The following is a 133,794-nucleotide window of genomic DNA, read 5'->3' on the forward strand; positions in this document are numbered from 1 at the left end:
CTCCTGGTAGGAATGTATATCCCATACGTCACTAGCTCATGGACTCTTGCTAATTACATGAAAGAAAGAAAAACCATATCACACAATGGTTCCAAGGAGTTATACAGTTAATTCCTGCATTATCGTTAATTACAACTTTCAATAAACATTTATATGAAGAAAAACAAAATAAATACTATTACAAGAAACTTGCATTAACTTGTGTTAACTTGCATTCCGTATGGTATTTTCCTTGATAAATAGAACTAAAACCAAAAAACATAATTTATGCTTACCTGATAAATTCCTTTCTTCTGTAGTGTGATCAGTCCACGGGTCATCATTACTTCTGGGATATTACTCCTCCCCAACAGGAAGTGCAAGAGGATTCACCCAGCAGAGCTGCATATAGCTCCTCCCCTCTACGTCACTCCCAGTCATTCGACCAAGGACCAACGAGAAAGGAAAAGCCAAGGGTGAAGTGGTGACTGGAGTATAAATTAAAAAATATTTACCTGCCTTAAAAACAGGGCGGGCCGTGGACTGATCACACTACAGAAGAAAGGAATTTATCAGGTAAGCATAAATTATGTTTTCTTCTGTTAAGTGTGATCAGTCCACGGGTCATCATTACTTCTGGGATACCAATACCAAAGCAAAAGTACACGGATGACGGGAGGGATAGGCAGGCTCTTTATACAGAAGGAACCACTGCCTGAAGAACCTTTCTCCCAAAAATAGCCTCCGATGAAGCAAAAGTGTCAAATTTGTAAAATTTGGAAAAAGTATGAAGCGAAGACCAAGTTGCAGCCTTGCAAATCTGTTCAACAGAGGCCTCATTCTTGAAGGCCCAAGTGGAAGCCACAGCTCTAGTAGAATGAGCTGTAATTCTTTCAGGAGGCTGCTGTCCAGCAGTCTCATAAGCTAAACGAATTATGCTACGAAGCCAAAAAGAAAGAGAGGTAGCGGAAGCTTTTTGACCTCTCCTCTGCCCAGAGTAAATGACAAACAGAGAAGACGTTTGTCGAAATTCCTTAGTTGCCTGTAAGTAAAATTTTAGAGCACGGACTACATCCAGGTTGTGCAGTAGACGTTCCTTCTTTGAAGAAGGATTTGGGCATAAAGAAGGAACAACAATCTCTTGATTGATATTCCTGTTAGTAACTACCTTAGGTAAGAACCCAGGTTTAGTACGCAGGACTACCTTATCCGAATGAAAAATCAAATAAGGAGAATCACAATGTAAGGCTGATAATTCAGAGACTCTTCGAGCCGAGGAAATAGCCATTAAAAATAGAACTTTCCAAGATAACAATTTTATATCAATGGAATGAAGGGGTTCAAACGGAACGCCCTGTAAAACATTAAGAACAAGGTTTAAACTCCATGGTGGAGCAACAGTTTTAAACACAGGCTTAATTCTGGCCAAAGCCTGACAAAAAGCCTGGACGTCAGGAACTTCTGACAGACGTTTGTGTAACAGAATGGACAGAGCTGAGATCTGTCCCTTTAATGAACTAGCAGATAAACCCTTTTCTAAACCTTCTTGTAGAAAAGACAATATCCTAGGAATCCTAACCTTACTCCAAGAGTAACCTTTGGATTCACACCAATATAGGTATTTACGCCATATCTTATGGTAAATCTTTCTGGTAACAGGTTTCCTAGCCTGTATTAAGGTATCAATAACTGACTCAGAAAATCCACGTCTTGATAAAATCAAGCGTTCAATTTCCAAGCAGTCAGCTTCAGAGAAGTTAGATTTTGATGTTTGAAGGGACCCTGTATCAGAAGGTCCTGTTTCAGAGGTAGAGACCAAGGTGGACAGGATGACATGTCCACCAGGTCTGCATACCAAGTCCTGCGTGGCCACGCAGGTGCTATTAGAATCACTGATGCTCTCTCTTGTTTGATTCTGGCAATCAATCGAGGAAGCAACGGGAAGGGTGGAAACACGTAAGCCATCCTGAAGTCCCAAGGTGCTGTCAGAGCATCTAGCAAAGGTTTAATCCCATTAGCAAAGATAACAAATTCTGAAAGCAGGAAACAAATTACAGAATAAACGTTTTTTATCTCAGTCAAACTATAATTCTTACAGCTCTGCTGAGAGAAATTACCTCCCTCAAAATAAGTTTCGAAGACCCCTGAGCTCTGTAGAGATGAACCGGATCATGCAGGGAATACAATGAGTTGCTGACTGAAATATTTGATGCATAGAAAAAGCGCCAAAAAACGGCCCCTCCCCCTCACACACAGCAGTGAGGGAGAACAGAAACTGTCAGAAAAACAGATTAAGCAACTGCCAAGTGGAAAAATAGTGCCCAAACATTTATTCACACAGTACCTCAGCAAATGAAAACGATTTTACATTCCAGCAAAAACGTTAAACATAATCTCTAGTTATTAAACAGCTTTATGTATTTCTTACAGTGTAATTCTAGTGAAGTACCATTCCCCAGAATACTGAAGTGTAAAGTATACATACATGACATTATATCGGTATGGCAGGATTTTCTCATCAATTCCATTGTCAGAAAATAAAAACTGCTACATACCTCTATGCAGATTCATCTGCCCGCTGTCCCCTGATCTGAAGTTTACCTCACTCCTCAGATGGCCGAGAACAGCAATATGATCTTAACTACTCCGGCTAAAATCATAGCAAAACTCTGGTAGATTCTTCTTCAAACTCTGCCAGAGAGGTAATAACACACTCCGGTGCTATTTTAAAATAACAAACTTTTGATTGAAGATATAAAACTAAGTATAATCACCATAGTCCTCTCACACATCCTATCTAGTCGTTGGGTGCAAGAGAATGACTGGGAGTGACGTAGAGGGGAGGAGCTATATGCAGCTCTGCTGGGTGAATCCTCTTGCACTTCCTGTTGGGGAGGAGTAATATCCCAGAAGTAATGATGACCCGTGGACTGATCACACTTAACAGAAGAAAACTGAAAACGAAAAAAATAAAAAAAATAAAAAAAAAACCCCAAAAAACCCCCCAAAAAAACCAAACAAGCCTCCACACCCCTCCGAACCTCCCACCACCCCCAATTCTACTCTTATCATTAATCAGGGAATTCGCCGTTTGCTATGGCAGTTTCCATATAGATAGAGCCCTTAAATGGAGAAATGATTTGTTTTTGTATTTCTGTAGGGAAGCTGTAGATTATGCTTTTCCATTTATAGAAGAATTGTTTCATTCTATGCTCTGAGTCTATTGATGTATCCATTTGTTCTAGGATTAATTGGTTTTTGAGTTTTTGTATAAATTCTTTCAGACTTGGAACTTGGTGCGATTTCCAGTGTTTCAAAATCAGTAATCTACCCGTAATGATTAGCGTATTTAATTGGCGGATATTTTTATATTCTAACTCCTCCTGGTTAATTAAAAAGAAAATGTTATCATTAAATTGTATCTTGCTTTGATTTATTTTGCTTGCCCAGTTTGTTATTTTAAACCAGAATTTTTTAATTTTTGTACAGCTCCAAAAACAATTATCTAAGTCAGCGTTAATAGTTTTACATTTGTGACAACGTGCCAATGTTTTGTCCCATCTAGCCTTTACTTGAGGTGTAATATAAGTGCGATTTATAATTTTTATGTGTGATTCTCTCCACGAAGAAGCAATTGAAACTTGCCAAATGTCTGCTATTCTTTCAATATTACGCTGTCCATACGTGCTATTAATTATTTTGTAGATGGTTGAAATACTATACTTCCCTGCCCTAAAGAGAATTATGGCCGGGTCCATTTTATCCCATGTCTCTACCATTATATTTGTCTGTAGTGTTCCCTGGAGATAGTGTCTTATTTGTAGGTATGCGTAAAATTCTTTGCTTGATAACTCTAATTCCTGTTGTATTTGAGAGAAAGACTTACAGACCTTTAAGTCATCCTCTATTAGTTGATTTACCTTAATTAGTCCTTTCGCTGCCCAGTTTTTAAAAATTTTAGATTCTATTCCTGGTGTAAAATTAGGGTTTCCTTGAATAGGAAGGTATTTTGAGTAGGTTACTGATATATTTAATTGTATAAGAATCTTTTGCCATGCCTTAATTACCATTTGTATGGCCGGGAACTGCTTAATTTTATGTGGACATTTGTCGATAGTAGTATGCAACAGAGCGCAAAGAGAATATGGGGCTACCAAAATCTCTTCCAGGGGTGAAACTGTATAGTGGTCCATCTTTGCAAGCCAATCCAGTGCAATCTTCGCGATACAGGATAAGTTATAAGTCTCAATATCTGGTAAAGCACAGCCCCCATCTCTTCTAGAAAAAGAAAGTTTTTTAAGTGATATAGCCCGTCTTTTCTTGGCCCACAAAAATTGGATACACGCTTGTTTATACAATTTAAGATCCGGCTTTTTTTTATCAAAATAGGTAGATTTTGCATTAAGTATAGCAATTTGGGAAACAGCAACATTTTGATTAAGTTAATTTTACCGGTCAGGGTGAGTTTAAATTTTGCCCATTTTTCCATGTCATGTTTTATTTTAAGAAAGATTGGGGGGTAATTGAGATCATACCAATCTTTAAAATTAATCGAAAGTTTAATACCAAGATAGGTAAAAAAAACTTTTGCTTCCTTAAAAGGAGAAGATTGCACTGAATTCTTATTTTTACATAGCCAAAAGATTTCTGACTTTAAGGAGTTGATTTTGTAGCCAGAAAATGTGCCAAAATCTTGTAATATTTTATGTAAAATTGGTATAGATTTTTTTGTGTTGGCGGTTAGAACTAATAAATTGTCAGCATATAATAATGTCGTTACCCGCCTTTTACCTATCTTGATCCCTTCCAGATCTTTTCTCAATATTATAGCGAGGGGTTCTAATGCCAGATTAAACAAGTAGGGAGACAATGGGCATCCTTGTCTAACCCCTTTGTATATAGGGAAATATTTCGAGAGAGTATAATTTATTATGACGGCAGCGGTAGCTGACATATATTAAGGAAGTGAATTGGAGAAAAGGGCCCTCGACTCCATACTTTTTTAGTGCTGTAAAAAGATGATCCCATATAATGGAGTCGAAGGCCTTCTCTGCGTCAATTGTTATTAATGCTGCGTCTGGTCCTGATAAACCATCGCCCATATCTATTTTTTTTTTTAAAAGGTTAAGTATTAGCTCCAGTTTACGTAAATTGCGTGTACAGCTTCTACCCGGCATAAAACCTACTTGGTCTTTATTTATTAATGATCCGATTAATTTCTTAAATCTGTGAGCTATTATAGACATCAATAATTTATAATCAGTTTAAGAGTGATATCGGTCTATACGACCCTACATCTTCTGGATTTTTATTTTTTTTCAAGATCTAAATATTTTGCCACATCTCTAATAGTGTTGAACACACCATATTTTCAATGAAATATTGGTTAAAAAAGGAAGTTAGTAAGGGTGGTATGTCTTCAGAAAGAATTTTGTATAGTTCTGCTGGGATCTGGTCTGGACCCGCGGCTTTGTTAGTTGCTAATTTTTTAATTGCATTGGTGACTTCCAAGGCTGTGATAGGGGAATTTAATTCATCTAACCTTGTTCGCTCTAACCTTGGCAGTTGTAGTTTGCTCCAAAAATTATTTTTGGTTTGTGCATTAACTGGTGTCTCCGCATAGACCTCCTGAAAATATAGAGATATAAAGTTTTGGATTTCTTTAATATTAGTAATTCGCCCAGATGGGGTCTTAATAGAGCCAATAGTATCCCTCTTTTTTTTTAGATTTGGTTATATTAGCTAGGAATTTTCCAGCTTTTCCGCCATGCCTATAAAAAAAGAGCCTTTTTTTAAGATCATCTTGCGCAGTTTTTTGCATTAAAAATATTTCTCTTTCTTTTTTAGTTTTTTTGATAGGTTTCCCATTGTTTTCTAAAGGGGTTGCTAATATATAAATTGTATGTATTACGTAAGCGTGAAGCCAGTTCAATATCTCTAGCCATAAATTTCCGTTTTTGTCCTACCAAGTCACCTGACATCAATTCTAATGATATCGAAAATGGCATCACAAATAAAGTTATTAGCATGTTGAAGGAGTTTAACAATGCTATAAGCATTATGGTCTGACACTTGTTGCGCTAAAGCCTCCAACCAGAAAGTTGAAGCTGCAGCAAAATCAGCCAAAGAAATAGCAGGTCTAAGAAGATTACCTGAACATAAATAAGCCTTCCTTAGAAAGGATTCAAGCTTCCTATCTAAAGGATCCTTAAACGAAGTACTATCTGCCATAGGAATAGTAGTACGTTTAGCAAGAGTAGAGATAGCCCCATCAACTTTGGAGATTTTCTCCCAAAACTCTAATCTATCAGATGGCAAAGGGTACAATTTATTAAACCTTGGAGAAGGAGTAAATGAAGTACCCAGACTATTCCATTCCCTAGAAATTACTTCTGAAATAGCATCAGGAACTGGAAAAACTTCTGGAATAACTACATGAGGTTTAAAAAACTGAATTTAAACGCTTAGTAGTTTTAATATCAAGAGGACTAGACTCCTCCATATCTAATACAATCAACACTTCTTTAAGTAAAGAACGAATAAACTCCATCTTAAACAAATATGAAGATTTATCAGTGTCAATATCTGAGGTATAATCTTCTGAACCAGATAGATCCTCATCAGAAATAGATAAGTCAGAATGATGGCGGTCATTTAAAAATTCATCTGAAATATGTGAAGTTTTAAAAGACCTCTTACGTTTACTAGAAGGAGGAATAACAGACAGAGCCTTCCGAATAGAATTAGAAACAAATTCTTTAACATTAACAGGAACATCCTGAACATTAGATGTTGAAGGAACAACAACAGGTAATGGATTATTACTAATGGAAATGCTATCTGCGTTTGATAGCTTATCATGACAACTAACACAAACTACAGCCGGAGGAACAGTTACCAAAAGTTTACAACAAATGCACTTAGCTTTGGTAGAACCGACATCAGGCAGCGCTTTTCCAGAAGTAGATTCTGATCCAGGGTCAGGTAGTGACATCTTGCAATATGTAAAAGAAAAAACATTATATAAAGCAAAATTATCAAATTCCTTAAATGACAGTTTCAGGAATGGGAAAAAATGCAAAATGAAACAAGCCTCTAGAAAACCAGAAGCAACTAAAAAGTGAGACTGAAATAATGTGAAAAAAACTGGCGCCAAGTATGACGCCCACATTTTTGCCGCCAAGTATAACGCCCACATATTTTGACGCCAAGAATGACGCCCATATTTTTTGGCGCCAAAAAACGTCCGCAATACACATACGTAAAAAATAACGCAATTATGTGAAAACTTCCGGCGCCAACTATGACGCCGGAAGTGATGAAATTTTTGCGCCAAAAAGTCTCGCGCCAAGAATGACGCAATAAATAGAAGCATTTTCTGCACCCGCGAGCCTAACAGCCCACAATTTAAAAAAAAAAAAAAAGGCAATTGAAAATTTTAAGGTAAGAAAAATAAAATTTATATGCATTTTCCCAAAAAAATTAAACTGACAGTCTGAATGAAGGAACACAGATTATCCTGAATCATGGCAAATATAAGTTTAAAAACATATATTTAGAACTTTACATATAAAGTGCCCAACCATAGCTTTGAGTGTCATAAATAGAAATAAGACTTACTTACCTTAAGACACTAATCTACATATAGTAGATAGCCAAAGCAGTACTGAAACGAGAATCAGTAGAGGTAATGGTATATAAGAGTATATCGTCGATCTGAAAAGGGAGGTAGGAGAAGAAATCTCTACGACCGATAACAGAGAACCTATGAAATAGATCCCCTAGAGCAGTGCTTTCCAAACTGTGTGTCGGGACACACTAGTGTGTCGGCAGCAGTGTGCAGGTGTGTCCCTGCTTCAGCACAATTTTTTTTTAATTTTTGTTTTTGGTTTCTGACTTTCTGCCTGCCTGCTACGCATATCACATGGTTGACACGTGATTGATACCTAGGGGGACACAGATCATCTTAACTTATTGGCGCAGCTCAGTGGGAACTGAAACTATTCCCATTGGCGGCACATTGGCTCCTGACTGCACGTGTAGTCTCCTTAATTGGCTTGTGACTGCAAGTGTAGTCTCCTCAATCGGCTCGTGACTGCACGTGTAGTCTCCTTAATCGGCTTGTGACTGCATGTATAGTCAGTGAGTGGGACAGCAGTGTGTATGAGCGCGGGCAGTAGTCCGTCGGACTCACCGAGCTCTGAGGGCGGCAGCTTAAATGCTGAGCTGAAGTCAGTGAAGGTAGCGATTCGCAAAATGATGTAAGTCTAAAAAGTGTGTCACCAACATGAAAAGTTTGGAAAGCTCTGCCCTAGAGGAAGACCATGGTATTCAAATAGGCAATACTCTCTTCACATCCATGCACTCTGAGAGAAAAACCGGGCTTCAGCCTGCTGCGAAGCGCATATCAACGTAGAATCTAGCACAAACTTACTTCACCACCTCCATGGGAGGCAAAGTTTGTAAAACTGAATTGTGGGTGTGGTGAGGGGTGTATTTATAGGCATTTTGAGGTTTGGGAAACTTTGCCCCTCCTGGTAGGAATGTATATCCCATATGTCACTAGCTCATGGACTCTTGCTAATTACATGAAAGAAATAAAAAACAGAATTTATGCTTACCTGATAAATTACTTTCTCCAACGGTGTGTCCGGTCCACGGCGTCATCCTTACTTGTGGGATATTCTCTTCCCCAACAGGAAATGGCAAAGAGCCCAGCAAAGCTGGTCACATGATCCCTCCTAGGCTCCGCCTACCCCAGTCATTCGACCGACGTACAGGAGGAATATATGCATAGGAGAAACCATATGATACCGTGGTGACTGTAGTTAGAGAAAATAATTCATCAGACCTGATTAAAAAAACCAGGGCGGGCCGTGGACCGGACACACCGTTGGAGAAAGTAATTTATCAGGTAAGCATAAATTCTGTTTTCTCCAACATAGGTGTGTCCGGTCCACGGCGTCATCCTTACTTGTGGGAACCAATACCAAAGCTTTAGGACACGGATGAAGGGAGGGAGCAAATCAGGTCACCTAAATGGAAGGCACCACGGCTTGCAAAACCTTTCTCCCAAAAATAGCCTCTGAAGAAGCAAAAGTATCAAATTTGTAAAATTTGGCAAAAGTGTGCAGTGAAGACCAAGTCGCTGCCTTACATATCTGGTCAACAGAAGCCTCGTTCTTGAAGGCCCATGTGGAAGCCACAGCCCTAGTGGAATGAGCTGTGATTCTTTCAGGAGGCTGCCGTCCAGCAGTCTCATAAGCCAATCGGATAATGCTTTTAAGCCAAATAGAAAGAGAGGTAGAAGTTGCTTTTTGACCTCTCCTCTTACCAGAATAAACAACAAACAAAGAAGATGTTTGTCTGAAATCTTTAGTAGCCTCTAAATAGAATTTTAGAGCACGGACTACGTCCAAATTGTGTAACAAACGTTCCTTCTTTGAAACTGGATTCGGACACAAAGAAGGTACAACAATCTCCTGGTTAATATTTTTGTTGGAAACAACTTTCGGAAGAAAACCAGGCTTAGTACGCAAAACCACCTTATCTGCATGGAACACCAGATAGGGCGGAGAACACTGCAGAGCAGATAACTCAGAAACTCTTCTAGCAGAAGAAATTGCAACCAAAAACAAAACTTTCCAAGATAATAACAGAATTTATGTTTACCTGATAAATTTCTTTCTCCAACGGTGTGTCCGGTCCACGGCGTCATCCTTACTTGTGGGATATTCTCTTCCCCAACAGGAAATGGCAAAGAGCCCAGCAAAGCTGGTCACATGATCCCTCCTAGGCTCCGCCTACCCCAGTCATTCGACCGACGTTAAGGAGGAATAATAGCATAGGAGAAACCATATGGTACCGTGGTGACTGTAGTTAAAGAAAATAAATTATCAGACCTGATTAAAAAACCAGGGCGGGCCGTGGACCGGACACACCGTTGGAGAAAGAAATTTATCAGGTAAACATAAATTCTGTTTTCTCCAACATAGGTGTGTCCGGTCCACGGCGTCATCCTTACTTGTGGGAACCAATACCAAAGCTTTAGGACACGGATGAAGGGAGGGAGCAAATCAGGTCACCTAAATGGAAGGCACCACGGCTTGCAAAACCTTTCTCCCAAAAATAGCCTCAGAAGAAGCAAAAGTATCAAACTTGTAAAATTTGGTAAAAGTGTGCAGTGAAGACCAAGTCGCTGCCCTACATATCTGATCAACAGAAGCCTCGTTCTTGAAGGCCCATGTGGAAGCCACAGCCCTAGTGGAATGAGCCGTGATTCTTTCGGGAGGCTGCCGTCCGGCAGTCTCGTAAGCCAATCTGATGATGCTTTTAATCCAAAAAGAGAGAGAGGTAGAAGTTGCTTTTTGACCTCTCCTTTTACCTGAATAAACAACAAACAGGGAAGATGTTTGTCTAAAATCCTTTGTAGCATCTAAATAGAATTTTAGAGCGCGAACAACATCCAAATTGTGCAACAAGCGTTCCTTCTTTGAAACTGGTTTCGGACACAGAGAAGGTACGATAATCTCCTGGTTAATGTTTTTGTTAGAAACAACTTTTGGAAGAAAACCAGGTTTAGTACGTAAAACCACCTTATCTGCATGGAACACCAGATAAGGAGGAGAACACTGCAGAGCAGATAATTCTGAAACTCTTCTAGCAGAAGAAATTGCAACTAAAAACAAAACTTTCCAAGATAATAACTTAATATCAACGGAATGTAAGGGTTCAAACGGAACCCCCTGAAGAACTGAAAGAACTAAATTGAGACTCCAAGGAGGAGTCAAAGGTTTGTAAACAGGCTTGATTCTAACCAGAGCCTGAACAAAGGCTTGAACATCTGGCACAGCTGCCAGTTTTTTGTGAAGTAACACCGACAAGGCAGAAATCTGTCCCTTCAGGGAACTTGCCGATAATCCTTTTTCCAATCCTTCTTGAAGGAAGGATAGAATCCTAGGAATCTTAACCTTGTCCCAAGGGAATCCTTTAGATTCACACCAACAGATATATTTTTTCCAAATTTTGTGGTAAATCTTTCTAGTTACAGGCTTTCTGGCCTGAACAAGAGTATCGATAACAGAATCTGAGAAACCTCGCTTCGATAAAATCAAGCGTTCAATCTCCAAGCAGTCAGCTGGAGTGAAACCAGATTCGGATGTTCGAACGGACCCTGAACAAGAAGGTCTCGTCTCAAAGGTAGCTTCCAAGGTGGAGCCGATGACATATTCACCAGATCTGCATACCAAGTCCTGCGTGGCCACGCAGGAGCTATCAAGATCACCGACGCCCTCTCCTGATTGATCCTGGCTACCAGCCTGGGGATGAGAGGAAACGGCGGGAACACATAAGCTAGTTTGAAGGTCCAAGGTGCTACTAGTGCATCCACTAGAGCCGCCTTGGGATCCCTGGATCTGGACCCGTAGCAAGGAACTTTGAAGTTCTGACGAGAGGCCATCAGATCCATGTCTGGAATGCCCCAAAGTTGAGTGACTTGGGCAAAGATTTCCGGATGGAGTTCCCACTCCCCCGGATGCAATGTCTGACGACTCAGAAAATCCGCTTCCCAATTTTCCACTCCCGGGATGTGGATAGCAGACAGGTGGCAGGAGTGAGACTCCGCCCATAGAATAATCTTGGTCACTTCTTCCATCGCTAGGGAACTCCTTGTTCCCCCCTGATGGTTGATGTACGCAACAGTCGTCATGTTGTCTGATTGAAACCGTATGAACTTGGTCCTCGCTAGCTGAGGCCAAGCCTTGAGAGCATTGAATATCGCTCTCAGTTCCAGAATATTTATCGGTAGAAGAGATTCTTCCCGAGACCAAAGACCCTGAGCTTTCAGGGATCCCCAGACCGCGCCCCAGCCCATCAGACTGGCGTCGGTCGTGACAATGACCCACTCTGGTCTGTGGAATGTCATCCCTCGTGACAGGTTGTCCAGGGACAGCCACCAACGGAGTGAGTCTCTGGTCCTCTGATTTACTTGTATCTTTGGAGACAAGTCTGTATAGTCCCCATTCCACTGACTGAGCATGCACAGTTGTAATGGTCTTAGATGAATGCGCGCAAAAGGAACTATGTCCATTGCCGCTACCATCAACCCGATCACTTCCATGCACTGAGCTACGGAAGGAAGAGGAACGGAATGAAGTATTCGACAAGAGTCCAGAAGCTTTGTCTTTCTGGCCTCTGTTAGAAAAATCCTCATTTCTGAGGAGTCTATAATTGTTCCCAAGAAGGGAACCCTTGTTGACGGGGATAGAGAACTCTTTTCCACGTTCACTTTCCAGCCGTGCGATCTGAGAAAGGCCAGGACGATGTCCGTGTGAGCCTTTGCTCGAGGGAGGGACGACGCTTGAATCAGAATGTCGTCCAGGTAAGGTACTACTGCAATGCCCCTTGGTCTTAGCACAGCTAGAAGGGACCCTAGTACCTTTGTGAAAATCCTTGGAGCAGTGGCTAATCCGAAAGGAAGCGCCACGAACTGGTAATGTTTGTCCAGGAATGCAAACCTTAGGAACCGATGATGTTCCTTGTGGATAGGAATATGTAGATACGCATCCTTTAAATCCACCGTGGTCATGAATTGACCTTCCTGGATGGAAGGAAGGATAGTTCGAATGGTTTCCATCTTGAAAGATGGGACCTTGAGAAATTTGTTTAAGATCTTGAGATCTAGGATTGGTCTGAATGTTCCCTCTTTTTTGGGAACTATGAACAGATTGGAGTAGAACCCCATCCCTTGTTCTCTCAATGGAACAGGATGAATCACTCCCATTTTTAACAGGTCTTCTACACAATGTAAGAACGCCTGTCTTTTTATGTGGTCTGAAGACAACTGAGACCTGTGGAACCTTCCCCTTGGGGGAAGTCCCTTGAATTCCAGAAGATAACCCTGGGAGACTATTTCTAGCGCCCAAGGATCCAGAACATCTCTTGCCCAAGCCTGAGCGAAGAGAGAGAGTCTGCCCCCCACCAGATCCGGTCCCGGATCGGGGGCCGATATTTCATGCTGTCTTGGTAGCAGTGGCAGGTTTCTTTGCCTGCTTTCCCTTGTTCCAGCCTTGCATTGGTCTCCAAGCTGGCTTGGCCTGAGAAGTATTACCCTCTTGCTTAGAGGACGTAGCACCTTGGGCTGGTCCGTTTTTACGAAAGGGACGAAAATTAGGTCTATTTTTTGCCTTGAAAGGCCGATCCTGAGGAAGGGCATGGCCCTTACCCCCAGTGATATCAGAGATAATCTCTTTCAAGTCAGGACCAAACAGCGTTTTCCCCTTGAAAGGAATGTTTAGTAGCTTGTTCTTGGAAGACGCATCAGCCGACCAAGATTTCAACCAAAGCGCTCTGCGCGCCACAATAGCAAACCCAGAATTCTTAGCCGCTAACTTAGCCAATTGCAAAGAGGCGTCTAGAGTGAAAGAATTAGCCAATTTGAGAGCATTGACTCTGTCCATAATCTCCTCATAAGGAGGAGAGTCACTATCGAGCACCTTAATCAGTTCATCAAACCAGAAATATGCGGCTGTAGTGACAGGGACAATGCATGAAATGGGTTGTAGAAGGTAACCCTGCTGAACAAACATCTTTTTAAGCAAACCTTCTAATTTTTTATCCATAGGATCTTTGAAAGCACAACTATCCTCTATGGGAATAGTGGTGCGTTTGTTTAAAGTAGAAACCGCTCCCTCGACCTTGGGGACTGACTGCCATAAGTCCTTTCTGGGGTCGACCATAGGAAACAATTTTTTAAATATGGGGGGAGGGACGAAAGGAATACCGGGCCTTTCCCATTCTTTATTAACAATGTCCGCCACCCGCTTGGGTATAGGAAAAGCTTCTGGGAGCCCCGGCACCTCTAGGAACTTGTCCATTTTACATAGTTTCTCTGGGATGACCAAATTTTCACAATCATCCAGAGTGGATAATACCTCCTTAAGCAAAATGCGGAGATGTTCCAATTTAAATTTAAAAGTAATCACATCAGATTCAGCCTGCTGAGAAATGTTCCCTAAATCAGTAATTTCTCCCTCAGACAAAACCTCCCTGGCTCCCTCAGATTGGGTTAGGGGCCCTTCAGAGATATTAATATCAGCGTCGTCATGCTCTTCAGTAACTAAAACAGAGCATCCACGCTTACGCTGACAAGGGTTCATTTTGGCTAAAATGTTTTTGACAGAATTATCCATTACAGCCGTTAATTGTTGCATAGTAAGGAGTATTGGCGCGCTAGATGTACTAGGGGCCTCCTGAGTGGGCAAGACTCGTGTAGACGAAGGAGGGAATGATGCAGTACCATGCTTACTCCCCTCACTTGAGGAATCATCTTGGGCATCATTGTCATTATCACATAAATCACATTTATTTAAATGAATAGGAATTCTGGCTTCCCCACATTCAGAACACAGTCTATCTGGTAGTTCAGACATGTTAAACAGGCATAAACTTGATAAGAAAGTACAAAAAACGTTTTGAAATAAAACCGTTACTGTCACTTTAAATTTTAAACTGAACACACTTTATTACTGCAATTGCGAAAAAACATGAAGGAATTGTTCAAAATTCACCAAACTTTCACCACAGTGTCTTAAAGCCTTGAAAATATTGCACACCAATTTTGGAAGCTTTAACCCTTAAAATAACGGAACCGGAGCCGTTTTAAGCTTTAACCCCTTTACAGTCCCTGGAATCTGCTTTGCTGAGACCCAACCAAACCCAAGGGGAATACGATACCAAATGATGCCTTCAGAAGTCTTTTATAAGTATCAGAGCTCCTCTCACATGCGACTGCATGCCATGCCTCTCAAAAACAAGTGCGCAACACCGGCGCGAAAATGAGACTCTGCCTATGCTTTGGGAAAGCCCCTAAAGAATAAGGTGTCTAAAACAGTGCCTGCCGATATTATTATATCAAAATACCCAGAATAAATGATTCCTCAAGGCTAAATAAGTGTTAATATCAATCGATTTAGCCCAAAAAATGTCTACAGTCTAAATAAGCCCTTGTGAAGCCCTTATTTACAATCGTAATAAACATGGCTTACCGGATCCCATAGGGAAAATGACAGCTTCCAGCATTACATCGTCTTGTTAGAATGTGTCATACCTCAAGCAGCAAAGGACTGCAAACTGTTCCCCCAACTGAAGTTAATGCTCTCAACAGTCCTGTGTGGAACAGCCATGGATTTTAGTTACGGTTGCTAAAATCATTTTCCTCATACAAACAGAATTCTTCATCTCTTTTCTGTTTCTGAGTAAATAGTACGTACCAGCACTATTTGAAAATAACAAACTCTTGATTGAATAATGAAAAACTACAGTTAAACACTAAAAAACTCTAAGCCATCTCCGTGGAGATGTTGCCTGTACAACGGCAAAGAGAATGACTGGGGTAGGCGGAGCCTAGGAGGGATCATGTGACCAGCTTTGCTGGGCTCTTTGCCATTTCCTGTTGGGGAAGAGAATATCCCACAAGTAAGGATGACGCCGTGGACCGGACACACCTATGTTGGAGAAAACTTAATATCTACGGAATGTAAGGGTTCAAACGGAACCCCTTGAAGAACTGAAAGAACTAGATTAAGACTCCAGGGAGGAGTCAAAGGTCTGTAAACAGGCTTGATTCTAACCAGAGCCTGAACAAACGCTTGAACGTCTGGCACAGCTGCCAGCCTTTTGTGAAGTAAAACAGATAAAGCAGAGATCTGTCCCTTCAGAGAACTTGCAGATAATCCTTTCTCCAAACCTTCTTGTAGAAAGGATAGAATCTTAGGAATTTTTATCTTGTTCCACGGGAATCCTTTAGTTTCACACCAACAGATATATTTTTTCCATATTTTATGGTAAATCTTTCTAGTTACAGGCTTTCTAGCCTGAATAAGAGTATCTATTACGGAATCTGAAAACCCACGCTTTGATAAAATCAAGCGTTCAATCTCCAAGCAGTCAGTTGGAGGGAAACCAGATTCGGATGTTCGAATGGACCTTGAACAAGAAGGTCCTGTCTCAAGGGTAGCTTCAACCTGGGTTACCCGCATGTGTAGTAGTAGGGAGCGTTAGGGAACTCGCCTTCTGGAGGACAGGGCCCCCCGAGGTGGATGGCTCAGCAGTCCCTTGAATCCCTTAGCCCGAGGAACAAGGTGCTCTGGTACGGCCTACAAAACTGACTGACCTTAGTCAACTTTTGCCAATTCGCATTCTTCACAGGATGAAGAATCTGAATGAAAAAGTTGAACAATCTCAATATCAGAATCCTCCATAACTGGATAAAGGATACCAAAAGATGGACTATATAAAAAACAAATTTAAACGGCACCTGACACCCACAATGGCTGGGTCACTCACCACCTCCTATGAACCAAACACCAGCAGACCAGATTTCTCCTTTGCCACACAGTCAGGAATGCGGAAATGTGAAACTAGAACGTAAACCTGCCCGGTCAAAGGTGAACCATACAGTCCAAAAAAAGTGCGCACAACCGAAAGGTCACGTCACTTCAAAAGGATGTTATGTTCCAAAAAGCAATGAGCCCAGATAACACTACACATAAGCATGTTGAATCACATAAACATGATTAAACACCCCCCTGTTCAATAATCCTCCTCAGGAGATATTAACCCTCGATTCCAAGATACTAAAGGAGTCCCACTGTTATTTTCATGTAAGTTTGCAGGAACAAATGAGGTACAGTACATTCAGGAAGAAGTAACATTTAACGATCTTACCGGAATCTACACCGTGGAACAGGAACACGGCCCTTCAAGTGTGACGGATAGTAGTATCGCCTCCGCCATGGACTTGAGAGAAGAAATCAGGCAGCGAAGCTCGACAATTTTTTGGAACAAAATAGAACATGCCAGTCCATACCATTAACTGGGTTATGTTTAGAGGATATCAGGAAAAAACTGGATAATATTAAGGTAAATAAAACTCCAGGCCCAGATGGAATACACCTAAGGGTGTTAAAGGGAATTTAGCACTGTTATAGACAAAACTCTAATCTTAATTTTTCAAGACTCATTAACCTCAGGCATGGTATCCCAGGATTGGCGTAAAGCTGATGTGGTGCCACTCTTCAAAAAGGGAAGCAGGGATGATCCAGGAAGCTATAGACCAGTTAGTCTGACATCAATAGTGGGGAAGATATTTGAAGGTATTATATTGATTAACATATTCGTGTAAACAAGATTATGAGTTCTAATCAGCATGGCTTTAGGAGAAATAGATCATGTCAAACTAAGTCTAATTAGATCTACGAGGAAGTAAGTAAAATATAGATAAAGGGGAATCAGTTGATGTGATACACACTTAGATTTTGCAAAGGCATTTTGATACAGTGCCACATGAGAGATTAATGCACAAATTTAAGGGACTGTGAATAGCTGAAAATGTTAGCTCATGGATAAATAACTGGATAAAAGATAGGGAGCAACGAGTAGTAGTAAATGGAATCAATCAGTGGCGTCCCCCAGGGATCAGTACTGGGCCCTGGTTCTTTTAAATATTTTTATAAATGACTTGGAGCAAGGATTACAATAGCGACATCTCTATTTTGCAGATGATACTAAGTCAAGTAAGGTCATTAGGTCAGAGGAGGACGAACTCTCATTACAAAGGGATTTGCAAAAATTAGAACTATGGACAAGGTAAAATGGAAAATGAGATTTAATACTGAAGAATGCAAGGGTTCTACATTTTGGAAGTAAAAATAAGCAGGCAACTTATTTTTTAGATGGGACAAGACTTAACCAAACACAGGAGGAAAGGGATTTGGGAGTAGTAATAGATAACAAGCTAAAGATGGGTGCACAATGCAGGGCAGCGGCTTCAAAGGCTAATAAGATACTAGCATGTATTAAAAGAGGCATTGATTCAAGGATGAAAGCATAATTCTGTCACTATATAAAGCTCTGGAAATGACCTCACCTTGAGTTTGGAGTGCAGGGTATGGGGACCGATCGCTAAAAAAAAATATTGGCAAGAACTAGAAAAAGTTCAGAGAAGGGCCACAAAGCTAATAAGGGGATTGGAGATATTAACTATGAGGAGAGGCAAGCCAAACTGGGTCTGTTTTCTTTAGAAAAAAGGCACTTGAGAGGTGACATGATTAATTTATATAAATATATTCAAGGCCCATATACAGAGATGGCAGAAGCTCTGTTTATTCCAAGAAAATTGTTTATGACAAGAGGTCATAATTTAAGGTTGGCGGAAAGGAGATTTAATCTCCTACAACGGAAACGTTTTTTCACTGTAAGAGCAATAAAAAATAAGTATTTTAGATTTGTATAGGTTGAACTCGATGGACTTCAGTCTTTTTTTCAACCTTATCTACTATGTAATGCTGATTGCTTGTGGAGTTGCTAATATTAGTCGGGATGGTTTCGCAGAAAGACTCTATCTGCATCTCCGGACTCTAACTTTCATCCAAGCCCTCACTGAGAGACTGACAGGATTACTTAAAACTCCTGTCTCATGCGAAGAGAACTACCCTCCATAAGAGACGAAAACTAACTTCTGACACTTCTTTGCCAACCTCCTGGGACGAAAGGCAAAGAATGACTTGGGGACGAGGGAAGTGGGAGGAGTATTTAGGCCTTTGGCAGTGGTGTCTTTACCTCCTCCTGGTGGCCAGGTTCTTATTTCCCAAAAGTAATGAATGCAGCTGTGGACTCTTTCCATTTATGAAGAAAACATTTCCATTGCACCACAGTCCAGTGGGGGCCCACTTTACCACTCCAGCCAATGCTTGTCATTGCACATATTGATGTGAGGCTTGTGAACAGATGCTCAGTGATGGAAATCAATTTCATTGAGCTCTAGACACACATTTCTGTGCTGATGTTGCTTGCAGGGGCAGTTTGGAACTCTGCAGTGAGTTATGCGATAGGTGTTTTTTACACACCACTTTGTGGCTGGGCTGCTGTTGCTCCTAGATGCTTTAAACTTCATAATAGAAATTACAGTTGACCAGGGCAGATCTAGGAAACTGACGTAATGCAAACATGACATCTTATGACAGTTCCACTTTTAAAGTTACTGAGCTCTTTAGTACAACCCATTGTACTGCTGTTTGTCTATAAAGATTTCAGGTCTATAGGCTGCATTTGTAATGCTCCTGTTAGCAATAGATGTGGTAGAAACAACCTGACCTGAACTCAACAATTAGGGGGTAAAAGGTATCCACAAAAGTTTTGGACATATAGTGTGTTTATATATATATATATATATATATATATATATATAGACACACACATATATACATACACACTGTTAGCAGAAAGTTAGCTTTGAAAGGCAAACCATAATATTCACTTGGAGATGTCATAACCAGAGAACCGTTCTGACAGTATTGCCTACCATTATAACATTATCATTTAACTTTATATCGTTCAGAAAGGACCTCAAAACCTGGCTGCCATGATACAATCATGTGGAGTAGTTGATACCTGGATTGGCTACCTCGCAGAGGTGGTATTGCGTTCTCAGCCTGGAAAAACAGAATTTATGCTTACCTGATAAATTACTTTCTCTTACGGTGTATCCAGTCCACGGATTCATCCTTACTTGTGGGATATTCTCATTCCCTACAGGAAGTGGCAAAGAGAACACACAGCAGAGCTGTCCATATAGCTCCCCCTCTGGCTCCGCCCCCCAGTCATTCGACCGACGGTTAGGAGAAAAAGGAGAAACCATAGGGTGCAGTGGTGACTGTAGTTTAAACAAAAAATTTTTAACCTGGCTTAATTACCAGGGCGGGCCGTGGACTGGATACACCGTAAGAGAAAGTAATTTATCAGGTAAGCATAAATTCTGTTTTCTCTTACAAGGTGTATCCAGTCCACGGATTCATCCTTACTTGTGGGATACCAATACCAAAGCTTTAGGACACGGATGAAGGGAGGGAACAAGACAGGTAACCTAAACGGAAGGCACCACTGCTTGCAAAACCTTTCTCCCAAAAATAGCCTCCGAAGAAGCAAAAGTATTGAATTTGTAAAATTTGGCAAAAGTATGCAGCGAAGACCAAGTTGCTGCCTTACAAATCTGTTCAACAGAAGCCTCATTCTTGAAGGCCCAAGTGGAAGCCACAGCTCTGGTGGAATGAGCTGTAAGTCGTTCAGGAGGCTGCTGCCAAGCAGTCTCATAAGCCAATCGGATGATGCTTTTCAACCAGAAGGAAAGAGAGGTAGCCGTCGCTTTTTGACCTCTCCTCTTACCAGAATAGACAACAAACAAAGATGATGTTTGTCTGAAATCCTTAGTTGCTTGTAAATAGAATTTCAAAGCACGAACCACATCAAGATTGTGTAAAAGCCGTTCCTTCTTAGAAGCTGGATTAGGACACAGAGAAGGAACAATGATTTCCTGGTTAATGTTCTTATTAGAAACAACTTTAGGAAGAAAACCAGGTTTGGTACGCAAAACTACCTTATCTGCATGGAACACCAGATAGGGTGAATTACACTGCAAAGCAGACAATTCTGAAACTCTTCGAGCAGAAGAAATAGCTACCAAAAACAAAACTTTCCAAGATAATAACTTAATATCTATGGAATGTAAAGGTTCAAACGGAACCCCTTGAAGAACTGAACTAAATTGAGACTCCATGGAGGAGCCACAGGTTTATAGACAGGCTTGATTCTAACTAACGCCTGTGCAAACGCCTGAACATCTGGCACTTCTGCCAGACGCTTGTGCAAAAGGATAGACAGAGCGGATATCTGCCCCTTTAAAGAACTAGCGGATAGACCTTTCTCCAATCCCTCTTGGAGAAAAGACAATATCCTTGGAATCCTAACTTTACTCCACGAGTAACCTTTGGATTCACACCAACAAAGATACTTCCGCCATATCTTATGGTACATTTTCCTGGTGACAGGTTTTCTAGCTTGGATCAGAGTATCTATGACTGATTCAGAGAACCCACGCTTGGATAGAATCAAGCGTTCAATCTCCAAGCAGTCAGCTGCAGAGAAACTAGATTTGGATGCTTGAATGGACCCTGTATTAGAAGATCCTGCCTCATTGGCAGTGTCCAAGGTGGAACAGATGACATGTCCACTAGGTCTGCATACCAAGTCCTGCGTGGCCACGCAGGCTCTATCAGAATTACCGAGGCCTTCTCCTGTTTGATTCTGGCTACCAGCCGAGGGAGAAGGGGAAACGGTGGAAAGACATAGGCCAGATTGAAGGACCTTGGGGTCCCTGGACCTGGATCCATAAAGAGGAAGTTTGGTGTTCTGACGGGACGCCATCAGATCCAACTCTGGAAAGCCCCAAAGTTGAGTCAGCTGAGCAAATACCTCCGGGTGAAGTTCCCACTCCCCCGGATGAAAAGTCTGACGACTTAGGAAATCCGCTTCCCAGTTGTCTACTCCTGGGATGTGAATTGCAGATAGGTGGCAAGAGTGATCCTCCGCCCACCTGATTATCTTGGTTACTTCCTTCATCGCTAAGGAACTTTGTTCCTCCCTGATGATTGATGTATGCTACAGTCGTGATGTTGTCCGACTGAAACCTGATGAACTTGGCCGCCGCTAGCTGAGGCCAAGCATGGAGCGTATTGAATATTGCTCTCAGTTCTAAAATGTTTATCGGGAGAAGAGACTCTTCCCGAGACCATAGGCCCTGAGCTTTCAGGGAGCCCCAGACCGCGCCCCAGCCCAACAGACTGGCATCAGTCGTCACGATGGTCCACTCCGGTCTGCGGAAGCACATTCCCTGAGACAACCACCAGAGAAGAGAATCTCTGGTTTTCTGGTCCAGTTGGATTTGAGGAGACAAATCTGCATAATCCCCATTCCACTGTTTGAGCATGCACAATTGCAGTGGCCTGAGATGAATTCGAGCAAATGGGACTACGTCCATTGCTGCTACCATCAATCTGATTACCTCCATGCACTGAGCTACAGATGGCCGAGGAAAGGAATGAAGAGCTCGGCAAGTGTTTAGAAGATTTAACTTTCTGACCTCCGTCAGAAATATTTTCATTTCTACCGAGTCTATTAATGTTCCCAGGAAGGGAACCCTTGTGAGTGGGGACAGAGAACTTTTTTCTGTGTTCACCTTCCACCCGTGAGACCTTAGAAAGGCCAGAACAATATCCGTATGAGCCTTGGCTCTGGGAAAAGACGCCGCCTGTATTAAGATGTCGTCCAGATAGGGTGCTACTGCAATGCCCCGCAGTCTTAGTACCGCTAGAAGGGACCCTAGCACCTTTGTGAAAATTCTTGGAGCAGTGGCCAACCCGAAAGGAAGGGCCACAAACTGGTAATGCTTGTCCAGAAAGGCGAACCTTAGGAACTGATGGTGATCTTTGTGGATAGGAATATGAAGGTACGCATCCTTTAGATCCACGGTAGTCATATATTGACCTTCCTGGATCATTGGTAAGATTGTCCGAATGGTCTCCATCTTGAAGGATGGAACTCTGAGGAACTTGTTTAGAATTTTTAGATCCAGGATTGGTCTGAAAGTTCCTTCCTTTTTTGGGAACCACAAACAGGTTTGAGTAAAAACCCCCGTCCTTGTTCTGTAATTGGAACTGGACATATCACTCCCATCTTGATTAGATCTTCTACACACCTCTTTCTTTGTCTGGTCTGAAGACAGACGAGAAATGTGGAACCTTCCCCTTGGAGGAAAGTCCTTGAATTCTAGAAGATATCCCTGAGCAACTATCTCTAATGCCCAGGGATCGGGAACATCTCTTGCCCAGGCCTGAGCAAAGAGAGAGAGTCTGCCCCCTACCAGATCCGGTCCTGGATCGGGGGCTACCCCTTCATGCTGTCTTAGTAGCAGCTGCAGGCTTCTTGGCCTGTTTACCCTTGTTCCAGCCCTGAAAAGGCTTCCAGGTTGCCTTGGGCTGTGAAGCGTTACCCTCTTGCTTTGCGGTTGCAGAGGTTGAAGCAGGACCGCTCCTGAAGTTGCGAAAGGAACGAAAATTAGCCTTGTTTTTAGCCTTAAAAGGCCTATCCTGCGGGAGGGCATGGCCCTTTCCCCCAGTGATATCCGAAATAATCTCTTTCAACTCTGGCCCGAAGAGGGTCTTTCCCTTGAAAGGGATATTCAGTAACTTAGTTTTAGATGACACATCGGCCGACCATGACTTCAGCCAGAGCGCTCTGCGCGCCATGATGGCAAAACCAGAATTTTTCGCCGCCAATTTAGCTAATTGCAAAGCGGCATCTGTTATAAAAGAATTAGCCAGCTTTAGAGCCTTAATTCTATCCATAATTTCGTCATATGAGGTCTCCGTCTGGAGCGACTCCTCCAGCGCCTCAAACCAGAAAGCCGCTGCAGTAGTCACAGGAATAATCCAGGCAATAGGTTGGAGAAGGAAACCTTGTTGAACAAATATTTTCTTTAGTAAACCTTCCAAATTTTTATCCATAGGATCTTTGAAAGCACAACTGTCTTCAATCGGTATGGTTGTGCGCTTGGCAAGTGTTGAAATTGCCCCCTCTACCTTAGGGATCGTCTGCCATGCGTCCCGCCTGGTATCAGTTATAGGGAACATTTTCTTAAAGATAGGGGGGGGGGGACAAAGGGTACACCTGGTCTTTCCCACTCCCTATCCACAATATCCGCCACCCTCTTGGGGATCGGGAACGCATCAGTGTATACCGGGACTTCTAGGAATTTGTCAATTTTACACAATTTCTCTGGGACCACCATGGGGTCACAATCATCCAGCGTAGCCAATACCTCTTTAAGCAGTACGCTGAGGTGTTCCAGCTTAAATTTAAACGCTAAGGAGTTTGATTCTGCCTGCTGAGAAACCTTTCCTGTATCAGAAATTTCTCCCTCGGACAGCACATCCCTCACCGTCACTTCCGAGTTTTGTGAGGGTACAACAGATAAACCTTCCAAAGCTTCTGATTGCTCATACTCTGTTCTTAAAACCGAGCTATCACGCTTTTTAGGAAAAACTGGCAGTTTGGATAAAAATGCCGCAAGGGAATTATCCATGACTGCTGCTAGTTGCTGTAATGTAATGGGGGCCAATGCGCTAGAGGTACTAGGCATCGCTTGCGCGGGCGTGACTGGTGTCGACACATGGGGAGAGGAAGGTGGGCTATCCTCGTTACCTTCTGTTAAAGAATCATCTAGGGCTACATTTTTATCTTTAAAATGCATAGATACATTAGGACACTTAAAACACAAATGTAAAGGGGGCTCCACCATGGCTACTAAACACATAGAGCAACGTCTATCTGTAGGCTCAGACATGTTAAACAGACTTAGACAGCACTCAAAGACTGAAAAATACAATGTGAGAAAAGACGGTACTGTGCCTTTAAATAATAAAAGCGCACACTTTTTTACTAAATGTTCAAAAATGATCCAATCTGTCTGTAAATTTCACCACACTATCTTAATGCTTTGTAATGATTGCACAGCAAATATCAAGCCAATTAACCCCTTAATGCCGAACCAGAGCAACCTAAAGCTGACAACCGGTTAGCAAACTACAGCACCATGCCACAGCAATCTGCTGTGGCCCTACCTTGCCCTGGGGATTAGTTTGATGAGAAATAAGCCTCTACGAAGTCCTCAAGAAGTTTTAGGACCCTCCACGTGAAGCTGCATGAAGCTCTCTGCAATATGAAGTGCGCAACTGAGGCGCGAAATTTAGGCCCCCTCCCTCTCCACTCCGGAGTTGTGGGGCCTTCAAAACCCTAAATAGGTGTCTAAAATTCTGCCATGTGGAATAAAACCCCAAATAACACTCCAAAAGTGATAAAAACTTGTACAATGATTATAATTTTACTATAAAATAATCGAGTGCCCTTTAACAGTGTCCACCAGTCATTTAGCCCTGTGAAATAAGCCTTCTTTCTATACTGAGTCTCAGAATATGGCTTACCTTCCCCACATGGGGATTCTTGTCAGTCTTCTAGCATTACTAAGTCTTGACTAGAAAAAAATGACTGAACATACTTTGTAGCAGTTAAGCCTGCAAACTGTTCCCCCCAACTGAAGCTTTCTGGTACTCCCCAGTCCTGTGTGGGAACAGCAGTGGATTTTAGTTACAACATGCTAAAATCATTTTCCTCTCAGCAGAATTCTTCATCACTTTCTGCTACAGAGTAAATAGTACAAACCGGCACGATTTAAAAATAACAAACTTTTGATTGAAGATATAAAAAACTACAAATCTAACACCACATTCACTTTACCCTCCCGTGGAGATGCTACTTGTTAGAGCGGCAAAGAGAATGACTGGGGGGCGGAGCCAGAGGGGGAGCTATATGGACAGCTCTGCTGTGTGTTCTCTTTGCCACTTCCTGTAGGGAATGAGAATATCCCACAAGTAAGGATGAATCCGTGGACTGGATACACCTTGTAAGAGAAAGGTTAATGTGAATTGCCTTTTTCTGTGTGTGAAAACAACTGCTTTGAGAAAAGCTGTAAGCTGAGACTCCCCTCCTTCTTAGTAGTGTAACTGTGTGTAGGAATGCAGAACGCTCCTCCCCTTGGAGACTGATAGTGGAAGATAAGACTTCTTTGCATTGGTTTAACTCGTCGTAAATCATAACCAGGGCGTTGTCTTTGACAAGGCAAATACATTTTGGTTTAAGTATGTAACAGAAAGACTTGGTGGGCAGAACTGCCCTTGGGACCAAACCACTAAACATCTGCAATGGCAGCTCTCTACATATCTAAAGGAACTTGGTAATAAGTTAGAGATTGTGTGTAATTATTTTCCTGTCCCATTTTCTTTTTAAAGAGCTGTAGCTTTGCATTTGTATGTTATTTTGAATGTCTTTATAATGTTGCACTGTTTAACCTGTATTGATATTTTTGTTATTAAACACATAGAAAATCTCATTCTGTCTTTTGGGCTCTAATATCCAAATTCAAACTCGTGTTGAGACAAGGTTAAAGTCATGTTACCTAATTGTTAAAGTGTGAGTTTTGAGGGGTTCCCCAAAACTCCCCTTTATTTAAAAGTTTTGGTGGTGGCAGCAGGGAAATTGTGAATTAGAGCAGTGTGGACAAGATTTGGGGTTAATGTGGTGTCTCTTTTATGGTCCTTTTGCAGAGTTGCAAGGATAAGGGAACCAGAGCTGTGTGCCATTAACCCCTTCATGCCCACACCCCTCTATTGTGATGCTGAGAAGGTTTGATTCGTCACAAACTGGCTGGCAGCTGTGGGTATATGGAGTTTTTTAGTGCTATTGGTATAGTACTAAAAGAAATGACATGTTTTTGTGTAATTTCCCAAAGACAGAACTCAGTGCCTAATTACAGAGACAGTGCAAAGAAGCAGTTCTTTTTTCCCTCCCTCTTGTTGTTTGTTGCTACGCTCAGTATGGAATATAGGAGAATGCCTGAATAGTCTCTGGAGTCTCTTTGCAAGAAAAGAGGAATTACAATTCTTGGCAAAGGGAAAGAACAGCTGATACGGAAATTGCTGGAGGCAGAGGGCCTCACAGCAGAGTTTGAAACAGTCACAGAAAGGGTTACTGTGGAAGCTGTAACTCAACACCTGGTACCCAACACTGTTAACCCTCCTGTAGCCCAAGGACTGTTACCAGGTGCTGTTAACCCTGTAAGTGTCATGGAGTCTGAGCTACAGACAGCACTCAGATACTTGGGGGATGTTGAACCCAAACTAAGGATTGAAGTGATGCTCAAGTATCAAGAGGAGAAGAGAAAGAGAGCGAGAGAAGCTGCTGAGAGAAAAAGAGAGAGAGGCTGCTGAGAGAAAAAGAGAGAGAAAGGCTGATGAGAGAAAAAGAGAGAGAGAAGCTGCTAAGAGAAAAAGAGCACGAAATAGCTATAAAGGATACCCAGCGGAGACATGTGCTAGAGGTTTTTAAGTTTACCATAACCAAGGCACCTCTCCTGTACCCAGAATTTTTGCAATATATTTGCCAGACAGTGAGCCCGTTGGCCAGAAGAGTGCTCCTGGGAATGGAACCTGATTCAGCAGCAGGGGCTACAGACAGCACTAACAACGCCCCAGTAGCCAAGTGTTCCACTGTGCAAGCTGTATCACCTCCCTGGAGGGAGGGAATGTGCCAGCAACTGACAACCGATTCTACAGAAGTACCTTCCCCTGGAACATCTCCCGTCAAGGGGGCAGAAGTTGCATTGGGCAAGGGGGATACCCGCCCATGCATTTGGTTCCATGAGTTTGGGCACCTGAGTTTTGCCGGCTCCACCAAGGAGAAACCTTAACACACAGTCTGGGGTGGGAATACAACAGTGAAACCTGCAGCAGCTTTGTTTGTGGGTGGGTCAGCAGGTAATCTGCAGAGTGTCACAGAGGGAGACTGTGTGACCATGAGACTCCAGGACACTGGGGCTGGATATCGCTGGGTGCGCCCTGAAGTGGCAGAGGATATTATCCCAGGAGAGACTGTGGATAATGAGGAAGTTTGCGAGGAGTGCCCTGCGGCATGTGTGCCCCTGGATTGGGGTGTGGAAAAAGGTTTGCAGGAGGTGGGGATTTCTGCAGATATCCCTGTTTTGCTGGGGGATGATGTGGGCCGGATGCTTTGTCAGTACGCCCCAGAAGACAACGCCTGCAACCTGGAAGGGCCAGTAGAGGGCCCTGCACCAACTGAGGTACTGTGTGAAACTTTGGGGGACCCAGAGGGGAGGCTGGGGATGGACACATCGCTAGCTGCACCAGAGCTGGAGGTATCCCACTAAAGAATGATTCCCTTGAACATTAAACATCTGGAATGGCAGCTCTCCACATATCTAAAGGAACTTGTTAATAAGTTAGAGATTGTGTGTAATTCTTTTCATGTCCCATATTCTTTTTAAAGAGCTGTAGCTTTGCATTTGTATGTTATTTTGAATGTCTTTATAATTTTGCACTGTGTAACCTGTATTGATATTTTTGTTATTAAACACATAGAAAATCTCATTCTGTCTTTTGGGCTCTAATATCCGAATTCACACTCCTGTTAAGACAAGGTTAAAGGCACGTTACCTAATTGTTAAATAGTGTGAGTTTTGAGGGGTTCCCCAAAACTCCCCTTTAATTTAAAAGTTTTGGTGGTGGCAGCAGGGAAATTGTTAATTAGAGCAGTGTGGACAAGGTTTGGGGTTAATGTGGTGTCTCTTTTAAGGTCCTTTTGCAGAGTTGCAAGGATAAGGGAACCAGAGCTGTGTGCCATAAACCCCTTCATGCCCACACCCCTCTATTGTGACGCTGAGGTTTGATTCGTCACACTGGCCTTTCGACTGAACGTTCATCCCCTCCCCCTTCTCCGATCCCCCTTCCCTGCTTAGCGTCTTGAGACCCTCACGGGTGATTAGTTTGCGCTCTATTAGTACCCAATAGATAGGATCTCAAAATCAACTAGCATCACCTATATAAAAATTATTTTGTTTTGCTAAAAATGAAATGTCATCATCTTTAGAAGGATGATCTATATATTAACTGAAAGATAGAATTATTAGATATGACCAAGTCAACAGGTACATACAAAGACAGAATGTTTCCCTCAACTACCCAGCCTAAGAGTACAGCTATCTACTGTGTATACAGTATACACACGCATATATACACACACATTCTCACACAAAGTATAAGCCTTCAACATAACCTATGCATAAAGGCTATACCTTAGCAATAGGGATCAGCACCTTCTACATTAAGGTAAGAAAATGCAAACTTGGCTGGAGCAAAGCTAATGGCCATACTTCCTTATAGGTAGACACAGAACTGATGTGCATAGGAAAGGCTAATGAGTTTTGGGAGGTTTCTACCTATTCCAATAAAAAGAAAATACTTTATCCTTCAGTATAAATAATATGACACTATAAGCAATGAAAAGAAAAGGCATATGAAAAGAAAGGCAAGCTAATGAGTTTTGGGAGGTTTCTACCTATTCCAATAAAAGAAAATACTTTATCCTTCAGTATAAATAATATGACACTATAAGCAAGTGAGAAAAAAAAAAAAGACCTTAACCCCTTAATGACAAAATTATTCCATCGGGGAACAATTGAGAACTGAAGCTGTGTCCTTAACGGGTTAATTATCAAAGATAAAAAACGAACACTGTAGGATTGCTTTAAATAACACATTTTTATTAGTGAACAAAATAGAAATACATTTTGGTGCTGTGATCGATATCCTTACAAAATGTAGCTATTATACCAGATGTTACCTAATGTCACATTTGAGATAGCTTAGCTCCTGGGCATTTTTGTTTTTAATGAGACAACACTTCAATGCTTAAGGGTAGTGCAATACAAGAACAAGCAATGCACTAAATATAATTCAGACAAACTGTACAATCCTGCCTCTACTAAATACTAACATATTGTACAAAACTAAGTAAATTACATCTCATGAAAAAGTATCAAAAGAAAACATTTGCATTTGAAAATGCTTAAAGTGCTATTTAATTGGCAATGGAACAAATATGCAAGTGGTAGTAAATACATTTATGTTTAAACTTTTCAAATGCTTTTGCAGAACTGTGTATTGCTATTATGAGTAACATGGTCATTCAAAAGGTGAGCACAACGGATACAAATGCTTTAACGTATGGCAAACATTTTTGCAGGACTGCATTGTCCAATGTAGTCTTATTGTATAAATCATTTTCTAATATATATTTTTTAGCACAGCCTTGGGTGCTTGCTTAGTAGACACACTTCCAGCTAACCTTTCAATATTTTTTTTTTTTTTTTTTTAAAGTTTAGAAAAAAAAATTAGGATGGTCCAACTGCTGTCATGCAGCTGTCCTTCAAACTGTAACGGGGCATGCTCCCAGCTCCTAAAATATAAATGAACAGAGATGCACAACCACTATGCTTAGCAGCCATGCGTGCACTCCATTTATTCTCAATTGTGGAGGCAGCATGGCATCTGATTGGCTATATCATTCAAGCACAAGGAGGGAGGGGCTAAAAATACCCTAGAAAATTGATAAAGTAAGATGGATATATTAGGCAATACATACCTGAGGTGCCTACAAAAAATATTTACTGTCCATTTAAAAGGCTGAACTGGTGTATAAGTAACTGTAGTTACCACAAAAGCTGCAAATAGTCAGTAGTTATCACTAGTGAGATTCTTGAGCCCAATAAAAAAGAGTTATCTGTGAAAGTTTTTCTGCTAATATGCTTTTCATTGCTATAAAAGCAAACAATTGGTATAGAGAATAAATTTACACAGAAAACCTTATCTATGATTTGCAGTCAGGGTCTGCAGTGGTTCTGCTTGACTGTTGTTTTAAGAGTATCACTTTCAATGAAAAACAGGACAGAGATTGACGTGTACTGTATGTTGGATCTCTTCAGTGAAGTTGGTATAAAAGGCAACCTTGTAGAACCTTGTAGGTGAAGGCTGGTGTCACACACATGACAAGATACACCATAAAGGAATTAAAAGGCCACAGCTCCTGAGGTGAATGAAAGATGTGACAACTTCTCCAAGTCTATCACTCATCTGATTGCTTCATCTCCTGAAGATTTTCCCTAAATGGCCTGAGGGAAAAAAAAAAAGTTATACAGTTTAATCAGATTGTTGACAGTAATTCACAAAGGAACATTACATTGAGTTATTTTAAAATGCTTATGTTTTTGAACACAGATGTGTCTGAGCTTACCTGTACACTAATAGGGTTGTAGAAGTTGTAAGTAAAAAAATAACCCATAACAATGCACAAACATGTACTTCCTGTTTCAATATCAACTTAAACAGCTTTAACGTAACTTTTTATGCAAAAATATTTTAACATATTTAAAGGGATATAAACCCAATATAAATTGCTAACATAATTTTAAAACTTTAATGAAATACAATTTCTTTCATGTAATTGGCAAGAGTCCATGAGCTAGTGACATATGGGATATACAATCCTACCAGGAGGGGCAAAGTTTCCCAAACCTCAAAATGCCTATAAATACACCCCTCACCACACCCACAATTCAGTTTTACAAACTTTGCCTCATATGGAGGTGGTGAAGTATGTTTATCCTAAGATTTCTACGATGATATGCGCTTCTCAGCATTTTGAAGCCCGATTCCTCTCAGAGTACAGTGAATGTCAGAGGGATGTGAAGGGAGTATCACCTATTGAATGCAATGGTTTTCCTCACGGGGATCTTTTTCATAGGTTCTCTGTTATCGGTCGTAGAGATTCATCTCCTACCTCCCTTTTCAGATCGACGATATACTCTCATATTCCATTACTCTACTGATAACCGTTTCAGTACTGGTTTGGCTATCTGCTATATGTGGATGGGTGTCTTCAGGTAAGTATGTTTTCATTTACTTAAGACACCCTCAGCTATGGTCTGGCACTTTATGTATTTATATAAGGTTCTAAATATATGTATTGTACTTATATTTGCCATGATTCAGGTTTCAGCATATTTCCTTTTGCAGACTGTCAGTTTCATACCTGGGAAATGCATTTTTCAGGAAAATGTATTTCTTACCTGGGGTATATAGTCTTTTTGCAATTGACTGTCATTTTAAATTTGCGGGCAGAATTAGGCTCGCGAGGGCGCAAAATGCCGAACTATATTGCGTCATTTCTGGCACAAGATTTTTTGGCGCAAAGTTACGTTCGGTGACACAAATCCGTAATTTCCGGCGTCTTTTCACAAGGTTGTGCCTTCAATGACGTGGGTGTCATTTCCGGATGTTGTTAGCGCCAAAAAAATGTCTCTGTTTGTGCGTAATTCTTGGCGCCAAATATTTTCATAATTTAAACCCCATTCCTATATGCCTCTATTGCTGTTGCATTTTTCCCCATTCCTGAAACTGCCATATAAGGAAATTGATAATTTCGCTTTATATGTTGTTTTTCTCTTACATTTGCAAGATGTCTCAATCTGATCCTGTCTCAGAAAACACTGTTGGAATCCTGCTGACTGATATCAGTTCTACCAAAGCTAAGTACATTTGTTGTAATCTTATGGAGATTATGTCTCCAGCTGTGGTTTGTAATAAGTTATGATAAACTTTTAAATGCAGAGAATGTGGCCATCAGTAATAGTACATTGCCTGTTGCTGTTCTTTTAAACATCTAATGTACAAGATATACCTGTGAATTTATAAGAATTTATTGCTGATTCTATTCAGAAGGCTTTGTCTGCCATCCCGCCTTCTAATAAATGTAAAGGTCTTTTTAAACTTCTCATAAAGTTGATGAAATTTCAAATGACCGACAACATACTGAATTATCCTCCTCTGATGAGGATCTATCGGATTCAGAAGATCCTTCCTCAGATATTGACACTGACAAATCTACTCATTTATTTAAAACGGAGTACATTCATTCTTTGTTGAAGAAGTGTTGATTATATTGGATATTGAGGAGACTAGTCTTCTTGATATTAAAGCTAGTAAACGTTTACATTTTGTTTATAAAGCTCCTGTGGTTATTTCAGAGATTTTTTCAGTTCCTAATGCTATTTCTGATATGATTTCTAAGGAATGGAATAGGCCTGGTACTTCTTTTATTCCTTCTTTAAGGTTTAAAAAATTGTATCCTTTAACAGCAGTTTGGAGTTTTGGGAAAAGATCCCCAAAGTTGATGGGGCTATCTCTACTCTTGCTAAACGTACTTTCTTACGGAAGATGGTATTTCTTTTAAAGATCCTTTAGATAGGAAACTTGAATCTTATCTAAGGAAAGCTTATTTATTTTCAGGTCTTCTTCTTAGGCCTGCAATTTCTTTGGCTGATGTTGCAACTGCTTCAACTTTTTGGTTGGAAACTTTAGCGCAACAAGTATCGAATCATGATTTGTCTAGCATTGTAAACTTGATTCAACATGCTAATTTCATTTGTGATGTCATTTTTTGATATCATCAAAATTGATGTTAAATCTCTGTCTTTAGCTATTTTAGCTAGAAGAGCTTTGTGGCTTGAATCTTGGAATGCTGATATGACTTTTAAATCCAGATTGCAATTTCTTTCCTTCCAAGGTATTACATTATTTAGTTCACAGTTGGATTCAATAATTTCAACTGTCACTGGGGGGAAGGGAGTTTTTTTGCCTCAAGATAAGATCTAAGGGTAAATTTAAAGCTTCTAACCGTTTTCGTTCTTAAATAAGGAACAGAAACCTAATTCTTGCCCAAGGAATCAGTTTCCAATTGGAAGCTTTCTTCAAATTTGAAAAAATCCAAGCCATTTAAGAGATCAAAGCCAGCCCCTAAATCCGCATGTAGGTGCGACTCTTATTCCAGCTCAGCTGGTAGGGGGCAGATTAAGATTTTTTTCTAAGATGTTTGGACCAATTCGGTCCAAAATCATTGGATTCAGAATATTGTGTCTCATGGGTACAGAATAGGATTCAGAGTAAGACCGCCTGTGAGAAGATTTTTTCTCTCTCACACATTCCAGCAAACCCAGTAAAGGCTCAGGCTTTCCAGAAGTGTGTTTCAGACCTGGAGTTATCTGGGGTAATAATGCCAGTTCTGTTTCAGGAACAGGGTCTGGGGTTTTATTCAAATCTATTCATTGTCCCAAAGAAAGTAATTTCATTCAGACCAGTTTTGAATCTAAAATGTTTTGAATCGATATGTAAGAGTACCAACTTTCAAAATGGTGACTATAAGGTCTATTCTGCTTTTTGTTCAGCAAGGGCATTATATGCCCACAACAGACTTACAGGATACATATCTTCATATTATGATTCATCCAGATTGCTTTCAATTTCTGAGATTCTCTTTTTTAGACCAGCATTACCAATTTGTTGATCTTCCTTTTTGGCCTAGCGACAGCTCTAGGAATCTTTTCAAAGGTTCTTGGTGTCCTACTCTCTGTTATCAGAAAGCGGGGTGTTGCAGTGTTTCCTTATTTGGACGATAACTTGGTACTTGCTCAGTCTTTATGTTCTGCAGAATCTCACACAAATCAACTAGTTTTTGTTTCTTCAAAGACATGGTTGGAGGATCAATTTTCCAAAAAGTTTTAGGTTTCCAGATAGATTCAGTGTCCATGACTGTCTCTAACAGACAAGAGACAATTTAAATTGGTTTCAGCTTGTCGGAACCTTCAGTCTCTATTATTCCCTTCAGTAGCTATGTGCATGGAAGTTTTAGGTCTCATGACTGCAGCATCGGACGCGATTCCCTTTGCTCGTTTTCATATGAGACCTCTCCAGCTTTGTATGCTGAATCAATGGTGCAGGGATTATACAAGGATATCACAATTAATATCCTTAAATCCCAATGTTCAACTATCTCTGACTTGGTGGTTAGATCACCATCGTATAGTTCTAGGGGCCTCTTTGGTTTGTCCAACCTGGACTGTGATCACAACAGATGCGAGTATTTTCAGGTTGGGGAGCTGTTTGGGGATCTCTGACAGCACAAGGGGTTTGGGAATCTCAAGAGGCGAGATTACCAATCAATATTTTGGAACTCTGTGCAATTTTCAGGGCTCTTCAGGCTTGGCCTCTGTTGAAGAGAGAACCGTTCATTTGTTTTCAGACAGACAATATCACAGTTGTGGCATATGTCAATTATCAGGGTGGGACTCACAGTCCCCTAGCTTTGTTAGAAGTATCTTGAATACTTTCTTTGGCGGAATCCCGCTCTTGTCAAATTTCTGTGGTACTTATCCCAAATGTAGACAATTGGGAAGCGGATTATCTCAGCCGTCAGACTTTACATCTGGGGGAGTGGTCTTTCCATCCAGATGTGTTTTCTCAGATGTGGGGTCTTCCAGAAATAGATCTGATGGTTTCTCATCTAAACAAGAAACTTTCCAGATGCCTGTCCAGGTCCAGGGATCTTCAGGTGGAAGCAGTGGATGCGTTGACACTTCCTTGGTGCTACCAGCCTGCTTATTTTTTCCCGACTCTAGTTCTTCTTCCAAGAGTGATGTCCAAAATCATCATGGAACAGTCATTTGTATTGCTGGCAGCTCCAGCATGGCCTCACAGGTTTTGGTATGCGGATCTTCTGTCTCAAGGTCCTTTTCTTCCATCAGGATTTCAAATCATCAAATTTGAAGGTATGGGAATTGATCGCCTAGGGCTTAGTCATAGAAGTTTCTCTGACTCGGTGATTAATACTATGTTACAGGCTCGTAAATCTGTTTCTAGAAAGATTTATTATCGACTTTGGAAGACTTATTTTCATGGTGTTCTTCTCATAAATTCGCTTGGCATTCTTTCAGAATTCCTAGAATTTTACAGTTTCTTCAGGATGGTTTGAATAAGGTTTTGTCTGCAAATTACTTGAAAGGACAACTCTTTGCTCATTCTGTCTTATTTCACAGAACGATTGCTAAGCTTCCTGATATTCACTGTTTTTAAAAGGCTTTGGTTTGTATCAAGCCTGTCATTAAATCAATCTCTCCACCTTGGAGTCTTAATTTGGTTTTGAAGGCTTTACAGGCTCCTCCATTTGAGCCTATGCATTCTTTGGATATTAAACTACTTTCTTAGAAAGTGTTGTTCCTTTAGGCCATCTCTTCTGCTAGAAGAGTTTCTGAATGATCTCTTTATTGTGAATCTCTTTTCTGATTTTTCATCAGGATAAGATGGTTTTGCGGACTTTATTTAAATTCTTTCCTAAGGTTGTGATTTCTAACAACATTAATAGAGAAATTGTTGTCCCTTCCTTGTGTCCTAATCCTAAGGATTCTTTGGAGAAATCCTTCCATTCTTTGGATGTGGTAAGAGCTTTGAAATATGTTCAAGCTACTAAAGATTTCAGGAACACTTCTAGTCTATTTGTTATCTTTTCTGGCTTCGTGGTTAAGCTTTGGTTTCATTCAGCTTATTTGGGGTCGGGTCAAGCCCCGTCTCAGAGAATTACAGCTCATTCTACTAGATCAGTCCTTCGTGGGCTTTAAAGAATGAAGCTTCAGTTGATCAGATTTGCAGAGCAGCAACCTGGTCTTCTTTGTATACATTTACTAAATTCTACCGTTTTGATGTTTTCGCTTCTTCGGAAGCAGTTTTTGGTAGAAACGTTCTTCAGGCAGCTGTTTCAGTTTGATTCTTCTGCTTATGATTTAAGTTTTTTCTTTTCATTTAATGAGAATTAACTTATATTTTGGGTTGTGGATTATTTTTTCAGCGAGAAATGGCTGTTTTTATTTGTATCCCTCTCTCTCTAGTGACTCTTGCGTGCAGTTCCACATCTTGGGTATTGCTATCCCATACGTCACTAGCTCATGGACTCTTGCCAATTACATGAAAGAAAAAACATAATTTATGCTTACCTGATAAATGTATTTCTCTTGTAGTGTATCCAGTCCACGGATCATCCATTACTTGTGGGATATTCTCCTTCCCAACAGGAAGTTGCAAGAGGATCACCCACAGCAGAGCTGCTATATAGCTCCTCCCCTCACTGCCATATCCAGTCATTCGACCGAAACAAGACGAGAAAGGAGAAACCATAGGGTGCAGTGGTGACTGTAGTTTAATTAAAATTTAGACCTGCCTTAAAAGGACAGGGCGGGCCGTGGACTGGATACACTACAAGAGAAATAAATTTATCAGGTAAGCATAAATTATGTTTTCTCTTGTTAAGTGTATCCAGTCCACGGATCATCCATTACTTGTGGGATACCAATACCAAAGCTAAAGTACACGGATGATGGGAGGGACAAGGCAGGAACTTAAACGGAAGGAACCACTGCCTGTAGAACCTTTCTCCCAAAAACAGCCTCCGAAGAAGCAAAAGTGTCAAATTTGTAAAATTTTGAAAAGGTGTGAAGCGAAGACCAAGTCGCAGCCTTGCAAATCTGTTCAACAGAGGCCTCATTTTTAAAGGCCCAGGTGGAAGCCACAGCTCTAGTAGAATGAGCTGGAATCCTTTCAGGGGGCTGCTGTCCAGCAGTCTCATAGGCTAAGCGTATTATGCTCCGAAGCCAAAAGGAGAGAGAGGTTGCCGAAGCTTTTTGACCTCTCCTCTGTCCAGAGTAAACGACAAACAGGGCAGATGTTTGACGAAAATCTTTAGTAGCCTGTAAGTAAAACTTCAAGGCACGGACTACGTCCAGATTATGCAAAAGACGTTCCTTCTTTGAAGAAGGGTTAGGACACAAAGATGGAACAACAATCTCTTGATTGATATTCCTGTTAGTGACTACCTTAGGTAAGAACCCAGGTTTAGTACGCAGAACTACCTTGTCTGAATGAAAAATCAGATAAGGAGAATCACAATGTAAGGCAGATAACTCAGAGACTCTTCGAGCCGAGGAAATAGCCATCAAAAACAGAACTTTCCAAGATAACAGCTTGATATCGATGGAATGAAGGGGTTCAAACGGAACGCCTTGCAGAACTTTAAGAACTAAGTTTAAGCTCCACGGCGGAGCAACAGTCTTAAACACAGGCTTAATCCTAGCCAAAGCCTGACAAAAAGCTTGAACGTCTGGAACTTCTGCCAGACGTTTGTGTAGAAGGATAGACAGAGCTGAAATCTGCCCCTTTAACGAACTAGCAGATAAACCCTTTTCTAAACCTTCTTGTAGAAAAGACAATATTCTAGGAATCCTAACCTTACTCCATGAGTAACTCTTGGATTCGCACCAATATAAATATTTACGCCATATTTTATGGTAAATTTTCCTGGTAACAGGTTTCCTAGCCTGTATCAAGGTATCAATAACTGACTCCGAGAATCCACGCTTTGATAGAATCAAGCGTTCAATCTCCATGCAGTCAGTCTCAGAGAAATTAGATTTGGATGTTTGAAAGGACCCTGCATCAGAAGGTCCTGTCTCAGAGGCAGAGACCAAGGTGGACTAGACAACATGTCCACTAGATCTGCATACCAGGTCCTGCGTGGCCACGCAGGCGCTATCAAAATCACTGATGCTCTCTCCTGTTTGATTCTTGCAATCAATCGAGGAAGCATCGGGAAAGGTGGAAACACATAAACCATGTTGAAAACCCAAAGTGCTGTCAGAGCATCTATCAGCACCGCTCCCGGATGCCTGGACCTGGATCCGTAACAAGGAAGCATAGCGTTCTGGCGAGACGCCATGAGATCCAGATCTGGTTTGCCCCAACGATGAATCAGTTGGGCAAAGACCTCCGGATGAAGTTCCCACTCCCCCGGATGAAAGGTCTGGCGACTTAGAAAATCCGCCTCCCAGTTCTCCACTCCTGGGATGTGGATCGCTGACAGGTGGCAAGAGTGAGACTCTGCCCAGCAAATTATCTTTGAGACTTCCAACATCGCTAGGGAACTCCTGGTTCCTCCTTGATGGTTGATGTAAGCCACAGTCGTGATGTTGTCCGACTGAAACTTGATGAACCTCAGAGTTGCTAACTGAGGCCAAGCCAGAAGAGCATTGAAAATTGCTCTTAATTCCAGAATGTTTATTGGAAGGAGACTCTCCTTCTGAGTCCATGATCCCTGAGCCTTCAGGGAATTCCAGACTGCGCCCCAACCTAGAAGGCTGGCGTCTGTTGTTACAATCGTCCAATTTGGCCTGCGGAAGGGCATCCCCTTGGACAGATGTGGCCGAGAAAGCCACCATAGAAGAGAATCTCTGGTCTCTTGATCCAGATTTAGCAGAGGGGACAAATCTGAGTAATCCCCATTCCACTGACTTAGCATGCACAATTGCAGCGGTCTGAGATGCAGGCGCGCAAATGGTACTATGTCCATTGCCGCTACCATTAAGCCGATTACCTCCATGCACTGAGCCACTGACGGGTGTTGAATGGAATGAAGGACACGGCAAACATTTAGAAGTATTGATAACCTGGCCTCCGTCAGGTAAATCTTCATTTCTACAGAATCTATAAGAGTCCCTAGAAAGGGAACTCTTGTGAGTGGTAATAGAGAACTCTTTTCTACGTTCACCGTCCACCCATGCGACCTTAGAAATGCCAGAACTATCTCTGTATGAGACTTGGCAGTTTGGAAACTTGAAGCTTGTATCAGAATGTCGTCTAGGTACGGAGCTACCGCTATGCCTTGCGGTCTTAGTACCACCAGAAGAGAGCCCAGAACCTTTGTAAAGATTCTTGGAGCCGTAGCTAACCCGAAGGGAAGAGCTACAAACTGGTAATGCCTGTCTAGGAAGGCAAATCTTAGATACCGGTAATGATGCTTGTGAATCGGTATGTGAAGATATGCATCCTTTAAATCCACTGTGGTCATGTACTGACCCTCTTGGCTCATGGGTAGGATGGTTCAGTAGTTTCCATTTTGAACGATGGAACTCTTAGGAATTTGTTTAAGATCTTTAAGTCCAAGATTGGTCTGAAGGTTCCCTCTTTTTTGGGAACCACAAACAGATTTGAATAGAATCCTTGCCCTTGTTCCGACCGCGGAACTGGGTGGATCACCCCCATTAGCAAGAGGTCTTGTACACAGCGTAGAAACGCCTCTTTCTTTATTTGGTTTGATGACAACCTTGAAAGATGAAATCTCCCTTGTGGAGAAGCTTTGAAGTCCAGAAGATATCCCTGAGATATGATTTCCAACGCCCAGGGATCCTGGACATCTCTTGCCCAAGCCTGGGCAAAGAGAGTATGTCTGCCCCCCACTAGATCCGTTTCCGGATAGGGGGCCCTCACTTCATGCTGTCTTAGGGGCAGCAGCAGGTTTTCTGGCCTGCTTGCCCTTGTTCCAGGACTGGTTAGCTTTCCAGCCCTGTCTGAAGCGAGCAACAGTTCCTTCCTGTCTTGGAGCCGAGGAAGTTGATGCTGCTCCTGCCTTGAAGTTACGAAAGGCACGAAAATTAGACTGTTTAGCCTTTGGTTTGGCCCTGTCTTGAGGCAGAGCATGGCCCTTACCTCCAGTAATATCAGCGATAATTTCTTTCAAGCCGGGCCCGAATAAGGACTGCCCTTTGAAAGGAATATTAAGCAGTTTAGATTTAGAAGTCACATCAGCTGACCAGGATTTAAGCCACAGCGCTCTGCGCGCTTGAATGCCGAATCCGGAGTTCTTAGCCGTAAGTTTGGTTAAGTGTACTACGGCATCAGAAATAAATTAATTAGCTAGCTTAAGGGCTTTAAGCTTGTTCATAATGTCATCCAATGGAGCCGTGCTAAGGGTCTCTTCCAGAGACTCAAACCAGAATGCCGCCGCAGCAGTGACAGGCGCGATGCATGCAAGGGGTTGCAATATAAAACCTTGTTGAACAAACATTTTCTTAAGGTAACCCTCTAACTTTTTATCCATTGGATCTGAAAAAGCACAGCTATCCTCTACCGGGATAGTGGTGCGCTTAGCCAGAGTAGAAACTGCTCCCTCCACCTTAGGTACCGTCTGCCATAGGTCCCGTGTGGTGGCGTCTATTGGAAACATTTTTCTAAATACAGGAGGGGGTGAAAAGGGCACACCGGGTCTATCCCACTCCTTGTTAATAATTTCTGTAAGCCTTTTAGGTATAGGAAATACGTCAGTACACACCGGTACCGCAAAATATTTATCCAGCCTACATACTTTCTCTGGAATTGCAATCGTGTTACAATCATTCAGAGCTGCTAATACCTCCCCTAGTAATACGCGGAGGTTCTCAAGCTTAAATTTAAAATTTGAAATATCTGAATCCAGTTTATTTGGATCAGACCCGTCACCCACAGAATGAAGCTCTCCGTCCTCATGTTCTGCAAATTGTGACGCAGTATCAGACATGGCTCTACTATTATCAGTGCGCTCTGTTCTTACCCCAGAGTAATCGCGTTTACCTCTTAATTCTGGTAATTTAGATAGTACTTCAGTCATAACATTAGCCATGTCTTACAAAGTGATTTGTATGGGCCGCCCTGATGTACTTGGCGCCACAATATCACGCACCTCCTGAGCGGGAGGCGAAGGTACTGACACGTGAGGAGAGTTAGTCGGCATAACATCCCCCTCGTTGTCTGGTGATATTTTCTTAACATATAAAGTTTGACTTTTATTCAAAGTAACATCTATACATTGAGTGCACAAATTTCTATTGGGCTCCACATTGGCCTTTAAACATAGTGAACAAAGAGATTCATCTGAGTCAGACATGTTTAAACAGACTAGCAATAACACTAGCAAGCTTGGAAAAAAACTTTTAAATAAATTTACAAGCTATATAAAAAACGCTACTGCGCCTTTAAGAAACATAAAAATGTGACAGTTGAATTAACAATGAACCAAATTAGTTAAAGCAACCAAATTTTTACAGAAAATGTATAAAGTTAGCAGAGGATTGCACCCACCAGCAAAAGGATGATTAACCCCTTAATACCCAAAACGGTTAACAGTTGTAATAATAAACGTTTTTAACACAGTCAAACACACTGTCACAGGTCTGCTGTGACTGATTACCTCCCTCAAAACTAGTTTTGGAGACCCCTGGGCTCTGTAGAGACGTCCTGGATCATGGAGGAAGAAATAGGAAGACTGTGACTGAATTTTAACTGTGCAATAAAGCGCTAAAATAGGCCCCTCCCACTCATATTACAACAGTGGGGAAGCTCAGTAAACTGTTTTTATGCAGAAAAAACGACAGCCATGTGGTAAAAAATCATGCCCATAAAGTTTTATCACCAAGTACCTCAGGAAAAACGATTAACATGCCAGTAAACGTTTTATAATTGAAACTTATGAAGTGTTATTAATAAGCCTGCTGCCAGTCGTTTTCACTGCAGTGAAGGCTCAAATATTACTTTAAAATTGACAGTTTTTTCTAAGTGAAATTCCATTCCCCAGAAAATACCTCAGAGTATGCATACATACTTATCAGCCTGATACCAGTCGCTACTACTGCATTTAAGGCTGCACTTACATTATATCGGTATTAGCAGTATTTTCTCAGTCAATTCCATTCCTTAGAAAATAATTTACTGCACATACCTCCTTGCAGGTGGGCCCTGCATGCTATCCCCTGTTCTGAAGTTACCTCACTCCTCAGAATGGCCGAGAACAGCAAGTGGATCTTAGTTACGACCGCTAAGATCATAGAAAACTCAGGCAGATTCTTCTTCTAATGCTGCCTGAGAACAAACAACACACTCCGGTGTCGTTTAAAATAACAAACTTTTGATTGAAGAAATAAAAACTAAGTTTAAAACACCACAGTCCTCTCACACGTCCTATCTTTAGTTAGGTGCAAGAGAATGACTGGGAATGACGTAGAGGGGAGGAGCTATGTAGCAGCTCTGCTTGGGTGATCCTCTTGCACTTCCTGTTAGGGAGGAGTTATAATCCCATAAGTAATGGATGACCCGTGGACTGACTACACTTAACAAGAGAAACAGCCATTTTCCGCTGAAAAAATAATCCACAACCCAAATTATAAGTTTATTCTTTAATGACAAGAAAAACTTATCAGTAGAAGAATAAAACTGAAACCGCTGCCTGAAGAACTTTTCTACCAAAGACTGCTTCTGAAGAAGCAAATGCATCAAAACGGTAGAATTTAGTAAATGTATGCAAAGAGGACCAAGTTGCCGCTTTGCAAATCTGATCAACTGAAGCTTCATTCTTAAAAGTCCACGAAGTGGAGACTGATCTAGTAGAATGAGCTGTAATTCTCTGAGGCGGGGACTGACCCGACTCCAAATAAGCTTGAAGAATCAAAAGCATTAACCAAGAAGTCAAGGAAATAATAGCAGAAGCCTTCTGACCTTTCCTAGGACCAGAAAACATAACAAATAGACTGGAAGTCTTCCTGAAATCTTTAGTAGCTTCAACATAATATTTCAAAGCTCTCCCCACATCCAAAGAATGTAAAGATCTCTCCAAAGAATTCTTAGGATTAGGACACAAGGAAGGGACAACAATTTCTCTATTAATGTTGTTAGAATTCACAACCTTAGGTAAAAATTTAAATGAAGTCCGCAAAACCGCCTTATCCTGATGAAAAATCGGAAAAGGAGATTCACAAGAAAGAGCAGATAGCTCAGAAACTCTTCTAGCAGAAGAGATAGCCAAAAGGAACAACACTTTCCAAGAAAGAAGTTTAATGTCCAAAGAATGCATAGGCTCAAATGGAGGAGCCTGTAATGCCTTCAAAACCAAATTAAGACTCCAAGGAGGAGAAATTGATTTAATGACAGACTTAATATGAACTAAAGCCTGTACAAAACAGTGAATATCAGGAAGTTTAGCAATCTTTCTGTGAAATAAAACAGAAAGAGCAGAGATTTGTCCCTTCAAGGAACTTGCAGACAAACCCTTATCCAAACCATCCTGAAGAAACTGTAAAATACTAGGAATTCTAAAAGAATGCTAAGAGAATTTATGAGAAGAACACCATGAAATGTAGGTCTTCCAAACGCGATAATAAATCTTCCTAGAGACAGATTTACGAGCTTGTAACATAGTATTAATCACTGAGTCAGAGAAACCTCTATGACTTAGCACTAAGCGTTCAATTTCCATACCTTCAAATTTAATGATTTGAGATCCTGATGGAAAAACGGACCTTGAGACAGTAGGTCCGGCCTTAACGGAAGTGGTCAAGGTTGGCAACTGGACATCCAAACAAGATCCTCATATCAAAACCTGTGTGGCCATGCTAGAGCCACCAGCAACACAAACGATTGTTCCATGATGATTTTGGAGATCACTCTTGGAAGAAGAACTAGAGGCGGGAAAATGTAAGCAGGATGATACCACCAAGGAAGTGTCAGCGCATCCACTGCTTCCGTCTGAAAATCCCTGGACAGGTATCTGGGAAGTTTCCTGTTTAGATGAGAGGCCATCAGATCTATCTCTGGAAGACCCCACATCTGAACAATCTGAGAAAACACATCTGGATGGAGGGACCACTCCCCTGGATGTAAATTCTGACGGCTGAGATAATCCGCCTCCCAATTGTCTACACCTGGAATATGCACCGCAGAGATTAGACAGAAGCTGGATTCCACCCAAGCAAGTATCCGAGATACTTCTTTCATAGCGTGGGGACTGTGAGTCCCACCCTGATGATTGACATATGCCACAGTTATGATATTGTCTGTCTGAAAGCAAATGAACGGTTCTCTCTTCAACAGAGGCCAAAACTGAAGAGCTCTGAGAATTGCACGGTGTTCTAAAATATTGATGGGTAATCTCGCCTCTTGAGATTTCCAAACCCCTTGCGCTGTCAGAGATCCCCAAACAGCTCCCCAACCTGAAATACTTGCATCTGTAGTGATCACAGTCCAGGTTGGCCGAACAAAGGAAGCCCCTTGAACTAAACGCTGGCGATTTAACCACCATGTCAGAGAGTGTCGAACATTGGGATTTAAGGATATTAATTGTGATATCTTTGTATAATCCCTCCACCATTGATTCAGCATACAAAGCTGGAGAGGTCTCATGTGAAAACGAGCAAAAGGAATCGCGTCCGATGCTGCAGTCATGAGGCCTAAAACTTCCATGCACATAGCCACTGAAGGGAACGACTGAGACTGAAGGTGCCGACAGGCTGCAAGCAATTTCAAACGTCTCTTGTCTGTTAGAGACAGAGTCATGGACACTGAATCTATCTGGAAACCTAAAAAGGTGACCTTTGTCTGAGGAAACAAGAAACTTTTTGGTAAATTGATCCTCCAACCATGTCTTTGAAGAAACAACACTAGTTGATTTGTGTGAGATTCTGCAGAATGTAAAGACTGAGCTAGTACCAAGATATCGTCCAAATAAGGAAACAGTGCAATACCCTGCTCTCTGATTACAGAGAGTAGGGCACCTAGAACCTTTGAAAAGATTCTTGGAGCTGTTGCTAGGCCAAATGGAAGAGCAACAAATTGGTAATGCTTGTCTAGAAAAGAGAATCTCAGGAACTGATAATGTTCTGCATGAATCGGAATATGAAGGTATGCATCCTGCAAGTCTATTGTAGACATATAATGTCAATGCTGAACAAAAGGCAGAATAGTCCTTATAGCCACCATCTTGAAAGTTGGTACTCTTACATAATGATTCAAAATTTTCAGATCCAGAACTGGTCTGAATGAATTTTCCTTCTTTGGGACAATGAATAGATTTGAATAAAACCCCAGACCTTATTCCTGAAAAGGAACTGGCATGATTACCCCTGAAGACTCCAGGTCTGAAACACACTTCAGGAAAGCCTGAGCTTTTACTGGATTTGCTGGGATACGTGAGAGAAAAAAATCTCACAGGAAGTCTTACTCTGAATCCTATTCGATACCCTTGAGACACAATGCTCTGAATCCATTGATTTTGGACAGAATTTATCCAATTATCCTTGAAAAATCCTAATCTGCCCCCTACCAGCTGAGCTGGAATGAGGGCCGCACCATCATGTGGACTTAGGGGCTGACTTTGGTTTTTTAAAAGGCTTGGATTTATTCCAATTTGAGGAAGGCTTCCAATTGGAAACAGAATCTTTGGGGGAAGGATTAGATTTGTGTTCCTTATTTTGACGAAAGGAACGAAAACGGTTAGAAGCCTTAGATTTACCCTTAGTTTTTTTTATCCGGAGGCAGAAAAACTCCCTTTCCCCCAGTAACAGTTGAAATAATAGAATCCAACTGAGAACCAAATAAATTATTACCTTGGAAAGAAAGAGATAATAATCTAGACTTAGATGTCATATCAGCATTCCAAGATTTAAGCCACAAAGCTCTTCTAGCTAAAATAGCTAAAGTCATGGATCTAACATCAATTTTAATAATATCAATAACGGCATCACAAATAAAATGATTAGCATGTTGCAGTAAGGGAACAATGCTAGATATGTCAGAATCCTATTCTTGTTGCGCTAAATTCTCCAACCAAAAAGTTGATGCAGCCGCAACATCAGCCAAAGAAATTGCAGGCCTAAGAAGATGACCTGAATATAAATAGGCTTTCCTATCTAAAGGGATCTTTAAAATAAGTACTATCTTCCATAGGAATAGTGGTACGTTTAGCAAGAGTAGAAATAGCCCCATCAACTTTGGGGATCTTTTCCCAAAACTCTATAGAAATTGCTGTTAAAGGATACAATTTTTTAAACCTTGAAGAAGGAATAAAAGGAGTACCTGGCTTATTCCATTCCTTAGAAATCTATCAGAAATAGCATCAGTTATAGGAAAAACCTCTGGAGTAACCAAGGGAGGTTTAAAAACAGCATTTAAACGTTTACTAGTCTTAACGTCAAGAGGACTGGCTTCCTCAATATCCAAAGTAATTAACACTTCTTTTAACAAAGAACAAATATACTCTATTGTAAATAAATAAGTAGATTTGTCAGTGTCAATATCTGAGGAAGGATCTTCTGAGGAAGGATCTTCTGAATCAGATCCTCATCAGAGGAGGATAAATCATTATGTTGTGGGTCATTTGAAATTTCATCAACTTTATGAGAAGTTTTAAAAGACCTTTTACGTTTATTAGAAGGCGGAAATGCAGACAAAGCCTTCTGAATAGAATCAGTAACAAATTCTTTAAAATTCATAGGTATATAATGTACATTAGAAGTTGAAGGAACTACAACCGGCAATGTACTATTACTGATGGACACATTATCTGCATGTAAAAGTTTATCATGACAACTATTACAATTGACATTCAGAGATATAATTTCCACAATCTTACAACAAATGCACTTAGCTTTGGTAGAACCGATGTCAGGCAGCAAAGTTCCAACAGATACTTCTGAGACAGGATCAGATTGAGACATCTTGCAAAATGTAAAAGAAAAAACAACATATAAAGTAAAATTATCAATTTTACTATGACAGTTTCAGGAATGGGAAAAAAATGCAAATAGCATAGCCCTCTGACATAGAAGGCAAGAGGCAAATAGCAATGGGGTATTAAATAAATGACAAATTTTGGCGGCAAGTATGACGCACAACGTGACTAAAAATTTTTTGGCACCAACAACATCCGAAAATGACACACTCGCGTCACTAACCACACAACCCTGTGTAAGGACTCAGCGTCAACTACGACGCCGGAAATGACGAACTTGCGTCAACGGATGTACTTTTGCGCCAAGAATGACGCAATAAAGTCTAGCATTAGGCGCACCCGAGGGCCTAATACTGCCCGCAATTGCAAGAAAAAAATAGTCAATTTGAAAAAAAGACTAAACCCCAGGTAAGAAAATATTTCTTAAAATTTTTATTTTTCCCAAATATGAAACTGACAGTCTGCACAAGGAAATACATGAACCTGACTCATGGCAAATATAAGTACAATACATATATTTAGAACTTTATATAAATGCATAAAGTGCCAAACCATAGCTGGGGTGTCTTAAGCAATAAAAAACATACTTACCAAAGAGACACCCATCCACATACAGCAGATAGCCAAACCAGTACTGAAACAGTTATCAGTAGAGGTAATGGTATATGAGAGTATATCGTCGATCTGAAAAGGGATACTCCCTTCACATCCCTCTGACATTCGCTGTACTCAGAGGAATCTGGCTTCAAAATGCTGAGAAGCGCATGTCAACGTAGAAATCTTAGCACAAACTTACTTCACCACCTCCATAGGAGGCAAAGTTTGTAAAACTGAATTGTGGGTGTGGTGAGGGGTGTATTTATAGGCATTTTGAGGTTTGGGAAACTTTGCCCCTCCTGGTAGGATTGTATATCCCATACGTCACTAGCTCATGGACTCTTGCCAATTACATGAAAGAAACATAATTTATGAAAGAACTTACCTGATAAATTAATTTATTTCATATTGGCAAGAGTCCATGAGGCCCACCCTTTTTATGGTGGTTATGATTTTTTTGTATAAAGCACAACTATTTCCAAATTCCTTTGTTGATGCTTTTTACTCCTTTCTTTATCACCCCACTTCTTGGCTATTCGTTAAACTGAATTGTGGGTGGGGTGAGGGGTGTATTTATAGGCATTTTGAGGTTTGGGAAACTTTGCCCCTCCTGGTAGGATTGTATATCCCATACGTCACTAGCTCATGGGTTCTTGCCAATATGAAAGAAATGAATTTATCAGGTAAGTTCTTACATAAATTATGTTATTTCATCAAATACCTTCAATTTCCAACTAGGTCAGCTTTTTGTGCAATCTTCCTTTGAAATTCTAGTCTTTTAAAAACCTTCTGTGGGACTTACTTAATGTGTCCCGTCACAGAGGGCTACCTAGCTAGAAAATAAGTGAATGTGCACGACTCATGTGCAAGCTAAGATCCTGGTGACCTCATCTTCATCACCCTTGTTTAAAACCCATGTATCTTTCTTGCACATCTTTGTGGATTTGACGATTACTGTTTTCCTTTTGAGTTTGCTGCCCATACCCAATGTGCTTGCTTTCTGGCACATTGGCACAGTATCATACCTCCCAACATTTGTGACTGGGTATAATGGATTGAGGAGGTTGATGGGGTCCTGTCACAATTTTGTGGGTGGAGCTGTGTTGGGAGCAGTCAGCTCATAGATAGTTAGTGGGCAGAATTGTGGGTGTGTCTGGGTGCTCTGTGGGTGGGGTTAAAAGAAATTCTGCAAATAGGGACATATGACTGTCTGGGAGGGACAGATCTCAGAATCAGGGACTGTGCCTCTGAAATAGGGACAGTTGGGAAGTCTGCGGTATGCATGCTTTCTAGCACATTGACATTTTGGGAGCGTGCCCTACACTCATGAATATGCTTGTGTCATTCATATATTTTCATTGGCAGCAATTCATATAAGGAGTTATGGATTCTATGGAGGGTTGTCATTCAAGCAGATAATTGAGCAAACAATATATTTTATGGGACATATGAGCTTCATTTTGCAACTAAATTAAGTTATTTAAATAGAGTTTAAATATATGCTGAAAAATATCTTTATAGCCCTTTAAATAATGATTTTTCATAGGCATCAAAAATATTGAGTTTAATGTCCCTTAAAATGGGCATACTGTTGCCAAGTTGTTAATAGATCCGAATACTTTCAAAATTATCCTACATTTTATTAATTTATTAAGAAAAAAACAACAACTTTAATGAAACCTTAAAATACATTTTAAAATATTCACAATCAAGTTACAATTTTTACAAGTATATTCTGATTCAAAACCCTTTATCAAAACTTTGGGAACAGAAAACAGAATTTATGCTTACCTGATAAATTTCTCTCTCTTGTGGTGTATCCAGTCCACGGGTTCATCCTTTACTTGTGGGATATTCTCCTTCCCAACAGGAGTGGCAAAGAGAGCACACAGCAGAGCTGTCCATATAGCTCCCCCTCTAGCTCCACCCCCCAGTCATTCGACCAAAGGTTAGGAAGAAAAAGGAGAAACCATAGGGTGCAGTGGTGACTGTAGTTTAAACAAAAAATCTACCTGACTTAATAGCCAGGGTGGGCCGTGGACTGGATACACCACAAGAGAAAGAAATTTATCAGGTAAACATAAATTCTGTTTTCTCTTGTAAGGTGTATCCAGTCCACGGGTTCATCCTTTACTTGTGGGATACCAATACCAAAGCTTTAGGACACGGATGAAGGGAGGGAACAAGACAGGTACCTTAAACGGAAGGCACCACTGCTTGTAAAACCTTTCTCCCAAAAATAGCTTCCGAAGATGCAAAAGTATCGAATTTGTAAAATTTGGAAATGGTATGCAGCGAAGACCAAGTCGCTGCCTTACAAATCTGTTCAACAGAAGCCTCATTTTTAAAAGTCCATGTGGAAGCCACTGCTCTGGTAGAATGAGCAGTAATTGTTTCAGGAGGCTGCTGGCCAGCAGTCTCATAGGCCAAACGGATGATGCTTTTCAGCCAAAAGGAAAGAGAGGTAGCGGTCGCCTTCTGACCTCTCCTCTTACCAGAATAGATAACAAACAAAGTAGTTTGTCTGAAATCCTTAGTTGCTTGTAAATAGAACTTTAAAGCACGAACCACATCAAGATTGTGTAACAGACGTTCCTTCTTCGAAGAAGGATTAGGACACAGAGAAGGAACAACAATTTCCTGGTTAATATTCTTATTAGACACAACCTTAGGAAGAAAACCGGGTTTGGTACGCAAAACTACCTTATCTGCATGGAACACCAGGTAAGGTGAATCACACTGTAAAGCAGATAACTCCGAAACTCTTCGAGCAGAAGAGATAGCTACCAAAAACAAAACTTTCCAAGATAAAAGCTTAATATATATGGAATGTAAAGGTTCAAACGGAACCCCTTGCAGAACTGAAAGAACTAAATTCAGACTCCATGGCGGAGCCACAGGTCTATAAACAGGCTTGATTCTGACTAAAGCCTGACTAAACGCTTGAACGTCTGGTACCTCTGCCAGACGTTTGTGTAAAAGAATAGACAAAGCAGATATCTGTCCCTTTAAGGAACTAGCTGATAATCCTTTCTCCAATCCGTCTTGGAGAAAGGACAAAATCCTGGGAATCCTAACCTTACTCCATGAGTAACCCTTGGATTCGCACCAAAAAAGATATTTTCGCCAAATCTTATGGTAGATTTTCCTTGTGACAGGCTTTCTAGCCTGAATCAGGGTATCAATAACCGACTCAGAGAAACCACGCTTTGATAGAATTAGGCGTTCAATCTCCAAGCAGTCAGACGCAGAGAAATTAGATTTGGATGTTTGAAAGGACCTTGTATTAGAAGGTCCTGCCTCATTGGTAGTGTCCATGGTGGCACAGATGACATGTCCACTAGGTCTGCATACCAGGTCCTGCGTGGCCACGCAGGCGCTATTAGAATCGCCGAAGCCCTCTCCTGCTTGATTCTGGCAACCAGACGAGGGAGGAGAGGAAACGGTGGAAAAACATAGGCCAGATTGAAAGACCAAGGCGCTGCTAGAGCATCTATCAGCACCGCCTGGGGATCCCGGGACCTGGACCCGTAAAGAGGAAGCTTGGTGTTCTGATGGGATGCCATCAGATCCAATTCTGGAGTGCCCCATAGCTGAGTCAGCTGGGCAAATACCTCCGGGTGGAGTTCCCACTCCCCCGGGTGAAAAGTATGGCGACTTAGAAAATCCGCCTCCCAGTTGTCTACTCCTGGGATGTGAATTGCTGAGAGATGGCAAGAGTGATCCTCCGCTCACCTGATTATTTTGGTTACTTCCGTCATTGCTAAGGAACTCCTTGTTCCCCCTTGATGATTGATGTAAGCTACAGTCGTGATGTTGTCCGACTGAAATCTGATGAATTTGGCTGCAGCTAGCTGAGGCCATGCCTGAAGCGCGTTGAATATCGCCCTCAGTTCCAGAATGTTTATCGGGAGAAGAGCTTCTTCCCGAGACCATAAGCCCTGAGCTTTCAGGGAGTCCCAGACTGCACCCCAGCCCAACAGACTGGCGTCGGTCGTTACGATGATCCACTCTGGTCTGCGGAAACACATTCCCTGAGACAGGTGATCCTGAGACAACCACCAGAGAAGAGAATCTCTGGTCCCCTGGTCCAACTGTATTTGAGGAGACAAATCTTCATAATCCCCATTCCACTGTTTGAGCATGCATAGTTGCAGTGGTCTGAGGTGTATCCGTGCAAAAGGGACTATGTCCATTGCCGCTACCATTAGTCCGATTGTCTCCATGCACTGAGCTACAGATGGCCGAGGAATGGAATGAAGAGCTCGGCAAGTAGTTAAGAGTTTTAACTTTCTGACCTCCGTCAGAAATATTTTCATTTCTACCGAGTCTATTAGGGTTCCTAGGAAGGGAACTCTTGTGAGGGGGGAGAGAGAACTCTTTTTGATGTTCACCTTCCACCCGTGAGACCTCAGAAAGGCCACTACAATTTCCGTGTGAGACTTGGCTCTTTGGAAAGTCGACACCTGAATTAAGATGTTGTCTAGATAAGGCGCCACTGCTATGCCCCGCGGTCTTAGCACCGCCAGGAGGGACCCTAGCACCTTTGTGAAAATTCTGGGAGCAGTGGCCAACCCGAAAGGAAGAGACACAAACTGATAATGCTTGCCCAGAAAGGCGAACCTGAGAAACTGGTGATGATCTTTGTGGATAGGAATGTGCAGATACGCATCCTTTAGATCCACGGTAGTCATATATTGACCCTCCTGGATCATTGGTAAGATTGTCCGAATGGTCTCTATCTTGACTGATGGGACTCTGAGGAATTTGTTTAGAATTTTGAGATCCAGGATTGGTCTGAAAGTTCCTTCTTTCTTGGGAACCACAAACAGGTTTGAGTAAAAACCCAGCCCTTGTTCCGCAATTGGAACTGGGTGGATCACTCCCATTGTATGTAGGTCTTCTACACAGCGTAAGAACGCCTCTTTCTTTGTCTGGTCTGTAGACAAACGAGAAATGTGGAACCTTCCCCTTGGAGGGGAGTCCTTGAATTCTAGAAGATAACCCTGGGATACAATCTCTAAGGCCCAGGGATCGTGTACGTCTCTTGCCCAGGCCTGAGCGAATAGAGAGAGTCTGCCCCCTACTAGATCCGGTCCCGGATCTGGGGCTATCCCATATTGCTGTCTTGGAGGCAGCTGCAGGCTTCTTGGCCTGTTTACCCTTGTTCCAGCCCTGGTAAGGTTTCCAGGCTGGCCTGAGTTGTGAAGCGTTACCCTCTTGCTTTGTAGCAGGGGAGGATGAAGCGAGACCGCTCCTGAAATTCCGAAAGGAACGAAAATTATTTTGTTTGTTCTTTATCTTAAAGGACTTGTCCTGAGGGAGAGCATGGCCTTTTCCCCCAGTGGTTTCTGAAATAATCTCTTTCAATTCAGGCCCGAAGAGGGTCTTTCCTTTGAAAGGGATGTTCAAGAGTTTGGAAGACACATCAGCCGACCAGGACTTTAGCCATAGCGCCCTGCGCGCCAAAATGGCGAAACCGGAATTTTGCCGCTAACTTAGCTAGTTGGAAAGCGGCATCTGTGATAAAAGAATTAGCCAGCTTAAGAGCCTTAATTCTGTCCATAATGTCCTCATATGAGGTCTCCGTCTGGAGCGCATCTTCCAGCGCCTCGAACCAGAAAGCAGCTGCAGTAGTTACAGGAACAATGCACGCAATAGGTTGGAGAAGAAAACCTTGTTGAACAAAAATTTTCTTAAGTAAACCCTCTTAATTTTTTATCCATAGGGTCTTTAAAAGCACAACTGTCCTCAATTGGTATGGTTGTGCATTTAGCAAGTGAAGAAACATGGGGTCAGATATGGGGAACATTTTCTTAAAAACAGGAGGGGGAACAAACTGAATACCTGGTCTATCTAACTCCCTAGTCACTATATCCGCAATCCTCTTAGGGACCGGGAACACATCAGTGTAAACAGGAACTTCTAGGTACTTGTCCATTTTACACAATTTCTCTGGAACCACCAAAGGGTCGCAGTCATCCAGAGTAACTAATACCTCCCTGAGCAATAAGCGGAGGTGTTCTAGTTTAAATTTAAAAGCCAACGTATCTGAGTCTGTCTGAGGAGCAACCTTTCCCGAATCGGAAATTTCTCCCTCAGACAGCACATACCTCGCCCCCATTTCAGAGCGTTGTGAGTGTATATCAGATACGGCTACCAAAGCATCAGAATGCTCAGAATCTGTTCTTAAAACAGAGCTATCACGCTTTGCAGGTAACACGGGCAGTTTAGATAAAAACACTGAGAGGGTATTATTCATAACTGCCGCCAAGTCTTGCAAGGTAAAAGAGTTAGACGCACTAGAGGTGCTAGGCGTCACTTGAGCGGGCGTAACTGGTTGTGACACTTGGGGAGAGGTTAACGGGCTAACCTCATTACCTTCTGTCTGAGAATCATCTTGGGCCACATTTTTAAGTGCAACAATATGTTCTTTAAAGTGTATAGACATATCAGTACAAGTGGGACACATTCTGAGAGGGGGTTCCACCATGGCTTCTAAACACATTGAACAAGGATTTTCCTTGGTGTCAGACATGTTTAACAGACTAGTAGTAAGACAAACGGGCTTAGAAATCACTTTAATCAAGTAAAAACACACTTTGCAAAAAACATTACTGTGCCTTTAAGAGATAAAAAAGGCACACAATTTTCCAAAACAGTGAAAAATGCAGCAAACTTTTCGAAATTTTTACAGTATGTACCTAAAGCATTAGTAAGATTGCACCACTAGCAATAAAAACGATTAACCCTTTAATGCCCAAACCGGATCGATAGTAAGCCAACAAACTGGTTAAAACAACTTCAGCACCTTGCCACAGCTCTGCTGTGGCCCTACCTGCCCTTAGGAACCAGATTTGTGGGGAAAAAGCTTCTTATAGGCCCTCAAACTGCAGCAGGACCCTCCATGTGAAACAGCCTGAAGTTCTAGTCAATATAACTGCGCATCTGAGGCGCGAAATTAGGCCCCTCCCACCTTACTCCGGTGCTGTGAGGCCTGAAGAAACACTCCTAAGTGTTTTAATAATAGCCATGTGGGTAACAACCCCTGAAAGAAACCCAAAGGAACCTTCAAAGTGTCTAAAAAAAACGCTATTTTTCAATAAAAAACGTTTGCCATTAAGTAGTGTCAACCAGCATAAATTAGCCCTGTTATGTAAGCTTGCAATTCCATACTTAGTCTCTGAATACAGCTTACCCTTCCCTCATGGGGATCTTATCAGTCTTTTCTAGCATTATCACAGTCTTGTCTAGAAATAAATGACTGAACATACCTTATTGCAGCCTAACCTGCAAACCGTTCCCCCCAACTGAAGTTTTCTTGTACTCCTCAGTCCTTTGTGGGAACAGCAGTGGATTTTAGTTACAACATGCTAAAATCATCTTCCTCCCTGCAGAAATCTTCATCTCCTTTCTGCTAGAGAGTAAATAGTACACACCGGTACCATTTAAAATAACAAAATTTTGCTTGTAGAAAATAAAAACTACAATTCTAACACCACATTCACTTTACCCTTCCGATTGCTTAGAGCCGGCAAAGAGAATGACTGGGGGGTGGAGCTAGAGGGGGAGCTATATGGACAGCTCTGCTGTGTGCTCTCTTTGCCACTTCCTGTTGGGAAGGAGAATATCCCACAAGTAAAGTATGAACCCGTGGACTGGATACACCTTACAAGAGAAAAGGTTTTGGATTTCGAAATAGTTTGGATTTCTGAATATTTTAATCTATAAATGGGACAGCCTATTTCATTTTAACAATATTTACATGTCACAATACAGCTTACACATGCAACCTAAATGTATTTTTATATAGTTTTAATACTTTTGTATACATAGTACCATCAGAAAGGTGTAGTCAAAGGTAATAGTTTTTGCATTTTTAGAACACAAAAATCAAACCAAAGACGCAGGCAGAGAAGATTGTGACTAACTGGCAGATAAAATGGTCATTTTAATAATTGGCTTTAAAAAAAAATAAAAAAATATTAAATTTAAAAAAACGTCTGGATTTCCGAATAATTCTGGAATTCCAGATTTGGGGATTTGTACCTTTATTTAGCTTGGTTACCTACTACAAAGTGTTGTCCAATTAAATTAGCTCCCACTTTACCATTATCATACCAGTTTAATTTCTTAAAATAATCTACTGGTTTCAACACTTGCTAAATGAAAGGCTGAAACTGACTCTGTGGTCCTGCTAAATACGGTGCCTGGAAGTGCAACTAGAAAAATCACTGCACCATATTACCCTGAAGTCCTCTGTCTAATAAAGAGGTTCTATATTTTTGGGAGGATTTCAGTGTTTAAGTTCTGCATTTCCCTAAAAAGGGACAGTAAACACTGATATTTTATTATAAAAGGTTTAGGTATGCATAATAAAATAGATTTGCAATATATGTTCATTATTTGTTTTGCCCTCTTTTCATGTAGGTTAGCGCTGTATATTGTGGACTAATTCTTAGAAGTATAAATGCACACCACTGACTCCTAAAGGGTAACTCTGCTACAAATCTTTCCCTAATTGACTTTTAAAAACTGCAAAACTATTCACTTTATATTAAGAGTACGGCTGTGGCTAGCCTTGTCAGCTGCAGACTCTAAAAACAAAGCATTTTTTTAATAATCCTAACATTTGTCCTAAATGGATTTTTTTTTTACTTTGAATTTCCTTAATCCTATGCTACATAATGCATTGCAGCCAAAGTACTTATTCCAAAAACCTTCTGTACATAAGCCACAAATCTTCAACCTTCCCCACTCTTTCTACTGTATGTTTTGGAATCTAAGTATAACATCTGATAAATGATTATTTACAGGAAAAAAAACTGTATTAAAGGGGCATGAAACCCAAACTTTTTCTTTCATAATTCAGATAGAGCATACAGTTTTAAACAACTTTTCTTCTATTATCAAATTTGCTTCATTCTCTAGTTATGCTTTATTGAGAGAGCAACAAGGCACTACTGGGAGCTATGTGAACACATCGATAGACCAATGACAAAAAGTATATATATGTGCAGCCACCAATCAACAGCTAGCTCCCAGCTTCTGAGCCTATCTGGGTATGCTTTTCAACAAAAGATACCAAGAGAACAACGTACATTAGATAATAGAATTAATTAGAACATTGTTTAAAATTGTATGGTCTATCTGAATAATGATTGAAAATTTTTTGGGTTTCATGTCCCTTTAAGTGAAATTTTAAATAGTAACACTATGCCCTATTAAACTATTCTATACACTAAGATAATTTTGCTTTTGGTAAACTAAATAAAGGTACATGAAATTCAAACATTGTATTTGATGATTCAGATACAGTATAATTAAAAATAAATGTTTCCAATTTGCTTCTGTTATCAAATTAACTTTTTTATTCTTGGTATCCATTGAATATACCAAAGTAGGTTTGCGTGTCTAGATTCTGCACCAGTTTTGAATCAATGCTTTTAACAATGTTATACAATGTGCAAACACTGCTGCCACCTAGTACTCAAAAGTGTATAACATTTATATAAACACAAGTCTGATACACTAACAAACTACTTGCTTTCTTGTGTAGGGGACCTTATGGACAGCAAGAACGTACGAATATAATAACTAGAGAACTATAGAAATATCAGGTAGGGGGTCGGGTAGGGGAGGCTACTCTTTCAAATAAAGGGCATTTTCTCCATACATTAGTGGCACTTTAATGTATTTTCATATAACAGCTAAAAGGACTCGAGACCCATAATTTATTAGAAGAAATTCCCATCATTGTTGCTATTGCAGAAAACCTACATCCAAGATATATATTCCCTTAAATTTATAAAGTGGCCTCTGAGTATACAGTCGCATAAGAAAAATAAATCATACTTCTTAACCAGAGGAAAAGAGAAGTAGAAGTGGCCTTCTGACCCTTACACTTTCCAGAGAAAACAAACAGATTGCCGAAAATCTTTAGTAGCTAGAAAGAAAAATTTTAGAGTAACATCCAAGTTATGAAAAGACATTCCTTAGGAAAAGGAGAATTAGGACAAAAAGAAGAAACAACAATATCCTAATTAAAGTTTCGAACCAACACCACCTCAGGGAGAAACCCCAATTTAGTACAAAGGACCGCCTGATCTGCATAAAAAATAATACAGGTAGCCCTCAGTTTACGCTTGGGTTAGGTTCCAGGAGGAATGGTTGTAAATAGAAACCGTTGTAAATTGAAACCCAGTTTATATGTGTAAGTCAATGGGAAGTGAGGGAGTTAGGTTCCAGGCCCCTCTCAAAACTAACATAAGTAACATCTAATACATTATTTTTAAAGCTTTGAAATGAAGACTTTAAATGCTAAACAGCATTATAAACCTAATATAGATTGTATAATCATCAAGCTAAGTTTAATGAACAAAAACATATGCTAACAGAACCTAATAAAATAATCACACAACACATTGCATCATCATCAAACTAAGTTTAATGAACAAAAACATTTGCTAAACATCACCTAATAAAATAATTACACAACAGACTGCATCATCATCAAACTAAGTTTAATGAACAAAAACATTTGCTAACAGCACCTAATAAAATAATCACACAACAGACTGCATCATCATCAAACTAAGTTTAATGAACAAAAACGTTTTTTTTTTACTTGCATTTTTCTGCAATCAGTTCTCTGCATTGTTAGCATGTTAGATAATATTGGGTCTGCACCTAGTATATGCATTTCAATCTGCAGTGATTAATAGGCAGTTAGGCACCTTCACCTCAAGCAGCTGGACAGGAAGATAATAGGGAAGTGGCTGCTCGATAGCTAATGTCTGTTCTGTGTACACAGATCAATTTCAGACCTGTTAAGTTGCATAACTTTGCTGCAAAACAAGCGGACAGCTCCACCTACTGGCTATTTTAATTACTGCACATGACTGAAAAAAAGGTTTTTATTCTGAAACGGCTCAAATTGAACCGGCGTAAACCGAGGGCCACCTGTATACAGGAAATCACACTGCAGAGCTGAAAGCTCAGAAACTTCGCGAACGGAAGAAATAGCAAGGAGAAACAAAACTTTCCAAGATAATGTTATAACAACAACATACATTGGCTTGAACGGAGCCTTCTGCAAAACTTTAAGAACGAGGATAAGGCTCCAAGGAGGAGCAACAGGCTTAAACAAAGGGCTGATTCTGACCAGGGCCTGAACAAAATCTAGAACATCTGGTATTCTGACGTTTGGGCAAAAAGATAGAGCAGAAATCTGACCCTTCAGAGTACTGACTGAGAAACCTTTCTCCAGGCCATTCTAAAGAAAAGAAAATTTAAGGAATCCTCACCCGACTCCAAGAAAAAACTATAGTTTCACACTAAAAAAGGTAGTTGCACCATATCCTATAGAAAATCCTACGGGCAACAGGATTACGAGCTTGAAGCATAGAATCAATGACTGCCTCCAAACAACCGCGTCTAGACAGGACTAGGCGATCAATCTCCAGGCAGTCAGCTTCAGAGAATTTGGAAGGAGGAATGGACCGTGAATTAGAAGGTCCTTCCTCAGAGGTAACCTCCAAGGTAGAAGAGATGACATCTCCACCAGATCCTGCGAGCCAGGCAGGAGCTATTAGAATCACAGACATCCTCTCCTGCTTGATACGAGCAATGACTCGTGGAAGGAGAGCAAACTGAGGAAAAAGGCATGCTAGCCCGAAATCCCAAAGGACCACCAGAGCATCTATCAGGGCGGTATGAGGGTCTCTAGACCCAAAGCCGTACGTTGAAAGCTTGGCGTTTTGATGAGACGCCATCAGATCCATCTCCGGAACCCCCCACCTGAGGGTTATCCTGGAGAACACTTCCGACGGACAGTCCATTGCCCTGGAAGAAAAGTATGTCTGTATAGAAAATGCGCTTCCCAATTGTCCACTCCTGGAATGTGGATGGCAGACAGGAGACAATCGTGAGCTTCCGCCCACTGTAGAATGAGAGTCACCTTCATGAACAAGGAACTCAGAGTTCCTACTTGGTGTTGATGTAAACCACTGAGGTGATGATGTCCGACTGGAATCTGATAAACCGGATTAACAATAAGTGAGGCCATGCTGACAGGGCATTGAAGATTGCACTCAATTCCAAGATGTTTATGGGAAGAGAAGACTCTTTCCGAGACCACAGGCCCTGAGACTTCAGAGAACCCCAAACAGCTCCTCAGCCTGACAAACTGGCGTCCGTAGTCACCATCACCCAGGAAGGTGTTAAGAAGCAAGTGCCCCGTAACACATGTTCCTGTGAAATCCACCACGAGAGAGTGTCTCTTGTTAGGGGCTCCAGATTTATCCTCTGCGATAAATCGGAATGGTCTCCGTTCCATTGACGGAGCATTCAAAGCTGCAGCAGTCGCAGATGGAACCAAGTAAAGGAATGATGTGCATGGAAGTCACCATCAGACCAATCACCTCCATGCCTTGAGCCACTGATGGACGAAAAGAAGACTGGAGAGAAAGGCAGGAAGCAAGAAGTTTGGATTTTCTGATTTCTGTCAGAAAAATCTTCATGGACAAGGAATCTATGATTGTTCATAGGAAACACACTTTGAAGATTGAACTAGAGAACTCTTATCCAGATTCACATTCCACCCATGGGAACGTAGAAAAAACAACATCTCCGTATGAGATTTTGCTAGTTGAAAAGATAACGCCTGAATCTAGATGACGTCTGGATAAGGCGCCACAGCAATTCCCTGGGACCTGATCACTGCCAATAGGACTCTCAGAATCCTTGTGAATATTCTGGAAGCTGCAGCAAAACCAAACGGAAGGGCAATAAACTGGAAATGCATGTTTAGAAAAGGCAAACCTTAGAAACTGAAAATGATCCCTGTGAATGGGAACATGTAAATACGTCTCCTTCAGGTCCATGGATGTCATGAAATGACCTTCCTGGACCAATGGAACAAAGTTTCCATCTTGAAGGACGGAACCCTGAGGAACCCGTTTAGACACTTTAGGTCCAGGATGGGACAAAAAATTCCCTCCTTTTTGGGAACCACAAATAGATTTGAATAGAATCTTAGACCTTGATTCTTTAGGAGGGACTGGAACAATAACTCCCAGGGAGGATAGGTCCATCACACAATTTAAGAAGGCCTCCCTCTTTACCTGAATAGAGGATAAACTAGACAGGAGGAATCTGCCCCTTGGAGGGTAAGACTTTAATCCTATTCTGTAACCCTGGGATACTATGTCCACAGACCATGGACCTGGGACATCGCAGCCCATGGCTCTGCCGAAAAAGAGAAAGCCTGCCCCCCACCTGATCCAAACTCGGATCGGGGCGGACCCTTCATGCTGATTTAGAGTAAGCGGAAGGCTTTTAGATTTGTTTTCCCTTGTTCCAGGGCTGGCTGGATTTCTAAGTGGACCTTGATTGGTCTGGAAGAGGAGAAGAGGACTTTTGTCCCTTAAAGTAGCAAAAGGAACGACAATTAGAAGTCTGTCGACCCCTAGGTCTATTCTTCTTGTCCTGCGGTAGGAAAGCATAAATTATGCTTACCTGATAATTTAATTTCCATCAAGGGGAGGAGAGTCCACGGCTTCATTCATTACTGTTGAGAATTAAGAACCTGGCCACCAGGAGGAGACAAAGACACCCCAGCGAATGGCTTAAATACCCCCCCCCCCCCCACTTCCCTCATCCCCAGTCATTCTGCTGAGGGAACAAGGAACAGTAGGAGAAACAAGGTATAAATGGTGCCAGAAGATGAATTAAATTTAGGTCCGCCTATGGGAGATACGGGAGGGAGCCGTGGACTCTCCTCCCCTCGATGGATATGAGATTATCAGGTAAGCATAATGTATGTTTTCCATCTAAAGGGGAGGAGAGTCCATGGCTTCATTCATTACTGTTGGGAACAAATACCCAAGCTTTAGAGGACACAATGAAAAAAACGGGAGGACAAAGAGAGGCGGACCCTAAACTGAGGCCACCACAGCCTGCAGAACCTCTCTCCCAAAAGCTGCTTCCGCCAAAGCAAAAACATCAAATTTGTAAAATTTTGCAAAAGTATGTAAGGAAGACCAAGTAGCTGCCTTACAAATCTGCTCCATAGAAGCCTCGTTCTTAAAGGCCAAAGAAGAGGCCACAGCCCTAGTTAAGTGAGTCTTAATCCTCTGAGGAGGCTTATGTCCCACTGTCTCATAGGCCAGACGGATCATGCTCCTCAACCAAAAAGACAGTGAAGTGGAAGAGGCCCCCTGCGCTTCCTCGAATACACAAATTAAGTTTTATATTCAAGCCACAAAGGAGTTCAGACAGACTTCATCTTTAACACCTGAACCACATCCAAATTATGAAGCAATCTTTCCTTTGATGAAGAAGGGTTAGGACACAAAGAAGGAACTACTATTTTCTGATTGATGTTAAGATTCGACACAACCTTGGGAAGGAATCCTAATCCAGTGCAAAGAACAGCCTTATCAGCGTGAAAAATCAGGTAAGGAGGCTCAAATTGCAAGGCCGCCAACTCAGAAACTCTGCAAGCCGATGCAATCGCCAGTAGGAATAGGACTTTCCAGGAAAGAATTTTTATGTCAAGTGCATGCATAGGCTCAAACGGAGCCTTCTGTAAAACCTTAAGAACCAAGTTTAAGCTCCGAGGAGCAGAATTTCTAAAGACAGGTCTGATCCTAGACAGATCCTGAACAAAGGACTGAATGTCAGGAAGCTCCGCTAGCCTTTTGTGTAACAGAACAGATAAAGCCGAAATCTGTCCCTTTAAGGAACTGGCGGCAAGACCCTTATCCAGACCGTCCTGGAGAAAAGCCAAAATCCTGGATACCCTAACCTTGTGCCAGGGATATCCCCGTTCCTCACCAGGACAAGTAGGTCCTCCACACCTTATGATAGATGCGCCGAGTGACCGGCTTCCTGGCTTGAATGAGAGTATCAATTACTCTCTCCAAAAATCCTCTCTTGGCTAAGACTAGACGTTCAATCTCCACGCAGTTAGCCTCAGAGAATCGAGATTTAGGTGTAGAAAGGGACCAGCAGATCTCTGCGACAGGGTAACCTCCATGGAGGAGACAATGACATCCCCACCAGATCCGCAAACCACGTCCTCCGCAGCCACGACGGAGCAATCAGAATAGCCGAAGCTTGCCCCTGCTTGATGCGGGCCACTACTCGAGGAAGAAGAGGCAACGGTGGAAAAATGCAAAGTAGGTTGAACTCCCAGTGCACCGCTAAGGCATCTATCAGCTCTGCCTGGGGATCCCTGGACCGCGACCCGTATCTGGGTAGCTTGCAGTTGAGTCTGGACGCCATGAGGTCTATTTCCGGCATCCCCCATCTGTTGCAGAACTCTGCGAACACCTAAGGGTGGAGACCATTCCCCTGGATGAAACGATTGTCTGCTTAGAAAATCCGCTTCCCAGTTGTCCACACCCGGAATGTGTATCACTGAGAGCGAACAATTGTGGATGTCTGCACATTCCAGAATCCGAGATACTTCCCTCATGGCTAGGGAGCTTCTTGTTCCACCCCTAATGGTTTATGTAAGCCACCAAGATAATGTTTTCCGACTGGAATCTGATGAATCGGGACAACCCCAGAGGGGGCCAAGCCCTCAGAGCGTTGAATATCGCTCGAAGTGACAGAATATTTATCGGAAGACTCAATTCCTCTCGAGTCCACCTGCCCTGTGCCATTCTGGCACCCCAAACAGCTCCCCATCCTGATAGACTTGCGTCCGTGGTCACAATCTCCCAAGATAGTCTCAAGAAGGATGTCCCCTGGGACAGCTGTCCCGGACAGATCCACCAAGAGAGGGATTCCCTCGTTCGATTGTCCACAGATATCTGTTGGAATAGATCTGAGTGATCGCCGTTCCATTGTCTCAACATGCACAATTGAAGAGATCTGAGATGGAGCCTGGCATATGGAATGACATCTATGTTCGATACCATGAGCCCAATCACCTCCATACACCTGGCCACAGATGTCCTTGATGAGGTATGAAGGGCAAGACAGTTGGACGCAATCTTGCAACGTCTCTGATCTGTCAAGAATATCTTCATTAGTTTATCTTCCATCCATGGGATCGAAGGAGAAGAGCCCTTGAGTGCTCCTCCGCGAGACTGCAGGACAGAGCCTGGACAAGGATATCGTCCAAATAAGGAGCCACTGCAATACCTTTGGCTCTCGCAACCGCAAGTAGCGCTCCCAGAACCTCCGTAAAGACTCTAGGGGAAGTCGCCAGACCGAACAGCAGGGCCACAAACTGGAAGTGTTGGTCCAGGAATGCGAATCTTAGGAACCTGAAGTGATCCTTGTGGATTTAACGTGAAGGTAAGCATCATTCAAATCTATTGTCATCATGAATTGTCCCTCTTTAACTAGGGGCAGAATCGATCTAATCGTCTTCATTTTGAACAATGGGACTGACAGAAACTTGTTTAGGCATTTGATGTCCAAAATTGGGCGGAATGTGCCCACCTTCTTTGGGACCACGAAAAGATTTGCATAATACCCCAGATCTCTTTCTGCTAGAGGGACTGGGACGATTACTCAGAGAGGAGAGATCCCTCACACATCCTAGGAAGGCATCTCTTCTCTGGACTTGATGACAGTCTTGATAAAGGTCTCTATATGACCGAAACGCGTCGACTGGTAAGAATACTTTCACATACCTATTGATTTTAAAACAATCTACACTATTTTATCTTTCTTTCACAGAAGGATCACCCAGGGACTGTTACAAACATTTGTCATGAAGATAGAATATGGTTTGAACACGGCTAATGGGCATTGACACTGACATACAGCACTAACATTGGGATTATTATTACCACTACTATTGCCTAGTAGGATTCACATTTTTTTCAAACATTTGCGTTTTCTTAAAGGGACATACAGCCTGTATTGGTTCATTGACTAAATATATCTGTAGCTTTGGATAATCCACGATTTGAACACATCACATTGACTTCAGTTATCGCCTTGTTTTTGTGATTCTTTTGTGAATTTTTTTTAACTTTTTGATTGACACATTATAATTTTTTCTTTTGTTCTCATTAATCAACAATTTTTGAAGTTCACATTTTTTTTACTTATTTCTTTTTTCTACCACCTATCCACGGTTTTGTATACTTTTTTTATATTTTTGTAATTCTATCAACTAATCATCTCCCACTTGGCTTCACCTATGTGTTAAACACATAGTTAAAGTTTTCATTGAGAGCTATACCAACTTAATTTTAATTAATATTTTTTTGTAATTTTGAATAACATCATCAGGTTACTCATTGTGCTACTGTTTGTTCACCTGAGATTTTTAATCGCAATCGCCGCATTTGTTTTATCATAATCTGTTTAATAACAATTTGTTTAGTTATTATTGTTGTATGAATTTGAATGTTTATACATGGATCCATGTTTTAACTTGTTTGTTTAACTGATAAAATAATGATCATTGTAACTAACTGACATTACTGTTATTAGTCCAGACCCAGCCTTCGTTAAGTTGGCGCTTTGGTATACCTATCATTAATTGATGAAAGGTTTGACAGGAGGAATTTGTCTCTGGGCGGATGAGTCTTGAATCCTATCCTGTAACCCTGGGTTACGGCCTCCAGAACCCAAGGGTCCTGAATGTCTCTAAACCAGGCCTCCGCAAAAAGATAGTCTGCCCCCTACGCGATCCAGAGACGGATCGGGGTCCGCCCCTTCATGCAGATTTTGTCTCGGCGGGCTTCTTGCTCTGCTTGGTTTTGTTCCAAGAGTTAGCTGGCTTCCAAGATCCCTTGGACTGCTCTGTCTTCGCGGCAGGCTGCTGGTGATAAGACTTGTCCGAATGAAAGGGACGAAAAGTAGACCCCTTAGGCTTATTCTTCTTATCCTGCGGCAGGAAGGCACCCTTGCCACCTGTGACATGAGTCCAGGCCTGGACCAAAAAGAACCTTCCCTTTAAACGGGAGGGAAAGTAATCTAGACTTGGAAGTCATGTCAGCAGACCAAGACTTTAACCACAGAGCCCTATGGGCTAAAAAAGAAAAATCTGATGTCTTGGCATTCAGACGAATAATCTGCATATTTGCATCACAGATGAACGAATGAGCTACCCTTAAGGCCTTAATTTGTTCCTGTATCTCCCTGAGGGGAGTCTCCATCTTGACCATAGCTGACAGAGCGTCACACCAATAGGTAGCCACACGAGTCACCACAGCGACCACCACTGCAGGTTGAAACACGAACCCCGTGAGTTGTAACATCTTTCTCAACATGGATTCCAGTTTTTTTATCCATGGGCTCCTTGAACGAAGAGCTATCCTCGAGCGGGATAGTCATTCTCTTAGCGAGCGTAGGGATAGCACCATTCACCTTAGGAATGTCCCCCCCCCCCATAGCTCAAGCTGCGAGTCCGGAACAGGGAACAGCTTTTTATAACAAGTAAAAGGGGAAAAGGACGAACCAAGTTTCCCCCATTCATTCTTAATATTAGCCATTTTAATGGGGACCGGGAAAGTCTGAGGCACCACCCTGTCCTCGTAAACCTTTTCTAGCTTAGGGATCGAAGGTTCCTCCGGCAGTTTCGGTTCAGGAACCTTCAACGTAGCAAGACCCTTTTTCATCAGAAAGCGCAAATGCTCCATCTTAAATTTAAAATCTGGCTCCTCTGCAGACTGAGGTCTAGAAGTCGCCGATTCCGACCCAGAGTCGTCCTCATCAGCTGATAATCTGTCAGACATCCAGCGGAGTAGATGACCACTGGGATGGATAGCTATGTTCCACCTTTCGCTTGTGCTTAGCAGGGCATGGTAAGGCATTAAAGGCCGCAGAAAGCACCGTTTGTAACTGATCAGCAAAATCTGGCGGGAGGATTAGTAGTGCCCTGGGGAACTGCATGTGCAATCGGAGACAAGTGTAGGTAACGCACCTCGCGGAACGGAGAACCCTCAGAGGTGGATGTAATAAATATCTTATTCTTTTTAGATATTGCAATTTTGTCAAAGCATGTGGAACAGAGTTGAGCAAGCGGATCAACCGGAACCTCCTCACAATAGACCGTTATTAGGTTTAATTAAAGAGGGAGTACCCTCTAACATACCAGAGTTCTCCATAGCTTGCGCTTTATATCCCAATGGCCGGGGCACTCACCACCTACTATGACCCGGACCACAAAGAAACCGCTTTCTCTACTATAACTGCCGGCCAAAAAAGAGGAAGTTAAAGAGGCCACGCCCGGTCACATGGAGTGCCATGCAGGACCGACCCTGCACTATAGAGAAAACGAGCCAAAAAAATGGCCTGCGTCAATCTCTCGCTAAGAAACCGACTGTTCACACACCGACAGAGCCTCATCTCACACATGACGCAGCATTAAAACACAATAAATAACCCCCTTTCCGAGGGTATTATCCTTGATTCTACACAGATAAAGGAGCCACACTGTGACCCTGTCTTCTTACGTTATCATATATGTATGAATGAAACGATCTTACCAGAATCTACGCTGTGGAACAGGAACATGGACTTTCAAGTATGACAGGGTAGAAGCATCGCTCCTGACATGGACTTAAAAGCAGAAAAGCAGGCAGCGAAATTCGTCAACGCTCTCTCCCTGCATCTCCGGACTCTTGCACCCATGCTCTCACTGAGAGGCTGACAGGACTACTTAAAACTCCAGTCCCATTTCGAAGAGTACTACCCTCCATAAGACACTACTCCGAATCTTCATACACTTCTCTGCCAACTTCCTGTGACGAAAGGCAAAGAATGAATGGGGGATGAGGGGAATGGGGGAGGTGCTGCTGGCAGCCATTTTACTCACCTCTCTTCCCGACTATGGTGCATTGTGGGGGATGCTGCTCATTTCCTGCACTTCCTTTTATGGCCAGACTGTTGTGCATCATCCATGTGAGACAGGATGCAGTCTCAGAATTCTGATGTCATCACTTATTATTTAAAGGACCTCTGTTCAGTATGCTTTGCCTTTGCATTGTCTCAGACCTGTTTGTGAGAGTTCCTGTGTATTACCTGGCTGCCTGACGTCCTTCCTGGTTCCTGATCCCTGGCTTGTTCCTGACTCTGCCGTTTTCTTTGTTCCTGATTCCGGCTCGTCTGACTATTCGCTTTGGCTCCTGACTCGGCTCGTCTGACTACCAGCTCTGGTTTTGACTCCTGGCTTGTTATTTAACTTGTGGACTTTTTATTATTTTTTGCTATTAATAAAGGTATGATTATTTTTGCACTTCTCGTCTCAGTCTGATTCCTGGCACCAGGTTCTTAATTCCCACAGGTAATGAATGAAGCAGTGGACTCTCCTCTGATTAAGATGGAAAGACCGCAATCCAGAGACACGGTCACTGACCGTTAAAGACAAGCTCCAAGGTTTGTTTGCTGACTAACAGATCAGAGGGATTTCTATTTGCCACCCATTTACTAAAAGACTGCCTACCAGATATACGGTCACCAACCGTCCAAGATAATACTTTTAGGTTTAACTGCGGACTAACAGATCAGAGGGATTTTGATTTGCCACAAACCTACCCAGAGTAATAAAATCGCTCTCTATAGACACTGTCACTGACCGAAAGGAAACTACTTATTGGCCCCACTGCTCAGCTCTCTTTAAGGAGGGGATTTTACTAATCTTTGCCGATGCCCCAAAGGATCATACCAAGCGCATCACTTGTCACGGACCCATAAGAACCTATCTGTTCTCCTGGGGCTACAACAGAAGATGGCCCACAAATTCAGAACTTTGATCGGGAGAGTCGCTCCCTCTGGCCGCCAGCCTGCCAAACTTGCATTTGTTATCTGTCAGGATTATACCAGTGACGAAGCGCATCACTGGTCACGAACCCATACGAACCTATCTGTTCTTAAAGAGGACCTAAAGGACCAAACTCCTGCCAAATGGAGTTCTCGGCTTGGATTTAAAAGGATAAGGCCCATTATATCTCCACCTGACATCTGAAAGTGACGTAACGGACCCACGCCTGTTGTAAAGACAAGGAGAAGTAAATAAAAGACAGGAGAAATAACGCAAAAAAAAAAAGTGAGTAGAGGTCAGAAGCCCTTTCATCTGAAGCCATTTTCCTGACATACTCACACATATCACTCCGATTCTGATAATTCCTCATCTAAGAATATATACTACCCTATTGGGCAACAACTTCCAATTACTTTTAGTTTCCTTCATTACGACTTTGTGCCGTTTTCTTTTGTTCTATATAATAGTTCTATATAATTGCTTTGTACAATTGCTTTGTAACGCTGCCATATCATACAAACATTCATCTAGATTACGAGTTTTGTGTTATGAGTCAAATAGCAGCGTTGTGGCCCATAACGCATCTTTTCCCCTAACACAGCCATTACAAGTTTTGTCGGTATAGGTGTACCGCAAGCCTTTTAGCCTGTAACACAACGTCAGTACCACACTCCTAAAAATGACGTTTTTGAATGGGATTCCCATAGCGAATTAGCCAATAAAATGAGAGCAGCCCTAAATACTTTTGGCTGATTCAAATTTTTCAGCCAATAGGAATGCAAGGGACGCCATCTTGAATTGCGTCCCTTGCATTGAAGATTCTGTGTACGGCGGCGACTGTATGAAGAGGATGCTCCGCACCGTATGTCTTCAGGATGGACCCGCTCCGCGCCTCCGGGATCAAGATAGAAGAGGCCGCCTGGTTGAAGACTTTGCCGCAATGAAGATCGTTCAAGCGGGACTTCAAAAAACAGAATTTATGCTTACCTGATAAATTACTTTCTCTTGCGGTGTATCCAGTCCACGGATTCATCCTTTACTTGTGGGATATTCTCCTTCCCTACAGGAAGTGGCAAAGAGAGCACACAGCAGAGCTGTCCATATAGCTCCCCCTCTAGCTCCACCCCCCAGTCATTCGACCAAAGGTTAGGAAAAAAAAGGAGAAACCATAGGGTGCAGTGGTGACTGTAGTTTAAACAAAAATTCATACCTGACTTAAATGTCAGGGCGGGCCGTGGACTGGATACACCGCAAGAGAAAGTAATTTATCAGGTAAGCATAAATTCTGTTTTCTCTTGCAAGGTGTATCCAGTCCACGGATTCATCCTTTACTTGTGGGATACCAATACCAAAGCTTTAGGACACGGATGAAGGGAGGGAACAAGACAGGTACCTTAAACGGAAGGCACCACTGCTTGCAAAACCTTTCTCCCAAAAATAGCCTCCGAAGAAGCAAAAGTATCGAATTTGTAAAATTTGGAAAAAACATAATTTATGCTTACCTGATAAATTCCTTTCTTCTGTTGTGTGATCAGTCCACGGGTCATCATTACTTCTGGGATATAACTCCTCCCCAACAGGAAATGCAAGAGGATTCACCCAGCAGAGCTGCATATAGCTCCTCCCCTCTACGTCAGTCCCAGTCATTCGACCAAGAAACAACGAGAAAGGAGTAACCAAGGGTGAAGTGGTGACTGGAGTATAATTTAAAAGATATTTACCTGCCTTAAAACAGGGCGGGCCGTGGACTGATCACACAACAGAAGAAAGGAATTTATCAGGTAAGCATAAATTATGTTTTCTTCTGTTATGTGTGATCAGTCCACGGGTCATCATTACTTCTGGGATACCAATACCAAAGCAAAAGTACACGGATGACGGGAGGGATAGGCAGGCTCATTATACAGAAGGAACCACTGCCTGAAGAACCTTTCTCCCAAAAATAGCCTCCGAAGAAGCAAAAGTGTCAAATTTGTAAAATTTGGAAAAAGTATGAAGCGAAGACCAAGTTGCAGCCTTGCAAATCTGTTCAACAGAGGCCTCATTCTTAAAGGCCCAAGTGGAAGCCACAGCTCTAGTGGAGTGAGCTGTAATTCTTTCAGGAGGCTGCTGTCCAGCAGTCTCATAGGCTAAACGTATTATGCTACGAAGCCAAAAAGAGAGAGAGGTAGCAGAAGCTTTTTGACCTCTCCTCTGTCCAGAGTAAACGACAAACAAGGAAGAAGTTTGGCGAAAATCTTTAGTTGCCTGCAAGTAGAACTTGAGGGCACGAACTACATCCAGATTGTGTAAAAGACGTTCCTTCTTTGAAGAAGGATTTGGACACAAGGATGGGACAACAATCTCTTGATTGATGTTCCTGTTAGTGACTACCTTAGGTAAGAACCCAGGTTTAGTACGCAGAACTACCTTGTCTGAGTGAAAAATCAGATAAGGGGAATCACAATGTAAGGCTGATAACTCAGAGACTCTTCGAGCCGAGGAAATAGCCATTAAAAACAGAACTTTCCAAGATAACATTTTTATATCAATGGAATGAAGGGGTTCAAACGGAACACCCTGTAAAACGTTAAGAACTAAGTTTAAACTCCATGGTGGAGCAACAGCTTTAAACACAGGCTTGATCCTAGCTAAAGCCTGACAAAAGGACTGGACGTCTGGATTTTCTGACAGACGTCTGTGTAACAAGATGGACAGAGCTGAAATCTGTCCCTTTAATGAACTAGCTGATAAACCCTTTTCTAAACCTTCTTGTAGAAAAGACAATATCCTAGCGATCCTATCCTTACTCCAGGAGTAACCTTTGGATTCGCACCAGTATAGGTATTTCCGCCATATTTTATGGTAAATCCTTCTGGTAACAGGCTTCCTAGCCTGAATCAGGGTATCAATAACCGACTCAGAAAAACCACGTTTTGATAAAATCAAGCGTTCAATTTCCAAGCAGTCAGCTTCAGAGAAGTTAGATTTTGATGTTTGAATGGACCCTGTATCAGAAGGTCCTGTCTCAGAGGTAGAGACCAAGGCGGACAGGATGACATGTCCACTAGATCTGCATACCAAGTCCTGCGTGGCCAAGCAGGTGCTATTAGAATTACTGATGCTCTCTCCTGTTTGATTTTGGCAATCAATCGAGGAAGCAGCGGGAAGGGTGGAAACACATAAGCCATCCTGAAGTTCCAAGGTGCTGTCAAAGCATCTATCAGAACTGCTCCCGGATCCCTGGATCTGGACCCGTAGCGAGGAAGTTTGGCGTTCTGGCGAGACGCCATGAGATCTATCTCTGGTTTGCCCCAACGTCGAAGTATTTGGGCAAAGACCTCCGGATGAAGTTCCCACTCCCCCGGATGAAGAGTCTGGCGACTCAAGAAATCCGCCTCCCAGTTCTCCACTCCCGGGATGTGGATTGCTGACAGGTGGCAAGAGTGAGACTCTGCCCAGCGAATTATCTTTGATACTTCCATCATTGCTAGGGAGCTTCTTGTCCCTCCCTGATGGTTGATGTAAGCTACAGTCGTGATGTTGTCCGACTGAAACCTGATGAACCCCCGAGTTATTAACTGGGGCCAAGCCAGAAGGGCATTGAGAACTGCTCTCAATTCCAGAATGTTTATTGGAAGGAGACTCTCCTCCTGATTCCATAGTCCCTGAGCCTTCAGAGAATTCCAGACAGCGCCCCAACCTAGTAGGCTGGCGTCTGTTGTTACAATTGTCCAGTCTGGCCTGCTGAATGGCATTCCCCTGGACAGGTGTGGCCGATGAAGCCACCATAGAAGAGAATTTCTGGTCTCTTGATTCAGATTCAGAGTAGGGGACAAATCTGAGTAATCCCCATTCCACTGACTTAGCATGCATTATTGCAGCGGTCTGAGGTGTAGGCGTGCAAAAGGTACTATGTCCATTGCCGCTACCATTAAGCCGATCACCTCCATGCATTGAGCTACTGACGGGTGTTGAATGGAATGAAGGACGCGGCATGCATTTTGAAGTTTTGTTAACCTGTCTTCTGTCAGGTAAATCTTCATTTCTACAGAATCTATAAGAGTCCCCAAGAATGGAACTCTTGTGAGAGGAAAGAGAGAACTCTTCTTTTCGTTCACTTTCCATCCATGCGACCTTAGAAATGCCAGAACTAACTCTGTATGAGACTTGGCAGTTTGAAAGCTTGAAGCTTGTATTAGAATGTCGTCTAGGTACGGAGCTACCGAAATCCCTCGCGGTCTTAGTACCGCTAGAAGGGCACCCAGAACCTTTGTGAAGATTCTTGGAGCCGTAGCCAATCCGAATGGAAGAGCTACAAACTGGTAGTGCCTGTCTAAGAAGGCAAACCTTAGATACCGGTGATGATCTTTGTGGATCGGTATGTGAAGGTAAGCATCCTTTAAATCCACTGTGGTCATGTACTGACCCTCTTGGATCATGGGTAAAATTGTCCGAATAGTTTCCATTTTGAACGATGGAACTCTTAGGAATTTGTTTAGAGTCTTTAAATCTAAGATTGGCCTGAAAGTTCCCTCTTTTTTGGGAACCACAAACAGGTTTGAGTAGAACCCTTGTCCTTGTTCCGACCACGGAACCGGATGGATCACTCCCATTGTTAACAGATCTTGTACGCAGCGTAGAAACGCTTCTTTCTTTATCTGGTTTGTTGACAACCTTGACAGATGAAATCTCCCTCTTGGGGGAGATAATTTGAAGTCTAGAAGGTATCCCTGAGATATGATCTCTAGTGCCCAGGGATCCTGAACATCTCTTGCCCAGGCCTGGGCGAAGAGAGAGAGTCTGCCCCCTACTAGATCCGGTCCCGGATCGGGGGCTCTCGGTTCATGCTGTCTTTGGGGCAGCAGCAGGTTTCCTGGCCTGCTTGCTTTTGTTCCAGGACTGGTTAGGCTTCCAGCCTTGCCTGTAACGAGCAACAGCTCCTTCCTGTTTTGGTGCAGTGGAGGTTGATGCTGCTCCTGTTTTGAAATTCCGAAAGGGACGAAAATTAGACTGTCTAGCCTTAGCTTTGGCCTTGTCTTGAGGTAGGGCGTGGCCCTTACCTCCCGTAATGTCAGCGATAATTTCTTTCAAACCGGGCCCGAATAAGGACTGCCCCTTGAAAGGTATATTAAGTAATTTGGACTTAGAAGTAACATCAGCTGACCAGGATTTTAGCCACAGTGCCCTGCGTGCCTGTATGGCGAATCCTGAGTTCTTAGCCGTAAGTTTGGTTAAATGTACTACGGCCTCCGAAATGAAAGAATTAGCTAGTTTAAGGACTCTAAGCCTGTCCGTAATGTCGTCTAGCGTAGAGGAACTAAGGTTCTCTTCAAGCGACTCAATCCAAAATGCTGCCGCAGCCGTAATCGGCGCGATACATGCAAGGGGTTGTAATATAAAACCTTGTTGAACAAACATTTTCTTAAGGTAACCCTCTAATTTTTTATCCATTGGATCTGAGAAAGCACAGCTATCCTCCACCGGGATAGTGGTACGCTTAGCTAAAGTAGAAACTGCTCCCTCCACCTTGGGGACCGTTTGCCATAAGTCCCGAGTGGTGGCGTCTATTGGAAACATCTTTCTAAATATTGGAGGGGGTGAGAACGGCACACCGGGTCTATCCCACTCCTTAGTAACAATTTCAGTTAGTCTCTTAGGTATAGGAAAAACGTCAGTACTCGCCGGTACCGCAAAGTATTTATCCAACCTACACAGTTTCTCTGGTATTGCAACAGTGTTACAATCGTTGAGAGCTGCTAAGACCTCCCCTAGTAGTACACGGAGGTTCTCCAATTTAAATTTAAAATTTGAAATATCTGAGTCCAATCTGTTTGGATCAGAACCGTCACCCACAGAATGAAGCTCTCCGTCCTCATGCTCTGCGAGCTGTGACGCAGTATCAGACATGGCCCTAGCATTGTCAGCGCACTCTGTTCTCACCCCAGAGTGATCACGCTTGCCTCTTAGTTCAGGTAATTTAGACAAAACTTCAGTCATAACAGTAGCCATATCTTGTAATGTTATCTGTAATGGCCGCCCAGATGTACTAGGCGCCAAAATATCACGCACCTCCCGGGCGGGAGATGCAGGTACTGTCGCGTGAGGCGAGTTAGTCGGCATAACTCTCCCCTCGCTGTTTGGTGAAATTTGTTCACATTGTACAGATTGACTTTTATTTAAAGTAGCATCAATACAGTTAGTACATAAATTTCTATTGGGCTCCACCTTGGCATTGGAACAAATGACACAGATATCTTCCTCTGAGTCAGACATGTTTAACACACTAGCAAAAAACTTACAACTTGGTTATAATCTTTTTTAGCAAAAAACGTACTGTGCCTCAAAGAGGTACTAACGATTAAATGACAGTTGAAATAATGAACTGAAAAAAACAGTTATTGCATCAAATTTTAAAACAACACAACTTTTAGCAAAGGTTTGTTCCCATTAGTAAAAAACAACACTAATTAAATTTGTACATAAGAAAAACAAAACAACGTTTTTTATATACAGTCACTATAAGAATTCTCACAGCTCTGCTGAGAGAATTTACCTCCCTTCAAAGAAGTTTGAAGACCCCTGAGATCTGTCAGAGATGAACCGGATCATGCAGGACATATAAAAGTAGCTGACTGGAATTTTTTGATGCGTAGCAAAGAGCGCCAAAAACGGCCCCTCCCTCTCCCACACAGCAGTGAAGAGAAACGAAACTGTCACAATTAAAGCAAAAAACTGCCAAGTGGAAAATAATGCCCAAACATTTATTCACACAGTACCTCAGCAATGTAAACGATTCTACATTCCAGCAAAAACGTTTAACATGAGAATAGTTATTAAAAGGATTAGTGACTTTAACACAGTAGTTCCGGTGAAATACCATCCCCAGAATACTGAAGTGTATACATACATGTCATTTTAACGGTATGGCAGGCTTTTCTCATCAATTCCATTCAGAAAATAAAAACTGCCACATACCTCAATGCAGATTCATCTGCCCGCTGTCCCCTGATCTGAAGCCTTTACCTCCCTCAGATGGTCGAGAACAGCAATATGATCTTAACGACTCCGGTTAAAATCATAGTAAAAAATCTCTGTCAGATTCTTCCTCAAACTCTGCCAGAGAAGTAATAACACGCTCCGGTGCTATTTTAAAATAACAAACTTTTGATTGAAGTCATAAAAACTAAGTATAATCACCATAGTCCTCTCACACATCCTATCTAGTCGTTGGGTGCAAGAGAATGACTGGGACTGACGTAGAGGGGAGGAGCTATATGCAGCTCTGCTGGGTGAATCCTCTTGCATTTCCTGTTGGGGAGGAGTTATATCCCAGAAGTAATGATGACCCGTGGACTGATCACACATAACAGAAGAAAGTATGCAGTGAAGACCAAGTCGCTGCCTTACAAATCTGTTCAACAGAAGCCTCATTTTTGAAAGCCCATGTGGAAGCCACCGCTCTAGTAGAATGAGCAGTAATTGTTTCAGGAGGCTGCTAGCCAGCAGTCTCATAGGCCAAACGGATGATGCTTTTCAGCCAAAAGGAAAGAGGTAGCAGTCGCTTTCTGACCTCTCCTCTTACCAGAATAGATAACAAACAAGGAGGATGTTTGTCTGAAATCCTTAGTTGCTTGTAAATAGAACTTTAAAGCACGAACTACATCAAGATTATGTAACAGACGTTCCTTCTTGGAAGAAGGATTATGACACAGAGAAGGAACAACTATTTCCTGGTTAATATTCTTGTTAGAAACAACTTTAGGAAGAAAACCAGGCTTAGTACGCAAAGCTACCTTATCTGCGTGGAACACCAGGTAAGGTGAATCACACTGTAAGGCAGATAATTCTGAAACTCTTCGAGCAGAAGAGATAGCTACCAAAAACAAAACTTTCCAAGATAACAACTTAATATCTATGGAATGTAAAGGTTCAAACGCAACCCCTTGAAGAACTGAAAGAACTAGATTTAGACTCCATGGCAGAGCCACAGGTTTATATACAGGCTTGATTCTGACTAAAGCCTGAGCAAAGCTTGAACGTCTGGTACCTCTGCCAGACACTTGTGTAAAAGGATAGATAGAGCAGATATTTGTCCCTTTAAAGAACTAGCTGACAATCCTTTCTCCAATCCTTCTTGGAGGAAAGACAATATCCTGGGAATCCTAATCTTACTCCATGAGTAACCCTTGGATTCACACCAACAAAGATATTTCCGCCATATCTTATGGTATATTTTCCTGGTGACAGGCTTTCTAGCCTGAATCAGAGTATCTATAACTGACTCAGAGAAACCACGCTTTGATAGAATTAAGCGTTCAATCTCCAAGCAGTCAGACGTAGAGAAACTAGATTTGGATGCTTGAACGGACCCTGTATCAGAAGATCCTGCTTCATTGCCAGTGTCCATGGTGGGACAGATGACATATCCACTAGGTCTGCATACTAAGTCCTGCGTGGCCACGCAGGCGCTATCAGAATCACCGAAGCCTTCTCCTGCTTGATTCTGGCGACCAGACAAGGGGAAACGGTGGAAAGACATAAGCCAGATTGAAGGACCAAGGCGCTGCTAGAGCATCTATCAATACCGCCTTGGGGTCCCGGGACCTGGACCCGTAGAGAGGAAGTTTGGTGTTCTGACGGGACGCCATCAGATCCAACTCTGGAGTGCCCCATAGCTGAGTCAGCTGGGCAAACACCTCCGGGTGGAGTTCCCACTCCCCCGGGTGAAAAGTCTGACGACTTAGGAAATCCGCCTCCCAGTTGTCTACTCATGGGATGTGAATTGCTGAGAGCTGTCCCATTCCCTAGTAACGATATCCGCAATCCTCTTAGGGACCGGAAACGCATCCGTGTAAACAGGGACCTCTAGGTACTTGTCCATTTTACACACTTTCTCTGAGATCACCAAAGGGTCGCAGTCATCCAGAGTAGCTAATACCTCCCTAAGCAAAACGCGGAGGTGTTCTAGTTTAAATTTAAAAGCCAATGTATCTGAATCTGTCTGAGGAGGAACCCTTCCTGAATCAGAGACTTCTCCCTCAGACATCAAATCCCTCGCTCCCACTTCAGAGCGTTGTGAGGGTATGTCAGATACGGCTACCAAAGCGTCAGAATGCTCATAATCTGTTCTTAAAACGGTGCTATCACGCTTTGCAGGTAAGACGGGCAGTTTAGATAAGAAGGCTGTAAGAGAATTGACCATGACTGCCGCTAAGTCTTGTAATGTAAAAGGGTTAGACGCACTAGAGGTACTAGGCGTCGCTTGCGCGGGCATAACTGGTTGTGACACTTGGGGAGAGGCAGACGGGTTACCCTCGTTACCTTCAGTCTGAGAATCATCTTGGGCCACATTTTTAAGTGCAACAATATGATCTTTAAAGTGTATAGACATATCAGTACAAGTGGGACACATTCTGAGAGGGGGTTCCACCATGGCTTCTAAACACATTGAACAAGGATTTTCCTTAGTGTCAGACATGTTTAACAGACTAGTAGTATACACAAGCAGGCTTGGAAATCACTTTAATCAAATAAAAAACACAATTTGAAAAAACGTTACTGTGCCTTTAAGAGATAAAAAGAGCACACAATTTTACAAAACAGTGAAAAATGCAGCAATCCTTTTGAAATTTTCACCATATGTACCTAAAGCCTTAATAAGATTGCACCAAGAGTTGCAGAACGATTAACCCCTTAATGCCCAAACCGGAGCAGCCTAAAGCCAACAACCGGTTAAAATTACTACAGCACCTTGCCACAGCCTTGCTGTGGCCCTACCTGCCCTTAGAGATCAGATTTGGGGGATGAAAGCTTCTTTAAGGCCCTCAAACAGCAGCAGGACCCTCCATGTGAAGCAGCATGAACTTGTCTGCAATTCTAAGTGCGCATCTGAGGCGCGAAATTAGGCCCCTCCCACTCTACTCCAGAGTTGTGAGGCCTACTAAATCACTCCTAAGTGAATAAAAAACAGCCATGTGGGTAATAACCCCAGAAAGAACCCAAAAGGGCTTTCAAAGTGTCTTGCAAAACGATTTTTCCTTAAATAAACAATCGATTGACCTTAATAAGTGTCAACCAGTATATCAGCCCTATTATTTAAGCATTCAATTCCTTACCAAGTCTGTGAACATAGCTTACCCTCCCCTCATGGGGATATTGTCAGTCTCTTCTAGCATTATCTCAGTCTTGTCTAGAAATAAATGACTGAACATACCTTATTGCAGATTACCCTGCAAACTGTTCCCCCCAACTGAAGTTTTCTGGTACTCCTCAGTCCTGTGTGGGAACAGCAGTGGATTTTAGTTACAACATGCTAAAATCATTTTCCTCTCAGCAGAAATCTTCATCACTTTTGTGCTAGAGAGTAAATAGTACAAGCCGGTACCATTTAAAAATAACAGAGAAACCTCTATGACTTAATACTAAGCGTTCAATTTCCATACCTTCAAATTTAATGATTTGAGATCCTGATGGAAAAACGGACCTTGAGACAGTAGGTCCGGCCTTAACGGAAGTGACCAAGGTTGGCAAGTGGACATCCGAACAAGATCCGCATACCAAAACCTGTGAGGCCATGCTGGAGCCACCAGCAACACAAACGATTGTTCCATGATGATCTTGGAGATCACTCTCGGAAGAAGAACTAGAGGTGGAAAGATATAAGCAGGTTGATAACACCAAGAAGTGTTAGCACATCCACTGCTTCCGCCTGAGAATCCCTGGACCTGGACAGGTATCTGGGAAGTTTCTTGTTTAGATGAGAGGCCATCAGATCTATTTCTGGAAGACCCCAGATCTGAACAATCTGAGAAAACACATCTGGATGGAGAGACCACTCCCCTGGATGTAAAGTCTGACGGCTGAGATAATCCGCCTCCCAATTGTCTACACCTGGGATATGAACCGCAGAAATTAGACAAGAGCTGGATTCCGCCCAAACAAGTATCCGATATACTTATTTCATAGCTAGGGGACTGTGAGTCCCACCCTGATGATTGACATATGCCACTGTTGTGATATTGTCTGTCTGAAAAACAAATGAACGGTTCTCTCTTCAACAGAGGCCAAAACTGAAGAGCTCTGAGAATTGCACGGAGTTCTAAAATATTGATTGGTAATCTCGCCTCTTGAGATTTCCAAACTCCTTTGGAAATATTAAAAACAAGGAAATTAAACTGAAACACTTTAATGTCCTTGTTTTTAATATTGATGTTTCTTTATTATCTATACTGACTTTTATTATCCTTTATATTTCACTCTCAAACCAGATTTATATATGGTTAAGAATGTTATAAACTTAATTCCTTTATAAATTGCCAAACGAAACATAACTATATTGCTTAGCACAGTATTTCATCATAGAACCAGATGTAGCAAATATCAGCAACTTGATTGCACACACTATGCCAATTGTTCAATTAACTACTCAAAGCAAGGGTATAAAAAGTCCAATCTCATTGACAGGTGTATGCTTGAAAAAGGCTGCTGTGTCAGCCGAAACGCGTTGCAATACACCTGTCAAGGACCGTTACTTGGATATACAGTTCTACCAGAGCTATTTCTGAGCACTTCAGCTTGCCATAAGAATCCTCATCACGTGAGCACAGTAAGACTGCAATCATCAGCTCACGCTGCAAAAACCACTCTGGGTTCCATCACAGTAATTAAACCTTTACAAATCCCAGCAGGAAACCAACATCGGATAACTTTGTTTAAAGTTTCTTCAGGCACTTGGATTAAAATCTGTGCCACATCTTTACAAAGCACGGACACGGTGCTACGCATTGGGTTTAATAAAAAACAGCTGCAAGTATTATACATACTAAAAACACTAACTGCAAGTTTATTACTAACAGTGTCAGGCAATCCACTCCTTTCAGGCTGTTATATTATACAATTTAAAGTTGTAAGGTTCATTTTATCGAAATTGGTTACACTTGTACTAAGATTACAGAACGATATTCTTACAAAGTGTACTGGTATATGCTATGTAACTATCATCTGTTTTGCCTAATATAAAACTAAGCAGTATAAGTTTTGAAAAGAAATGTTCTTTATCATAGTATTTTAGCCTCATTCAACTTTATTTGGTTGGCCAACCTACATTTATATTGTTTTAAAAAAATTGCTACTCATTTATATGTGATTTAATTTCATAGTTTTATGTTGCCAAAATAAATTTTATTTTTCTTACAAATATTTGACTACACTCCTTTGTCTCATATTGGCATTGATAGATCCCACCTCCCACTCTTTTACATTATCCAAAATTGGATGTGTACAGTTCTATTTACACAGTGCAATTTATATTAGGTCCATTTATTACTAGACCCAATTATTTATATAAATATAGTTTTTTCACTTTACACTATTTTCCCTTTTTTCATCCATATAATATTTTTTATCTTCTTCCACATATAGTGAGAAATAAAAAAATATATATTATTGTTCTAGCACATTATTGTTCATATTTTAGGTTTTTAAATATAGCACAGAGCTTCTTACACAATCTTTTTCCATTAGTTTGTAATAGCTTCCGTAGCGCTCTTGTTACCTCCTCCCACTTTTCTATTATCCATACTGTTCCTAAGGGGAACATCTTTGGCTACAAGAACATAGAAACATACAGCGCAGGAAATATTAACCTCCTAATCTACCAATACATGGGTACTTACCCAGCTGCAGTGCCTTCCACTGTTCTTACCCCTATGGAGGTCCTAGGAGACAGTAGTTAGCCCATCCTGTTCTGTAACTAACAGTAAAGAATATCTTGAGGGAGTACACTTTACGGGCAAAAAAGGAGGCGGCTAAAGAACCATCCTATCAACACCCGTGGTAGGCTTGTGATCCAACTTCAACAATATTATATAAATTTCACCGCCAATACTCTCCTAAAACCTTCTCTTCAAAGAACTATCCTTTGAGAGATTAAAACCCCTGTAATTCTTAAAAAAAACCTCTATCCCTCTAAACACCTCTATCCCTGCCTGCTCCTGGTTGACGAGGCAAAGAGCTACCGGGAGAGAAAGAGAAGTGGTGGCCAGGAAGTGAGTAAGGAATTTCGTGGACTATCACCACCTTAGAAAGAAAATAAGTTATTTATCTTCCAAAATATGCTTCACTTACTAAAGAATAATACAATATAATTTATTTTGCTAGCACATATTTTGATTTTATTGTAAAACAAAATTACTTTATTAAAAAAATATATATACACTCATAAAAATGAATAATCTATGGGTTAAAAATGTAAACATAGCCATAAGAATTTCTTGAAGAACGTTTATCAAAATCAATACATGAAGTTATTACCCAAAATAAAACTGGACAATTGACTTACCGTTGTACATGTAATGGCCATGGTGTTGTTGAAGGTGTAGGCAATGTCGATGAGGGACTTACTAACATTGCACTATAGATGTTTGAGGCAACAACCAATACACAAAGAAGAATGGGCCCAATAATGGCTCCTTCTAGCCCAAGGTAATATGCTCCTCCAGCCACTGCCAGCCCAGTCAGGTATGGATGTCCCCCTCTAATTAAATCAGAGAATAATGTTAATTATCACTTTGTACTTCTGAGGCTCAGATCTCTTACATCTTTAGGGAGAAAAAGTTCCAATTATATCTTTGAACTTTAAAAATGTCATAACATATATATTCTAAAATTACACCTTACTGTGTAATACATGCTAAATACATTATAAACTATTTAAGGTGGTGTTCACAGTTTAATATTTTCAATCCTTAGGTCCAAAATTATCATTACACTTTTACTCAGTATTTTTCAAAGACCAATTTTGCCAGTACACAGATAAAAAACTCCACCAATCAGTAAACAGTCCATATGAAAATGGTAGGATGCTTTAACATTAACATGTTGCAGGAGCCAGTGATATACTGCATGATGTCCTCTGCGCTCGGCCAAACACTTTAGTAACTTGACAAGCACTGCAAGCCCTTAAATTGTCCTGTGCTGTTAAATACAGGATCACCTCTAGTAAACTGCTTAGAGAAGCAATGACATGAGACATTTTCCATCACGTAAAATATATGTTTATTGAAATAAATGTATGAAAAGTGTTTTAAAGTGATATAGTATATTACAAGGTGTTTGACTGGGAAGGGCTCAAAGGTGTATATGTATGTAGTATGTAAACCAAATGGCAAGAGATAGAAATTTATTATGGGCTAGATTACAAGTGGAGTGCAATTTCAACGTGTGCCCGTAAACGCACGTTAAATAATCAGCCATTACAAGTGGCTTGTTAATGCTACCGCAAGCTTGTGGTAGAACTTTGTGTTCAAATTCATTAACCAGAGGTCACCTCTAGATAATGAAATAATGTTCTCCAAAATAAAGTGTAATGTTCATTTTTTTAAATAAAATTATGAGCATCTTTATTTTTTCTTTTAATTAACTGTAGGAAGCAGTTATAAGGGGTTAAAGTGAGTGGATTGTGGGTGTAAGAAAAAAAAAAAAAGCACTGAAAGTGCCTTTACATAGCGGTTTATGGGGACTGTGTTTAAACTGTAAAAATATACAGTATGTATATGCATATATATTATGTGTTATATGTGTATATACACAAATAACAAAATGTAAGCTTACCAGATAAATTCCTTTCTTTTCTGGCAGGGAGAGTCCATGACTTCATTCATTACTGTTGGGAATATCCTGGCCACCAGGAGGCAGAGACACCCCAGCCAAAGGCTATAAATATCCTTCCCACTTCCACTATTCCTACAGTTATTCAGCCGAAGGAACAAGGAAAAGTAGGAGAAACATTAGGTTAAAGAGGTGCCAGAAGAAAAGCAAAAAGGAAGCCGCCCAAAGAGACATGGGCGGGGTCATGGACTCTCCCTGCCAGGAAAGAAAGGAATTTATCTGGTAAGCACAAATTTTCTTTTCTTTCCAAAGGCAGGGAGAGTCCATGACTTCATTCATTACTGCTGGTAATCAATACCCAAGCTCAAGAGGACACTGAATAAATAAGAAAAGGGAGGGCAAAAAGGAAGGCGAACCCTAAACTGAGGGAACCACAGTTTGTAACATCTTTCTCCCAAAAGCTGCTTCAGCCGAAGCAAAAACATCAAATTTATAGAATTTTGAAAATGTATGTAAAGAAGACCAAGTAGCCGCCTTACAAATCCGATCAATGGAGGCTTTGTTCTTAAAAGCCCAGGAGGAAGACACTGCCCTGGTTGAATGAGATGTTATCCTCTCAGGAGGCTGTTGTACAGCCTTCTCATAAGCAAAACGAATGATACTTCTCAACCAAAAGGATAAAGAGGTTGCAGTGGCCTTCTGGCCCTTGCATTTAGCAGCATATAAGACGAACAAAGAAGATGATTGTCTGAAATCCTTAGTTGCCTGGAGATAGAATTTTAAAGCACACACAACGTCCAAATTATGAAGCAAATGTTCCTTTGATGGAGAAATAGGACTCTTGATTGATGTTGCATGGAACACCAGATAAGGGGGATCACATTGTAAGGCAGATATCTCAGACACTCTGTGAGCAGAGGAGATGGCCAACAAAAACAGAATCTTCCAGGCGAGAAGCTTGAGATCGACAGAATGCATGGGCTCAAACGGAGCTTGCTGCAAAACACTAAGAACAAGATTGAGGCTCCATGGTTGAGCAACAGGTTTAAAAACTGGTCTAATTCTAACCAGAGCCTGAACAAAGGACTGTACATCAGGAAGGTCTAATAATCTCTTGTGAAGTAGGACTGGCAGGGCATATATCTGACCCTTCAGAGAACTAGCCGACAGGCCCTTTTCCAGACCATCCTGAAGAAAAGACAGAATTCGTGCACTTCTCACCTTGTGCCAGGGAAACCCACGTTCCTCACACCAACCAAGGTAAGAACGCCTAACCCTAATATGTCTCGTAACAGGCTTACACGCCTGAATCAGTATCTATGACTTTCCCAGCGAAACCTCTCGGCAGGAGAGCCAACTGAGGAAAAAGATATTAGTTTGAACCCCCATGGAACCGTTAACACCTAAGGATCCCTCAATCTCGGGTCTTCGTCCACTACAAAATACGAGACACTTCCGTCATCGCTAGGGAACTTCTTGTACCTCCCTGATGATTTATGTAAGCAACAGAAGTTATGTTGTCTGACTGAAATCTGATATGCTGGGCAGAACAAAGTTGGGCCCAGGCTTTCAGAGCATTGAAAATAGCTCAAAGTTCCATGATGTTGATTGGAAGAGAGGATTCCTCTTGGGACCAAGTCCCCTGAGATCTCCTGGGACCCCAGACTGCTCTCCAGCCTGAGAGGCATCTGTAGTCACAATCTCCCAGGATGGTCTCAAGAAGCAAATGCCTTGGGACAGGTGATTTTGACAGAGCCACCAAGAGAGAGTGTCTCCAGAACAATCTGTTGAAAAAGATCTGAGTGATCCCGTTCCATTGCCTCAACATGCATAATTGAAGAGGTCACAGATGGAATCGAGCAAAAGGAATACTGTCCATGGACGACACCATGAGTCCAATCACCTCCATACAATGAGCTGCTGAAGGTTTTAGGGTAGCCTGGACCTGATAGTCTCCATTTTAAAGGAGGGAACTCTGAGAAACTTGTTGAGACATTTCAAGTCCAGGATTGGACAATAAGTACCCTCAATTTTGGGAACCACAAAGAGATTTGAGTAAAAACGTAGGCCCCTTTCTGAGGTGGGCACCTCCCAGGGAGGAAAGATCCCTTACACAATCTAAGAAAGCTGCCCTCTTCTCTGGTCTTGAGGACAGTCTTGAAAGGAGAAAACAAAATGTATGCTTACCTGATCAATTTCTTTCCCCACGACTTCATTCCAATTACCAGTGGGATATTCAACTCCTGGCCAGCAGGAGGCAAAGAGCACCCCAGCAAAGCTGTTAAGTGTAACTTCCCTTACCCATAATCCCCAGCTATTCAGCCGAAGGGAAATGGAAAAAGGATGATAACACAAGGGTATAGAGGTGCCTGAGGTTTACACAAAAACAACTGCTGAATTAAATTTAAATAAGGGCGGGGTCGTGGACTCTCCATGCACAGAAAGAAAAGACATTTATCAGGTAAGCATAAATTTTGTTTTCTTTCCTATGGCTTGGAGAGTCCACGACTTAATTCCGATTATTAGTGGACCCATTGTAAATGGACCCATTGACCTAAGCTCAAACCCTATGTCCTGCAGCCAAACTATATGAGTATATTGCGGAAATCCTTCGTTGGGGCATAACACTTTCTTTTTTCTTTTTTCTCCTTCCTTCCTCCTCTCTCTCTTTCTTTTTCCCTATCTTTTTTTTGTTTGTCCCCCTAGATATGATAAGGATTTTAGATGTAGCTAATCGCTTTTTAAGCATATCTTAGGATATAAAGGAGGCTTAAAATTTTAAGCAATCCTGGAATGATACTTCCTGTGCGCTCCATAAATCTAATACATTGCTAAAAACATACTGTCAGTGCTGAAACAAGTGCCTAGACCTAGGTGTAGAGGGATAAATAAACTGCACAATCAGCTATATCCTCTTAAAGTACATAGCCATAGCACAATAAAAGATATATAAAGAACAGCATATGGGCGAACCATGAGATACTCCTCCTACAGACTGCAAAGGGCGAAATAAGTAATACACCAAACATGTGTTGTGCTTACATATAAGAACATTATATAGGGTAACCAACTACGATATATAGTAGATCACATTGGATCCGATATTAGCCGGTGTGTAAATTCTGACAGAAAACTATCATTTTAGCATGGTAAGTATATCTGATATTAAGGTACGTTATATAAAGAGAAAGAAAAAAAAAACAAAAACAAAAAACACTACTCTGGAGTATCCATAAAAACTGCATAAACAGTTAAAATATACATTGCACAGGAACTTTAACAGGCTGATGTCACATATGTTATGAATAGAAATAAACCTATCAGTAATGAACAGTAGCTATATATGATGCAGTTGAATAATAGTCCTGCAGCTTAAACATATAAGGTGGTTGCGCTGGGTAGGTCTTTTAATATGTTTTAGAAGGGCAGCAAAGGCTAAGTCGCCTTCAATAGCAATGTTACCTGCAGGATTAAGCTCCAAGAAGCACTGTAATGTGTTTTTCTCCTTCAGCGGCAAACATATAGATCAACTATATAAATAATACATACTGACAACATAGGCATTCTTTGACAAATCACTCATGAAACTAGGGTCACTAAAAATTGAGTGGCAAAATATAATTATTTGAACCTCATCAAAACATCCTTAAATATTGACCATTGCAAATGTATGCAGCGTAATCTACAAAATTAATTGTTCTTTTGAAAACATATGTGAAAATGTATGAAAATAAGTTATGGATTGGAACATAGAGAGGTGAATAACAGCTCTCAAGCATATAACATAGGTCAGTTACAAGGAGGTATAGGAAAGACTCCAGGGTCTATATAGAAGCTGTGATACACATATGTTGTAAGGAGCATTTCTCACCCCTCTTAGGTCATAAAATAAAATGACGGTCTATGAGTGCAATAAACATTGTAAACATATAACCACAATGTCTACATCTCCATTAATGGCAAGAGAGCAATACATATTTATAGATTGGAGAGAGATAGACCATTTTAAATTATAACAGAATGAGATGCTCTTAAGCATTGCAGGTTAAGGGATAGTCCGGTGCTAACTGTTCATGAGTTTTGGAGTAGGCTTTGGAGTCTATTATTAACCACAATAGTTACTGCATTGGGCTTATGTAGGCATCCAGGGGTCACCGAAAAGAAGCCTGATATCGGAGCTGATAGATGAGGCTTCAGCTGTGCAGCATCCAAGCTCACCCCACTCCTGTCTTTATGCAGCTACTGGAGGATAGATCAGAGTCCATCTGCGGAGCGGATCTGCATGGCGCGATACTGAGGGAGCCCAGGGCAGCACACCTCCATACCGGGGTTGACTGCTCCTCACATGGCGTGAGAACGGACTTAGGTAGGTCAGAGGGATCCAGGGCTGAACGACTGAGGTGGCTGATACTTTGAGCATCCGCAAACAGCTCCGCTGCAACCCCGGGGCTGTCTTCAAAGAGATTAAGTTCCGGTAACCAAGCTCTTACAGGATCAGACCACGGCGTTACTGGTAAGGTTGTTAGATTACCGCTAGTGGGAGCTGGTATTATGGCTAGTGGAGGCCCAGTTTCTTGCTGTTGAGAGGTAACCGCCATGTTAGTGAGAATAGGCTGTATGAGGCTTGATTGAACGCTGAGCCCCGTCAGCTCCACCATATGGGATCGGGGACACCCTCTGTCTGAGTTGTTTATATCTTCTGGACATAGAGGTGTATCGCAACTCATCTGCGGTGTGTCTGGGACCAGTCCCTGGGTAGCGTCCAAAACCACACTCGTCGTTGGTGCATTCTGGGTTTCATTCATAGTGGCTCTGAGCACCACTATTAGGTCCTCGTAGTTGGCGTCCATAGTGAAGATTAAATTATGCAGCATCAAGACAGCTTGCCTCTCCATAGCGTATATGTAGCTGAGTCTGAGTCTCCAAGACGAATAGCAGGCCGTGACTGTCTTTTAAAATGGCGCCGTACCTCACATAGTCAGCTTAGCAGGGCAGAAAGATTCTTATGTCAAAATGGTAGCTAAGATAAAGTTTTTAGAGTCATTGAGATATTCATCTTATTCTTCAAGGCTCAGTAAAGATTTAAGCTTGAAATAAGGCTCCTTTATGTGTTCAAAATAAGCTAATATTTAAACAAATGTTAGGAGCTCTAGAAAGATGCGTCTCTCTGCATCGGCAGTTGGCTCCGCCCCCCCATGTCTCCTTTTATTTATCTTTTATTTTTTTGTGTTACATTGCAATATAACATTGTTTTATTTATATATATATATATATATATATATATATATATATATATATTAAATAGCTTATCCATGCAGTTTGTGCTACCTCTTCTTGTTTTTGTGTGTATTGTCAAAAGACTTACTGCCATGACACAACATAATGCTCTTAGAGCACATATATTATTTTTGCAGGAAACCCACTTTGTCAAAGCACAAATACCACATTATTGGGCCAGAAGGTTTTCCAAACACTATCATGCAATAGCAAACACCAAAAAGAGGGGTATCCATCCTGATCCACTCCTCGATTAACTTTGTTCATGAGTCCACAATAGCGTATGAATAGAGTAGATACCTTATACTGAAAGGTCAACTGAATGATACAGACGTAACACTTTGTAATATTTATGCACCCAATAAAAACCAACACACATTTTTTGAAAATATAGCAAATCTACTGACACATTGGTGAAAATCAAGGATTATCTTGGCAGGGGACTAACATCTCCATGTCCATGCTGAATACCAAATATAACCAACCCCTGTCTTGTAAAACCCAAAGACGTAATCACATGGTTAAATCAATGCAGGAATCTTTCTCATCCCACACTTTGATTGACTCCTGGGTCATATTGGACGGTATTACATCTGACACTACATTCTACTCTGCAGCACATAACACCTATTTCAGGCTTGAGAGATTATATATATATATATATATATATATACACACACATACATACACATATACATATATACACACCCACACACAAGCCAAATTTAACAACTTGTCCTCATCTCTTCCTCTATCCATCCGTGTGTCTGGTCAGATCATTCTATAGTATCACTCCAGTTGCGGGGTGTATGTGACTACAACGGAACCAGATCTTGGATTTATGATCCATTACCTCATAAAGACCCGATAACATTCTCCAAAACTCTCCAACAGCTGACTGAATATTGGACCATAAATATAGACTCCACCTCCAATTCAGCATACACTTGGGCAGCCCACAAAACAGTTATTAGAGGACTGCTCATCCAAGAAAAAACCCTCCACTCTTGACAAGCCAGAAACCAAATGTCCAAACTTTACAAAGATAGAAAATTTATAGCGGCAACATAAACTAACCATTTTACATAGTTTACAAATGAAAAAAATGCACTAGCTACAATACTAAACTCACAGGCAAGTAGGGCGATATCTAAACACAAATCCCAATATTTAATTTATGCTAACAAGCCGGATAAATTTATGGCCCACAAAATTAGAGAGCGAATCAAAGCAGCAGCTATCCCACTTATTGAAAAAAATCTGACAAATCTCTGACTTCCCATCCACAAGCAATTGTAGACGCTTTTGCAGATTATTATAGGGAACTATACAACGGGAAAAAAGTCACACATTCACCTGAGGTGGAGAAACTTACGAGGGAGTTTTTGGGTGACACTCCTTTAGAAACTCTGTCAGAAGACAATAAAAAAACCTGAATGCCCCCATAACGACAGCAGAAGTGGTGCTCGCCATTAAAGCTCTGAAACCTGGCGCCTCGCCGAATGGCTTTCCGGGGGAATATTACAAAAATATTTCGAAATAATCTTATACCTCATCTGACTAAATTTTGCAATTATATTATGGAGGGATATCCCATTCCCTCTGAACTGCCTCAAGCTAGGATTGTGGTAATACCCAAACCAGGTAGGGAACCGAAACTATGTTCTAATTACCGCCCGATCTCTCTCATCAATCAGGATTTGAAGATCTTTACTAAAATTCTAGCCAACAGACTCAAGCGCATCCTGCCCAGCTTGATCCACTGGGATCAAGTGGGTTTCATAAAAGATAGGGAAGCCCAAGATAATATTAGGCGCCTATTAAATATTACTAAGTACAACACGAATGCCTTCTCTGCTCCTGGCTTTGGATGCGGAGAAGGCGTATGACAGAGTTGATTGGCAATATATGTATATGACTTTAAAACCCACATGAATTTTAACGGCCCCTTTATGAATGCTCTAGAGGCAATATATAGTTCGCCAACTGCTCAGGTATCCTCAGCGGGGTATAAGTGAAAATCATTCCCAATTTTAAATGGCACTAGACAAGGTTGTCCTTTGTCCCCCCTTTTGTTTGCACTTTGCATCAAACCCCTAGTGGCTAGAATTAGATCCAATCCTGATATCTCAGGGGTAAAGATAAAGGACTGAGTACAAACCGACCCTCTTTGCGGACAATATTTTACTTACTATTTCTAAACCACTCCTGTCCCTTCCAAATTTATATGATGTGCTAAATAAATTCTCTTTAATCTCAGGATACCGAGTTAATTTGGATAAATGTGATATGTTACCTATAGAAATCCCCAAAGAGCTGTCTGCTATTAGATATGTCCTTTCAATTATATATTATGTTCAATCAAAAGTTTTTTTAAAAGTTTTTTTTTTTTTTTTTTTTAAATTTAAAAATCAAAACATTTTCAAAAACAAGGGAAAAAAATAGAGAAATATCATCCTCTTCAAATCATATGTGCCTAAGGTTTACTTTGCGAGAAGTTCTTCTGAAAAGTTACCTTCGAATATTTAAATTTGAACATAAAAAATTGAAATTTTAACATAAAAAATCCTCACACAAATTATAAACACATCAAAATATTTATTAAACACTCTAAAATTCTGATAATTATTCCTATATTTTTCGGACACCGGTGTCTTAATTACACTTACTACTCCATATGGGAATTAAAAATACAACTAAAGTTAAAATCGATTAATTCAGTTGATACATAAATTTAATTATTAACAATTGACTTAGTTGATACAAATAGTCTCAGTATGCAAGCTTATATATTCAAATACCTCATATAAAACAGAGAATTATACCAAAGAAGAAGATACAACGAATTAATACAAATGTACTTAAATCGTGTATTCAATCTGAAACAATTTGGTCAATAAAGTTCTCCTTTTTGTGCCTTTTATACAAGTTTTAATTCGGTTTTTGTATCCACAAATTAGTCAGTATACTGAAATAAAGCAAAGGATCCCTTTTTTCATAGGCAATGTGTTTGTGTAAAATCCAAGCCTCTTAATGTCACTTAAAGATACGGTTTTACAATACCTGTCGTCCCTGATCAGGCAGAGTGTTCTTTCCTTGATGTTCGAATATCACTGTTTAGCAATTCACTCAGTCACAAGCTGTTGATGTTTGGCTGACAGGAGCCGTTACTCACCAATCAGCTTCTCAGGTCTGTATAGTGCGCGCACTGTTTGAATCTGTTGTTTCCAGCTCCTATCGCAGTACCTCCACACAGTAGTCTCTACCTTAATGTGTGAAGCCGATATTGCGGTTATGGGAGCGGCCGGATGAAAAGTCTGTCCGTTATCTTTCAACAGTTGAAAAACGGCAGTTAAATTTCCCAATAGTTTGGCTTTTTTCATCTGTTTTCTGTGGAGCTCAGGTGCTGATCAACGCGTGACGGCTCTCTGGGAGCCTTTGTCAAGATGAGCCCAGAGAGCCGACACGCATTGATCAGCACCTGAGCTCCACAGAAAACAGATTAAAAAATCCAAACTACTGGGAAATTTAACTGCCTGTTTTCAACTGTTGTTATTTTTTTTTTTTTAGAATCAAAGTTTTTTATTGAGGGATATCAGGAGTACAACATTAACGTACAATACACATTATACAAAGAGTGAATACATTATACATCACAAGCTTATACATTCCTAACGTCTCTAGTATAATATAAGATAATCACATTCTGACGTTCCCTCTTTTCTATTTTACTTTGTTTCCTGTGTAGATACATTATAAAATGATAGAATTTAAACAACCCTGGTAAATTATACTTCCTATAGAGTGATACATTTATTATAATAGAGGTGTATTTATTTTTGGAGGATTGACAAATTATAGGGAATCATAACAAGTTGTTCCTATTAGATACACGTGAGCAGGGGGCAAAAAGCCTCATTTTCATGATAAACAGAAGACTAAGAACAACTTATGACAAAGTAATAATTGTAGCGGGTTAATACCACTTATTTATCCACCTAATATAGGAGTGGATTATAGCTTTGAGGGCGGGGGACGGAGCTATAGATTCTATTAGAGTTTACCAGCTTTCCAAGCTGTCATCATTATAGCTGAACTCTATACATACGCTTACGTAGAGACCTGCTCAAGCATCCTGGGTTTTTGTGTATAATACGGGTCAAATTACCTTCTGAAAAAAGTATTTTCATAGCAGAGTATCAGGATGTATGTAACACGAGAGATAAGGTAGATATTATGAGACATAGCATAAACTGAGATATAAAGGGCTTCTAAAGGAGCTCCTCTCCTAGGGAGATGCCAACTACCGGCGACAAGGGGAAAGGGAGTAGGGGTATGACCCGCAGGCAACATGTACCGGCGGGTAAGGGAGGAGAGGAGTCCCTTCTGTATTATTTACGTATAATGCCAATTCCACTGGTCCGGCCGCGACCAGCAGAACAAGCTTAGATTAGTATATTGAACCCTTCTAAGTAAACAAACAGTATCCATGAACACTGCAACATCCCGACTCATAATTAGGGTGTCTAAAGTGAACTTTCCTACTTAGGATGATTAAAAAGTATACCCTTATTCGGGGCCCTATAAGGCATCTTAATCTGTAAACCATTGATAACAATAACCAGTATTATATAGAAAATGAACTAATATTGGGCAAAAGCTGGGCTCAAAAATTATATCTCACATAACCTAGCAAGAGAACATAAGGTTATATAGCTCTGTTGTGCTTCACTTAATCAAATAAATGTAAAAATAGGAATAAATAGCCTATGCTGTGAGGGTAAGATATATCTATCCTTAAACATAACTTAGACAGAGCTATAAAATGCAGCTTAACTATATAAGAGCATGTGAAGGGGAGCAATCTATCCTGACAGGGTTATTCCCTGGATTTAACTGCACAGGAGTTATGAACTCATAGTAGCTATAAGGTGTTGGAATAATTGCTGCTGAGTCTACTCAGGCTACTGCTGCAACATAGCTCTAAATGAAAGAAGGTGCATTGGTGTTTGACACATAACTGTAAAACAGAAGTTTACATAGCTGAACTTACTTCTCTTAATAAACTGACTGCATTTACCATAGAAACCCTTCAGGGACAGTATATATAGTCATGCAAGAAATAATAGTATGCAATATAGCCTGTAGCATAAAACTGTATATAGAACATAAGGTTATATAGCTCTGTTGTGCTTCACTTAATCAAATAGATGTAAGGATAGGAATAAATAGCCTATGCTATGAGGGGAAGATAAATCTATCCTTAAACATAACTTAGACAGGGCTATAAAATACATCTTAACTATATACAAATATGTGAAGGGGAGCAATCTGTCCTGACAGGGTTATTCCCTGGATTTAACTGCACAGGAGTTATGAACTTATATTAGCTATAAGGTGTTAAAATACTTGCTGCTGTGTCTACTCAGGTTACTGCTGCAACATAGCTCTAAATGAAAGAAGGTGCATTGGTGTTTGTCACATAGCTGTAAAACAGTAGTTTACATAGCTGATCTTACCTCTCTTAATAAACTGACTGCATTTACCATAGAAACTCTTCAGGGACATTATATATAGACATGTAATAAATAATAGTTTGCAATATAGCCTATAGCATAAAACTGTATAAAACCAACATAATGCAAACTTATTACGATCTATCTTGAACGCCATAATACTATAGCTCAATCCAATAGAACATATGAGACACCAGCCGGTAACATTATGTTAGTGTCTCCTGTACTCTCCATGCAAGCAGACAAAGGGAGCCGAGAAAAAACCAACCACCCGGGTCAAAAGGGCTTCTCAGCCATCTAGCAAGTTCCGTGTGGATCGGCAATACAGTTCTCTGCCGCAATCTTGATCGCGTTGTCTCAGAAATATCTATTCTGTATCCTCTCGGTTTCACAGCAGGAAAAATATGTACATTGCCTAGCGGTGCCATGTTCCCATATGCACCCACCTCCTTCAATGATGTCTGCGTCCCTGTATTCTCCCAGTACATTGGCGGCTCTGTCCGGGTGTGCACTGCATATGTAGTAGAGTATGCATCAACTCCTGACCATAGACTTGTCGTCGAGGCCTCAGTGCGTCTACGTTCTCTCTGCTGTGATTGCCCGGGCCACAAAGTACCTAGTGGGCTGTTAGCTAGGCAGGATTGTGCGGTGGATGAGCTGGCTGCAGTCCGCAGGATAGCTGTACATCTCGCATGATGATCTGTAGCGAGAGCTTCTTGCAATTGGAGAGCGTAGAAATCAAGCTTTAATTCTAACTGTCGCAACAGAAAAGCAACAGACGCCATCTTGATAAAAGTTCTCTATTACCGTTTGAGGTATCTGTAGCGTAATTGTCTCTGCAGGATAGAGTGTCAGATATTGTTATCGAATCCAACTCTATTAATTCTTGTCAGCCAATACACTGCCACAACGAAAACACACTATTAACTGTCTGTTCCATATTAGGCGTTGTCGCATGGCAGTTCGCCGTCAAATGTATAAGTTCTCCTTTAAGCTTCTGTTCTTTCAGCCCTTCAATAGCTCAACACTTGCTGTCATTCCATCTGAGTTGAGTCATATAAGTTTAGTGCTGATTTTCCAGATTAACAACCGTTATAAAGGATGCCATAGCAGGAGCCACATCTAAACACGTCTTGCTCCATGAACTGCTAGCTCCGCCCCCCCAACTGTTGTTATTTTTAATTCCCATATGGAGTAGTAAGTGTAATTAAGACACCGGTGTCCGAAAAATATAGGAATAATTGTCAGAATTTTAGAGTGTTTAATAAATATTTTGATGTGTTTATAATTTGTGTGAGGATTTTTTATGTTCAAATTTAAATATTCGAAGGTAACTTTTCAGAAGAACTTCTCGCAAAGTAAACCTTAGGCACATATGATTTGAAGAGGAAGATATTTCTCTAATTTTTTTCCCTTGTTTTTGAAAATGTTTTGATTTTGAAATTAAAAAAAAAAAAAAAAAACTTTTTAAAAAAACTTTTGATTGAACATAATATATAATTGAAAGGACATATCTAATAGCAGACAGCTCTTTGAGCGCCTCCCACAATCTCCCCTCTTTTAAACTTTTGTTACTGGTTACATTTTTTGGAGAGAAGTGTAACATTAGTGGGTGTGCATAGTGCTGCAGAAACCAGGCTCCTAGAAAAACTTTGTTGATTCTATAGAAATCCCCCCCCCCCCCCCCAAACGAAAAAACTTATAGAAATTAACTTTGAAATAGGACAAACCAAAAACCTGTTAAAATATCTGGGAATACACCTAGCGGCACAGGTTCAGCTCCTATATAAACTAAATTGTACTCCAATTTTCAAGTCCATCAGAAAGTATCTTTTAAAGTGGAGAACTTGTAATTTCTCCAGGATGGGATGAATGTCCGTGAGAAAGATGAATATATTGCAGACTCGTCTCTTTAGAGCCCTTCCTATCAAAGTTAGCTATCCAGAATTAGCATCCATACAATCGAAAATTTTAACAATTAGAGGGGAAAAGATGGCTAGAATCTCTAATATAACAATGAAGAAACATAAGACATTGGGGGGCCTGGGAGTTCCTAATTTGATAGAGTACTACAGAACAGCTAGGTTAGCTCAAGACGCTCTAATCGGTAGATCAGAAATAGCCGCTATATGGATAAAAATAGAGGTGGATTGGGGGATGTCCCCGATGTAATAGTTTGGGACAAAAAATCCTCAGCCAGGAAGGGTTGACTGGATCTCCTATGACGGAAGTCACTAGTTATATGTGGTCTGAATTTGCTAGAAAGAAAGGAATGTGGCCAATTAAGTCTATTATTATGCCTATTAGATACCTGTTGGCAAAGGAATTTCGGAGAGACAGACAAGTGGGAGAATAAAGGCCTATACCGGGTAGCAAACTTTTTGACACACAAAATGATGACATTTTCTCAACTTCAGGAAAAATGATCTCCTATTAAGATACACTGGTATGTATACCTTCAGTTATCCTCCTCCCTAAATAAATTTCTCAAGACAATTCCAGGCAAAGCTAAAACCGTTTTGGAGAATATTTGCGTATCCCGAACCAGACCAAATCACACCATATCCAGGCTATATATAGATATTCAAAAAACTAGGGATTCGCTCAAGAACTCAATAACACTTAAGTGGGAAGCAGAACTAGAGCTATCCAGAGATAAAGAAACATGGGATGATGCTTTCAGTTCGGCCTCTAGAGGCCTACTGAGCGCAGATCTAAGGGAGAACTCATTAAAGACAATATTCAGACGGTATCTGACTCCTTTGCGAACTTCTCATATGACCCAAAATAAATCTAGATCATGCCATAGAGGGTGTAGTGAGGTAGGGCCATATAAGCATACGTGGTGGGAGTGTGGAGAAATCCAGACCATCTGGAGGCTACTTTCATCAATGATTAGCTACATTTTCAATAAGCAGGTACAACTCACTATCACACAGGCATAAACCCATTAACGCCTTAATCAAAATTGTATGTACTGCAACAAGATCTTCAATAGCAAAATACTGTAAGATTGGCGCTCCATCTTGGAATGAAATAAAAAATAAACCACATATACATAATGTATGAGTCAGCAGCTTGGTCACTGGGAACAAAGGAAGCCAATGATGAAATATGGTTTTACTGGAATCTAAGAAATGGATCTAGTTGTTCCAGATAGATTTCCGGCCCACAGGCAGTAGTTATACAATTTAGGACGCTATAGGTTGTACAGATGAGCTCCCACAACTATATACAGTCTTTGGCATCCAATCCTTGTTTGTTATTCATTTGTTTTGTTTTTAAAGATGTTATTTTTCACCTAGTTCTTATCTCCCCCCCCTTATTATAATTGCTACATTTGAAAGACCGTCATCCTTTCCCAAAAATATCTCCAGGATGCTCGAGACGACAATTGGACTTATAGAAAGAAAGTGGGGATGTTGCCTTTTTTTGAGGGTCTATGTAATGAGTAGTTAACCACAATTTATATATGTTTCTGCGTATGCATGTACTTTTATCCATTGTCAAAGAATGACTTGATATATTGTAATAAACACAAAAAGCTTTAATAAAATGATTTATACATAAACATAAAGTTAGGGACATAAATTAGAATTCTGGCGACCCTTAGGTCTATTCTTCTTGTCCTGAGTTAGGAAAGAACCCTTTTCGCCTGTAATTTCGGAAATGATCTGCACCAGACCAGGACCAAATAAAGTCTTACACTAATAAGGTAAAGACAGAAGCTTGGACTTGGAAGTTACTTCAGCCGACCAAGATTTTAACCACAGAGCACTGCGAGTTAGATCAGCGAAGCTAGACATAGTGGCTCACAGTCCAATACCCTGCATGTTGTCATCACTGATAAAAGTACTGGCCAGTTTAAGAGCCTTGATCCTATCTTGGATCACTCTACAGTAGTCTCTTCTGATATCAGCTCAGACAAGGATTTGCACCAATAAGATGCTGCTCCCGCAACCGTAGCAATACTTGCAGCAGGTTGCCACTGTAATCCTTGATGGATGCACATCTTTTTTAAGTAAGCATCTAGCTTCTTATCCAAGGGATCCTTGAAGGAACAACTATTCTCTATAGGAATAGTAGTTTTTGGCTTGAGTAGAGATTGCTCCTTCTACCTTAGGCACAGTGCGCCACAAGTTACGAATGGAGTCAGTAACAGGAAACATTTTTTTTTTTAAAAAACAGGGGAAGTGGAAAAAGGAATCCCTAGCTTATCCCATTTCTGAGCTATAATTTCCGACATGGATGAGGGAACATCATAAACTTTATTACGTTTAGTTGATCTTTTAGGGTTTAGGGTTCAGCTATAGGAAACATCTTTTTGAAAATAGGAGATGGAGAGAAGGGAATACCTGGTCTCTCCCATTCCTTAGAAACAATCTCTGAAGCTCGCTTAGGTACTGGGAAAACATCTGAGTAAGAAGGAACCTCGTAATATCTGTCCAATTTACTCGACTTCGAAGGAGCGACCACTACTATGGAATCACAGTCGTCTAAAGTAACCAAAACCTCCCTGAGTAAAAGGCAAAGGTGTTCTAGTTTAAACCTGAAAGAAACAACCACTGAATCAGTCAGTCAAAGGCAATGAACTCTCAGAGTCTGAAATTTCGCCTTCTGATAGAACCTCTATACCCTCCACCTCAGTTCCCTGGAAGGGTAGATCCGAGATTGCCACCATGGCATCAGAAACCTCACTGACCACATGGTTGTCTTTCCTCTTACGCTTGCCTTGTAGCATAGGAAAAGCAGACAAAGCATCAGAAATAGTGGAAGACATAAGCACTGCTATGTCTTTTAAGGTAACTCCAGCAAACGCTAGAGCAGAAGTACAGGGCACTGCTTGTGTGGGCGTTAAAGTCTGGGACGCTTGGGGAGAAAGCTGCAGCATACTCTGAACCTCGTTATTAGACTCCTGAGAAGCATCCGCTTTTGAAAAATTTTGTTCATGAAAAATCTTCTCTATGACTTAAAGCCCTCTCAATACATGAGGGACAAAAAGGAATTGGTGGTTGCACATTGGCATCCAAACACATGGAGCAAGTATCATCTTGCACAGCTCCTATGTCCATGTTGAAGCACAGTAGAATAACAATGTAATAAAACTTTACCTTTACACAAAAAGAATCTTATTACAAAAAACTGTTACTGGCCCTTTAAAATTTAAAAATAAACCTTTTTACTGCAGGTAGAAAAAAATGTGTCCCAAAATAAACAACAGAACAGAAACTATTTTCCGCGTTTCAGAGAAAAAAACGTATCCTCCGTTAAATAAAATAAAATTCAGACACGACTACGCCTCAGCAGCTCTGCTGAGGCGCCTACCTGCCGACCGGATCCACTGCTATATCTCCAGCGATCTCCAAGCAGTCTGCCGATGACAAGGGCTCTATAGCGCTACGCAACCGCTTGCTCTAAGGAAAAGACCATGCGGTTCTAGTGCGATGCTGATTCTCTCCACAGCTAACCCAGAAACAGCTCCGTGCACCAGGCAGAGGCTGAAAACTGCGCAGCGTAATTAGAAAGTGGGCGAAAACGATAGCACCGCCCATTGTGGGTGTTGGAAAACGCACACAACCTGACCGGCTTCACTTAGTCAAATAAAAACAATAGTGAAAAATTAAGCTCAACTCCCAGCCCCAGTGCCTGTACTTAAGCTGTCAAAAAAAATACAACCCTCCATACATAGAGAGCATAATGTCCCAACACAAAGAGCCCCATATTTCTGAGCCTTATGTGTCAAATGAGTCTTATTAAAGTGCCCACTCTCCTCTGAGTCTTTGATATTCCCAGAATAAAAAGTCAGTACTTACCTTAATGCTATCCGACAGCAGGACAGTCCAGCAGGTTTAAAGAGGTCCTTTCCCTCCTATAGCCCTGTGGAAAATGATAGTTAAGTTTGCTTAGGCCATTAGGATAAGGGCAGCAGAAATGTATGAAAGGCGCAATGAGAATTATGTCCCACCAGTTCCCATTGCTCTAAAGCCACCAAAAGCTCTACTGAAAAGACTGATATGGACTACGGCTACACCCTAGAACAAAGCAGCACAATCTTGCACTACTTTAAAAATAATAAACTCTTGATTGAAGAATCTTTTCTAACACCTAACTTTACCTCTTCCTAGCACTAACGTAGGCAAAGAAAATGACGGGGGGGGGGGGGGGGGGGAGGCAAGGGAGGAGCTTTTTAACAGCTCTGCTGTGGTGCTCTTTGCCTCCTGCTGCTGACCAGGAGGTGAATATCCCATAAGTAATGATGATGATCCGTGGACTCATCGTGTCTTTAAAAAAAAAAAAAAAAAAAATTGTGTTATCCAAATATGTTTTTTTCTTTGCTTTTGGTCTATCATTACATAATTAGAAGGTTAAATGTAATTAAAAGGTGCATTGCTCACATTAACTTCTTAAATTCAGGAGTAAGAGCTTTGCAAACCATGAAGGACTAGGTTAAATTATATATATATATATATATATATATATATATATATATATATATATATATATATATATATATATATAATGCAGGGATATGGCAGATTTTATAATTTTACTACTAAAATTGCATGTTCATGCATCATTTGTTGCATTAGTTGTCATTAAAAGTATGGCATGTGTCTGCAGGAATATGATTTTTTTTTTGTTTACAAATAAAAAGGAAAATGCTTTCTATCTTATACAATTATAACCTAGTTTATGGCTTCATTTATTAATATACACCAGTAATTCACACTAAAGGTGTCATCTGCTAGAGTAATATAAAGTAATAAAATAAATTAGGGCTGATGTTCCTAATAATTTGTGAAAACAGATTACATGTGTGCTCCATAAGAAGCTCCTAAATAAACAAACAAAAGTTTGTTATATGGTAAATGTTAGATACAGAAACACTTGTGAGCAACCAATGTAGACACTGGTATCTTTTGTTAAGTTCACAGTTATTGGGGTATGATAAACATATAAATAATTATTTCACTACATTTTAAAGATATTCCAAAGCAAAACTGAACTGAAAACCACGGCTTTCAACATGTGACAGATGTATAACTAAACAGTACAAGCAGCATCACATTTTCAAAAAGCTAATTTTTAACATTTGTAGCCTTTCTTAAATAAGTGATATAACAGCAACAAAAATCCCCTCTCCACACGGTAACAACATCTCATAGAAGCTCAACATAACCCTTTTTGATAAGAGCCTCACCCTTCCACGGACACTGTTTATTTGTAGTGAGGGCTGTTAAGCTATAAATCAAGCCTCGGCAGGCTTGTAGGAAGCAGCCACTCTGATATTTCCACCCGCACTGGAAAGGCTAAGCAGTACCGTGCCGTGAGTGGAGCAGCCCTCCTCCACAGCTACTAAACAAAAACAAAGGATGCTAACCCCATGGCTTCCAAAATAGCTGCAATGTATTGCACAGAAATACATTGCAGCAATCTATGTTAGCCATAGGATGGGGGTTAAGCAGTGCAGCCACTGTGATCAGATATGCACTGTGAGGCAGGCAGAGTTGAGGAGGAGGAACTGACACGCAGTTGTTGTAAAGTAATTTCACAGCATGCAAAGAGGAACGCTCAGCTCTATGCTCTGCACCTGTAATGTTTAGGCTCAATCTTTCTGCAGACAGGCTGCATTTTCTGCGATGACAGCGCAGATCGCAGTATGTTCTGCCTTGGGGCCCTCCCAGTGGATAAATTCCTTTCTTTCTTGGTGGTGAGAGTCAACGATTCCTTGTGGGTATTTATCCCACGTCTACTTCCCTTTCCATCCCAGTAGTATGTATAGCCAAGGATAGGAGGAAGACGTAAGAAAGATCGTAGGGTAAAGAGGTGCAAACCAGGACTGCTGCCAACTAGTAAAAATGGGCGGGTTTACGGATTCTTACCATCAAGAAACAAAGTAATTTATCATGTTAGTAGCCTGCAAAATAGGTTTTCAATGTCCTAACCACATTTATACTCTGCAGAAATCTCTACTTTGAAAATCTCGGATTAGAACATAAGGAGGGCACCACAATCTCCTGATTAATGATCTCTTGAGAAACCAGGGAGACAGCCAGCCTTGTCCTGAAGAAAACACAAATATTAGGGATCAAAAGAGAGAGAGAGCTGACAAATCAGATACTCTTCATACTGAGTAAATAGCAAACAAAAATAAAAAACTTTCCAAGCCAAAATTTTAATATCTACCTTATGCATAGGTTCAAAAGATATTACAAATCTTTAAAACCAGATTCAAACTCCATTAACAAGAAATAGTTTTGTTTACAGCTCTGTTTCAACTAAATATAACTGATAAAGAAAATATAATATTACTCCGCAACACACTTCACAAGTGGAGGAGAGTAACGGGAGCAAAATCTAAAACATAACTTTTACTATGTAAAAGGTAAAAAGTGTCAACATAACACAGAGTAAAAACACTTAAAAAAACAAACACATAATACTACCGTCTGAGTAATAGGGGTAAGGATAACACGTATTCTATAGTACATTATATATATATAAGAGAGAGAGAGAGAGAGAGAGAGATAGAAGAGATATGCTTCTTATCAATAGTCATAGGACAGAGAGACCCATTGTGTAGCACCCAATGACTTGACAAAAAGTTCCCTATACGCAAATTACACTATGGGCTTGGTGTTATACTGATGTAGGGTGTATATACACAATTTCTCTGAGTGCACAGTCGCTAAAATGTAAAGACGGAGCTTGTACCAAAATATCATCCACATATGATGCCAATGCTGCCATGACATCTGATTGTAGAGCGCCCAGAACCTTTGTAAAAATCCTGGGAGCTGTAGCCAGGCTAAAGGGAAGAGCTACAAACTGAATATTACTGATCAGGAAGACAAAACGACAAACTGTGGTAAGCCTTGTAAAAAGGAATGCGCAAGTAGGTATCTTTCAAGTCTACAGTTGTCATAAACTGACCCTGGAGCACTAAAAGAAGAATAATTCTGATAGATTCCATCTTGAAAGAAGGTACCCTCAGGAACTTGTCTAGGGTCTTCAGAACCAGAATCCGTCTGAAGGTTCCTTCCTTCTTTGGAACAATGACAAGATGAAAATAAAATTCTGAACCTTGTGCTGATGCAGGGTTGGGAATAAATACACCCATGTTCTACAAATCCTTAACACACTGAAGGAATTTAATTTTTTTGGTTTTGTCGAGACAGGATGGACTGAGATCAGGCCATCTGAAAAAGGTCTAATCCGCCCCATACCAGTACAGGTTCTGGACGCAGAGCTTGCATGGGTAGTGGTAATCTTGTTCTGCTTGGACTTATTTCAGATTTGGTTTTCAGGCAGATATTGCAAAATCTGGATTTTTCACAGTGGAAGATTTCTGATTCCTAGATTGGCAAAATGAACTGAAATGATTGCCAGATTTGCCATTGGCTTGAGATTTCTTATAATGGTGCAAAGAAGCTCCCTAGCCACCTAAAACCTTTAAAATATTAGAGTCCAAACGTGGACCAAACAAAATATTTTCCTTAAAAGCTAACATTAGAAGTCTTGACTTCAAAACCATGTCAGGCGATTATCTTTGGTAAAAATCATGGTCTTCTAAGCGATATTCTTCGCATTGCTACTGACGATCTGAATGATTGCATTGCAAATAAAGGAGTGCGCCATCAGTAAACCATAAATACGCTACTGAATATGTTCTAAGGCAGACTCCTATGAAATAAATTCAGCAAAGAGATGCTGCCCTTGCAACACAATTGATTTGGGTTTAAAGATGATATCTGTGACGGATACCCCCGGCTATCCCGACTGGGTAACTCCGCTAAAATGTAAAGACGGAGCTTGTACCAAAATATCATCCACATATGATGCCAATGCTGCCATGACATCTGATTGTAGAGCGCCCAGAACCTTTGTAAAAATCCTGGGAGCTGTAGCCAGGCTAAAGGGAAGAGCTACAAACTGAATATTACTGATCAGGAAGACAAAACGACAAACTGTGGTAAGCCTTGTAAAAAGGAATGCGCAAGTAGGTATCTTTCAAGTCTACAGTTGTCATAAACTGACCCTGGAGCACTAAAAGAAGAATAATTCTGATAGATTCCATCTTGAAAGAAGGTACCCTCAGGAACTTGTCTAGGGTCTTCAGAACCAGAATCCGTCTGAAGGTTCCTTCCTTCTTTGGAACAATGACAAGATGAAAATAAAATTCTGAACCTTGTGCTGATGCAGGGTTGGGAATAAATACACCCATGTTCTACAAATCCTTAACACACTGAAGGAATTTAATTTTTTTGGTTTTGTCGAGACAGGATGGACTGAGATCAGGCCATCTGAAAAAGGTCTAATCCGCCCCATACCAGTACAGGTTCTGGACGCAGAGCTTGCATGGGTAGTGGTAATCTTGTTCTGCTTGGACTTATTTCAGATTTGGTTTTCAGGCAGATATTGCAAAATCTGGATTTTTCACAGTGGAAGATTTCTGATTCCTAGATTGGCAAAATGAACTGAAATGATTGCCAGATTTGCCATTGGCTTGAGATTTCTTATAATGGTGCAAAGAAGCTCCCTAGCCACCTAAAACCTTTAAAATATTAGAGTCCAAACGTGGACCAAACAAAATATTTTCCTTAAAAGCTAACATTAGAAGTCTTGACTTCAAAACCATGTCAGGCGATTATCTTTGGTAAAAATCATGGTCTTCTAAGCGATATTCTTCGCATTGCTACTGACGATCTGAATGATTGCATTGCAAATAAAGGAGTGCGCCATCAGTAAACCATAAATACGCTACTGAATATGTTCTAAGGCAGACTCCTATGAAATAAATTCAGCAAAGAGATGCTGCCCTTGCAACACAATTGATTTGGGTTTAAAGATGATATCTGTGACGGATACCCCCGGCTATCCCGACTGGGTAACTCCGCCAAACGGGTCCTGCTTCCTCCCTGTCGACTGCAGCTATGTAGCTGGCAAATGACCACAGCCTGTAGCCACCCCTGATGCCCGACAGCACCAGTACTCAGGGTCCCACCCTGTGGCAGACTCCAGCTACCAGTCTAGGTAGCTCTGCCAGAGTGTCCTTCCTCTGCCTGGAACAGGCTGCTATGTAGCCCAGGAAAAGTGATTTTAGCTGGAGCCAACCCAAATAACTAGACAGACTAGCCTTCAGGTTAGACAAGAACTGATTTTATTGAGACTCCTTTTATACACAGAGCTCATCTTGATAACACAAAGGACAATCCCACTATTTTCCCGCCATTCCCACCCCTCCAGACAGCCCGGCACCTCCATAGGAGCCACAGTCGCACATAAGAGCAGCTGCACTTCCAGGGTGTCATTTTAAAGCTCTCGGTCCCCAGATTTCACAGTCCAAAAATTTGTTACTGGGAACCGGAGTTACAGTCCGTTGAAGTTATGGGGTTAGGGGTGTCCAAAAACCCAGGTTCCCAAAGGAGCCCCTCTGGTAATTTGCCCACCTCTTGTTCTCCCTAGGGGCTACAAATCCCTAAAAGAGCGGAGCTCTGGGGCACATGGTTGCTGGAGCGACCTGGGTTAAAGTTAGCGGGTGTTCGGCTGTCCTGTGGCCGACCGGGAGTTCCAGGAGCCTGGCCAGCCTGAGAGGGGTTAGGCGGGTGTCCGTTGTGAGGCGGCCGACGAGGAGTTCCAGGAGCCCGGCCAGCCTAGGAGGGTTTTCCTGGTCATAAACCAACTCTTCTCTGAACACAAAAACAAGCCAAAGCAAACAGCTTCCAGAGATGGTGGTTGCTCTGAGGAGCCCAAAACCACTGAGAAACAACAGGGGTGAGGTTGTAGGGGGGTGGGGGATAGCCTTAGCCGTCTGGTATCCGTGACAATATCCTTAGCCGGTATAGTGTCCTTAATCCCTAAGATCTTTAAGACTTCCATTAGTAGGACATGTAGATGCTCCAGCTTAAACTTAAAGGACAACTCGAGTTTAGAAAAGGAAAGGGGAAAAAAAAGAAGCATTATATGGCCTTTGACAAAGCAGTAGGTGAAACACGCGTTAGGCGTTCGCACTGCTTCTCCATACCCAGCTAGTTAAATTTGTTGGCCTTAATTGCAATATAGAGGGTTTAGCCATGCATCCGACTTACGGTTAGGTTTTTGGTTAACAGTTTTCACACTCTATTACTGCATGAAGCGGATGATGTTTACCCTTATTACATATAGAATTTTGGTACAAGACAGTTTGTAACCTGATACTTATACTCGCAGATATGGGTTTTATCCCTAGCTTGCCCTAATTGCCAGCTCCCTATCATAGATATAATATATTGCATACAAAGAGAGAAGCGCTCTACCAGGAACGAACAACAGCTCAGTGGCTTGTTCTATGGCGATTTACCACCCGGAAGCAGCCTCTTTTAGACCAGTGTGCTTTTCACAGAAGAAAACTTTCCTGAAGTATATCAGTCTGATCCCGCCAAGTAAGGTCAGTCCAGCCCCGAAATACCAGGCAATTCTCCTCTGAACAAGGAACATGACAACCCCAGACGATCGTTTCGGCCTCCTATGGGCCTCGTCAGTGAGGTGCAGCCACATTCCTCTAAGCACACTGGGCAAGGAGTCCACGTCTGGTTTCCCCCATCACCCATAGGGAGACTTCCCCAGGGTCATAATAATTTGCATACAAAGAGAGAAGCGCTCTACCAGGAACGAACAACAGCTCAGTGGCTTGTTCTATGGCGATTTACCACCCGGAAGCAGCCTCTTTTAGACCAGTGTGCTTTTCACAGAAGAAAACTTTCCTAAAGTATATCAGTCTGATCCCGCCAAGTAAGGTCAGTCCAGCCCCGAAATACCAGGCAATTCTCCTCTGAACAAGGAACGTGACAACCCCAGACGATCGTTTCGGCCTCCTATGGGCCTCGTCAGTGAGGTGCAGCCACATTCCTCTAAGCACACTGGGCAAGGAGTCCACGTCTGGTTTCCCCCATCACCCATAGGGAGACTTCCCCAGGGTCATAATAATTTGTATACAAAGAGAGAAGCGCTCTACCAGGAACGAACAATAGATATAATATAGATATATATTTTTAGCTGGATATATGAGAAGTTAGACTCTTGATGAGATATTCATATGGTTCTTTTTGTTTTTAATGTATGTTATGGTTAGATGGTTCATTCCATCCACCATTATATATTTTTAATTCATGATTTACTAATAAAAGTTACATTTTATTTACTCTTATTCCTCATCCAGAGTAATTTGCTATTATCTAAAACTCAGGAATAAGTGTGCTAATAATGCTTCTTTTTTCCCCTCTCCTTTTCTAAACTCATGTTTTGGCATTAGGCACTGCCCCCATAAGGATACATAGGTTTACCTTGGGGGTATATCTGTCCTGTTTTTTAGATTCATCTAACCCACCTTACCCCGAGAATACGTAAGGACTTTTTTTTTTGAAGGACAACTCCTCAGATTCCTGATCCGAAGTTCTGCAAAACTTTAAGAACAAGATTTAAACTCCAAGGAGGAGCGCTAGATCTAAACACAGGCCTGATTCTAGCCAGAGCCTGCACAAAAACAAAATTTATGCTTACTTATTGGTATCCCACAAGTTAGGATGTGGACTCGGTACATCATGCAAAAGAAAACAAAATTTATGCTTACCTGATAAATTTCTTTCTTTTGCGATGTACACAGATTCATCCTAACTTGTAGGATATTGTCCTCCCTGACAGGAAGTAGCAAAGAGAGCACCACAGCAGAGCTGTCTATATAGCTCCCCTCTTAAATCCACCCCCCAGTTATTCGAACGAAGGCCAAGGAAGAAAAGGAGAAACTATAAGGTGCAGAGGTGACTGAAGTTTACATAAAAAAATACTGTCTGTCTTGAATAGACAGGGCGGGCCGTTGACTCGGTACATCGCAAAAGAAAGAAATTTATCAGGTAAGCATAAATTTTGTTTTCTTTTGCATGATGTACCGAGTCCACATCCTAACTTGTGGGATACCAATACCAAAGCTTTAGGACACGGATGAAGGGAGGGACAAGACAGGAACCTAACGGAAGGCACCACTGCTTGCAAAACCTCTCTCCCAAAAATAGCCTCCGAAGAAGCAAAAGTATCAAATTTGTAAAATTTTGAAAAGGTATGAAGCGAAGACCAAGTCGCAGCCTTACAAATCTGTTCAACAGAAGCATCATTTTTTAAAAGCCCACGTGGAAGCTACCGCTCTAGTAGAATGAGCTGTAATCCTTTCAGGAGGCTGCTGTCCAGCAGTCTCATAAGCCAAACTGATGATGCTTTTCAGCCAAAAGGAAAGAAGTCGCCGTAGCCTTTTGACCCCTACGCTTTCCAGAATAGACAACAAACAAAGAAGATGTTTGACGAAAATCTTTGGTTGCCTGCCAATAAAATTTCAAAGCACGAACCACGTCCAAGTTGTGCAACAGACGTTCCTTCTTACAAGAAGGATTAGGACACAGAGAAGGAACAACAATTTCCTGATTGATATTCCTGTTAGTAACAACCTTAGGTAGGAACCCAGGCTTGGTACGTAAAACCACCTTATCAGCATGGAACACAAGATAAGGCGAGTCACATTGTAATGCAGATAGTTCAGAAACTCTTCGAGCTGAAGAGATAGCAACTAGGAACAAAACTTTCCAAGATAAAAGCTTAATATCTATGGAATGCATGGGATCAAACGGAACCCCCTGAAGAACTCTAAGAACTAAATTTAGACTCCATGGCGGAGCAATAGGTTTAAACACAGGCTTAATTCTAACTAAAGCCTGACAAAATGCCCGAACGTCTGGAACATCTGCCAGACGCTTGTGCAACAAAATAGACAGAGCAGATATCTGTCCCTTTAGGGAACTAGCTGATAATCCTTTCTCCAATCCCTCTTGGAGAAAAGACAAAATCCTGGGAATCCTGATTTTACTCCAGGAGAAGCCTTTGGATTCGCACCAAAAAAGATATTTACGCCATATCTTATGATAAATTTCTTGGTAACAGGCTTTCGAGCCTGAATCAAGGTATTTATGACTGACTTAGAGAAACCCCGCTTTGATAGAATCAAGCGTTCAATCTCCAAGCAGTCAGTTGCAGAGAAATTAGATTTGGATGCTTGAATGGACCTTGAATCAGAAGGTCCTGTCTCAATGGCAGAGACCATGGTTGAAGGGATGACATGTCCACCAGGTCTGCATACCAAGTCCTGCGTGGCCACGCAGGCGCTATCAAAATCACAGACGCTCTCTACTGTTTGATTCTGGCAATCAGACGTGGAAGGAGAGGGAAAGGTGGAAACACATAAGCCAGGTTGAACGACCAGGGTACTGCTAGAGCATCTATCAGTACAGACTGAGGATCCCTTTACCTGGAGCCGTAACGAGGAAGTTTGGCATTCTGACAAGACACCATCAGATCCAACTCTGGTGTGCCCCATAGCCGCACCAGCTGAGCAAACACCTCCGGATGGAGTTTCCACTCCCCCGGATGAAAAGTCTGATGACTTAGAAAATCTGCCTCCCAGTTCTCTACACCTGGGATATAGATTGCTGACAGATGGCAAGAGTGAGCCTCTGCCCATTGGATTATCCTTGAGACTTCTATCATCGGTAAGGAACTCTTTGTTCCGCCCTGATGATTGATATAAGCCACAGTCGTGATGTTGTCTGACTGAAACCTGATAAAACTGGCCGAAGCCAGCTGATGCCATGTCTGGAGAGCATTGAATATCGCTCTTAATTCCAGAATATTTATCGGTAGGAGAGCCTCCTCCCGACTACACAAACCCTGAGCTTTCAGGGAATTCCAGACTGCACCCCAGCCCAGAAGACTGGCGTCTGTCGTCACTATAACCCATTCTGGCCTGCGGAAACACATTCCCTGGGACAGATGATCCTGTGTCTCTGGTCTCTTGATCCAGATTTATCTGAAGAGATAAATCCGCATAATCCCCATTCCACTGATTGAGCATGCATAGTTGCAGTGGTCTGAGATGCAAGCGAGCAAATGGAACTATGTCCATTGCCACTACCATTAGTCCGATTACCTCCATACACTGAGCCACTGACGGCCGAGGAATGGAATGAAGAGCTTGGCAGGTGGACAAAATCTTTGATTTCCTGACCTCCGTCAGAAATATTTTCATGTCCACCGAGTCTATCAGAGTCCCTAGAAATGAAACTCTTGTGAGGGGGGGAAAGAGAACTCTTTTTTACGTTCACTTTCCACCCGTGAGACCTTAGAAAGGCCAACACTAAGTCAGTGTGAGACTTGGCTAGTTGGAAGGACGACGCTTGAATTAGAATGTTGTCTAGATAAGGCGCCACTGGTATGCCCCGTGACCTTAGAACCGCCAGAAGGGACCCTAGCACCTTCGTGAAGATTTGCGGCGCCGTGGCCAACCCGAAAGGAAGAGCCACAAACGGATAATGCTTGTCCAGAAAGGCGAACCTTAGGAACTAGTGATGATCTTTGTGGATAGGAATGTGTAGATACGCATCCTTTAAGTCCACGGTGGTCATATATTGACCCTCCTGGATCAATGGTAAGATAGTCTGAATGGTCCCCATCTTGAAAGATGGAACTCTTAGGAATTGGTTTAGGATCTTGAGAACCAGAATTGGTCTGAAGGTTCCCTCCTTTTTAGGAACTATAAACAGATTGGAGTAGAACCCCTGCCCCTGTTCTGCTTTTGGAACTGAGCAGATCACTCCCATGGTAAAGAGGTCTTCTACACAGCGTAAGAACGCCTCTCTTTTTGACGGGTTTACAGACAATTGAGACAGATGGAACCTCCCCCTTGTAGGGGAATCCTTGAAATCTAGAAGGTATCCCTGGGTTACAATTTCTACTGCCCAGGAATCATGAACGTCTCTTGCCCAGGCCTGAGCAAAGAGAGAGAGTCTGCCCCCTACTAGATCCGGTCCCGGATCGGGGGCTACCCCTTCATGCTGACTTAGTGGCAGCAGCAGGCTTTTTGGCCTGTTTACTCTTGTTCCAAGCCTGATTAGGTCTCCAGGTTGGCTTGGATTGAGCAAAGTTCCCCTCTTGCTTTGCAGCAGGGGAAGAGGTAGAGGGACCACTCTTGAAGTTTTGAAAGGAACGAAAATTATTTTGTTTGGTCCTAGTCTTATTTGACTCATCCTGAGGGAGGGTATGACCCTTCCCTCCAGTAATGTCTGAAATTATCTCTTAATGCAGGCCCGAATAGGGTCTTACCTTTGAAAGGGATCGACAAAAGCTTAGATTTAGATGACACATCAGCTGACCAGGACTTAAGCCATAACGCTCTACGCGCTAAAATGGCAAAACCTGAATTCTTAGCCGCTAATTTAGCAAGATGAAAAGCGGCGTCTGTAATAAAAGAATTAGCCAACTTAAGAGCCTTAATTCTGTCCAAAATATCATCTAGTGGGGTCTCCATCTGAAGAGCCTCTTCTAGAGCCTCAAACCAAAAGGCAGCTGCAGTGGTTACCGGAACAATGCACGCTATAGGTTGGAGAAGAAAACCTTGATGAACAAAAATTTTCTTTAGGAGACCCTCTAATTTTTTATCCATAGGATCAATGAAAGCACAACTGTCTTCAATAGGTATAGTTGTACACTTAGCCAGGGTAGAAATAGCTCCCTCCACCTTAGGGACCATCTGCCATGAGTCCTTTATGGTGTCAGAAATGGGAAACATTTTCTTAAAAACAGGAGGGGGAGAGAACGGAATACCTGGTTTATCCCACTCCTTAGTAACAATGTTCAAAATCCTCTTAGGGACTGGAAACACATCAGTGTAAACAGGAACCTCTAAATATCTGTCCATTTTACACAATTTCTCTGGAACTACAATAGGGTCACAATCATCCAGAGTAGCTAAAACCTCCCTAAGCAATAAGCGGAGGTGCTCTAGCTTAAATTTAAATGCCGTCATATCTGAATCTGTCTGAGGGAACGTCTTTCCTGAATCAGAAATCTCTCCCTCAGACAGCAAATCCCTCATCCCTACCTCAGAACATTGTGAGGGAATATCGGATACGGCTACTAAAGCGTCAGAAGGCTCAGCATTTGTTCTTAACCCAGAGCTACTGCGCTTCCCTTGCAAACCAGGCAGCTTAGATAAAACCTCTGTGAGGGTAGTATTCATAACTGAAGCCATATCTTGCAAGGTGAAAGAATTAGACGCACTAGAAGTACTTGGCTTCGCTTGTGCGGGCGTTACTGGTTGTAACACTTGGGGAGAACTAGATGGCAAAACCTGATTTCCTTCTGTCTGAGAATCATCTAATGCCAAACTTTTATAAGTCAAAATATGCTGTTTGCAATTTATAGACATATCAGTATAAGTGGGACACATTCTAAGAGGGGGTTCCACAATGGCTTCTAAACAAATTGAACAATGAGTTTCCTCAGTGTCAGACATGTTTAACAGACTAGTAATAAAGCAAGCAATCTTGGAAAACACTAATTAAAAAAACACAATTTGCAAAAACGGTACTGTGCCTTTAAGAGAAAAAAAAAGGCATACACAAACTGCAAAACAGGTTAAAATTGCTTAAATATTTCTGAAATTTTAACAGTGTACCCACTAAGCTTTAGAAGGATTGCACCACAAGTTAATAAGCAATAAACCCCCAAATGACAAAACCGGATTGAAAAATGTGTAAAACCGGTTAAACACCCCTATAAGCACCTTGCCACAGCTCTGCTGTGGCCCTACCTGCCCTTAGGAACGATAATATGTGGTTAAAGCTTCGAATAGGCCCTCAGAAGATCATCAGGACCTCAGGAGAAGTTGCTTGCTGCTTGTCTGTAAAACTAAATGAGCAACTGAGGCGCGAAAATAGGCCCCGTCCACCTCACTCGATGTTACTGGGGCCTACTCAAATCTAACAATGACCCCTCAAGCAAACGTCCCATAAACCTAAACGTTACTCCCAGAACACACAAATGTTTGTACCAATTTTACATAAACAAACTGAGTGCCCAATTTTTTTTTTAGCCCTTTATGCAAGCTAGTAAAACCTCTTTCATACTAGGATTACTGCTTACCCTTCCCCTAATGGGGATACTGTCAGCCTTTCTGAGTTAACACAGTCTCTGCAGAAAAATGACTGAACATACCTCATTGCTGTATAGCAAGAACTGTTCCTCACACTGAAGTTTTCCCGTACTCCTCAGCTCATGTGGGAACAGCAGTGGACCTTAGTTACAAATGCTAAGATCATCATCCTCCAGGCAGAAATCTTCATCTATGTCCTGCCTGAGAGTAAATAGTACAACACCGGTACCATTTAAAATAAACTCTTGATTGAAAATGAAATAAAAACTAACAGTTTAACACCTCTTCTCTTTACTCTTCCTGCTTAGAGCCAGCAAAGAGAATGACTGGGGGTGGAGTTAAGGGGAGAGCTATATAGACAGTATAGACTGCTGTGGCGCTCTCTTTGCTACTTCCTGTCAGGAAGGACAATATCCCACAAGTTAGGATGAATCCGTGGACTCGGTACATCATGCAAAAGAAAGAAGCCTGCCTCTTGTGCAGTAAAACAGATAGGACCGAAATCTGTCCCTTAAGGGAACTAGCAGAAAGGCCCTTCTCCAGACCATCCTGGAGAAAGGAAAGAATCCTGGAAACCCTGACCTTATGCCAGGGGAATCCACGCTCTTCACAACAGAATAAGTAGGTCCTCCACACCTTATGATAGATGCAACGAGTAACCGGCTTACGAGCTTGAATGAGTATCGATAACTAGAGAATCTAGATTTTCATTACCAAAAGGACCTTGTTCTAGCAGATTCCTGCGACAAGGTAACTTCCATGGAGGAGATGACGACATCCCCAGTAGATCCGCAAACCACATCCTTCGCGGTCACGATGGAGCAATAAGTATCACCTGAACCTCCAAGGCACCACTAATGAATCTATTAGCTCCGCCTGAGGATCCCTGGATCTCGACCCATACCTGGGTAGCTTGGTATTGAGACGGGACCCCATGAGATCTATCTCCGGAGTCCCCCACCTGTTGCATATCTCCGCAAACACCTCGGGATGGAGAAACCATTCTCCCGGATGAAAAGATTGTCTGCTGAGAAAATCCACTTCTTAGTTGTCCACACCCGGAATGTGGATCGCTGACAGCTTACAGTTGTGGGCCTCCGCCCAGTCCAGAATCTGAGATACCTCCCTCATTGCTAGGGAGCTCCTTGTCCTACCTGGTGGTTGATGTAAGCCACCAGGTGATATTGTCTGATTGGAATCTGAAAAATTGGGACAAACTCAGACGGGACCAAGCCTTCAGAGCATTGAAGATTGCTCCAGAATGTTGATCAGTAGAGAGCTCTCCTCCCGAGACCAAAGGCCCTGAGCCTTCTTGGCTCCCCAAACTGCTCCCCATCTTGAGAGACTTGAATCTGAAGTCACAATCTCCCAGGATGGTCTTATAAAGGATGTCCCTCCGGTGATCTGGAAGGAGCCACCAAGAGAGCGACTCCCTCCACCGGTTGTCCAGAGAGATCTGTTGAGGCAGATCCGAATGATTGCCGTTCCACTGTCTCAGCATGCACAGCTGTAACGGTCTGAGACAGAACCTGGCCAAGGGAATTATGTCCATGCTGGACACCATGAGACCAATCACCTCCATACACTGCGCCACAGAGGGCCTTGATGATGTAAGAAGGGCAAGACATGCTGAAGCTTGCAGCATCTCTGGTCTGAAAGAAATATCCTCATGACTAGTGAGTCTATTATAGTGCCTAGGAATTCTGCCCTGATGCTTGGAATAAGAACTATTTTCTAAGTTTATCTTCCATCCATGGGATCGAAGAAGAGAGAAGAGATTCTGAATGTTTTTCCGCTAGACGAAAGGATGGTGCTTGCACCAGAAAATCGTCCAAGTAAGGAACTACTGCAATGCCTTGGGTTCTGGCCACGGCTAAGAGAGTCCCCAGAACCTTTGTGAAAATTATTGGGGCAGTAGCTAGGCCAAACGGAAGAGCAATAAACTAGAAGTGCTGGTCCAGGAAGGCAAACCTTAGGAACTGAAAATGTTCCCTGTGGATTGGGACATGAAGGTCCCAATCCGCAGGATAGACCTTATAGTCTCCATCTTGAACGAGGGGACGTTCAGAAACTTGTTTAAGCACTTTAGGTCCAGAAACAGAAGTTCCATCCTTCTTTGGGACCACGAAAAGGTAAAAGAATTAGCGACCCGTAAAGCCTTATTAATTCTATCAAGAATAATATTGAGGGGACCTTCCACCTCGATCAATTCCGATAAGGAGTCACACAAGTAGGAAGCCGCTCCCGCAACCGCAGCAACATCTTTCTTAAAGTTTCCATCTTTTTATCCATGGGCTCTTTGGACGACAAGCTATCCTCCAGTGGGATAGTAGTGCGTTTTGCAAGCGTGGAGACAGCGCCATCCACCTTAGGGGCGGAACCCCACAACTCCAATTGAGAGTCCGGGACCAGGAACAGTTTCTTAAAGGCAGACAATGGGTTGAAGGAAGAACCAATCCTCTCCCATTCGTTCTTAATAATGTTTGCCATCTTTACAGGAACAGGGAAAGTCTGAAGAACAACCCTGTCTTCGTAAACTCTATCCAGTTTAGAAATTTAAGGTTCTTCAGGCAGTTTGGCCTCTGGAACCCCTAAGGTAGCCAGAACTACCTTTAAAAGAAAGTGCAAGTGCTCCATTCTAAATCTAATATCTGGTAGCTCCGCAATCGGAGGCTTAGAGGCAGGGTTCTTCAAACAACGAGTTGGGACCTATTACTAGTTCGGAACACCATGTTTACTGGGTCCCAATTTGTGTGCGTTTTATATGAGAGTGTGGTGTGTGTTGTATGAGAGTATGTGTTGTGTTATTAGGGAGTGTGTGTGGTGTGTGTGTTGTATGAGAGTGTGGTGTGTGTGTTGTATGATAGTAAGTATTGTGTTATTGCAGAGTGTGTGTGGTGTGTGTGTTGTAGAACTGGGTGATATGGGGAGGAATTGCGATTTTTTATTTTTTTTTTAAACGCAATTGCGATTTAATCGCGATTTTATTAAAAATTACTATAACACCTTTATTTTTTAATAAAACGTTTAACACTACAGAATCTTACTGTACATGTTTCTCAATGTACAATACCCTCTTGGAGCCTAAAAATACAAACCACAAAATAGCTAAAATAAAATTAGCTACCTGTGCTGTGGTTACATAGTAGAAACATTTAACACTACATAATCTTACTGTACATGTTTCTCAATGCCCAATACACTCTTGGAGCATAACAATTAACACTTATAATTAGAGGAAAAATATATAAAAAAAAATAAAAAAAAAAATTTATGCTTACCTGATAAATGTATTTATTTCTTGATACGATGAGTCCACGGATCATCTAATTACTATTGGGATATATCACTCCTGCCCAGCAGAAGGTGGCAAAGAACACCACAGCAAAGCAGTTAAATATCACCAACCTTCACTCCCACCCCAGTCAATCGACAGAAGTAAAGGAGAGAAAGGAAGTAACAAGGTGCAGAGGTGTCTGAAGTTTATAACATACTAACAAACCTGTCTAAATAACAGGGCAGGCCGTGGACTCATCGTGTCAAGTAATAAATAAATTTATCAGGTAAGCATAAATTTTGTTTTCTTTCTAATGACACGATGAGTCCACGGATCATCTAATTACTATTGGGAATCAATACCCAAGCTAGAGTACACAAATGATAAGGGAGGGACAAGACAGGGAACCTAAACGGAAAGGCACCACTGCTTGAAGAACCTTTCTCCCAAAAGCGGCGTCAGCTGAGGCAAAAGTGTCAAATTTATAGAATTTTGAAAAAGTGTGAAGAGAGGACCAAGTTGCAGCCTTGAAAATCTGTTCCACAGAAGCTTCATTTTTGAATGCCCAGGAGGAAGAAACAGCCCTCGTAGAATGAGCCGTAACTCTCTCCAGAGGCTGCTGTCCAGCAGTTTCATAGGCAAAGCGTAAGAACGTGAAGTAGCCGTAGCTCTGTTCCTTACGTTTTCCAGAGAAAACCACAAACACAGCAGAAGACTGACGGAAATCCTTAGTCGCCTGTAAATAGAATTTTAGTGCATGTACCATGTCCAGATTGTGCAGAAGTCGTTCCTTCTGAGAAGGAGGATTAGGACACAAAGGAACAATAATCTCCTGATTAATGTTCCGGTCAGAAACTACTTTAGGGAGAAACCCTAATTTGGTACAAAAACTACCTTATCCAAATTAAAAATAAGGTAAGGAGACTCGCACTGTAAAGCAGAGAGCTCTGACACTCTACGAGCAGAGGAAATAGCAGAAAGAAACAAAACTTTCCAAGATAACAACAAAGGGAAATTAAACCCACATTTTTTCTTTCATGATTCAGATAGAGAATACAATTTTAAACACTATTCCAATTTACTTCTATCATCTAATTTGCTTCATTTTTTAGATATCCTTTGTTAAAGAAACAGCAGTGCACACGACTGAGCCAATCACACGAGGAATCTATGTGCAGCCACCAATCAGCAGCTTCTGAGCCTATCTAGATATGCTTTTAAGCAAAGGAAATCAAAAGAATGAAGCAAATTAGAAAGTTGTTTAAAAAACAGAATTTATGTTTGCCTGATAAATTACTTTCTCCAACGGTGTGTCCGGTCCACGGCGTCATCCTTACTTGTGGGATATTCTCTTCCCCAACAGGAAATGGCAAAGAGCCCAGCAAAGCTGGTCACATGATCCCTCCTAGGCTCCGCCTACCCCAGTCATTCGACCGACGTTAAGGAGGAATATTTGCATAGGAGAAACCATATGGTACCGTGGTGACTGTAGTTAAAGAAAATAAATTATCAGACCTGATTAAAAAACCAGGGCGGGCCGTGGACCGGACACACCGTTGGAGAAAGTAATTTATCAGGCAAACATAAATTCTGTTTTCTCCAACATAGGTGTGTCCGGTCCACGGCGTCATCCTTACTTGTGGGAACCAATACCAAAGCTTTAGGACACGGATGAAGGGAGGGAGCAAATCAGGTCACCTAAATGGAAGGCACCACGGCTTGCAAAACCTTTCTCCCAAAAATAGCCTCAGAAGAAGCAAAAGTATCAAACTTGTAAAATTTGGTAAAAGTGTGCAGTGAAGACCAAGTCGCTGCCCTACATATCTGATCAACAGAAGCCTCGTTCTTGAAGGCCCATGTGGAAGCCACAGCCCTAGTGGAATGAGCTGTGATTCTTTCGGGAGGCTGCCGTCCGGCAGTCTCGTAAGCCAATCTGATGATGCTTTTAATCCAAAAAGAGAGAGAGGTAGAAGTTGCTTTTTGACCTCTCCTTTTACCGGAATAAACAACAAACAAGGAAGATGTTTGTCTAAAATCCTTTGTAGCATCTAAATAGAATTTTAGAGCGCGAACAACATCCAAATTGTGCAACAAACGTTCCTTCTTTGAAACTGGTTTCGGACACAGAGAAGGTACGATAATCTCCTGGTTAATGTTTTTGTTAGAAACAACTTTTGGAAGAAAACCAGGTTTAGTACGTAAAACCACCTTATCTGCATGGAACACCAGATAAGGAGGAGAACACTGCAGAGCAGATAATCCTGAAACTCTTCTGGCAGAAGAAATTGCAACTAAAAACAAAACTTTCCAAGATAATAATTTAATATCAACGGAATGCAAGGGTTCAAACGGAACCCCCTGAAGAACTGAAAGAACTAAATTGAGACTCCAAGGAGGAGTCAAAGGTTTGTAAACAGGCTTAATTCTAACCAGAGCCTGAACAAAAGCTTGAACATCTGGCACAGCAGCCAGTTTTTTGTGAAGTAACACCGACAAGGCAGAAATCTGTCCCTTCAGGGAACTTGCAGATAATCCTTTTTCCAATCCTTCTTGAAGGAAGGATAGGATCCTAGGAATCTTAACCTTGTCCCAAGGGAATCCTTTAGATTCACACCAACAGATATATTTTTTCCAAATTTTGTGGTAAATCTTTCTAGTTACAGGCTTTCTGGCCTGAACAAGAGTATCGATAACAGAATCTGAGAACCCTCGCTTCGATAAAATCAAGCGTTCAATCTCCAAGCAGTCAGCTGGAGTGAAACCAGATTCGGATGTTCGAACGGACCCTGAACAAGAAGGTCTCGTCTCAAAGGTAGCTTCCAAGGTGGAGCCGATGACATATTCACCAGATCTGCATACCAAGTCCTGCGTGGCCACGCAGGAGCTATCAAGATCACCGACGCCCTCTCCTGATTGATCCTGGCTACCAGCCTGGGGATGAGAGGAAAGGGCGGGAACACATAAGCTAGTTTGAAGGTCCAAGGTGCTACTAGTGCATCCACTAGAGCCGCCTTGGGATCCCTGGATCTGGACCCGTAGCAAGGAACTTTGAAGTTCTGACGAGAGGCCATCAGATCCATGTCTGGAATGCCCCACAGCTGAGTGACTTGGGCAAAGATTTCCGGATGGAGTTCCCACTCCCCCGGATGCAATGTCTGACGACTCAGAAAATCCGCTTCCCAATTTTCCACTCCTGGGATGTGGATAGCAGACAGGTGGCAGGAGTGAGACTCCGCCCATAGAATGATTTTGGTCACTTCTTCCATCGCTAGGGAACTCCTTGTTCCCCCCTGATGGTTGATGTACGCAACAGTTGTCATGTTGTCTGATTGAAACCGTATGAACTTGGCCCTCGCTAGCTGAGGCCAAGCCTTGAGAGCATTGAATATCGCTCTCAGTTCCAGAATATTTATCGGTAGAAGAGATTCTTCCCGAGACCAAAGACCCTGAGCTTTCAGGGATCCCCAGACCGCGCCCCAGCCCATCAGACTGGCGTTGGTCGTGACAATGACCCACTCTGGTCTGCGGAATGTCATCCCTTGTGACAGGTTGTTAAACACTAAAAAACTCTAAGCCATCTCCGTGGAGATGTTGCCTGTACAACGGCAAAGAGAATGACTGGAGTAGGCGGAGCCTAGGAGGGATCATGTGACCAGCTTTGCTGGGCTCTTTGCCATTTCCTGTTGGGGAAGAGAATATCCCACAAGTAAGGATGACGCCGTGGACCGGACACACCTATGTTGGAGAAACAGAATTTATGCTTACCTGATAAATTACTTTCTCCAACGGTGTGTCCGGTCCACGGCGTCATCCATTACTTGTGGGATATTCTCCTCCCCTACAGGGAAAGGCAAGGAGAGCACACAGCAGAGCTGTCCATATAGCTCCCCTTCTAGCTCCGCCCCCCAGTCATTCGACCGACGGTTAGGAGAAAAAGGAGAAACTATAGGGTGCCGTGGTGACTGTAGTGTATAAAGACAAAAAAAATTTCAACCTGATTAGGAAAACCAGGGCGGGCCGTGGACCGGACACACCGTTGGAGAAAGTAATTTATCAGGTAAGCATAAATTCTGTTTTCTCCAACATTGGTGTGTCCGGTCCACGGCGTCATCCATTACTTGTGGGAACCAATACCAAAGCTTTAGGACACGGATGAAGGGAGGGAGCAAATCAGGTTACCTAAATGGAAGGCACCACGGCTTGCAAAACCTTTCTCCCAAAAATAGCCTCCGAAGAAGCATAAGTATCAAATTTGTAGAATTTGGCAAAAGTGTGCAGAGAATACCAAGTCGCTGCCTTACATATCTGATCAACAGAAGCCTTGTTCTTGTAGGCCCATGTGGAAGCCACAGCCCTAGTAGAGTGAGCTGTGATTCGGTCAGGAGGCTGTCGTCCGGCAGTCTCATAGGCCAATCGGATAATGCTTATTAGCCAGAAAGAGAGAGAGGTAGCAGTAGCTTTTTGATCTCTCCTCTTACCAGAGTAAACGACAAACAAAGATGAGGTTTGTCTAAAATCTTTTGTTGCTTCTAAATAGAACTTTAAAGCACGAACAACATCTAAATTGTGTAATAAACGTTCCTTCTTTGAAGCTGGTTTCGGACACAGAGAAGGAACAACTATTTCCTGGTTAATATTCTTGTTGGAAACAACTTTTGGAAGAAAACCAGGCTTAGTACGCAAAACAACCTTATCTGAATGGAAAACCAGATAGGGTGGATTACACTGCAAAGCAGATAATTCAGAAACTCTTCTAGCAGAAGAAATAGCACCCAAAAACAGTACTTTCCAAGATAATAACTTAATATTTATGGAATGTAAAGGTTCAAACGAACCCCTTGAAGAACTGAAAGAACTAAATTTAGACTCCAAGGAGGAGTCATGGTTCTGTAAACAGGCTTGATTCCCTGCTACAGTATTGCTGCAGCATTTTACCTTCCTTAGGGGTCAATCATCCACAGAAATAAGCCTTCTGGAGTCAATTTCTGAGTCACAGGACCCTCTCACATGAAAACTGCATGCACTGCCTTGAAATCAACTGCACAGCTGAAGCACCAAAATGAGGCTTCCTCCCTCAGCACACTAGAGTGAAGGGGCCTTCCTGACTAGATTTAGGTGTCTAAAACATGCCAGATCAATAAAAAACGTTCCCAAGTGTATATGAGCTTATAAAACAGTTCAAATGCCATGATATTGTAATAAAAACCAATCGATTTTGCCCCTAACAGTGTCTACCAGCATAAAAATCAAAAAGGGGAAGCCTGTTATCTTTTTTGCTGAGGTGAAAGAAAAATGGCTTACCATTTTCCCTGAGGGGAAAAATGACTGTCATCTAGCATTAGCCTGTGTTGTTAGAAGGAGACTAGTCATACCTGAAGCAGATGAGTCTGCAAACTGTTACCCCCAACTGAAGTTCTCTTGTTTCAACAGTCCTGCGTGGTAACAGCAATGGATTCTAGTTACTTGTGCTAAAATCATATTCCTCTTAACAGAAATCTTCATCACTTTTCTGTTGTAGAGTAAATAGTACAAGCCAGCACTATTTTAAAATAACAAACTCTTGATAGAAGATATAAAAAACTACAACTAACACCACAAACTCCTCACCATCCCCGAGGAGATGCTACTTGTTCAGAGCGGCAAGGAGAATGACTGGGGGGCGGAGCTAGAAGGGGAGCTATATGGACAGCTCTGCTGTGTGCTCTCCTTGCCTTTCCCTGTAGGGGAGGAGAATATCCCACAAGTAATGGATGACGCCGTGGACCGGACACACCAATGTTGGAGAAATTGCATACTCTTTATAAATCATGAAAGAAAAATTTTGGGTTTAATGTCCCTTTAATATCTAAGAATGCATAGGCTCAAATGGAGCCCCTGGAAGAACCTTAAGAACTAAATTAAGACTCCAGGGAGGAGTAACTCGTTTGAACACAGGCTTGATCCTGACCAAGGCCTGACAAAACGATTGCATGCCTGGTACATCTGCCTGACGTTTATGTAACAAAATAGACAAGGCAGATATTTGACCCTTTAGGGAACTTGCCGATAATCCCTTCTCCAAACCTTCTTGGAGAAAGGACAACATTCTAGGAATCCTAGCTCTACTTCAAGAGTAGCCCTTGGATTCACACCAATAACAGAATTTATGTTTACCTGATAAATTACTTTCTCCAACGGTGTGTCCGGTCCACGGCGTCATCCTTACTTGTGGGATATTCTCATCCCCAACAGGAAATGGCAAAGAGCCCAGCAAAGCTGGTCACATGATCCCTCCTAGGCTCCGCCTACCCCAGTCATTCGACCGACGTAAAGGAGGAATATTTGCATAGGAGAAACCATATGATACCGTGGTGACTGTAGTTAAAGAAAATAAATTATCAGACCTGATTAAAAAACCCGGGCGGGCCGTGGACCGGACACACCGTTGGAGAAAGTAATTTATCAGGTAAACATAAATTCTGTTTTCTCCAACATAGGTGTGTCCGGTCCACGGCGTCATCCTTACTTGTGGGAACCAATACCAAAGCTTTAGGACACGGATGAAGGGAGGGAGCAAATCAGGTCACCTAAATGGAAGGCACCACGGCTTGCAAAACCTTTCTCCCAAAAATAGCCTCAGAAGAAGCAAAAGTATCAAACTTGTAAAATTTGGTAAAAGTGTGCAGTGAAGACCAAGTCGCTGCCCTACATATCTGATCAACAGAAGCCTCGTTCTTGAAGGCCCATGTGGAAGCCACAGCCCTAGTGGAATGAGCTGTGATTCTTTCAGGAGGCTGCCGTCCGGCAGTCTCATAAGCCAATCTGATGATGCTTTTAATCCAAAAAGAGAGAGAGGTAGAAGTTGCTTTTTGACCTCTCCTTTTACCAGAATAAACAACAAACAAGGAAGATGTTTGTCTAAAATCCTTTGTAGCATCTAAATAGAATTTTAGAGCGCGAACAACATCCAAATTGTGCAACAAACGTTCCTTCTTTGAAACTGGATTCGGACACAAAGAAGGCACGACTATCTCCTGGTTAATGTTTTTGTTAGAAACAACTTTCGGAAGAAAACCAGGTTTAGTACGTAAAACCACCTTATCTGCATGGAACACCAGATAAGGAGGAGAACACTGCAGAGCAGATAATTCTGAAACTCTTCTAGCAGAAGAAATTGCAACCAAAAACAAAACTTTCCAAGATAATAACTTAATATCAACGGAATGTAAGGGTTCAAACGGAACCCCCTGAAGAACTGAAAGAACTAAGTTGAGACTCCAAGGAGGAGTCAAAGGTTTGTAAACAGGCTTGATTCTAACCAGAGCCTGAACAAAGGCTTGAACATCTGGCACAGCTGCCAGCTTTTTGTGAAGTAACACAGACAAGGCAGAAATCTGTCCCTTCAAGGAACTTGCAGATAATCCTTTCTCCAATCCTTCTTGAAGAAAGGATAGAATCTTAGGAATTTTTACCTTGTCCCAAGGGAATCCTTTAGATTCACACCAACAGATATATTTTTTCCATATTTTGTGGTAAATTTTTCTAGTTACAGGCTTTCTGGCCTGAACAAGAGTATCAATAACAGAATCTGAGAACCCTCGTTTTGATAAGATCAAGCGTTCAATCTCCAAGCAGTCAGTTGGAGTGAGACCAGATTCGGATGTTCGAACGGACCTTGAACAAGAAGGTCTCGTCTCAAAGGTAGCTTCCATGGTGGAGCCGATGACATATTCACCAGATCTGCCTACCAAGTCCTGCGTGGCCACGCAGGAGCTATCAAGATCACCGATGCCCTCTCCTGATTGATCCTGGCTACCAGCCTGGGGATGAGAGGAAACGGCGGGAATACATAAGCTAGTTTGAAGGTCCAAGGTGCTACTAGTGCATCTACTAGAGTCGCCTTGGGATCCCTGGATCTGGACCCGTAGCAAGGAACCTTGAAGTTCTGACGAGAGGCCATCAGATCCATGTCTGGAATGCCCCACAGTTGAGTAATTTGGGCAAAGATTTCCGGATGGAGTTCCCACTCCCCCGGATGTAATGTCTGACGACTCAGAAAATCCGCTTCCCAATTTTCCACTCCTGGGATGTGGATTGCAGACAGGTGGCAGGAGTGAGTCTCCGCCCATTGAATGATTTTGGTCACTTCTTCCATCGCCAGGGAACTCCTTGTTCCCCCCTGATGGTTGATGTACGCAACAGTCGTCATGTTGTCTGATTGAAACCGTATGAACTTGGCCTTTGCTAGCTGAGGCCAAGCCTTGAGAGCATTGAGTATCGCTCTCAGTTCCAGAATATTTATCGGTAGAAGAGATTCTTCCCGAGACCAAAGACCCTGAGCTTTCAGGGGTCCCCAGACCGCGCCCCAGCCCATCAGACTGGCGTCGGTCGTGACAATGACCCACTCTGGTCTGCGGAAGTTCATCCCTTGTGACAGGTTGTCCAGGGACAGCCACCAACGGAGTGAATCTCTGGTCCTCTGATTTACTTGTATCGTCGGAGACAAGTCTGTATAGTCCCCATTCCACTGACTAAGCATGCACAGTTGTAATGGTCTTAGATGAATGCGCGCAAAAGGAACTATGTCCATTGCCGCTACCATCAAACCTATTACTTCCATGCACTGCGCTATGGAAGGAAGAGGAACGGAATGAAGTATTTGACAAGAGTTTAGAAGTTTTGTTTTTCTGGCCTCTGTCAGAAAAATCCTCATTTCTAAGGAGTCTATTATTGTTCCCAAGAAGGGAACCCTTGTTGACGGAGATAGAGAACTCTTTTCTACGTTCACTTTCCATCCGTGAGATCTGAGAAAGGCCAGGACTATGTCCGTGTGAGCCTTTGCTTGAGGAAGGGACGACGCTTGAATCAGAATGTTGTCCAAGTAAGGTACTACTGCAATGCCCCTTGGTCTTAGCACCGCTAGAAGGGACCCTAGTACCTTTGTGAAAATCCTTGGAGCAGTGGCTAATCCGAAAGGAAGTGCCACGAACTGGTAATGCTTGTCCAGGAATGCGAACCTTAGGAACCGATGAAGTTCCTTGTGGATAGGAATATGTAGATACGCATCCTTTAAATCCACCGTGGTCATGAATTGACCTTCCTGGATGGAAGGAAGAATTGTTCGAATGGTTTCCATTTTGAACGATGGAACCTTGAGAAACTTGTTTAGGATCTTGAGATCTAAGATTGGTCTGAACGTTCCCTCTTTTTTGGGAACTACGAACAGATTGGAGTAGAACCCCATCCCTTGTTCTCCTAACGGAACAGGATGAATCACTCCCATTTTTAACAGGTCTTCTACACAATGTAAGAATGCCTGTTTTTTTATGTGGTCTGAAGACAATTGAGACCTGTGGAACCTCCCCCTTGGGGGAAGCCCCTTGAATTCCAGAAGATAACCTTGGGAGACTATTTCTAGTGCCCAAGGATCCAGAACATCTCTTGCCCAAGCCTGAGCGAAGAGAGAGAGTCTGCCCCCCACCAGATCCGGTCCCGGATCGGGGGCCAACATTTCATGCTGTCTTGGTAGCAGTGGCAGGTTTCTTGGCCTGCTTTCCCTTGTTCCAGCCTTGCATTGGTCTCCAGGCTGGCTTGGCTTGAGAAGTATTACCCTCTTGCTTAGAGGACGTAGCACTTGGGGCTGGTCCGTTTCTACGAAAGGGACGAAAATTAGGTTTATTTTTGGCCTTGAAAGACCTATCCTGAGGAAGGGCGTGGCCCTTACCCCCAGTGATATCAGAGATAATCTCTTTCAAGTCAGGGCCAAACAGCGTTTTCCCCTTGAAAGGAATGTTAAGCAATTTGTTCTTGGAAGACGCATCCGCTGACCAAGATTTCAACCAAAGCGCTCTGCGCGCCACAATAGCAAACCCAGAATTTTTCGCCGCTAACCTAGCCAATTGCAAAGTGGCGTCTAGGGTGAAAGAATTAGCCAATTTGAGAGCACGGATTCTGTCCATAATCTCCTCATAAGGAGGAGAATCACTAGTGATCGCCTTTTCTAGCTCATCGAACCAGAAACACGCGGCTGTAGTGACAGGGACAATGCATGAAATTGGTTGTAGAAGGTAACCTTGCTGAACAAACATCTTTTTAAGCAAACCTTCTAATTTTTTATCCATAGGATCTTTGAAAGCACAACTATCTTCTATGGGTATAGTGGTGCGTTTGTTTAAAGTAGAAACCGCCCCCTCGACCTTGGGGACTGTCTGCCATAAGTCCTTTCTGGGGTTGACCATAGGAAACAATTTTTTAAATATGGGGGGAGGGACGAAAGGTATACCGGGCCTTTCCCATTCTTTATTTACAATGTCCGCCACCCGCTTGGGTATAGGAAAAGCTTCTGGGGGCCCCGGGACCTCTAGGAACTTGTCCATTTTACATAGTTTCTCTGGGATGATCAAATTCTCACAATCATCCAGAGTGGATAACACCTCCTTAAGCAGAGCGCGGAGATGTTCCAACTTAAATTTAAATGTAATCACATCAGGTTCAGCTTGTTGAGAAATTTTCCCTGAATCTGAAATTTCTCCCTCAGACAAAACCTCCCTGGCCCCCTCAGACTGGTGTAGGGGCCCTTCAGAAACAATATCATCAGCGTCCTCATGCTCTTCAGTATTATCTAAAACAGAGCAGTCGCGCTTACGCTGATAAGTGGGCATTTTGGCTAAAATGTTTTTGATAGAATTATCCATTACAGCCGTTAATTGTTGCATAGTAAGGAGTATTGGCGCGCTAGATGTACTAGGGGCCTCCTGAGTGGGCAAGACTGGTGTAGACGAAGGAGGGGATGATGCAGTACCATGCTTACTCCCCTCACTTGAGGAATCATCTTGGGCATCATTTTCTCTAAATTTTGTGTCACATAAATCACATCTATTTAAATGAGAAGGAACCTTGGCTTCCCCACATTCAGAACACAGTCTATCTGGTAGTTCAGACATGTTAAACAGGCATAAACTTGATAACAAAGTACAAAAAACGTTTTAAAATAAAACCGTTACTGTCACTTTAAATTTTAAACTGAACACACTTTATTACTGCAATTGCGAAAAAGTATGAAGGAATTGTTCAAAATTCACCAACATTTCACCACAGTGTCTTAAAGCCTTAAAAGTATTGCACACCAAATTTGGAAGCTTTAACCCTTAAAATAACGGAACCGGAGCCGTTTTTATCTTTAACCCCTTTACAGTCCCTGGTATCTGCTTTGCTGAGACCCAACCAAGCCCAAAGGGGAATACGATACCAAATGACGCCTTCAGAAAGTCTTTTCTATGTATCAGAGCTCCTCACACATGCGACTGCATGTCATGCTTCTCAAAAACAAGTGCGCAATACCGGCGCGAAAATGAGACTCTGCCTATGATTAGGGAAAGCCCCTAGAGAATAAGGTGTCCAAAACAGTGCCTGCCGATATTATTTTACAAAATACCCAGATTAAAATGATTCCTCAAGGCTAAATATGTTTATATATGAATCGATTTAGCCCAGAAAATGTCTACAGTCTTAAAAAGCCCTTGTGAAGCCCTTATTTACTGTCTGTAATAAAAATGGCTTACCGGATCCCAAAGGGAAAATGACAGCTTCCAGCATTACATCGTCTTGTTAGAATGTGTCATACCTCAAGCAGCAAAAGTCTGCTCACTGTTCCCTCAACTGAAGTTAATTCCTCTCAACAGTCCTGTGTGGAACAGCCATCGATTTTAGTAACGGTTGCTAAAATCATTTTCCTCTTACAAACAGAAATCTTCATCTCTTTTCTGTTTCAGAGTAAATAGTACATACCAGCACTATTTTAAAATAACAAACTCTTGATTGAATAATAAAAACTACAGTTAAACACTAAAAAACTCTAAGCCATCTCCGTGGAGATGTTGCCTGTACAACGGCAAAGAGAATGACTGGGGTAGGCGGAGCCTAGGAGGGATCATGTGACCAGCTTTGCTGGGCTCTTTGCCATTTCCTGTTGGGGAAGAGAATATCCCACAAGTAAGGATGACGCCGTGGACCGGACACACCTATGTTGGAGAAATAGATATTTACGCCATATCTTGTGGTAAATCTTTCTAGTCACAGGTTTACGAGCCTGAAACATGGTCTATATGACCGAATCCGAAAATCCCGCTAGGATAAAATTAAGCGTTCAATCTCCACGCAGTCAGCTTCAGAGAAACTAGATTTGGATGAAGGAAGGGCCCTTTAAGTAGAAGGTCCTTCCTCAACGGAAGTCTCCAAGGTGGAAGAGATGACATGTCCAACAGATCTGGCCCCATTTGAGAATCAGGCTGGAAAACACCTCTGGATGGAGTTCCCACTCCCCCGGGTGAAAGGTCTGCCTGCTCAGGAAGTCCGCCTCCCAGTTGTCCACCCCTGGGATGTGGATCGCCGACAAACAGCAATTGTGGGTCTCCACCCACTGAATTATCTTGGCTACTTCTGTCATGGCTAAGGAACTCTGTGTTCCTCCCTGATGGTTGATGTAAGCCACTGAAGTTATGTTGTCCAACTGGAACCTGATGAACCTGGTTGACGCTAACTGGGGCCAGGCCAGAAGAGCATTGAAGATTGCTTTCAGCTCCAGAATGTTTATGGGCAGAACAGACTCCAACTGAGTCCAAGGTCCCTAAGCCTTTAGAGAGCCCCAGACTGCTCCCCATCCCAGGTGGCTGGCGTATGTTGTCACAATCACCCAAGAGGGTCTGCGAAAGCAGGTTCCCTGGGAGAGATGATCCTGAGACAACCACGAAAGAGAATCCTTTGTCTCCTGTTCCAGCTGTATTCGCGGAGACAAATCCGCATAATCTCCGTTCCACTGACTGAGCATGTCTAACTGCCGAGGTCTGAGGTGGAAACGGGTGAACGGGATGATGTCCATAGCCGCTACCATCAGCCCGATTAACTCCATGCACTGAGCCACTGATGGTCGAGGAGAGGACTGAAGCGCTAGGCAAGAATCGAAAATCTTTGATTTCATGACTTGTGTCAGAAAAATCTTCATTGATAAGGAATCTATTATGGTTCCTAAAAAGAATACTCTCGTATTTAGAACTAAGGAACTTTTTTCCAAATTTACCTTCCATCCGTGAGATCGCAGGAAGGATAACCACATTTCCGTGTGGGATTTTGCTTTTTGGAAGGATGGTGCCTGGACCAAGATGTCGTCCAAATAAGGCGTCACTGCAATGCCCCGCAATCGGAGTATCGCCAACAGGGATCCCAGAACCTTCGAGAAAATTCTGGGAGCCGTGGCAAGACCGAATGGAAGAGCCACGAACTGGAAGTGTTTGTCTAGAAATGCAAACCTTAGAAACTTGTGATGGTTCCTGTGGATGGGAACATGCAGGTATGTGTCCTTTAAATCCACGGTTGTCATAAATTGACCCTCTTGGATCAAAGGGTTTCCATCTTGAAGGACGGTACTCTGAGGAATTTGTTAAGACTCTTGAGATCTAAAATTGGTCTGAAGGTTCCCTCCTTTTTGGGAACCACGAACAGATTGGAATAGAACCCCAAACCACGTTCCTGCATTGGAACAGGAACTATCACTCCCAGGTCAGAGAGGTCCCGTACGCAGGGTAAGAACGCCTCTTTTTGTCTGGTCTGCAGATAATCTTGAAAGCAAAAACCTGCCCTTGGGAGGAAAGTTCTTGAACTCTAGTTTGTATCCCTGGGACACTATTTCTATTGCCCAGGGATCCTGAACATCTCAAACCCAAGCCTGAGTGAAGAAGGAAAGTCTGCCCCCTACAAGATCCGGTCCCGGATTGGGGGCAGACCCATCATGCTGTTTTTGAATCAATAGCAGGCTTTTTGGATTGTTTTCCCTTGTTCCAAGACTGATTGGGTCTCCAGGAAGGTTTGGACTGCTCCTGCTTGGAAGAGGAAGTGGAAGGATTTCCCTTGAAATTTCTAAAGGAATGAAAATTACTCTGACGTCCCTTTTGTTTATTTCTCTTATCCTGAGGGATAAAATGACCCTTTCCTCCCGTAATGTCAGAAAACAGAATTTATGTTTACCTGATAAATTACTTTCTCCAACGGTGTGTCCGGTCCACGGCGTCATCCTTACTTGTGGGATATTCTCTTCCCCAACAGGAAATGGCAAAGAGCCCAGCAAAGCTGGTCACATGATCCCTCCTAGGCTCCGCCTTCCCCAGTCATTCGACCGACGTAAAGGAGGAATATTTGCATAGGAGAAATCATATGATACCGTGGTGACTGTAGTTAAAGAAAATAAATCATCAGACCTGATTAAAAAACCAGGGCGGGCCGTGGACCGGACACACCGTTGGAGAAAGTAATTTATCAGGTAAACATAAATTCTGTTTTCTCCAACATAGGTGTGTCCGGTCCACGGCGTCATCCTTACTTGTGGGAACCAATACCAAAGCTTTAGGACACGGATGATGGGAGGGAGCAAATCAGGTCACCTAGATGGAAGGCACCACGGTTTGCAAAACCTTTCTCCCAAAAATAGCCTCAGAAGAAGCAAAAGTATCAAATTTGTAAAATTTGGTAAAAGTGTGCAGTGAAGACCAAGTCGCTGCCTTACATATCTGATCAACAGAAGCCTCGTTCTTAAAGGCCCATGTGGAAGCCACGGCCCTAGTGGAATGAGCTGTGATTCTTTCAGGAGGCTGCCGTCCGGCAGTCTCATAAGCCAATCTGATGATGCTTTTAAGCCAAAAAGATAGAGAGGTAGAAGTTGCTTTTTGACCTCTCCTTTTACCAGAATAAACAACAAACAAGGAAGATGTTTGTCTGAAATCCTTTGTAGCATCTAAATAGAATTTTAGAGCACGGACAACGTCCAAATTGTGTAACAAACGTTCCTTCTATGAAACTGGATTCGGACACAAAGAAGGTACAACTATCTCCTGGTTAATATTTTTGTTGGAAACAACCTTCGGAAGAAAACCAGGCTCAGTACGTAAAAACCACCTTATCTGCATGGACCAGATAGGGCGGAGAACACTGCAGAGCAGATAACTCAGAAACTCTTCTAGCAGAAGAAATTGCAACCTAAAACAAAACTTTCCAAGATAATAACTTAATATCTATGGAATGTAAGGGTTCAAACGGAACCCCTTGAAGAACTGAAAGCACTAGATTAAGACTCCAGGGAAGAGTCAAAGGTCTGTAAACAGGCTTGATTCTAACCAGAGCCTGAACAAACGCTTAAACGTCTGGCACAGCTGCCAGCCTTTTGTGAAGTAAAACAGATAAAGCAGAGATCTGTCCCTTCAGAGAACTCGCAGAAAATCCTTTCTCCAAACCTTCTTGTAGAAAGGAAAGAATCTTAGGAATTTTTATCTTGTTCCATGGGAATCCTTTAGATTCACACCAACAGATATATTTTTTCCATATATTATGGTAAATTTTTCTAGTTACAGGCTTTCTAGCCTGAATAAGAGTATCTATTACAGAATCTGAAAACCCACGCTTTGATAAAATCAAGCGTTCAAACTCCAAGCAGTCAGTTGGAGGAAAACCAGATTCGGATGTTCAAATGGACCCTGAATAAGAAGGTCCTGTCTCAAAGGTAGCTTCCATGGTGGAGCCGATGACACATTCACCAGGTCTGCATACCAAGTCCTGCGTGGCCACACAGGAACTATCAAGGTCACCGAAGCCCTCTCCAGATTGATCCTGGCTACCAGCCTGGGAATGAGAGGAAACGGTGGGAATACATAAGCTAGGTTGAAGATCCAAGGTGCTACTATTGTATCCAATAGAGTCGCCTTGGGATCCCTGGATTTGGACCCGTAACAAGGGACCATGAAGTTCTGACGAGAGGCCATCAGAACCAAGTCTGGAATGCCCCATAATTGAGTTATTTGGGCAAAGATTTCCAGATGGAGTTCCCACTCCCCCGGATGCTCCTCCATCGCCAGGGAACTCCTTGTTACCCCCTGATGGTTGATATATGTAACAGTCGTCATGATGACTGATTGAAACCTTATGAATTTGGCCTTTGCTAGTCGAGGCCAAGCCTTGAGAGCATTGAATATCGCTCTCAGTTCCATTATGTTTATCGGGAGAAGAGAGTCTTCCCGAAACCATAGACCCTGAGTTTTCAGGGGTTCCCAGACCGCGCCCCAGCCCACCAGACTGGCGTCGGTCGTGACAATGACCTATTCTGGTCTGCGGAAGCTCATTCCCTGTGACAGGTTGTCCAGGGTCAGCCACCAACGGAGTGAATCTCTGGTTATTTTATCTACTTGTATCGTCGGAGACAAGTCTGTATAATCCCCATTCCACAGTCTGAGCATGCCCAGGTGCAATGGTCTTAGATGAATTCGTGCAAAAGGAACTATGTCCATTGCCGCAACCAACAACCCTATTACTTCCATGGACTGCGCTATGGAAGGAAGAAGAACAGAATGAAGTACCTCACAAGAGCTTAGAAGTTTTGATTTTCTGGCCTCTGTCAGAAAAACCTTCATTTCTAAGGAAACTATTATTGTTCCCAAGAAGGGAACTCTTGTTGACGGGGACAGAGAACTTTTTTCTATGTTCACTTTCCACCTGTGAGATCTGAGAAAGGCTAGGACAATGTCCGTATGAGCCCTTGCTTTTGACAGAGACGACACTTGAATCAGGATGTCGTCCAAGTAAGGTACTACTGCAATGCCCCTTGGTCTTAGCACCGCTAGAAGGGACCCTAGTACCCTTGTGAAAATCCTTGGAGCAGTGGCTAATCCGAATGGAAGTGCCACAGGTAATGCTTGTCCAGAAAGGCGAACCTTAGGAACCGAAAATGTTCCTTGTGGATAGGAATACGTAGGTACGCATCCTTTAAGTCCACCGTGGTCATGAATTGACCTTCCTGGATGGTAGGAAGGATCGTTCGAATGGTTTCCATTTTCAATGATGAAACCTTTAGAAACTTGTTTAGAATCTTGAGATCTAAAATAGGTCTGAATGTTCCCTCTTTTTTTGGAATTATGAACAGGTTGGAGTAAAAACCCATCCCTTGTTCTCCTAATGGAACAGGATGAATCACTCCCATGCTTAACAGGTCTTCTACACAGTGTAAGAATGCCTGTTCGAAGATAATTGAGACCCGTGGAACCTTCCCCTTGGGAGTAGTTCCCTGAATTCCAGGAGATAACCTTGAGAAACTATTTCTAGCGCCCAAGGATCCTGAACATCTCTTGCCCCAGCCTGAGCAAAGAGAGAAAGTCTGCCCCCCACCAGATCCTTCCCAGATCGGGGGCCAACACTTCATGCTGTTTTGGTAGCAGTGGCAGGTGACTTGGCCTGCTTACCCTTGTTCCAGCCTTGCATCGGCCTCCAGGCTGGCTTGGTTTGAGAAGTATTACCCTCTTGCTTAGAGGGTGTAGAATTTGAGGCTGGTCCGTTTCTGCGAAAGGGACGAAAATTTGGCTTCTTTTTAGCCTTAAAAGACCTATCCAGAGGAAGGGCGTGGCCCTTTCCCCCAGTGATGCCTGAAATAATCTCTTTCAAGTCAGGGCCAAACAGTGTTTTACCCTTGAAAGGGATGTTAAGCAAAAGCGCTCTGCGCGCCACGATAGCAAACCCTGAATTATTCGCCGCTAATCTAGCTAATTACAAAGCGGCATCTAAAATAAAAACAGAATTTATGTTTACCTGATAAATTACTTTCTCCAACGGTGTGTCCGGTCCACGGCGTCATCCTTACTTGTGGGATATTCTCTTCCCCAACAGGAAATGGCAAAGAGCCCAGCAAAGCTGGTCACATGATCCCTCCTAGGCTCCGCCTACCCCAGTCATTCGACCGACGTTAAGGAGGAATATTTGCATAGGAGAAACCATATGATACCGTGGTGACTGTAGTTAAAGAAAATAAATTATCAGACCTGATTAAAAAACCAGGGCGGGCCGTGGACCGGACACACCGTTGGAGAAAGTAATTTATCAGGTAAACATAAATTCTGTTTTCTCCAACATAGGTGTGTCCGGTCCACGGCGTCATCCTTACTTGTGGGAACCAATACCAAAGCTTTAGGACACGGATGATGGGAGGGAGCAAATCAGGTCACCTAGATGGAAGGCACCACGGCTTGCAAAACCTTTCTCCCAAAAATAGCCTCAGAAGAAGCAAAAGTATCAAACTTGTAAAATTTGGTAAAAGTGTGCAGTGAAGACCAAGTCGCTGCCCTACATATCTGATCAACAGAAGCCTCGTTCTTGAAGGCCCATGTGGAAGCCACAGCCCTAGTGGAATGAGCTGTGATTCTTTCGGGAGGCTGCCGTCCGGCAGTCTCGTAAGCCAATCTGATGATGCTTTTAATCCAAAAAGGGG

The 133,794-nt window shown here is 42.0% G+C and overlaps 1 long non-coding RNA gene across 1 annotated transcript; it reads right to left on the bottom strand.

Annotated features, from left to right (window-relative positions):
* Positions 1–29,020: 29,020 nt before the first annotated feature.
* LOC128660613 (uncharacterized) lies at positions 29,021–81,571 on the bottom strand. Its single transcript, XR_008402560.1, has 2 exons — positions 81,177–81,571; positions 29,021–30,448 (listed from the first exon to the last, which is right to left on the bottom strand). It is a non-coding gene; the product is annotated as an uncharacterized LOC128660613 (long non-coding RNA).
* Positions 81,572–133,794: the final 52,223 nt, after the last annotated feature.

This window comes from Bombina bombina, chromosome 5 (assembly GCF_027579735.1).
Source record: "Bombina bombina isolate aBomBom1 chromosome 5, aBomBom1.pri, whole genome shotgun sequence".
NCBI lineage: Eukaryota > Metazoa > Chordata > Amphibia > Anura > Bombinatoridae > Bombina > Bombina bombina.